The 144179-nt window shown below is 38.3% G+C and overlaps 1 protein-coding gene across 4 annotated transcripts; it reads right to left on the bottom strand.

Annotated features, from left to right (window-relative positions):
• Positions 1-68484: 68484 nt before the first annotated feature.
• ARHGAP29 (Rho GTPase activating protein 29) lies at positions 68485-142349 on the bottom strand. 4 transcript variants are annotated; one of them, XM_037826597.1, is made up of 24 exons: positions 142215-142347; positions 121136-121246; positions 120793-121027; positions 107862-107996; positions 98792-98888; positions 98343-98415; positions 96121-96169; positions 95571-95708; positions 94687-94751; positions 94145-94255; positions 93972-94052; positions 93612-93800; positions 92732-92869; positions 84413-84570; positions 83742-83881; positions 83356-83460; positions 81329-81427; positions 79869-80008; positions 79385-79573; positions 78967-79104; positions 76866-77098; positions 73776-74106; positions 73534-73642; positions 68485-70522 (listed from the first exon to the last, which is right to left on the bottom strand). In XM_037826597.1, the coding sequence occupies exons 3-24, from the start codon at positions 120995-120997 to the stop codon at positions 69636-69638; spliced, it is 3810 nt and encodes a 1269-aa protein (XP_037682525.1). In that variant the 5' UTR covers positions 120998-121027; positions 121136-121246; positions 142215-142347; the 3' UTR covers positions 68485-69635. The 4 variants fall into 4 exon arrangements, with proteins under 4 accessions (XP_037682525.1, XP_037682524.1, XP_037682526.1 ...); XM_037826596.1 differs by lacking the exon at positions 121136-121246 and having other exon boundaries at positions 142215-142349; XM_037826598.1 differs by lacking the exons at positions 121136-121246; positions 142215-142347 and adding an exon at positions 127053-127675.
• Between the last annotated feature and the right edge of the window lie 1830 nt (positions 142350-144179).

The following is a 144179-nucleotide window of genomic DNA, read 5'->3' as shown; positions in this document are numbered from 1 at the left end:
GTTCCAACACAGCCTTCCTGTTTTGTCCACACCACCGTTCTTATCCCTCAACAAAACCCCATACCCATCCCTAATGCCAGAGTTAAAACATTGATCATGTTTGCCAATGAGCTCATTTTATTCAAATCCCTCCTATTTTGGAGGAGAAGGGCAATGGAGGAGGGGTTAAGTGACTTGAGGAAATTATAGTCTACTACAGGAAAGTTGGCACACCATGGAATCCCCTTGCTCATTCTTTCACTCTGTCACTCATTCATTTAACACTTGTTCACTGAGCCCCCATTCTGCAGGGACTATACTAGTTATTGGGGACACAGAGATGAATATGGCAAATTCCCTGCCTTCCAAGGAGTTTACTATCTGGTTGGAAATGGTAGGCTTTTAAATAGCTGTAAGTGCTAGATTAAACATAGTGAAATGAGGGCACAGAAGAGGGAATGTTACTAATAGGCAGGAAAAATAGGTAATATCTATTGAGTGTTTGGTACATGCCGTGCATTGTCGTAAGTGCTATATATATACATATATATGTACATATAAACATATTTTTAACTCTCACAACAACCATATATAGTAGGCGCTTTTATTATCTCCATTTTACAAATGAGGAAACAAAGGCACAGAGTGGTTAATTAACTTGCCTGAGGTTGCTAAGTGTGGGGACTTGGCTGAGATTTGAACCCAGAAGTTGTGCTTCATCATTACCAGTTCACTCTTTGGTGACTGGGTAAAAGGGAAAGGGCATGACAAAGAAAATAGGGTTTATAAATGATTTCACTGAGGAGGAGGTATTTGAGCTGGGCTTTGAAGCATGCATAGGAGCTTATAGGGCTAAGAGGGGGACCAAAGAACTGTACCATTCTCATTGTCTAATAATTCCCTAATGGAGAGGGAGGGGTTGATGTGACTCCCTTCAGAGTAGTGCTCAGATACCAGGCTGAAAGGACCCAGAGGGGTATCCTGCCCTGATTGGCAAAGAACAAAAATTCCATTTTTTGATGAGAATGATCAGTTAGATAGGTGTAAGCCACATGATTAATAAAAATGAAATAAACTTTAGAATTCAGTTTCTCAGTCATACTGGCCCCATCTAAGTGACTGGTGGCTATGGTATTGGACAGTGCAGAGAGAGAACACTGCCATTATGGCAGAAAGTTCTAGTGGACAAAGCAGACACAGAGTCACAGAGCTGGATGGAGACAGACAGCAACAGTGATCAGTAGTTCAAGGTGGGCCTGGAAGGAGTAGCGGGAGCTGGGTCAAGGTGAAGGAGCCTCTGCCCAGCCCAGGAGGCTCTGGCTCCCTTTTAATCTGGGGTTTGCCAACCTGCTGATCAGAGCCAGCAACTCTAAACAAAGGCACAGCCCTGCCCCTGGTTGTTCCCACATGAAAGGCCTCAGCCCCGAAGCCAGCAGCACAGCCACTGGGGATCCAAATGTCATGTCAGTGAGGACCTGGAAAGAAATTTCCCCTAAGTTCCTGCCCTTATCTCCATCATCTTTTTATTATCAGCTGAAAGTCATCACAGGCATTTCCAGGACTTGAGTTTTACAAGCTGAAGAGAAAGGGGAAAATGAGCAATTGGTGGGGGCGAGAAGGGCCGCAGAGCAGCAGCGGGCAGCCCAGGCCGGCTCCGAGGGCCTGACACGTGGCCTCAGGGCTGACCCCCCACTTCCCCTCCTCTAATTTCCGGGGCAACCTCAGGGTCCGAGAAGCCAGAAAAGCGGGTATGGGCTTCTCCATTAATATGCAGGGAACCAGTTTGAAAACCCTTTTCAACTGAACCAGTCCCTACCGGGGCGGAGTTGGGGCCCCCTCCTCCAGGCTCAGAAAGCACCCTGTGCAGACCTTTATCTCAGGCCTGACACGGGCTCTGAAATTCTTGGTTTATGGCTCAGCCTCCCCTGGAGTCTGAAGGAGGCACGGTCCTGGCTAGGAGAAGTGTCGGGAGGGGTGTCTGGGCTGTCGCCTTACATTCTCACTGCATCATCACACAAGGAACCCACACCACCCGGGGTGGTGGGCTGGGAGCCAGCGAGGCCCCAAACTACAGTGATGGTTCTGACACCTGAGCTCAGTCAGAGTCCCCAGGAGAGCTCCTTAAAGCCCAGATTGCCGGGCCCCATCCCCAGCATTTCTCACTCAGTCTGGGTTCGGCCTGATAATTGGCACTTCAAACAGGTTCCCAGCCAATGCTGATGCTGTCCCTGGACTTTGAGAACCACTGAACTGGATTAGGAGTGAGGAGACCTGGATTAGGAGTGAGGAGACCTGGATTCCACTTCTGGCTCCTACAGTTTCTAGTTCTACAGCTGTGGGCAAATCATTCAATCACTAAGTACCTCAGTTTCCCCATCTCTCTGACCAGTCAGTCTCAGAATTACTCCGAGGAACAAAGAGCTAACAGAGGTGAACCTTATTTGTTAGTGGTAAAAATGCTCTGGATAAATAGAGGAGATTATTAAAATGGATGAGAAGGATTTGGGGGCGGGGTCAGAATTGTGCACAGGAGATGGAAGGAGTGTGCCTGGTACCAAGTCGACTATGGTCCAGGGAATCAGAGGTCAGCTCTGTGCACTGCCACTGCCAGGTTCGATACCCTAGGAAGGTCACCGCAGCTTGCTTGGGGGCTGTGCTCTGCCACTTGCTCTGCCGGGAACTCTCCTCTTGCAGTTATTTGCATGGCTGCCTTCTCTTCAAGCAGGCCTGTTCAAATACCACTTCCTCAGGAAGGCCTTCCCTGACCTTCCCATTTAAAACAGACTCCCCCTACTCCTCCAGTCCCTCTCTAGCTCGTCACACTGATTGATTTTCCTTATAGCACTTAGCCCAACCTGGAAATACATTCTGTACTCGTTTGTTTACGTGATTATTGCCCATTGCCCCCATCCCTACTGGAATGTGAGGTGCCTGAGTCAGAGGCTTTGTCTGTTTTGTTCACACTGTATTCTAGTACCTAGAACAGTCCTTAAATATCTGATTAATAGGGGGATAAACCTTGGTATCCTCGACTATAAAAAGAGAAAGTCGAGCCATGTGGTCTTTGAGGTCCCTTCCAATTATAAACACCTGAGATGTTCTAAGACCTGCCAGGATTTGCGCTACTTCAGAATCCTCGACATGGATGCTCAGCATCTCAAGTGGCCGCGGGTGTTTTTCTGAATGTGAGGCAGGACTCGTGGATTCTGAATGCACAAGCCAGAAGGGAAGAAGCCTGGGTCCCCCTCGCCTTTCTCAGCCTCAGTGCTCACACCCAGCACTGTGGGGACCACTGCCCACTCACACACACCCACCTGCTCCGGACGGACTTGGGCGTTGACCAGAAGGTGGACAACTGAGTCGGACAGGCCAATGTTTTTCACGAGAAACAGTGTCAGTGTTTCTTCATCCTTTAGGACATCTCGAATTCGTATTCCTCTTCCTGTATATGAACGAGAGGAAGGACAGGGTATGAAAGGGGAAAAAGGTCAAAAACAAAACAAACCAGCTAAAATTGATTGGAAACATTTCTAACTTGACTATCAGAAGAAGACGCTCTTCTGGGGTTCCCGGGATTTGGGGAGGCAGGTCTCCAGGGAGGAGGCAGTCACCACCACAGTTCCAGCATTTCCCACTGAAGCTGCTAGGCAAAATTTAGTGAGAAGACACAGAAGGTGAAAAAAACCCTGGAGGGGGCACGTGCTTGTGGGGTCTAGGATAATGCCTCTCAGTGGGGTGGGGGGAGACAGAAGGGGGCAATTTTGCCCTCGCCACCCCCCCCCCCCAGGGGACATGTGCAATGTCCAGAGACGCTTTTGGTTGTCACAACAGGAAGGCACTACTGGCATCTAGTGGGTAGGGATGCGGCTAAGCACCCTATGATGCACAGGACAGACCCCACAACAAAGAATTACCCTGCCCACACGACTCCCAGGGGAATGAATCTCCCTGGCAACATGGGACACAATTCCCAGGAATGAGCCTGGCCCTGGCACTAAGGGATTGAAAATGGCTGCTTGACTAAAAGGAGAAAAAGAAAGGTAACAAGCTGAGGTCACAGTGGCTGGGGGATCCCAAATAGAGTCAAGAGGCTGTCCTGGAGGTTTCTCTTATGCAAGCTCCAGCTAGACATCCCAAATGGCCACAGTATGCCATGCCCTTACCAAAAGTAGTCCCCAAATACCTAGGCCCCTATTTGAGATTCTATAAAAGATTCTCTCACTAAGTTTTCTCTCTCAGAAACATAAATCTACCAGAGCATTCCTATGCCAGACAAGTCATAAAACCCAGAGGCAACAGCCTCTTTAAGAACAACAATCAGATGCAGCCCCCTTCCCCATACTGTTGACATCCGCTTTCAATGTCAACAAGTTAGGGTGCTCACTGCCTAGACATCCCTAAAGATCAATGAGAGGAAGAGGTAGCAACAGACAAGATAGGATTTAACAAAGGATTACAAATACTGAAACTTTATACAAACATTTATATATATATATTTTTAGATGCTAGGGTATTAGAAAAGCTAGAAGGAAATAACTGAAAAGGTAGAACAGTAACCTATGACAGTCTTTGAAATTTGCTATATAGCTATTCATTGGATTGTGCTTTGCAAGTTAGCACCTTCCTGTACATATTTTATATTTCACAATAAGGAAAGAACTGAAACTGTGGAACTGTAACCAATAAAATTTTTTGAAATCACCTATATAACTGCTTGCTGAGCTGTACTTTGAAAGTTAACACCTTTCTGTATATATGTTATATTTTACAATAATGGAAAAACTGAAATTGTGGAAGTGTGACCCATAACATTCTTTGGAATTTGTTCTCTAACTTGTTAAATTGTACTTTGAAAGTTATCACTGTTATGTACATATGTTAAAAGGTCACAATAAAAAAAAAGCATTTAAATAAAAAAGAAAAATTACCCTGCCCAAAATGTCAATCATGCTGAGTCTGGGAAACACTGGTCTAGAATAGGAAGAGACGTGTGCTCTGTCCACACTGAGGTTGCCACGAGGTAGAGGACTCTCCTTGGCATTTGTCATCTCAGCTCAGGCTCTAAGCTGAGGGCACTGCCATGGACTAAGAGAGATGGGGCTGTTTGGGGCAAGAAAAATTTCAAGTGGGAAATAGCATTTGGCCTATTGCCTGGACTTGTAACATCTTGCCCTGTTTGGCCTCTGGGAGTCCATGAGGTCACCACCTCTCCAGTTCCACTGAGAACCTGCTGGATGTGGGAATTTCTTTATAAGGATGTATAAAGGTCTCCTAATAGTTAAGGTGACCTTGGGGCAAATGACTGGACCTGTGCCCTCACTTTCCATGTCCACCATAAGGGTTTGTTAAGGGGGTGATATGGGATAAGGAATGTAAAGTGCTTAGCTCCCAGGTCTGAAAATAGCGAGCTCTTAATATATCTAAAAAATCATTTCATCATTTGTAACAAAGTTACCATACGAATGCAAAATATTAATAATAGGGAAAACTGTGTGTGTATGTGTGGGGGGGGCAGTATATGGGAACTCTATTTTCTGCATGATTTTTCTGTAAACCTACAATGGCTCTATTAAAAGAAAAAAAAAAATAGTGAGCTCTCAATAAGTACTTGTTCCAATTGCATTCATATTATTCTTGCCCCTGTCAGGGAATTCACACCGGCACCCACCTCCTCTGCCTGTTTCTAAGGCCAAATCTGAACTTTGAACTGGCCACTGCTACAGGTATAGAGGTGCTTGGCCAGAGAAGGTTGTGGCTCCAGATCTTTAAGAAGCCATGTCAGCATTATAGGAAAGCATTTGGGTTGCATGAAAATGTTTTCTCTACATCCCAATTTCTCCTGGAGTCTGGTGGACTGCATAGCTCTTAGCTCTTCTTTAACTTACTTATCATTCAATGCTCCACAGTGCCCAGCCTCTCCCTCCCCAGATTCTCCCCTCAGCCAGGCAGCCAAGAGGCCCAGCCCCTGCCTGCTTCACAACCATCCCTCCCATTTTCAGTTTGTGTCCAGATTGATTTTGTTACTAATTTCCTCTTGAAAGGGGCTCGATCAACACCCCCCACCCCGGGGACTGCCCACGCGGGAAGTTCCATTGCAAGAGGCCTCTAGCTGTGAATGGTGTCCCCAAGAGTTGGGCAACCTGGTGGCCCAGGGTCCCCACCCTTTGTCTCAGAAAAGCTCAAGGGCTTTGGGGACCTTGAACACAGGACTGGGCCCCAAGAGAGGAGGAGGGCTGTTTCTGAAGCTTTCTGAGACAGACTGCTCTGTTGCATTCTTGCCTTGCCGCCTTTTCAATAACATAAGTCCTGTCTTCTTCCAAACTCAGCTCTTCCTTCCTTCCCTCCTTCCCCTGGGGCATCGGATTTCTCTTCTCCCAATCACTTCTTTAAATTCAGCCTTTCTGTCTCACCTCCAGCAACAAGGACCCAACACACACACACACACACACACAGCCACTTGAGAGTAGTGGGCTACGCAGCCTGCTTTTATTATACTCCTCATCCCACCTAACAGCTCTAGGCACGCAGCTCTAAGTCCCTTGAGGTCGCCTCTCTCTGCCACCCAGCCTGAATACGTGTCTGTTGAATGACAGGAGGCGCCCAATAAATACCTGCTCCCTTGACCTGAGAGTCAGGACCTCATTTGACTGTTGATGTCTTAGCTATTCTTTAACTTACTCACCTGACCTTACATACAAATATCTGGCTGGGAAGAAGGAACAAAAGGGAAACTGGGAGCACTTTAGCCCAGGCATTGCACAATGTACCACCAGGTGACTGGGCCGCTGTGGCCCCCGGGAGAAGGGGCAGGAGCTCCTGGCTCAGCTCACACTTGAGCAGGGGGCAGGGGCCACCCTGTAGGGAGACTGCGGGGCCCAGAGGGTAAGAGGAGGCCGAAACCAGACAGAAGCTTCTGCTGGACTCCTGAGGGAGAAATGTGAACTGGGGGCCTAAGGAAAGAAAAATAAATTTAGTTTAAAATGTGGTTCTTCTTGTTCTCTTCCCTGGGAAGCCAGGGCTATTGAGAGTCAGGGAGTTGAGGGGAGCTGAGGGCTGGAGTGGGCGGGAAGCCAGGGAGAAGTGGAAGGCTCAGGGGAAAAAGGTGTTGCAAGATGATTGAGAGACCACAGAGTGTGCCTGGGGGTGAGAGGGGAGGGGGCTTCATGGCTGGTCTTTTACCATTAATCCTCCCCGGCTGAGAATGCAGCACTGCAGGTTTGCCCTGAAAGGTAAATGCCCGGTTTTGCCACTGGCTTACTTTCCCAGCTGACTGGGGGGCTGACAGGCAAAAGCACACACCAGCCTCACCGCCCACCTTGCTTTCAAAGACTTCGAGCTTAGCACTGAATGTTCACAGTGAGCCCTGTCCACGGGCGACTCTTGGACAGACTCTGAAGCAGTTGCCTTTGGGGTGCCAACAGTGGATTTCAGTCCTGGGTCTCGAAATTCCTTCAGACACCATGTCCCTTACTTGGGGATGGTCCCGTGTCCCCCCTCTCACAGCCACTAAGATCAGGGGTTCTTCAAAGTCTCTGTTCCCAGCCCGAAAATTCCTTTGGGGAGGCTCGGCTGCCCTTCCCTGACCACTTCTTCCAGATCTCCACAGCTGCTCTCCTTGGAGGAGTTTCCCCCACAGCCGAAAGGCTTGCAGAAGGAACCACAGGAATGCCAGTTCAAAATTTGTCCTGTTTTTGGATTACGAAGTAGTGATTTCAGCTCTCAGGTACTTGAGGGAGAGAGTACAGAGACACAGTGGTTTGAAATCGCAGACTCAGTTGGACCATAAGGCACTTAAATGAAATGTCAGCCTCATTATAGATCCCACTGGATAAAGGAAGATACAGTCACTCCCGGAATTGGGCAGTCCATGCTCTCAGCTGTTTGTTTAACTTTGGAGAAAACACTGTCTGGTTGGGGCTTTCCCCTTTTTCTTATCATTAAAATGCAAATTATGCTCATACCTTATAAGGCTCTTCAAACTTGAGCTAACTAAAATAAACTCTTCTAAAAACAGAGCAGGAAAGAATGTAGTGTTTATAATCTGATTTTAGAGAATGACTACATAAAGTCTGTGCTTTCCTCTTCTTCAAATAATTATATGTAAAACTCTTAGGAGTTTCTCTTTGGAGTCGTTTCCCTCCTGACTCCCCAGCACTCTTGAAGCCCCCCTCCTTCCCTTTACCCTCACACCCCATATTGGGTGGCCAGGGCCTGTTCCCTCATTTCTCTCCACTTCTGCCCTGTGAGCCCTCTGAGTGCAGGCACCAGGGCATCCCCAGAGACCTGTGCACACAGCAGGCGCTCACCAAGGGTCTGCTGGATGGGCTGATTTACACCCTTCTCTCCCTTGAGGCAGAACTTGGCAGAGACATCTTCCTCTACCTCTCTTTTTGGAATCCTGAGCAGAGGCTGTTCTAACCTTCCATCGTCCCCTTGGTGGACACCTCCCTCATCCCTGTCATCCTCTAGGTCATCTCCAGAGTCGAGTGCTCCCCACCCCCCATCTTAGGAACATGCATCCCCCCCAGCTGCAGTCCCATTCCACTGAGAACAAGCTTTCCCACACTAGTAGCCTTTTCTCAGGAGAGAACTTTCCATCCATAAGGCTTCAGTTGTCCCTGGTTTCCTGGGGGCCTTACTTCCTCACAGCTGATAATTTACATCCCCCAGCCCACCCCGACCCCACCCCCCAATGGCCTGGGCCTCTGCCATGCCCTGTGCAGTGTCCCACAGCAGGTGATGTAACAACCCCACAACATTCACTGATCCTTTAAAAAAGAGATGCTGGTGGTGTTACTGTTGTTGGGTTTTGTTTCTTTTTTTTCCCCTGGGGAGGAGAGACCCATGAGAGGGAGAGCCTCTATCCCTCCTCATCACTCCTGACCCCAAGTGGCTCCCCTACTCTCGTGGCCCAGCTCCCGTCGTCTTCCTGTGCAACTACAGTGTCCGTGTGGTAACCCACTCGACAACTTGGACTCACATTACTTTGCCTCCCCATCTCCCAAAATTGTCACCTCCGCCCCACTTTAACCACCATGGCCACACCTGGGGGCTCGTTCTCACCCAGTACTGCCTGCCTGTGAAATCCCAAATTCAGATATTTCACTTTCTGACCACAGTCATCGATCCTTCCATCTTGCTCATTTTTTCAGTCTCTTAAACAGGCTTTTTGAACCCATGGAGATTTCTATTCCCTTGTCTTCCATTTTTTCCTGGCCTTCCTTTATCAGGACTTACAGCTTCTCTTCCATCCTTATGCAGCCTGGACCAATGACAAGGGGTCTAATCGTCACCCTCAACCCTCTTGCCTCCTCGACCTTCTATGGCACCTCCTTACCAGACCCTCTGCATCAACCCACTCTCCACCTTCTCTGCCTCAGTGCCTGAGATGCTGAGTATTGCTGGAAGAAATAATACAATTGTACATATTTCTATCATGATAGACTATGGCCTCTGGACAGCCCTGGGTCCTTAATGTTTTTCAGCATTGTTTCTACACGTTCCTTGCTAGCTCTCCTTCCAAGACTCTGTTGCACACCTTTACTTTACTCTGCAAACGGTTCTCCCCTGCTTCTAGCACTTAATCTAGCTTCATACTTCTCAGAGTGTGATCTCTCTTGGCATTCTTCTTTCTAATTCCAAACTTACTTGGGATGGGAACTTTTCTACCCTCTGTCCCAACTTCCTACCTTCTAGACTGACCTGGAAGAACAAGAGTCTTTACCAAGGTGATCCTCATGCCACCTCTAGAGCCCATCCCTTCCTGACTCCTCTGGTATTCTTCCCCACCAAATATTCCACCTCTTTCATGTACTTTCTGTCTTTCTAATGGTTGAGGCAAGTGAAAGACAAGAACACCAAAGCCATTTACCTGCAATTCTCTCAGGGTGAGTCCGGAGGGTGTCCATGAGTTGGGACAAGGCGCGGAGCTCTGTCCAAACACGGCCAAGGTGTTGGCTCTCTGGAGCATCCACGAGGAGCTCTTGAAAATCTCGATACACCCTTGCCAAGCTGTAAGAAGAAGGGCAAAGAGATTCATCAGTGAAGAAATAGCTATTGTTTTCATGATAATAACACCAAGTGCTATCTTTTTATGATATGATGTGGTTGACCCAGCTACTACATTAAGTAGATAATGTGGTAAGAGATGCTTTTTACTTCCTTGTACATATAAGACAGCAGACAGGGGAGAGTGATTGATTTGTTCAGTCTTCCAGTTTTGGCAGGGCCAGGCCCCTCTCAACCCCATGCTCTATGGATCTCCTGTCCAGAGAGATGTGATACAGGGAATATTGGTGGCAGACATTATTGGAGGTTCTTCCCAGCCTTCATCCATTTCCCCAAGACTGGCCTTTCCTCCCATTCATAGGGGTAGGCTAGGACAGCCATGCTTAATCCACAAGATCCATCCCACACCTTTCTAGCACTGCTGATCGGACAGAGTAAAGCTGGGTCAACCAGATCTATTGTCTCAGGAATATGAATGGGATTCAGAGATGGTTTTATTTCCTTGATTGAGGTGCTGTGCACTCAGCCACCAGTGCCAGCCTGGAGCACTGAGAAGCAGGGAAGACAGGTCCATGGAGACACATGGATGGAGAAGATGCACAGAGAGGGACAGAGGCTGGAACTTGCAGACCTACACAGGAGACAGCTGAGGGAGCAGCTCCTGAAGGCTCTCCAGTTCTTATTCCTGCCCCGCCTGAAGTCAACCATGCTGCCCTTGGCTTTGTGAGAAGGCCTAGTATCCAAATCATACATTTTCCTCAGGGGCTTAAGCTTGCTTGAATGGTGTCAGTGTCTTGCAAGCAAAAACCTTGAATAAGCCAATAATTCAACCAAAACGTGTGTGTGAAATGTGAAACCCAGATTTTCTGGTTGAAATGTTGAGTACAGTTGGAGTCTGGAGTCCCCCTTCCCTCTCTCCCCACCCCGCAATCATCCTCAACAGCATCTACAAACACTGCCAGTGCCCACACCACCGAAGTTCCTTGTAGCTTCCTCTGAGTTGTCTCCACAGCTCCCCTGACCTACCACATGACATAGGATCTCTCTGGATAGGTCAATGTTTCTTTCAGGGACCCCAAGGAGTCTCAGGTTGTAGCTATGTGAGTCCTGCTAAAATGCCACCTCCCTGACTTTCCTGGGAAAATAGGCTTCACCTCTTCTATGTTCCTATAATTGCAGGATCCATACACCTTTTCTGCAAAGGGCCAGATAGTGATTATTATAGGCCATTGAGTCTCTGTCACAACTACTCAACTCTGCCATTGTAGGACAAAAGCAGTCATGGTTTGCTCCCAGTGGTGAAGGCCACCTCCAAGCATTAGACTGACATACTGACTATTCTATATTTCTATTCGAAATGCAGGTTTGCTCTGAAACAGTTACACCCAGAGATCCTCCAAGGAAGAATCAGAGTAACTAAATATCTCAGTAAGCCACCTGATCTGGAGTTTATACAAGTAGGTTAAAGCCCCCTCCCCAGTGAGCCCTTGTTTGTGATCCTCGGGTGTGGGCTTCACCAGCTGTGGCTCAGAGTCAGCAAGGTGGGTGGAGAATGGCCCTATTTGCATCCCTGGCATGTTTTCACACCGCCTATCCCCAAACTCCCACCCTGAAGGGGAATTCCAAAGAAGAATCTCTTCCTATGGGAATCTGACTTGAAATTCAACTCCTGATTAAAGGTTATTAACCTAGAATCCACAAGTACCCTGAAATCATATGTAATATGCAATGCTTTTGTCAATTCGTCCATTTTTCTTGGGAGAGGGGCCAGAGTCTTCATCAGCTTCTCTGAATGTTTTTCAGCCACAAAGATGAAGAACCAACACTCTTGAGCCATATCCTACGACTTCACCACTCGAGGGAGTTGATGAAATTACAACAGAGGATTTGAAATTTGTCTTTTTCTCTCAGGAAGCAAACTTCACCATTTAAACCTAGTTTCATTCACCCTAGCAACATTTTCTGACATTTTTCTCAGCCCTTGGTTGTCCCAAAAAGCTTTTAAAGGAGCAGAGATCTGTCAGGGTTGCACTCGGGCAGAGTGTGAGGGGAATACGCCAAGCACTTGGATTTCAGATCTGCCATCAGAGTCCAGGTCACATCTTGGGACTGTAAGGACAAAGAAATTGTGTTTGCATTTAAAGCTTTCTTCACAAGTGCCCTGACAGCTTATACAATGCCCCAGAAAGAAAAATGTACAGATTCTAAGAATTAAGGGGCTCAGCAAGCCACAAAACCCCTCTCTCCTACAAAAACACTCTTTCCATGGATGCATGCTGTGTGTACGTGTGTGAGTGAGCACATGTCCATGCATGCATTATGCTCTGGCACATGGCAGAGAGTGAAAGGGTGTAGAAATTCTTCCTTCATCTGGTAGGAATCTCAACACTTACATCGAGTTGTTATAGTTTGACACAATTCCAGGAGATTCTCCTGGGGTGGGGCTCTGGAAGCAAGGATTGTTCACATTGCAGAAAATCCCCTGGAGCCACGGCAACATTCCTGCTGAAGGCATTGCCTTATTGGGAAAATGGCCTTTGAAAGAGAAAATGAAGACAAGCGGTTAGTCGAGACCAAGCTGGATGCAGGCCTAGGAACAGAGGCCTCTTCAGGAAGGAGCCTGGATCCCTCTGGAGCTTTCCTTCATTCATCAACATTTAAGAAGCAGGCATATTTGATATGTGCCAGGCCCTGTGTTAGGGGCTGGAGGCAAGGTCTCTTCTCTCAAGTTCCCAGCCTAGCAGGGAGATAGACAAATGTTCTAATAGAGGAGTGGACAGAAGGACAGAGGAAGAGTGAAGGGGAAACACATCATTTTATGTTGGGGTGGGAATGGAGGGATGTTAGCTCAAGAAGCCTCCACAAGGTTGCTGGAGCTTGAGGGTACAGGAGTTCACTAGGAGGAAAATAGGCTCCTCCATTCCTTCAACAACTGTATATTGAGCACCTAACCCCAAGCTGTTGAGGTTGTGGGTTACAGTTTCCTTGGGGGTGAAGCAAAGAAGCAAGAGTCTGGTGGAGAGGAGGCTGATTTGGAACTTGGGGCTTGGAACTCATCAACAAGAGGGTAAGGAGCAAGGAGAGAGGAAAGAACAGGTATGCATAGTTCCTGAGGCCTCCACATCCAGCTACCTAAAGGGAGAAGACGTCCTCCTGGCCGGAAACTAGATTAAGGATTTCCCAGAGATGCATGATATAAAAGAGGCACTCAAAAGATTCATCTCAGGTCCCAGGACATCTCTGATGTCTGAGAAATGTTTTATTAACTGTGATTGTAGAGCATGCCCTCTCTTTTACTCTAGCATCATATATAATAAATGCCCTAAGTTGGTCTCCAAAATATTTTGGACAACTTATCTATAATCTGTTCTCTTTAAAACTAGTAAGAGTTTAGGGACAGGAAAAACAACAATAACAACAACAAAACAAACAATTTCAAAATCCTTCAGTAACCACATGTAAGTATTTGTATATAATGCATAGGATTAAAATATTAGCGTTTCTATATCGTGGCTGAATCACTGTTTCATGCATTATAGGCATGAAATGATTATAAGCTGAACAAATTCCAGCCCCAAGACCTTTCTAAACAAAAGGAATGGTGTCTCTTGGTGACTGCCAAGGCTATCCCCATTATGCTTACATTCGTGTTGGCTGTAAAGTGGGTTGGCATTCCTTAACCAGATCAAGATCAGAAATAAAGATAAAGGCCACACAAGTTCCACAACAAAGCGAATCTGTGAAAACAAAGCAAAAAGAGAGAAAGACCAGTGATGCTGTTACAGGAAACATAACCAGAGCAGACATACTTCATCCGGGTACCTGCCTATGCAATGGGACTTTTGTTGTGGTGTATTTACTTAAAGCTCTTCCTTATGTTATCCTCCTTCCCCCACTACTTTTACTCTAAAATATTAGCTTAGCCAGACTTTGGTCCATTTGGGTTCTACTCTACTCCTACTTTTGAAAACTGCCTTATTGCAGTACTTTATTAAGGATCATCAAGATTATCTACATCAATGCTTTTCAGATGTTACAATGCACTCAGATCACCTGGGGACCTTGTAAAAATGCAGATTCTGGTTTCCTAGAGGTCAGGGGTGGGTCCCTCAGTCCTACATTCCTAACTGTCTCCCCAGTAACACTGGTGCTGCTGGCAGCAAAAATCTGGCTGAAACCTCTCATTCTGTGGATGACGAAGGGAGTCCAGGCAGGGTAAATGAGCTGAGCAGTGTCACACTGGCAGTGACAATGTGGGGACCAGAATCCCAGCTCCTGGCTCCAGGGCCAGTGCTCTTTCTGCACTGGCACATAGTGGACCCTCCATACTTGGTCATTGAATGAATGAACGAGTGAATGAACGAATGACTCTTTGAAGTACTGTAATCCAAAGCAAAGTCAATTGAAATCTGGGTTACCAACATTTCTTCATGCAACAATTTCTTGTTACTTAAAGAACGAAGCAGGACATGCTGCCACAGGTTTTTACAACACTGGAAGAGGCTGCTGCTAGCAACATATGGTTGAAAGTTGGTATTCAAATTTAGGTTCAGTTTAGAGTTTAAGGACGCTTGATTCCAAGAGAAGAAGAACCAGTTGGTTGTTGCAGCCCACACTTTCTGGCATTGCATACAAGGGTTGGGGTTAGGGATGTGGGATTATGGGAGAGGGAAAAGGTGGGATGTAAATTGGGGAATGTAATGGTTCCTCTCCCCAACCCTCATTCCAGTGACTTTAGGAAGAAAGCTTAGAGACTTGAGTGTACGTAGATCAGTTAGAGACTCTTTGCTTGGTCTTTAATTTAATCCTTTGCCATTCTTTACAAAGACTATACATCAAGCTCTCAGCAAAAGGATACTGTAGCAGGTGCTCAATGATTGTTCCTTTCCTGCCAGTAAGGACAAATTATCCTGGTTTTTTTTTTTTTTTTTTTTTTTTTTTTTTTTAATGGTCTGCTGGCCACTAGGTTGTTGCTACAAAACAGAAAATAAATTGGTAGGGAAAATATGAAATTCATTGAAGAAAAAGAAAAAAATGGTTAGAGGCAGGTGATAATTATGGAGCAGTGACTCCATATTTTGGGTAAACTCAAAACATATCTAGGGATGATGTGTTAGAGGAAATACACACAAATACGACAAGAAAGTAGATTTTCCTTGACAGCCTCATTTTTCAACACCCCCCCCCCCCATTATCCCATATGTAGTTGAAATACCAATATTGGGCAATTCCCACCCAGTGGGGACTGACCCTAGACAAACTTGAGTCACTGAAATGTTGGCTGTTACCCCCAGAACATGCAAATCAAGGGAGGAGGGGCTGGTCCTCTTCCCTAGTCGACCTACCTCCCCATTAGCATCCTCACCCCTGGGAGGTTCTCCTTAGATTGCCTTGGCACCTGTCCCTACAGCAGCCTGTACTTCCCCTGTCATAGCACCCATTGCACTCGAGGGTCATTACTCCTCGATTTAAGTGACCCTCACTGAGCTATAAGTTTCCTGAGGGCAGGGACCATGTCTGTCATATTCTCTACTGTGATTCCAGTGCCCGGCACAGGGCCTGGCTCTAGTAGGTGCTCAATAAATAGTTATAGAAAGCGTGAGCCTTTGTCTAGGCTGTTCTAGGATTCTCCGCCCAGAAAGCTGGAGGAGACACAGAAGCCCAAGGTACCAACTGTCAGCAGATTTAACAAACTGCACCCCCACCCCCAGGTCCATGTATGCTGGCTTCATTCCTTCCATTCCAGACCCTCCAGGTAAGGTTGGGGAGCAAGTTCTGCAAGATAGCAGTGTGAGAGATAGATGTAAGTGAAGAAACAGGAAGTTGTTCTTGGTGTCTTCACCAAGGAAGTGAAACATCCATTTCCAGATTCTATACATCTTACTCTTTCATAAGACAACTGCTTGCAACATTGGCTTTCTACCAAGTAAGAGGCGGCCGTCCATACAGCATTGGTTATCTGGGAGTAGTCTGGTATGTTAGAAACTGAAGCTGATTTGGGAGTGGGAAGACTTAGGTTAAAAACCACTCTGGGGCTTGCTTAACCTGAGTCTCAGGTTTTTCATCTGTGAAATGGGGCTACTATTCCATCCTATAGTGCAGACCGAGGGTTAAGAGCATGTGGCTCTGGGGCCAAGTGCCTGTGTTTCTATCCAGATCTGCTTCCTATTAACTGTATGACATTGAACAACTCATTCAACCTTCCATGCCTCAGGTTCTCATCTGTAAAATGGGGGTGACACCAGGACCTACCTCCCAGAGCTATTAGGAAGGTGAAATGAGTTAACAGTGTAAGACATACAAAGCAATGTCTGGCACAAGGTAGCACTCAATAACACAGCCATTTATTATTGCCTCATGGGGTCACAGGAACACTGTAGGTGACAGCACTTTGTAAAAGCTGAGGAGCAAGGAGATACAATTTAAATCATCTGCAGCCTTTTAGGCCTGCCCTCCACTTATATTCATGCTTCTTCTGTTTCTTTCTGGATTTGGATCTGCTCAGTTGCCAGTCTGGAAATATGAGGCTTCCCGAGAAACTAACCACGCACTGTCCCTGGCTCTGCGCATGAGTGGGGCTTGGCCTCGTGGAGGGAATCAGCTGGCCTTGCCTACCTGTCCCGTGGATAAAATCCCCAGCTCCCAGCTGGAACATCTCACTCCCATCTCTGAAATGCTGGTCTCACAATCCATGCATCCATCCTTCATTCATTCATTTGTTCTTTTGTTCATTCATTCATTTATTCTTGTATTTGTGAAGTATCTGCTCCATGCAAGACATCGTGCTTTCAAGTCCTCCCAGCAACGGGAGGCAGGGTTAGAACTCTCCTCTCTCCTTTGTTCTTTCCCTGGCCCTGCAACTGATACTGCTTTGCCGGCATCCCTCTTCACCGTAGCTCTGAATTACAGCTGCTGTTTCTGCCTGAAAGCCCTGCCCCTCAAATGATCACCTTCCTTGGCCTAAGTCAGCCAGTCCTCATGTGATAGAATCATGCGGGAACCCAGACCTGTGCCCCAGATCAATTACACCAGAATCTCTGGGTGTGGGTCATCAGGATTGTTTTTAAACAGTTCTCAGGTGATTCCAAGGTGCAGCCCAGGCTGAGAACCACCAGTCTAGGTAATGGTTGGTAATCTTTGAAAACATTTGTTGAGAGGTGGATGTTATTTTTCTAACCCTGGGAGCGTTTGTTTTGGAGGGGCCGCGTTTCACACTTCATTCCCTGCACAAAGACCACAAGCAATTCTTTCCCTGCCCCGCAGGTCAGGTCCTCACCACAACCTCCTCTCCCTTCCCCAGAATCACGCTCAGCACCCTCACCCGAAGGGGCAACCTTGTTCTTGATGCTCAACTGTGCTCGGCCATACCCTAGGGAGAAATTCCACAGCATAATTAAAAACATGTTTTCAGGGTGGCGCTGGCTCCCCCCACCCTTTCCCTTTAAAAATGTCTGTAACTTTAATTAAGTGCAGCCGAAGCTCAGAAGGGGCTGGTGGAAATTTTTTTTCCAAACTGGTATTTCCTTGTTCACCCTCTTTTCTGGCTTCCTTCCCATCCCCCTCTCTTTACCATTCGGTCTACGTGCTGGAGGAGGGGATGCAGGGGGAGGTGAAGTCCGTGCTTTGTCTTAAAACTTGGCCTCTTAGGTTTTCTTTCCTCCCACTCTGTTCACTATTTAAAAGGGGGGTAGGTCAAGGCTTGGAGTGAGCTGCGTGATTCTCCCAGACAGGATTCTTTGACCCAGGCCCTGGCCGCCCAGCCTCCCCACCCCACCAGCTTCCCCTCCTGTCACACTGGGCTGGGGACAATGTGACCCACGAGCCTGGTCTGGGCGCGAGAGATGATGAACCCGTACTCTCGTCGGTCCTCAGGCCTCCCCCTTGGTGTCACGGAAGCTGGAATCAGGGGATGACACCAGGGTCCTAGACTGTGAGCCCTCAGGGACAAAGGACCCACCTGACGACCTCTATAGACCCCGCCTGACACGGCGCCTGACCCACGGCAAATGTGGGGAGATGAGTATTGTGGCGCACACTGGCGAGAGCTCCCATCTCTGGGAATGCACGTTCTAGGGATGAACTCCTTGGGAAGTCTTCTCTCACCCTCCCCACCCCAGTTTCTCCTCTGAGCTCCCACAGCTCATCCGCGCGCCCACCCACGCTTCCTTCTGCTGCACCGTCACACGCTGCTCAGAGCTTGCACCCTGGAGCCTCCTCCTGCCTGGGCCTGGACTCCAGGAGGGCAGGGACTGTGTCCGGTTCACCTTGGGGTAGGGCAACCAACACCCCCGTTTGCCAGGGCTGGGACTGGTTTTATGTTTATGGCTTGGTGTCATTATTAATAGTGCCCCATTTTACTTTCAGAAGGGCCCCGGTTTGGATGAAAAAGTATCTGGTTGCCCTATCTCTGGAGTCTCTATGGCCAGCCTCTTAGATAAGGCTGGATACACGGGGCAATGTGGTGGAGTGGCCGTGTCTGCCTGCTCTGGTCTCACACAGCTTGGGTTTGAATCCCAGGTCCAACCCCACCAGTCACAAACCCTTTCTTAAGCCTTAGTGACCTTATCTGTGCCTGTGGGGATAATAGTGATCTCTTGCTCATGGAATTCTGAGGGTTACAGTGCCAGGCACTTAGTAGTACTTGATAAATGTTTATGGAAGAAAGAAAAAAAAAAAAAGAGGGGGTAAAGCAGATATCTGAAAAGTTCTATCTTATGCCTTTATGGGATTGGGAGGGGAAGAGTGGGAAAAATTGGTATCTGCTTTTAATCTTACTCAGCTCACAGTAGAAGTTGGTGGAATAAAAACTCAGGAGCTGAGATATGAGCTGGGTCATATCTTTGACTTTTCTTTGAGTCAACACGTTCTAGTGGCAGAAGCCCCCAGAAGAACCAGAGCTTATGGAAGGAGTCACGGACCTTTTACAGAGCTGCTGGGGGCTGCCTCCATCGTATCCAGACATCCTAGAAATTCCCAAACGTGCTAGCAGTGGGGAAGCCGTCTAGAGGCACACTGGGAAGAGATCTCAGTTTCCCGGCGGTCGGGATAGCATTAAATGAATGGCAGCCAAGACCGGATCCATGCCTGTGAGATGCCACAAGCCAGGGTCCTCGGCCTGGAAGGCACGGTCTCACTGCAGGGGGCTGTGGCATGTGCTCCCCCAGGACCCTGAACCACTTTCACAATATGGAAAATGGGGCCAGGGTGGAGAGGACAGTCCCCAAACAGGGGAACCCCCTCCAGTGCCAGGGAAAGGGAGCAGAGGCTGGGAGGGAACCCGAGAAAACACCCCATCTTTGAAAAGAGCATTATTCCGTGTGTCGGCAACATGCCTGCCACAGAAATGGAATCATTTCAGGCCAGCAGCTACAGTCCTCAGGTATATTTTTTGAGGGCCACAAAGAACACATTTACTGTAAAATGAAACGAGAATCTTAATTTCCTATGGGAAAGAGAAAGAAAGGGAAAACAGCCACATATTGGATTTTCCTTGGCATGCCATAGACCGTAAGCATCGGGCAGGCAGCATCTGTGATTGTCTTGGTGACCTCTATGTCCCCAGCACCTGGCACAGGGCCTGGAGATAATAAGGATTTGTCAATTGATGGACAAATGAATGAATGCATGAATTTAATAATGAAACTTTTTACTTTTTGAAAATATTGTCATTCTAGAAAGGAAGCTCCTGGAAGGAGAGATTGAGTCTCTCATTCCTGTTAGCATGGAGTTGCTGGGGAACCACAAATAACTTCCACTCTAATTTGAAAATCACACCAGCTTTGACAAAGGAGAGAAGCTGGGGACTATGGTCTTTCCCAGAGAACAGCAGCTCTCACCTGGAATTCCCATGCTACTCCTTTTTTCTGTGCCATTTTAAATAAAGCTATTTATTGTCTCTCATATCCAAACCCAGCAGCCGGCCCATAGGGCACCTCCTGCGAGCTCAGAGGCCACAGCCGCAGCGTCACTGCACCCCCTCTGCAGAGGCCCGAGTTCCAGCTCTGCGAGCCCCTCCTCTATGTTTCCAAGTTTTAATAATTCCAATTCCTTCCCTTGGTTCCCTCAGCCCTGGGATGGTAGCTGCGTCCTGCAATTGCTACCTCCATGGTGTACCCTAGAGTTCCCCTTTACCCTTTCCGTTAACCAGCTTTGTAACTTAGCTAACACTTTTTTATAGTTAGTTCCCTCTGCCGGGACCCTGACTGCTACACTCCACCATAGGTCTTCAGATGTTCCACCAGTTGGCCCCATTTCTCCCCAAACATCCCGCTGACACCCAAGAAAACCCTTTCCCACCGAAATAAACCCCTCCTGAATCGAGGTTTGGAACAAATGCCGTTCTCTTCTCTACAGCATGTCTTCTTCCCCTCCCCTTTCCTGGCGCTGCTGTGGTTCGCTGGGCTCCTGGCTTTCTAATCTCAGCTCTACCCCCACTCAATTCTTTATCTGTTCAGCTCCTTTAGTCACTTGGCATTTGTACGACTCTGCAAAGCTGTTGTAAATGCATTTTTTAAATAGTTATCTATTTATTCCTTACCGCTTTCCAAAAATATTTACGGAAGCCAGTTGGCATTTACATATACATACTTGGGATTCTCTGATGCCCCGTGGCCAAGCCTGCACATCTCGTGGCTCTTTGGCCTTCTGGATGTCCCCGTCCCAGCCCAGCCCCAGGCTACTTGTTGAGAGGACCTCAGTCTGTGATGGCTGATAATGTTATTGCATTCCAAGAATCTAAGACACCATCAGTCGTAAGATACATTCTTTTCTGCACCACTAAGAAAAAATGTGTTCAGTTAAACTGACTCCATTTTGAAATGCAGCCCAATTTCTAAGACATTAAAATGCATTAAAAAAAAAAAGGATGTATCATAGAATCAATGGAACGTGGTATCACTGAGCTGATAAGCTTTTTAGGGCATTCCTGTTTTCCTTTGAGCTGCTTCTTCAGGGCTTAGGGTTCTTCCCAATGCACAGCACGGACATTCAAGGGTGTGTTGGATTGGATGGGCAGGATTACAAAAGCAGAAGGAAGAGGTGGGCAGGCAATGGGTCCTTATTTGGGGGCAGCAGCAGAAGATTAGAATGTGGATGTGAGGGGCTGCGGGGGGAAAGTGTTGATCTTAGTACAGAGAAGCACATCTTCCTGTGAAGGGTACTTGTCGGAGGGGCTCATGGAATCAGATAGTTTAACAATGCTTCAAGCCTGAATGGAAACAAGCCCCCTGGCTCCTCACGCTTTTCCACTCCGCACCCCTCCCCATTCTCACCCACTGGTTTGTTAGCACCACACTTCACTTTCAGACCCCGGGCAGCAGACCCAGAGACAAAAAGAGGGCACCTGTTACCTTTTGCCTTTTCCGCAAGGTCCAGTTCTTCCAGAGCAAAAGCTGTATCTGTCTCACAAAGCCCATGCTGTTCGCCACGCCAACACCAGGAGACCACTGCAGAGCCTCCGTCTATGGCCGAGGCTCAGGGACGGTAAAGGACATAAAAAACCAGGTGGCTGTGTCCTTCTCTTGGGGATTAAAGAGGCCAGTTTCCCCTTCAAAGCATTATCCTTTTTAATTACACATAAGCCCTTTGTCAGGGAAAGGATGTAGTTGTGTTGGCTCCTTTTCAGGAAGAGAAAGAGAAACTGGGTAACACTGAGGAAATTGAGGTGGGGGGCATTTAATGGGAAACCAAGACCCTCAGTTTCCCTCCTCCATCAGAGGAGTTCTGGAGCTCCTGAGGAGGATGGCTTTGGGAATCTCTGACCTTTACATTTGGGCCAAAATCTCTTTGCATAAGCATGGGCTGGACATTTGTCCTTGGCAGTGGCTTGACAAGAGCCAGCATCCAGGGTCTGACTGCCCCTTCAAGCCATTCACCCCACTCTCTAGATCTGCAGTGTTCCCTCCCATCTCTGAGCTTAGGGGATGGTAAAGGAATTTTATCTCTTGAGCTAAAATTGATTGACTAATTGTGGCTTCCTGGAGCCTCGCTGGAAAAGACACTGAAACTGCCCAGGCTCCACAGGGCAGAAAGATTGATTAGTCATGTCTGACACAGGTCCAGGCGTGGGGAGAGACAGCACGTGGCCAGTGTCCCGGGGACACTTCCAAACAGAAGCCTTCTGTACTTCACCACTGGGAACCATCTGCCTCCACCTCCTCAAATCTCAGAAGTTCCTTCTTTTTAAAAGACTCTAGACTCTTGACACATAGGTAGAGGTGGAGCAAGAGCCATGGAGTGGGAATGGCTTCTGACTTCATGGGCCTCGTGGTCTAGCTGTGGAGACCACACATGCCCTTAGATAACTCGAGTGTGTGATGGAAGCCATGACATATACAGGCTGGGTGTGGTGGGGCTGCAGGAAGAGAGCGATGGTTTCTCCAGGAAGTCCGAAGGCTGCATGGGGGTGGTGCCATTGAATCTAGGCCTTGATGAGTTACAAAATAACATCTTACAGTACTTTCACAGTCTACAAACTGCTTTTGTATATGTTATCTCTTTTTCCTCACAACAATATTTGAGGAAGGTATTTGCTCTATTTTGCAGACAAGAAACTGAAGCCTAGTGGGATTAAGTGCTTTGCTCAGGGTCCCACATGACAAAGATGGGCTCTTGGGTAAGTCATTTAAACTCTTTGCAAAGACAGGGAGGCAGGAGTAGTATACACTCCCCAGGAAACCATAAGAAGTGAAGCATGGCAGGAGCGAAGAATATGGATGAGGAATGCTGGAAGAGGAGGTTAAAAACAGAAACAGAGACCATTACTATTGACCCAGTAGGAATTTACTGAGTGACCCAGAGGTGAGGGCACCCTCAAACAGAAGCAAGCTCTGTGAAGTATCATGAAGACTCTGTTTGCAAGCTAACAGAGTTTATCATGCAGGAGGCTAGGAAAGATTTTAATCCAATGGCTTCATGATTAGTAAATTCATTCTGGCAGCAACATGGGGTGGACTGGGAGGAAGCAGAGGACCTAAGCACTGGCGGTAAGAGCCGCAATGGAGAGGAGGAACTGGAGTGAGAGGAAGCAAGGGGATGCAGGAGGACTGGGTGAATGATTGGAAGTGAGCAGTGAAGAAGAGGGAGAAATCAGCTAGAGCATTTGGGGTTTGGGGTGTGGGTGGCTGGGTAGGGAGATGGTGGTGCTCATTACTGAGACGGAGAATGCCAGAGGGGGCAGATGGGGGTGGGGGCAGGAGGGAGTGGGGAGAAACGGGGTTGCATTTGCATATAGTGAGTTTGGAATCCATATCATGGTATCTGAGTGGAGATATTTAGCAAGCAGTTGGATACATGAGTGTGGAGTTAAAGAATGAGGTTCTGGGATGGAGATATTGAATTGGGAATCATCAGCGTAGAGGTGGAAGATTAATCCTTGACAGATTACCCAGGAAGGATAACCTTAGAGCGTGTGGGGGGTTTCTGTGGAGGAGGGGAATTATAGACGGTGAAGGAATGTTTTTCTTTCCGAATTCCCAGAGGGAAGGAAAAAGTTCTAATCATCAGATATCAGCTATGTAAATTGTGTTCAGTCATAGTTTTAAAATGGTACATATTTCATAGAGTTAGAAAAGAAAAAATTATAATTCTATTGATGATGTTACAGTAGCTTTATTCAGTCTAACTGGAGTTCCTATTCCTGAACAAATCTATGATGTTGACACTTTTTTTACTCTTTCAATATTAAAATTCTAGTCAGGTGTGGGGTTTTTTCTCCCTAAGTAACTACAGTTGTTTGGAAATTATGTCAAAATAAAAGCCTGTGTTCTCCGTTATCTTAAATATTTCTGATAATATGTCTAGTTATCCAAGAAGGGTACTGATGAATACTGTACATTCCACCCTGATAATTATCATAATTACCCACAGTTATTGATCAGGGTGAATCTGGAATTGATGTAAATGTAGAGAAAGCAGTAGTTTCAGGCTAGGATACTATACTTAAGAGTTTTGAAATTCAGTGTTGAATTATATCAACCTATTTTTACCTACAGAAGTACAAAAAAGTCAAGGCAAATGGTGGAGTTTTCAAGATCTTGAAATGTATGATTATAAAGGAAGAGGTATTCTATTCTTGTACCAGTTATTCTGATAACAAAAATTTAATGTGTAGGTGAAATGTGTTTGAAATCATTGTAATTTTGGAGCGAATATAAATTTGATAATGAAACTAATCCCAATAAAATGGGCATCAGTTCACTTGAAAAAAGCTGGAAGCAAAGTAGAATGTGCACAAACACACTGTCGAATATATCATATTTCTTTGAAAACAGTGATTACAGGTAAGGCAGCATTATGAATCTATGTCATAAGCATGAAAGCAGTTTGAGGACATAATGTAAGATAAACAACAAAATGTTTTGATTTCTAAATTTGTGAATTTATTCCTACTGAATTCAAACTAAATCATTGGGCAATTAAAACTTGAGATGCCTTGGGTCATTATGAATAAGATAAATATTTCCTCAGTTTATTCAATAATATTTGATAAGATATTAGTGCAATAAATAAGCATCCATTTATGAAAATAACTCATAGAAAAAATAATCAAAGGCTGGGTAGAAGATGCCAGCTGACTGGCTGCCGGCTCATAAATCTCCGTTCCTTTCTGGGCGTGGCCCCAATGCCAAGGGAAGGCTCTAGAGTCGACCTGCCAACACTATAGGTCCCTGGAAATAGCTGATTGGTTCACGTGTGGTCGCTTCACCTTACCTGGGCCAATCAGAGCCTAGCTGCAGAATTTTGGGCCATGGCCCCAGAGTTGATCATTACAGAAGAGAAATTAGAGGCCAAGACGGGTCACTGGGTTTGACTGTGCAGATTGTGCCTGGTGCAAAGGTGTCCAGCCAAAGGGCAAGTGGGGGCTTGCTTTCTGCTTACTGTGCCTTGGGTCCTGGTGCAAGGTTGCATCCCAGAAAAGGGGTGCCTTTTTCTTTTCATCAAGGTGACTTCTGCCTTTTCTGATTTGCACAAAAGTTCCATACAGGCTAGCAGAGGCCCTGAGGCTGCGTCCCCACCACCAGGAGAAATGTGACCTGCAGTAAAAGGGAACTGAAGGGAATGCACAAGGAGAGGGAGAGGCCGGGAAAGAGAGCGTCCCAGCTGCAGCCGAGTCCCGGGTTCCAGCTGACCTCCGGACACAGCTGCTTCCCCTGCTTTTTGTGCAGTTTATCTGTAAGACAGCCCAATCCTTCTAATAAAATCCTCTTTTGCCTAAATCAGTTCAAGTTTGGCCTCTGTCACCTACAACCAAAAGATGCCTGATGAATGTGAGTTATCTTAATCGAGTTGAGGAGATCACCAACTGTATAGGCTAAAATAATTACATATTTTTAGTCTATTGGAATGTATTTTAATAAAATTCCTGGTTAGGTCCATGATTTCAATACTAATATAAGTAGAAAATGCAACAGATTTACAGCATAGCTTGAAGGAGAAGAACTATCATGACGTATTTTTTAAGAAAGTGAAACAACTTCAAATGCTCAATATTGTCATTTCTGTGTATTGGCACATCATGCATTTATTAGAAGAATGTTGACAATTTTTGAAAGCATTCTAAGCAGACTAAGGCATGGCAAATAGGAAGATGTGTGGCAGGTTGGAAACGCATCAGGCATTGTGCATTATTAGCGGGGACCGCAGCCCTGCCAAACTTAATGGAAACATTGAAATGATATCAACAGATTTTTCAAATGCTTTGGTAGCCAGTGAACTAAGTTGGGATATTGATATTTGTTTACAATTTTGAACTGATTTTTTAGTTAAAATTTATTTATCATTTACTAACTACTGCAAGAATTCTTTCCAAAGAGACTCAAAGTGAAACTGTAGACACATTTTTCCTTTTTCAAAAAAAATAGTAGGAGCAACAACACATGGTTATCATCAGAGAGAAATGATGATCATTTCAAAAACATTTGGCACATAGTAGAGGAATTTCTCTGGAAAAATAATCTCTAAAAGTCCTATATTGAAAGACAGCTATTTTAGGAGGAGAAAAAGCTAAACATCATGAGAATTTAGGTAATGCATTTTTTCTTACCTCTTCAAAACAGTATAAAATTAATATCTATTACCATGGGTTACCAACTATATTACTAGTTTTAAATTTACTTTTTTCTGGAAATGATTACACCAAATTAAAAAGTTACTCAACTAATAATTAAATAAAGCAATAGCAATACATCTAAAAATTTTGTAGAGCCTTGATGCAAATGTGATCATGGAACTTTACTTTTACTTGAAATACCTGCAGCTCAATTTCCTTTATTAACCAATCTTGACTGCTCTCTTCCTTGACTGGTCTTAGTGAGCCCTGTATCTTGGAGCTATTGCATATTGCTTCAACTCGGCCCATCACTGCAAGTGTAGTATGCTCATTTTCTACTTTGCCTTGTTAGAGAATTTATGCATTTTAAAAGAAGCCCAGGCTCCACCACTAATTGTTGGGTAAGAAATTAATGATCAAACTGATAAATCGTAAGGATTCATTGGCATCATGGAAACATTGACCCCCATCAGCTGAGTAAAAATTCTATTTTACACTTTAATCTTGCTGACCAGAATCTTGCACTTCAGTTGGCACTAATTTAATCTCACTGAAGAGAGTTTTGCATCTCAGGTTGTCATTGTTGGGTTAACAAGCAGACATTAAATTTTCAGGAATGAAAATACAGCTATTTGAAAAAAATACTTGGACATTTCAATGAACTTCTTTTTTACTTAGAGAGGACACTTATTGTTTTCATGTCTAAACAATCTTTGCCTACCCAACCTCCAAATATTTCAGAGGTGCTGTGCCTTTGTTCTTGGGGAGCATATAGATGGAGAGATCTAAATGGAAATCTAGGGAACGCACAATTTAGAAAGCAGGCACATATGTGTTCATTGAAAGATCTGCTTCTAAGAGCAAAACCCGGAAACTCACCAAATGCCCATTACAAAAGAATGGATAAATGAATTGTGGTGTATTCTCTCAGTGAAATACCACATAGCAATGAGCACGACTGAACTACTCCTGCACAATATGGATGATTCTCAATACACAATGCCGAGAAAAAGAAGCCAGACACAAAGCATTCATAGTCCACATTTACATGGAGTTCAAGCCAGATGGAACTAGCCTCCCATGCTTTAAGTCAGGATGGTGGTTCCCTTGGGGGCTGTGGTGACTGGAAGTGGGGCACGAGGAGTATTTCTGGGGCTGTGGGAAACATTCTGGTTCTTGATCTGGGTTCAGGTTATGTGGTGTGTTCAGTTTGTGAAAATTATTGACCTGTGAACTTATGATTTGTGCACTTTTCTGTATGTATGTTATACTCAATAATAGTTTTTTATAAGCATGTGAAGGAAGAGAGCTCAGTAATGGAACCTGACCAGGATGATCTAGAGATGATGGGGAAAAAGTCAGGAAAGAGGGGTTCTCTGGAAGCCATGGCAAGAGGATGCTTCAAGAAGGAGGAACTGGTCTGTGGTATCAAATGGCTCAAGAAAAGTCAAATAGGATAGAGACTGAAAGCTGTCCACTGACCCCTGAGAGAAGCAGAAACCAACAGCAGAGGGTTGAAGAGTGAGTGAGACCCGGAGATTGTAGTTACTCTTTCAGGTAGTTTGACTGTAAAGGGAAAGAGTGATTAAGACAGTAGCCAGAGGGGACATCGGGTCAAGGAGGACTTCATTTTCCTGAAGACAGGAGAGGTTTGACCAGGTCAATATGTGGGAAAGAGCCAGTTAAAAGAACGATGCTGAAATTACAGGGGATGATTGATGGGGTCTCCAAAGAAGGGGAGGAGATGGATTAGCCTTGGGCAGGGGGAGGGGCACCCTTGCATTCCACTGAGACTGCCGGATTGCAGGCGGGGATGTGCAGGTGTGGCTTAGGCAGCGATGCCTGGAGTTGAGGGAGCTCACACTAATGGCTCCCATTTAAAATGTGGTATAACAGGTCCATATGGGGATTAACTGAGAAAATGTGAAAATGCTTTGTAAATTATAATGGGTAACAAATGTGCAGGTTTATTGCTCATCTTTCCTTTGCCGTCCTTTGGTCCTTTCTTAAGCAAAGCACATGTTTAATCTGCTATCTATAATGGGAGGATAATTTATATACAATGTATAATGCTCTTAGGGGACAACCCTCCCCCACTCACCTATTAATTAGTTGGCAAATTACAGGTACACAGTCCTAAAATCAGTTCAGCTTGACAGTTTGACCCAAGAAACAGCACCAACAAAAATGTTCTCTGTAGATTCTCTTCTCAGTTTACAGTTGTTTCTGCTTCCAGAGTAGTTGGATTCTTGCAGAGATATGCTGATCCTTGGGAAGGCAGGGTCCAAATTTCTGGGACTTCTCCTACACCTGAAGCTGCATGGCACTCCTGCTGGATTCCCTGTTTTCACCTCTATCCTGGGCACCAACACCCCGTGATATCTCTGGAGTTTGTCCAATTTTTTTCTCGTTTTTTTAAACCGCTTGGGCTTCTGCTGGTGCCCATACCTCCATCAAAGGCAAATCAACTGGGGGAATTACACAGATGGGAATTAAGGACCTGGAAACGTATTCACCTGAGCTATCTGGGCCTGGTACCTTTTAGTGAGTCCTGGTGGCCTCCGGTGTACAGTGGGGGGAGCCCACAGTCCCCCGTATGAAGAATTCTGCTCGGGCTGCAAAAAGCTAAATCAAGTCGTTATCAAACCAAAGGCAGGTTGCTGTTCCAAGCATACCTTGTAAACTCACTTCAAAAGTTCTTTTAGAGTTTTGCTGACTTGACATTTAGAAAAACCACAAGTGCCCAGCAGTTTTACATTTTCTGGGCATTAAGTGCAAAATACTAGCCAGATAACAGTTTTAGAGGGAGGCTGGGGAGGGTTTTGTAGCAGACCATCAGTCTGGGCTATTATCACACGAGCCTCAGGGAGTTTGAGCTGCTGGCTGGAGTGTGGAGGAGTCTGATAACAATACAGAAACCTCACGCTGCAGTCTCAGGACATCGTGAGCTGTGAGCTTGGCTGTGACTATGCATCTGAAAGGCTCCAGCCAGAGACAAGTAACGCAACCAAGGGCAAACTTAAAGAACAGAGGGAAAGAGACATTCCAGTGCCAAAAATGATCTTTGAACACCAGAGACCTAGACGAATTCAGAACAAGTTCTTTGTGCTTATTTGTTTAAGATAAATAATAATAATACTTGGAGTACCTGTATGGAAAGTGTGTGCTTCTTTACAATCCTGAGGAAGACCTGGCCCCTACCCTGGGGGATTTGCAATCAAGAGGTGAGAAAGCAAAATCTCTGCAGACCCCAGGCTGGCTTGTGCCTGAATAACTTTGAACAACAGGTGCAGAACTTGCCTCCTGGCTCCACCATGCCATAAACAAAAAATCAGGAGGAACTTGCTTCCAATTTACTAGCTAAATGATGAAACCAAACAATGACCAATAACGTTGTCAGTTTTTAGTTTGACCTTGAGCGTGGGGGAAAACAGGAGGAAAATGGAAAATACTTAGGCAGCATTTTGTGAGGTAGTGGAAGCAGTGTGGGAAAATATTTCAAATCGTTCTTGCCTACTCAGCCTAGCAAAGAAAAGCTTGTGGTTTGTTGTCAGATTCCTTCAACTAATTGTGTCAAAGGGAGAAAAACTTCTCTTGGGTAAGAGAAATATTTCCCCTCAAACAGCTCCATATCGCCTTCCTTCTCAGTGACTCATACCACCCCAGGCCCTCTATCTCCTCCTCTTTCTACTCTATACATTTTGGGGGATGGAGGTGGGAAAGAGGAACATAAGCTTAGCTACAAATTGTGTGCCAGCCCTCATTCCTGCCATATTAGTCAGGGTTCTCCAGAGAAACAGAACTGACAGGAGATAAATATATATAAGAAACTTATATAGAATTGGCTCACATGACTGTGAAGATTGGCAAATCCAAATTCTGTAGGGCAGGCTGCAAGCTGGAAACTCTGATGAAGGAGAAGCTGGCTGGCTAAAGAAAGCATAAATTCTTCTTTCTGGCTGCTGAAATCCTCAGTTCTCCTTTAAGATCTCCCACTAACTGAATGAGGAGATTCCCCTTATTGCTGGGAAATTGTTTTGTTGATTGTAGATGCAATTAGGGGCAGATGCAATCAACTGACTACAAATGCTAACCCACCTAGGAAATACCTTCATGGAAACAATCAGGCCAGTGCTTGTTTGATCAAACAGCGGAGCACCATAATCTAGCCCAGTTGACACATGAAATTAACCATTTACACTTGCCATGGTCTTGTTCTGGCTCAACCCCTGTGAGAATGTTATGTGGTCATTTTAGTGAACACGAACAGTAATAGGTCCAAGCAGACCCCACAGCAATCATCCTAGGAGCCTCATGAATAGTGTGCAAGTGGATTTGGCTCCTATGGGCTAATCAAATTCTGTTTCTCTTTAGTTCTTTAAGAAATTGCATTATTTTAAAAGTGCTACTCCTTGATATAACCTATTTGATAAAGGTTTGAGCATGAGTAATGTGGTAGGGTGGAAGGATCTTCGTCTTTAGAATCAGACAGAACTGGGTTCATGAATGCTGGGTGAACTTCTAAACATTTCTAAGTGTTTAAAATTGGCATGTTGCTATTGAAATGATGGGAGAAAAGGTCTGCATGTAATTAGGGGCTCCTTAAAGAAAACACATGAAGGTGGTTTCATTTCAATAAGTGACGTTTTTTTTTCCCCTGTCAACTGCTGTTTAAGTTGCTAGATTTTATTTGGAGAAGGATTGGGCATGGTCCATAGAAGTCACTTAATATAGAAAGCTAGGTTGCTTTTTGTGACATAAATTCAACATTGGCTTCTCAACAATGCCTAGAGAAGCCCACCTTAAATGAAAGCCCTGTCACCAAAGACAAAGCAAGCCTTACTGTAAAGTAGTTATCACTGGCTTTCAACTGTTAGCATGTAAATTGCAGCAAGAGAATGGAGAAGACTGAGTTGAGGAATTAATCCCCTTGGGGCTGTTACAAACCTTTTCCAGAGCACTTAATGTTTTCCCTCTTAAAGATGTGGGATAAGGACTTTTAAGACATCAACAGTAAATTCTCACTTTTCAAAGTAGAGCCTCAAGCCTGGTGTAGAAGGTGCATATACAGTTTGGATCTTTTATGCAATGCAGGGTAAAAAGAATATTTCTTAGAGAAGGAAAAAAAAAAACACTCTTTGGCTCAAATTGCCTTCCTTATAGGGTGAGTTCAGCCAGTCAGAGTAGAGGGTGGGGCATGTGGTGAGCTCTGAAGAGAATGTCAACAGACCTCTTGAACGTTATTGCACATAGAGATCAATCAGAGATATCCCTGAGAAATGCCTCTGAGTTAAATCTTTGTTTTCAAATAGAGCAAGTTTTTAATACTTCCTAAAACCAGCCACCTGCCTTCTACTTTTACCCTGTCTGCCATATCCACGGAGCACCTATACTTTATTATATTTAAATTGACTCACTTTGTATATTTCGCTGAATCTTAAGAACAGTAATCTGGGAAGTCGGGTTTATTATGTTATATTTTCCCAGAATGCAAAGCTATTACAATATAACTTCTACATACCTCTTAAAATCATCTTGTGTCCCATCAATAGGCATATCATACTTTGGAAAACACTTCTTTAGGTGATTAAATATATCATGAAAGGAGTCTTGTTATAGCAGGGGTTCATAGTTATTTTTCTTTTCCTATACCACTTAGCAAACCTTCTCCCGACCCCTATCTGGTTGAAATATCTCTTAATAAAGCCTCCCTTTTCTTTAGTATCTAAAAATGTGTTCATGTACACCACCTCACCTAATTCTTCTCACAATTACCCTGTGAGGTGGACTGAACAATCATTGTAACCCTGCTCGCAGGGGAAATTAAGGCTCAGAGTTAAATTACTTATCCAATGCCACATAGCTAGCCAGTAATAAAGGAGGAATAAGACCTAAGCTTTCTAACTCATCGTCAGTCAGTTACAATCACACTTTTCCTTCTCACCATACTCATGGTGGACAGGAGCCACGTATGAAGGGTGTGTGTGTGTGTGTGTGTGTTTAAGCTACCCTCACCATCATGTACCAGTTTCACAGACAGGAACTTAAGTCAAGATCAACTTGTCACAGAGACAAAACTTCTGTTTCAATTCAGAGATCGTGTGGCTCTCATTCTCTTCAAGACTTTGCTGGTGGAGGACACATGATTTAGAACTGGGTTTGAAACTCTATTGCTTTGCTTATTAGGTGAGTGATCTTGGGAAAGTTTTGAATTTTAATTTTGGTCAGTTTCATCATCTGAAAAGTGGAAGTAATACTACCTATTGTGAAGGATTGTTGTTGATAGTGGCTGTGATTAAATGAGATACGAAAAGAAGAGGTTATTACTGCACTCAGTCTAAAGGGAATGTTAAAAGATAGCTATTATTACTTTCTTATTTTTGGTGCTTATTTTACTTAATGTCTTCAAATCAATGATGACATGATTGAGTTTTTAGAATGGAGGCCCCTTTCCCCAATATAAATACCTGTGGTAATAGATATGTTCATTCAGACACTATTTCCCCTCTAAACCTATGACAAGTACTTTCTCTTCTCTCTTAGTTCATTTCTGTGACCCAGTAACCATTGTCATCCCTCCAAATACCTTCATAGCAGCAAAGACACTTTACATTTTTATAGGGCTTAAAATGGGCATTAACTCAGGTATACTAACTCACCTGTCTGTCAACTGCCCTGTGATGCAAGTATTATTCTCATTTCACAGATGAGGAAACACTCTCAAAGAGGTTAGATGATCTGCTGAGGTCACATAGTGTGTAAATAGAAAAGATGGGATGGAAACACAGGCTTTCTCACTTATGTCTCTCCTTCCTGATATATAATCTCATAAACTTCTGCAAAAAGTTACCCAAGGCATCAGTGAGTGTGGAAGCATCCCGTTGTGATTGGACACCAAATCAGGAAGCAATTGTTGACTCCTAATCCCAGACTCTTCATTGTTCAGTTGTGGTTTGATCCCTTATATTTGAACAGGGAAATCGGGCAGCTGGAATCGAGAATTTTCTAAAAAGGAAAACTGAGTCATTTGTTTTCCTCTGATTTCCATTCTACTGCTGTGCTGAAAGATGGCAAATAGCTGCTCCCAGACCTTCTGGTCACACATTGGCAGCTTGTCTGGAGTTCCAATTCAGTTCCAGGAGTACTAATTTCCTATCTCCTCACAGTTTCAGAAATTATCACAATAGACTTTAATTACCACAATTAGCATGCAAAGGGAGGAGAAGATTTTAAAATGTTATGCCCCTTCCATCCTGAACATGGGACTCTTGGATTACAGCCCACAGACCAATGCATCGCTCAGCCATCTCTTTCAAAGGTCAAACAACTGCCTTCAAGAGGCTCTGAGGTGGAGACTTAACTCATGGTTCTCAGAAAAGCTAAGGGAAAGGAAAAATGAAGAAGAGAGAGAGGAGGAAAATGACTGGAAATTTAAGGGCAAACAGAAGAAGGCGGCACTGATCTCAGGTACTCCTCTGCCCAAAGTAGGGAAATCCCAGTAGTACTAGAGCAGTTGGAAATTCTCTATTTGTTTTTTTGCCTCTTTTTCTTTCCTCCCACATAAAGCTTCACAGCCTTAAACACTATTTTAATTGGGCACCTTTGCAACATTAATGTGTATATCAAGTGCTCTGCACTACGGAGAACTGTTACCATGTCAGATCACTTAGCAGTAGTGATCTCTCTTTATTAGGTGATGAATTATGTTTGAAATTGTTTTAGTGGAGTCTGTTTTCCATTTCCATTCAGATTAAAGGGTAGGATTTGTTGAAAGCATGTTTTCAAAAACTTTAGCAAGACACTTTAATGCATTTGCATTTGAAAGCTTTAGCTCCAAGATGAATTCAACCAGGAATACATGTATTCAAGTGGCATATAAAGTTCTTCAGTGATTACATGCCCCTGTTAAAGAAAACAGGTTTCAAGAAAGAATTTGAAATCTACAACAAAGCTCCTAGAGTAGTAAATGAATTCAGCAAAGTGGTGGGGTACAAGATCAACACCCCCAAATCAGTAAGTTTCTATACACAAGCAAAGAACAATTGGAAGAAGAAATCAAGAAAAAAAATTCCATTTACAATTTCAACTAAAAGAATCAAATATCTAGGAATAAATCTAACCAAGGATGTATAGGACTTGTGTGCAGAAAAATACCAAACACTGCAAAAAACAAATCAAAGAAGACCTAAATAAATGGAAGAACATTCCATGTGCATGGATTGGAAGACTAAGTAGTGTTAAGATGTCAACCCTACCTAAAGTGATTTATAGATTCAACACAATCCCAATCAAAATTCCAACAAACTTCCTTGCAGAAATGGAGAAGGCACTCATCAGATTTATATGGAAGGTTAAGGGTCCCTAAATAGACAAAGCCATCTTGAAAAAGAAGTACAAAGTTGGAATACTCACACTTCCTGATCATAAAAGTTATTAAAAAGCCACAGTGATCGAAACAGCATGGCACTGGCATAAAGACAAACATATAAACCAATGGAATCAAATTGAGAGCTCAAAAATCAACCCTCACATTTATGGCTGTGTTAGTCAGGACTCTCTAGGGAAACAAAACTGACAGGAAATATCTATAACTATTAAGAGATTTTTTTAAAATAAAAATTGTCTCATATAACTTTGTGGATGAACAAGTCCAAGTTCCATTTAGCAGGCTGCAAGCTGGGAACTCCAACGGTTTTCAATGAATTTCCCTGGAGAAGCTGGCTGGCTGAAATAGAGAAGGAAATTCTTTCTTCTGACTGCTGAAATCATCTCTATTCCTCTTAAAACCTTCAACTAATTGGATGAGATGTCTATCATTGCTGATCTCATTGCTGGTCATATGGCTCAAATGGCACAGCAGCTTGCACAGCAGACTGGACTTGTCTCTGAGCCTCCTCTTGTTCCAGTCCCCACTCAAAAAGAGAAGCTTTTGTGGTCACTTGGTAAATGGGCTGGAGTAGCACACCCAAATGAGGAATATGTTGTCTCCAAAAATCCAAAGAGACCTACTAGGCATTGTGCCTCTTTTTTGGCCATAGGAGGGGCCAGTTGCAACAGCTTATCCTTCACCTTAGAAGGGATATCTCACCATGCCCCACACAACTGGACACCCAGAAATTTTACTGAGGTGGAAGTCCCAGTATTTTTGTTGGATTTGTCTCCCATCCTCTGACACACAAATGCCTTACCAATAAGCCTGGAGTAGTTGTTACTTCTTGATCACTGGGTCCAATCAACATGATACCATCAATATAATGGACCAGTGTGATGTCTTGTGGGAGGGAGAGATTATCAAGGTCCCTGCAGACTAGATTATGACATAGACCTGGAGAGTTGCTATATCCCTGAGGTAGAACAGTGAAGGTGCATTTCTGGCCTTGTCAACTGAAAACAAACAGTTTCTGGTAATCTTTACTAACAGCAATTGAGAAAAAAAGTATTTGCCAGGACAAAAGCTGCATACCAGATACCACATCTGGAACAGCAGATGCAATTGTAGTCACCACCTGATTAAGTTTATGATAATCCATTGTCATCCTCCAAGATCCGTCTGTTTTCTGCACAGGACAAATAGGAGAGTTGAATGTGGATGTAGTGGGAATCACTATCCCTAAATCCTTCAAGTCCCTGATGTTGCCAATCCCTCCATAATTCTGGATTGCTTTTGATTTACTATTTTGCTAGGTAGGGACAGTTCTAATAGCTTCCACTTGGTCTTTCCTACCATAATGGCTCTCACTCCACAATCAAGAAACCATTGTGAGGATTCTGCCAGTTGCTAACTATGTGTCTATTCCAATTATGCATTCTGGAACTGGGGAAATAACCAGAGAATGGTCTGGGGATCCATTAGATCCATGGTGAGATGGAACTGAGCTAAAACTCCATTGATCTCCTGACCTTCAGAAACCCTTACTTTGACTCATTGACCACAGTGACATTTTGGATCTCCTGGAATTAATGTCATTTCCAAGACAGTGTCTAATAATCCCCCTCAAATCTGTTCATTTCCTTTATCCCAGTACACAGTTACCTTGGTAAAGGGCTATAGGTCTCTTTGGGGAAGGCTGGGAGGATTAACAGTATAAGTTGTTGGCAGTGTAACAGGATCATAACCCAAGGGTCCTGGCCTTCCCTTCAATCAAGAGGCTCTGGGTCTGTAAACTGTCTTAAGTCTGGGAATTGATTAAGGGGCTATGACTCTGTTTTTGTAATTCAGGTTAAACTTTTGTTCACTTGACCTAGAACCCTTCTGCTTAATACAGATCAAGTAAGAATATAGTAGATTGCCCATCTATTTTACTTCTAGGTACCCCTTGATCTATTAGCCAATGCCATAAGTCTCTGCTAAGTCAAACTATTTTGATTGCTGCTTTGAGTCTGTTGTCCATTATGGTAGCCACATCCACCTTGTCTTTGGTGATTAAATGCTGTCACTTTTCTGCCAATCAGGGATCTGATCATCCTCATTGTGTTTAAGAATCCAAGTTCAGTGACAGCATTTCCCACAGTAACATCTGTTCTACAGAGAAGAGCAACCACAGAACTCTTCAGAGAAGATGGAGTTAGTCTTACAAATTTATTCCTCACAGTCCTGCTAAAAGGTTTGTTCTCTGGACATTCCTGGGGTGGGTAAGCAGGTCTTATCTGTTAAATCCACTCTAACATTCCAATTGCTCTAAGCTTTTGGAGCCCTTCATCTATGTTATACCAGGGCAGTTATGGCATTTCAACCTCAGGTATTATAGACCACCTTTTGGTCCATGTTTCAGCCAACTACCTGAGAAACTCTCAGAGTCCTTTCTAACCCTTCAAGCTACAACACTGAATCCAGAATATCTGCTTAGTGGACCCATATCAAATAAATTCAGTCTGATCCAACTTTATATTCCTTCTACCATTATTGAACACCCTTAATATCTATCCCCACACATATTCCCCTGATTTCTGCCTATACAAAATTGGAAAACTCATGCAGTTCTTTTGTAGTATAGTGTACCTCCTCACGGGTCACACTTTGTACCTTACCTTTTGGTGCCTGTTGGGACTTCAGTGTAGTTAGAAGTCTGGAAGAAAAGAGTGGTGGGGAGGGTTGGCCATGAGAAGAATTAGAAGTATCTTGCAAACCAATTAACTCAGGGCATTCCACTGCAGTTTCATTTGGTGAAACAGGATTAATCTCTTCACACAGAGGTGTGAGGATTGTTTCCTCAGGGAAGGTGGTTATAGGTTTATCAGGCACAGCAGGATTAATCTCTTCAGGTGGAGGTTTGATGGTATATTCCTCAGGGCAGACTGGAAGTCCGGCGGCTGTTTCCTTAGGGCAGATTGTTAAAGGTTTATCTGGCAAAGACTCAGCAGAATCTAGGGTTTCAGTGTCCCCACTGCCATCATTATCAACCCATATGCCCCCATTCCAATTTTCAGGATCCCATTCCTTTCCATTTATGCCCTCACTTTAACAGCAGAGACCCTGCAAAGTTGTGAATTTAGTTTACATTGTAATTCAGCTGCTTGCACAATGGGGCTCTGGGTCTAGTTTTCAGAAGTCTCAAGTCTGTGGCTACAAGAAATTAGATTTTCTTTCAGGGCACACATAGAAACTTTCACATGCCACATGTGGTGCTTAAGTTGCAAATCTGAAGCCTTGAGCTCATCCCTTTCTTTTGTAACTGTATCCAGCGTATTTAGGAAAAACCAGCCATTAAACCTTTTTACCCCACAAAACTCTGTTAAGGTGTGAAAAACACTCTCATCAGCACCTTGCCTCTTATAAGCATTTGAGTAGCCATATCTAGAGGTGATATTTTGCATATCTCTATTGCCAACTCATGCCATGGACTTTCAGAGACCTCTTGATTATTGGAAATAGAGTTGTTTTTTTTAGTGTCTTTGAATCTAACCATTATTAGAGAACCAAGTCCAAAAACTCCAGAATCAATTTAGAAATCTCATCCTTAAGATTCTGTTTCTCAAAAACCACTCCCAGAACCAAAGTTGTATTAGTCAGGGTTCTTTAGAGGAACAGAACCAACAGGAGATATCTGTAAATATTATAAGATTTTTATAAAAATTTCTCATGTGACTGTGGGGATGGGCAAGTACAAATATCTGTGGGGCAGTCTGCAAGCTGGGAACTCCAATGAAAGTTTTTCATGAGTTCCTCAGGAGAAGCTGGCTGGCTGAAGTAGAGATGGAAATCATCACTTCTCCTTTTAAAACCTTCAACTAATTGAATGAGACTTCTCTCATTACTGAAGGCAATCTCCTCAGTTGATTGTAGATGAAACAATCAAAACCACAAATCAAAACCACAATGAGATACCTTTTCACACCCATTAAAATGGCTACTAAAAGAAAAAAAAAACCAGAAAATTACAAGTATTGGAGAGGATGTGGAGAAAAAGGAACATTCATTCGTTGTTGGTGGCAATGTAAAATGATGCAGACACTGTGGAAGACAGTTTGGCAGTTCCTTAGTGTGGTAGTTTGGAACTGTATGTACCCCAGAAAGTCATATTGTCAAAGATAATCCATTCCTGTTGATGTAAACCTATTGTAAGTAGGACCTTTTGATGGAGCTACTCCAGTTAAAGTGTGGCTCAGGATGGGTCTTAGTTCTCTTTCTGCAGTCCTTTATAAATGGGATGACTATATATAGAGAGAAAGTCATGGAAACCAGAAGCTGCGAGTAAACTGGGACAAGAAGAGAGAGGCCAGCAGACACTGCTATGTGCCTTGCCATGGGGCAGAGGAGCCAAGGATTGCCAGCAGCCAGTCTTCAGGAAGAAAGCATCTCCTTGATGATGTCTTGATTTGGACACTGATGTTCATACTGGCATTATTCACAATTGTAAAATGTGGAAGCAACCCAAGTATCCATCAACCAATGAATGGATAAACAAAATGTGGTTTATGCATATAATGAAATATTAAGCCATATAAAGGAATGAAGTTCTGAAACATGTGACAACATGAATGAACCTTGAAGAGATCATGTTGAGTGAAATAAGCCAGACACAAAAGGGTAACTATTGTATGATCTAACAGATATGAAATAATTAGAATAAGCAAACTCATAGAGTCAGAATCTAGAATATAGGTTACCAGAGGGGATGGGGTGGGGATATGGAATAGGAATTTAAGGCTCAAAATGTAGTTTCTATTTGGGATGATGGAAAAGTTTTAGTAGTGGATGGGGGTGATGGTAGCACAACATTGTGAACATAATTGACAGCACTGAAATATATATATCTGAATTGGTTAAAAGGGGATATGTTAGATTGCTACTAGAATAAATATTTTTAAAAACTTCCATGGAACTGCACTATACAGTGAACCCTAAATTAAACCATGGACTATCATTAATAGTAAAATGATAAAAATGTGCTTTCACCAATTGTAACAATTGTTTCACACCAATGCAAGGTGTTAATAATAGGGTGGCATATGGGAATCTTGTATTCTATGCATGATTGTTCTATAAATCCACAATTTCTCTAGTAAAAAAAAAGGAAATTATTGAATACATGCCCAGCCCAGGACAGCTCTCCCATGATGGCCTAGGTTGCTAAACCCTGATAAGTTTCCTTCAGCTACTGGAAGTGAAAAAATAAAACATAACCCAGAACTATCTTTCTGTAGGGGCCATATTTCCTGCATCAAAATCAGTTTGCAATAGTTGTTTAAAATGCAGATTCCAAGGCTCCATGCCAAGCTACTCAATCAGAATCTCTGAGGGTGAGGCTCAGGACTCTATATGTTTCACAAGCTTCCCAGGAGATTCTGATGCACCTAACATTTGAGAACCACCTCAGAAGAGATCAGAAAGACAGGGGCCAGTCTTGCCCTGGAGTGCCAGGGTTTGCCTTCAGATGCATTTTTGCCAGTCCAGATAATTGCCTCAGTTGTGGGATTGCTACAAAGCAATCACTGCTGTAGGAAGTACCAAGAGTGGAATCGGTTTCTACTAAGAAAATTTAACACTGACTTCCATTACATCACCAAACGCAACACACAAAAACCAAACCCGCAAAGTGTTGGGAATTTTCATTTATTGAATCACATAACTTAGCTTTGGAATCTTTTATGTGAAGATCTTTTTTGAATGTATGATTATGTATTTTTAATTCAAGGAAAAGGACTTCATACATATAATATTTTAAGACATCAAAAACAAATTCTTTCTGCAATCTTACATTGTTAGCAACTAGAACTTCCTTCAAAAAAATTTTTTTAATTATAAGAGATTGGGATAAAGAGATTGGGCCTGTTTAGGTTAAATCAATAATTCTTTGGGTTCAAATGACAAAACTTGAGGAAGGGCAACTGTGGCATTATCAGTATTTTATTAACTTAGAATCAATGGACTTACTGGATGTAATGACTGCCAATGGCTGCTCAAGAGAAGGAATATATCTCATACAGCTAGATCATAATGTACAAATTATGTAAATAGTTACTGAGGATTTCCTAGCTGCCAGGCAATTATGCTGGGTGCTATGGATTGACTAAGGTGCTACGTTAGAAGAGTGGCTCTCAACTCTTAGCTGTGCGATAGAATTTCCTATAAAGCTTTTTTAAAAATACTGAAGTATAGGCCCCACCCCACACCCACTTAATCAGAACATTTTCCTAATTCTGATGTAAATATTTAAAGCTGTATAAAAATTATATAAAGAAACTATATGGAATGTATACAATTTCTTTTAAAACTATACAACTTTAAGTTTTTATTTTAGGGTAGGGTTCCAAATAGCTAAGTCCTACATAAGAATAGGTATGAGCATAAAATACATCAATGTTTAATTCCTGGCAGTTGTACCTCAAGGGAAAAGAAACCAAAGATTTGCAGTCTTGATAGTGAGAGGTTTTCTAAAAGGCATTCTGTGGAATGCATTTCTCTTGGCATTTGCTCCATGGACTCAATTCAATCCTAAGCAGATTTCTTTAATCCTGGGCACTAACTGGGTCAGCATCATCTAATTTTGAGTATTATTATAGGAGACACACGCACGATGCTTATTGTAAGAACTCTAACAACCCTTCCCCGGAAAGTTGCTTTTCCCTTGATAATGCTCAGATGACCCAATTTACACATGTTGAAATATCTCAGGTAGGACACCCACTATGGCAGGGGAAGGGGAGAATCAAGTATGGCTAGTGGTCCTCAGATGACAAATGTGCCAAAAACTCCACTGACTTTCTTGTTTAAAATAGGCTTCCCGGGAAAAATGCTTAATTAGCTAACCGTATTCTTTATACTGATCCAGAAAGATTCTGTTGAATAATTTGAGGACATGGTTTTGATGAGAATTTTCAGAGTTGGGAGGATAAACATATTTTTAAATCAGAAAATCTAAGCAAAACAATCAATTGTGGTTATCCCTTGTCCGGCGCTTCTCCGCCCCGCCTCGAGTCCTCGGTCGGCCGGCGATGGGGACCAGAGAGATAAGGGGAGAGAGGGTGCGGACAACGTCTTACCCGGAGCACTTGTGATCACTCAGGACTCGCGGTGGTAAAGCAGATAAACTTTTAATGGGACTAGGCAATCATCATCTTTACAGGTTCCACCCGGGGCGAGACACCTCGGGGGAGAACAACCTCGATGCGGCCGTCAGGTACGGCTCCTTGTGGGCTGTCTCCCCGAGCTTTGCCCGGGAACTTTCTTATAAACCTTGCGTGTATCCAATGGGCTAACGCCACGCACACAAGCATGATTGGTGAATACAGCGGGTGGTTACATACATCAGAAGCCGGAAGCAGGATGTGGGCGCCATCTTGGCACCACTCGATGGGCGGGGGGAACTCAAGGGCAGGCTGCAGCTTGTCTACTAGGCCAAATCCGGAAGGTGGCTGCTCACAATCCCTCACCAGAGACTATTATTAACAGGTTGGTTAGTGATAATATTTCGATATAGCTGTGAAGTGCTACTCATTATCCCTAGGTTCTTCTCACATACCCCATCATCTTACTGAATTCTCTTATTGCTTGTAGGTTTTCAGTGATTCTCTTGGAATTTGTAGCTTTAGAAGTATACTTCATCTGCAAATAGTGACAATTTTATCTCCTCCTTTCCAAATTTTTATACTTCTTCATTCTCTTGTTTAATCATTTTGACCAATATTTCTAGTAGACTATTAAATAGTAGTGGCGATTGTAGAAATTCTTGTCACTTTTTTTACTATTGGGATGCCTCTGCTGCTTTTGCCCAATAAGTGCAATACAGACTTCTCAGGTTGCCACTCTCTCTACCCCCTCTCCAACACACACACACATAAAATTACAGTAATAGATTTTATGGGAACATCCATACATTCTTGGAATGAACTTCAGAATTTACAAGTGTAAGTGGCATGAGGCTGGCTGGGCCGAGGGAAGCTATAGTACCGTTTCTAAAGTAAATAATCCCAAGGAAGGGAGGATCTTATTCAATTTGCTTTTGACATCTCTAGACCGAGAATTCATCACAGGAAACATCCAGCTCTGTATCCATAAATATTCATTGCCTGACTGTGCACTATCATAACCATTTCCAAATGCCCTGCAGTCTTTGTAATTGAGTCCTTGAGTCATAAAGGAAGCTTCCCTGGAGGTGTCCTCCACCCCTCAGACACCGCCAGCACAGTACACTATCCATGAAGACTTCTGGTTGTCGTTCAGCTTGTAAGAGCTCAATACTATTGCCCTTTTCCATCAGCTTCCAATCTAGTGTTTCCCACAATAGAAATAGCAGCATCTTCTCAGGTGATTTCTTTTTAAATGGCCTTCAGAAACTGGGACGTTTCTACAAGGCTGAGGACTATAAGGAATATGAGATGCCAGAGACCCTGAGGACAGAGAGGATTTTCCAAGCCCCTTCAGAGTGTGCACGTTGGAGGGTGTTGGGGAATGGGAAAGAGAGTTCAGGCAAGAAGGAAGGAATGAAAGCAAGAAATAACACTCCCATTGAAGGGAAATGCAGATCCCAATTTACCAGGTAATTCCACATTCTCATATTCTCTGGCTTGCTTGTCTTAACCTTTGTCTTAGTTTTTCAGGGCTGCTGTGCCAAATACCACAGACTGGTTGGCTTAAATAACAGGAATTTATTTTCTCACAATTTTGGAGGCTAGAAATTCAAAATCAAGTATCAGCAGGCCATGCTCTCTCTGTGTGTTCTGGTGATGGCTTGCACACAGTGCATGGGGCTCCTTGGAGGAGCATCTCTGCCTTTGTACATGGAGATTGCTCTCCTTTTCTAGTTTCTCCTTCTGGCTGCTTCTTCCATGTCCAATTTCCTTTGCTTACAAGGATTTCAACCATGTTAGATTTAGGCCAGCCCATATTCAGGTTGGCCATACCTTAGCTAAGAACCTCTTCAAAAATCCTATTTAAAAATGGAATCATAGGATCAGGGGTTGGGACCTGAATATGTCTTTGTGGAGGACTTGATTCCAACAGTTTGTTAAAAGACACATGAGGGTATTTTAAAGTGCACCAGCATTAACTGTTGTTATTTAAAAGTAAGATGAAGATTAAGAGCCTTGATTTTGTAATCTGATGACCCTATGTGGGAATCCTAGCTATATCAATTACTGGTTGTGTGACCTTGGCAAGCTTCCTTGGTTGTAAAACTGGGATGATATGTCAACCTATTTCTTAAACACCGTGTGGCTGAAATGAATATGTGTACAGTACCTAGCACATAAAGAGGACTCAATAAATGTTAGCTACCAGGATGGACTTTTTAGGTTTCTGTAATATGATTCTTTTACATTTTGCCCAGTGAGAACTAAAAACAAGTCTTCAGGGAAGACAGGGTGGGATATTCATTTCTCTCTTATTCTTAGTGCCATTTAGAACTTTTATACAACTTCCCATAAAATATATTTCATGCCTCAGCCAAGGAAAATATGATGCAGAATGTTGAAAATCAACTGTATGTCTAACAGAATTGAATAAAGTCTAAGAGACAATAATTTCAGAGAAGCCTGAGTCCCCAAAAAAAGTCAGAAAATTTACACACACACACATTAATGTGGACATTTAGGTTACTTTGGTCCTTCTTATATTCTATTTTATATACATTACCAAAGTCCAGAAGAGGGAATTTCTGTGTCTAAAACAGATACTTATTGGAATAGCAAGAAAAATATTTTACAGTTTTATATGGTGTTCTTTTTACAGTGCAAAAAGTTAAACTCATCTTTGAATTCTACAGTTCAAATAAGTCATATTATTTGGAATATGGCTTGAGGCTTTAAAACGATAAGTTCACCTTTCTCCCAATATTTCTGCTATGTTGTATGTTCTCTGAATTTTTAAACCTGCAATCCAGATCTGAACTTTTCTCACTATTACATAAAATAGTTGTCAGTATTGAATTTGATTGGAAATTAAAAATTTACATATATCAAAGCCCAAGTGAAAGACAAAGTATCAAATCGTTTTAAAATCCAAATAATGAGAGTTAACTAAGCCACACGATTCAGAAACAGGTTTAAGTGCCTCTCCTTCATGCAGTCCAGATAACTGTCCGCTGGTAAAAACTGGTAAACATAAAAATCATGGTCTGAAAATTTGAAAACACAGTTGCTAGCCCTTGGCCATTACAGAAAATATGAGAAAATGAAGCAGCCAATTGTCAGTTAATAACATATTACAGAGGACAACTGTAAAAAAAAAAACCAAAACTGTCAGCTTGTGTTATAACCATATATGATTTATACTGGATAGTTTTTTTAACCACTGCATTCAGAAACACTATGTCTATAAATAAGCACTCAATTCCACTCTAGAAATTGAAATGGCTTCCTGCTGATTGCTCTACCAGTTTGAAACTTTCTTTACTGGAAATAAAACAAAAAAGACCATTTAATGGGGGTAAAAATTGATGGAACTCTAAAAATTTTAAGTTGGCATATTTTATTTATATATTTCAAAATGACAGATGGAATGATGTATTTGTTGTAACAGAGGGGGCTTATAAAAGGTCATTGAATTTTTTGGATGCAACATTCTGGTTGCTCTGAAAATAAGTTTAAGAATTTGAAGCTGAGCAAGATCTGAATACTTACCGAAGCTTTCTTTTGGAGAATATTTCGGTCCAAGGCCTGAAGCCTGATGTTTTCTGAAAATAGAAATGAATGTCCAATTACATTTTTTACTGACTAAACTTAAAGCGCATTTAATTAACAATCAGCATTCACCGAGTTCATAGATGAGTTCAAAGCCTTATAAATCAATAGCTCATAAAGTCTCTTGAGTGAGTTATTCTTGTCTGAGAGATAAATGCAAAGTTCTTTAGAACAGTAACTGAATTAGTACTATCTCAATTATGACCAATATTTCTTGTAGTGGGCACTACTTCATGGCATTGTAAAAGAACCACAGGCTTAGAAGTCAGACAGGTCAAGGCTCACATCCTGACTGAACCAAATTACTTAACCTCCCTCAGACAGTTTCACCCTGACAGAATGGTGATGATATTCCAGCTTCAATGGAAGAGCACTTGCAAAACTTGTCTGCATTTACATTTTCCACATTTCTGCCATTTCACTCAGGAGGGCTTCTAAGAAATAGTTATCTACAGGTAGACTCACAGTTCCAGTCTTTTCCTTGGTCTCTGGGTGGTTTAGCTCCTTATGCGATTCCAGAATGTGTGTGAGGGCTTTCGTAGACATTTTCCATTTTAGTGGGGGAATGACCTTTCAAGGTCGTCTTCTTCAACCAGTTCTGTAATGTCACCTGGAAAAAAAATTAAAAAAAAAGCAAGGATTGTCACTTTATAATTTATATATCAAAACCACACTTGTTTGGTCCTTGGTAACAAGAATGTCTGACTGAGTTGACAGAATCATAGAACAATAGAGAAATGAAATAATTTTTTTAATGAGCTATTCTCAGTCCAAAAGACACATGCAAATTAATGAATACTCGTCTGTAGTTTAGTAGACCAAATTGTTACCTATGCAATAGTCGTACATATCCCTAAAGTTATATGGAAGGTACACTTTGAATAAAATTTTATATACATACACATTTAAATAAATGCAATAACCATAAAACATACTGGTAATAATAAACAGGTACTTCAGTGAAATTCCTTTTATGGAAACTTGGACAAGTATTTCCTTAAGACAAATTCATAAATTAAAATTTCCAAGTCAAAAGATGATCTTCTTTTCAACAAGCAGACATCAGAAAATTAACCTCAGAAAATTTATACCATTTATGCACCAACCAAATGTGGCTGTGCCCTGAATCCCAAGGACTTTGCCAGCTCAACTAATCTGCCTTTCAGTTACATTCAATCACAGTGAGAGCATATCATATTAACTGCTTTAGATGCTTTTCCTATCCGATCAACTAATACATGGAGCATAACACCCATTCTGCTGAATTAACTGGTAATAGTTTTACTTTTAAGTTAAAACTCTCAACCTCGAACACACATCATTCTTCCCATTTACTGTGTACTCCAGATTTACTTCCTTCTCTTTCCTTCCTATCTAGTCTGGAACGATGACCAAACTTTTTCTCAAACTAGAACCCTCAGCTCCTTCAAATCTTGTCATTTTCTGCTGCATCTCCCTTAAAAAATATTCCTATTCTGGGAAAATTCCAACCTCTCCTCACTCTTCTCTCTGCTGCTGTGAAAATGTCAAATAACCCTGTGCCTTGGCACCATTAGTCTTTAAACTTCAGCTGGCCTGGAGAACAGCATTGCAAACCTACTCCCTTGTTGTCAGGTCCTTTTCCCACATATTTTTGGCAGTGGTTTGCTGACTGGATACCCATCAGAATTACTTTTCAGTCATCATCTCATTTCACTTTCTTCAATACCTGATACTTCTGACCTCTCTTCCCTGGGCTTCCAGGGCAACTCTCTCTTATTGTGCTTTCCCAGGGTCCTTTCCCTCATTGAACAATAGACCACTCTAAAGGACCTGACTCATTGCAGTTGGTCTGTAAGCACCAGGTATATCCTTTAAATTCTGAAGGAAAAACTTACAGCACAAACTCTGAAGCCCAGTTGCATGGGTTTGAATCTCAGTTCTGCCACTTTTGCACTGGGCAAGGCAATCTCACTGTCCCTAAGCATCCTCATTTGTAAAAAAGAATCATACTTATGTTATTGCATGGTGTATATGATCGAATCATACAATGTGCTTAGAAGCCTATATGATATATATTGGTACGCTTGATGGTGTCCCACAGATCTCTCAGGCTCTGTTCACTCTTCTTCTTTCTTCTTTCTGCTTCTCAGACTGAATAATTTCAACTGCTTTATCTTCAAATCCACTGACTCTTTCTTCTGCCAGCTCCAATCAGTTGTTGAACCCCTCCAGGGAATTTTAAATGTTACTGTAAGCTTCAGCCCTGTTTAGTTCCATTTTATTATTTCTATCTCTTTACTGATATTCTCTTTATGTTCATCTATTGTTTTCCTGATTTCTTTTAGTTCTTTGTTCTTGTTTTCCTTTAGCTCTTTGATCTTTGAGTACATTTAAGATGATTTTTTAAAAGTCTTCGTGGGGTATGTCCCAAGCTTTGGTTTTCCTCATTGATGGTTTCTAATTATTTATTCTGCTCCTTTGCATGAGCCATTGTTTCCTTTTTAATTTGCTGTTTTATAATTTTTTGTTGCAACCTGAACATTTTAATAATTTAATGTGTTAGCCCTGAAATGTAGACACTGAGGCATGTGTTCTTTAAGATTGGGTCCAGCTGGTGTTATGACAGAGATTTCCTTGAATGCCAGGAGTTGACAACAACAACAACCAAAAAAAAAAAAAAGAAGAAGAAGAAGAAGAAAAAAAAGAAAAAGAAAAAACCCAGCTTTCTCAGTCTTTGCAGATTGGTCTGTGTGAGTGCTTTTTCCTTCAGAGCTTAGTGTCCCAATAATAAATTTAGAGATTAGCCCAAGGCAATCCAATAGTTTGTAAGTTCTTTTGGATTTTTAATGTACATACTTATAACATCAGCAAGCAACGACTATTTCATTTCTTCCTTTCCAATCTTTATGCGTGTCATTTATTTTTCTTGCCTGATTTCATGGCTATGATCTCTAGTACATACAATGTTGAATAGAAGCTGTGATTTTTAAGCATCCTGTTTCAATCCCCATCACGGGGCAGAACTTTTCAATTAAATATGTCTGCTGTAAACTGTATCTCTGTCAGTTTAAGGACATTCTTGCCTAATCACAGTTTGCTAATAGTTTTTAATATGACTGTCAGATGTTGCATTTTTAATCCCTTTTAAATTTCCATCTATAAGATTATCTTTTACTTTTCTGCCTTTAAAAAATTATAATGGAAAATTATATTGATTTTTCAAATGTTAAACCATTTTGCACATATGGAATTACCCTCACTTGCTAGTTTATTTATATATTTATTATCTATTGCTAGTTTCTCAGCAATAAGATTTTGCAATAGGATTTTGGGTTATTTTGCAACTATGTTCATGAGATAGGTTGATATATAATTTTACTTTCTTGTGATGTCCTTGTCAGGTTTTGTCAATGTTAGGGTGGACTTTAAATAGAGTTTATATATTTACTGGGAGAATTTGTACAAAATTCGGGTAATTTCTTTACTTAAATGTTTGAAATAATTCACTGGTAAGGTTTGACTTTTTTGTGGAAAGATTTTTAATAATTGATTCAATTTTCATTACTAGATGGAGACTTCTCAGATTTTCTATTTACTTAGTTTTAAATTCTGGAATTATTCAAATTGTCAAATTGATATTAAGTTGTTCATAATATACTTGTATCTTTTCAATGTTTGTAGAATCTCTAGTAATATTTTTTTATTCCTGATGTGAATTTTTTCTTTTTTTTTAATCAGTATCTTACAAGGGGTTTAATTTAATCTTTTGAAAGAACCAGCTTTTAGCTTTACTGTTTCCTCTTTAACTTTTTCTATTTCACTGATTTCTATTCTTTCTTTTTTTTCTTTCTTTCTACATTATTTAGGTTTGATTTGCTCTTCTTCTGGCTTCTTGAAATGAAGCTTAATTGATTTTAACCTAAGTTCCTAATACCTATAGGAATGGCTGTAAATGTCTAAGTATTGTGTTAGCTGCAGCCCACAATTTTTGATGTGTTGCATCTTATTTATCATTCGGTTTACAGCATTTTCTAAAATATGTTATTTCTTCTTTGATCCAAAGATTATTTTGAAATGTTCTGTTTAATTTTCAGGCAGTTTTGGGATTTTCTACTTATCTTTTGTTACTGATTTTTAGCATAATTTCACAGTGAACAGAGAACATTATTTTTAACTATTTCAATCTGCTGAAATGTTTTGAGGCTTCTTATTGTCAGTTTTGGCAACTTTTAAATATAGGCTTAAATGAAATATGAAATTTATAGTTGTTGACAGTGTTCTCTATTGTCAGTTAAGTCAAGTTTTTTAGCTGTGTTCTTCATATCTATATTTTTACTACTTTTTTGTCTTTTTTTTCCAGAGGTATGTTAAAGTAACCCTTATGATTGTGGATTTGTTCATTTTTTCTTTTAGTGGTCGATTTTTGCCTTATGTACTTTGAAGTGGTGTTAGAATTATAAAATTTTCCTGGTGGATTGGCTCATTTATCAGTATGAAATATTACTCTTTGTCTCCAGTAATGCTTTTTGACTTAAAATTTACTTTGTCTGACATTTGAATAGATATCCAGGTTTTTCATTAGTAGTTACATGATATTTATATTTTTTCATCTTTGCAGTTCCTGTGCACCTTCATTTATTTTAAGGTGTCTTTTATAAACAGCATGTAGATGTTTTGCTTTCTTCCCTAGTTTGACAACATTTATCTATTATTTGAAGTATTTTTAGTCCCTTTTCACTTAATGTAATTATATCTACCATCCTGGTATTTGTTTTCTATTTGACTCACTTACCTTTTTCATTCATATTTTTTCTTCCATCTTCCTTCTTTTTGATTACTCAAATATTTTTAATTATTTCATTTTACCTCTTTTAACTTATCACTTTCCATTTTTTGAGGTTACCCTTGATATTACAACACACATCTTGATTAAGATTAATACAAATTATTATTTTTACCACTTCTGGTAATGCTAGAACTTTAGAAGAGCTCTTTCCATGATTGTTGTCATGTATTTTAATTTTACATAAATTTTGTATTCCAGAAGACATAAGTAACATTGTTTTGTAACAGTCGATATTCATTTAAATTTACATCTCTTAGAAGTCATCATTCCTTCTTGAATTTTTGTATGTCCATCTGGGTTTATTTTCCTATTGCCTAAAGACTTCTCTTGAAAATTCTGATTAATGCAGCCCTGCTGGTGATGACTTCTCTTTTTCATTCATCTGAAAACATTTTTATTTCACCTTGATTTTTGAAGAATATTTTCATACTGTATAGAATTTTGAGTTGACATTATTTTTTTCCAGTACTTTAAAGATGTCATTTTACTCTCTTCTAGTTTATGAGGCTTAAATGCTTCCTTGCTGACATTAATAACAGTGACATAATGAAACTACTGAAATTGCTTAATGCAGTGATTTTATGATTCCAGCACCCAGGAAAGTCTCCTTCACTTGAAAATCAAGGTCATATAGGATCTTAGGATCAGAGCTTAAAGGATTTTACATTACAGGTCATCTAAGCAATTTCCTACCTAATGATCATCCTAGGAGGTGGTTATTTATTTAGTTTTTGCCTTGAACACTTTCCAAGTTTGGGGGAAGTCACGAAATCACAAGATAAAGCATTTCATTTAAAATTAGTTCTAATCATAAATGGTTTCCTTATATGGTATTGAGATTAAATCCATTTCTCTTTAACTCCCAGTCATGGAATCTTGTTCTGCCCAAAGGCGCAAGCAAGACATTTGACTTTAAGCCCTTGATTTCACTTAGGATATTTAAAGAGAGTTATTATGCCTCCCAGATTCCAGGTTAAGCATCCCTTTCTCTATCCTAGCCAACTCCATGCTCAAATTTTACCAACCCCACATTCACAGTGGGTCACTAATCCCTGTCAATTACATTCCTGAACAAAAATAAACTGAAATTTAGGTCATCATCCTCACAGATGGGGGCTTTATTTTGTGCTTCACCATTTCTCACCTGAATTACCGATCCTTTTCCAGATTATAAGAAGGAACTAAGAGACCCCAATGAAACCCTATTCCCTCTATGCGTAAGACCTGAAAAAGCTCTTCGTTACACGTTTGTTTACCAAACCGTTCTTCTGGGAAAAGGGGTAGAGGGGTGAACTTGTTAATCTATCATCTGCTCTGCTGTTCTCTCATTACTAGTAAAGTTTAACCTACAAAACTCACTGTAACCCAGAGAAGTTCTAGCAGCTTTCCTTGCAGAGGTTTTCAAAATGAATAAACTTTGTCTGCAGAGACTAAAAATGGCCTTGGGGTTGGATGTGATAACCCTAAGCTTGGTACCCTAGCAACCAGAAAGAAAAATATGCAGCCTGGAAGCAAAAGATGTGTGGCAGCCTCTGGCTTAAAGAGTGAAGATGAGGGAATTTAGAAGTGAGAGAATTTATAATAAAGAAACCCGAGTTTGAGTCCCATCACCTTTTCCTTACTAACACCTTACTAACTGTTTGTTAGTAAGTTAGTAAACCTCTTTGAATCCTCCTCTGGTGTCTGAAAAGGGAGTTAAGAATACCTGCCTTGGCAAAGAGTATATGGAATGGTAACCACAAAGTATTTAATAGTAGATGTGTAGAAAGAAAACAAAGAGTGAAAAGGAAGAAAAGGTAAAGAGTTAAGTAAAGATTTAAGTTTTTAGTGCAGCATTGTTCACAATGGCAAAAGCAAAACAAAACAAAACAAAAAACCACCCAAAAAACTGGAAGCAACCTAAATGCCCATCAACAGTGGGATGAATGGTAAATAGTATAGTCTGCTAATGGAATACTTTTTAGTAGTTAAAAAAGTTATACAGATAAATTTCAGCTATAAATATCTACAAGGATTAATTTAAATAACCTTTTGAATGTAAGAAGCAAGTCACAAAAGAATCAAACAATGATTTCACTTGTAAAAGGTTAAAAAAAAAATAGGCAAAATTGATCAATCCAATGGATAGCAAATTAAAAAAAAAAAAGCCAGGGAATTGTTGAAATTTAGTAGAGTGGTTGCCTCTGGGCAGGAAGAGACAGGCATGTGATCAGCGAGAGTGTACTGGAGGCTCCTTAGTATTCTATTAAAGCGACTGGGGGGAAATGAGGGTTCATTTTACAATTATTCTCTAAATGATACATACAGACTTTTCATACTGCTGCATTTATGATTCAGTTTAAAAACAAACATCTAAAATTCTAATTAAATGTGAATTATTAAATATTTCTCTATGTGCACTTATAGATGGAGACCCCATGTAGCCCTTGATTCACTGCTGTATTCCAAACTGAATCACAACACATTCTACTGAGTTGTTTAGCAACTGACTGTGACTTAAACTAGATGAACTTTTTATTATTTTGAAGATGAAATAGTTGGATTCAGAAAACAGTTTTGATTTTACTGGAAGTAGATTTCAAAAAGCAAATTTCTGATGTAAAATGAAATGAGATGCAGAAAATTAAATTGGCAGACATCAACTATTATATGACAGGTGCACCAGTTTTTATGTATTATATCCCCCAGAAAAAGCCATATTCTTTAAAGCAATCTTGTGGGGGCAGATGTATTAGTGTTGATTTGGTTTTCATCTTATGATTGAGTATTTCCATGGAGATGTGACTCAATCAAGTGTGGGCAAAATGTTTGATAAATTATTTCCATGGAGCTATGAATGGGTGGGTCTTAATTTAATCACTGGATTCCTATAAAAGAGCTCACCAATAAAGGAGCTCAGAGCAGCTGGGAGACATTTTGGAGACAGCAGATGAAAGTAGACTTTTGCTAGCCCAGAATTTGCTCCAGAAAAGCTAAGAGAGATGAAACCCAGAGTTTGCCCTGGGATATGCTAAGACAAAACCCCCAGGGGTTAGAGATAAGCATCCTGGGAGAAAGAACCAAGAATGCACAGGAGCTAAGAGAGGATCTGGAGCAAAACCCAAGGATCAGCAGACACCAGCCATGTGCCTTCCCAGCTAACAGGTTTTCTGGACGCCATAGGCCATCCTTCAGTGAAGGTATCCTATTGTTGACGCCTTAGCCTGGACACTTGTATGGCCTTAGGACTGTAACTTTGTAACTAAATAAACCCCCTTTATAAAAGCCAATCCATTTCTGGTATTTTGTATAATGGCAGCATTAGCAAACCAGAACAGGAGGCTCTTGCCTACAATTGAAAATAGGATCTCACCACACTTAACGATTATGTCCTCATTTTTAAATTTCAGGGCCACATTAACTTATCAATCAGCACTCCCTTGAGAGTGGAATGATCACTGGTTTATCCAAACTGCTAGATTCTTCTTTAATTGTTTTACCACCATAAGGAAGGCAGGACCATATCCAGAAATCTGAGACATGTTTTCATGTGATGTATACTACTGTTTGTTAGTTGTGTACTTACAAGCCAAACATGAACCCCAATAAAACTTGCAACCCACAAACATGGACAATTAGTCCCCTTCTATTTCCTGTTTTCTGAAAAGTAGGCTAATTTTAGAGTAATTAAATTGCTTGGTTGCAAAGACATTAAAAAAAAGAACAAAGCAAAGAACATAATATGGTTTAGTAATTACAAGAAGTATAATATTTTAGAAATATTTGCACATATTACAGCTGAGACAAAAAGTAGAAAAATTATAATTTAAAATTTTCTATAAATTGCATAAACATTTCCATCTAGAGTAAACATTTCTAATAAATACGTCCATTCATTTTCTAATTTTTCCTGATAAATCCAATAAATATTCTATAATTACTCTTTCAAAAGATTGTGAATTTGCCCCTTCCCTCTCCACGAGTTAGGATTGAGGACTCAGCCAGATGGTTGGGGTGTACTATTGAAATGGCATGGTTGAGGTTGGCATCATTAGAAATTGGGTCAAGATTCAGCTGGCACAACTGGGGTCAATGTGGTCAAGGCCAGGGATTTGACTGGCATGTTTGGGATCCATGTGGTCAGGCCCTTGAGGCTCTGGCTGAGGATTTATTTACATTATTGGGGCTGGGCTGACCAAGAGAGCAGCTGGTATTGTCAGGAGGTTGGTTACATATAGGGAAACTGAGCAAATAACATATTTAGGATTATGGGAGCCAGGTTCTCACTGTGAGAGCTACAAATATGGAAATGGAAAGGCTAGATTAAACTCCAAAGTACTGATTCAGGATTAAATGTATCAGTGTGAACTCAAGGTTTATATATATGTATAACTGTGTGTCTGTTTGTATATACACATTCATGTATTTCTTAGCTCTGTCCACCAATAGTGCTTGAAACCAATGACTTCCTAGTAGAAATGAGCACTTGTCAGATCTTGGTTTCCATTTATAATCTCCATTCAAAGGAACTAGGGATCCTTGGAAAAATGGCTAATTCTAGAGCTAGGGCAAGAAAAAGTACAAGATGAACGTGGAACAACTTGATGTGCTATGATAAGGAAGATCACAAAAAGTGACGACAGCATGTCTAAAGGACACAAGAACAAGCTTGAAGAGACTTTCAAATCTGGGAAAATTTCAGCATAAAAATAGATGAGTAATACATTGTAGCCTACTAGATAATACAAGAATTCATGAATCCATACTGATATAAATGAATGAGTGAAGGAACAAATGAACAAATGGAGAATGGCAAGCTCTTCCTTACAGTAGAATGCCAACCAAGTAAAGGAAATGATGGACTTACTGTCTGGTAATTATCATAGTAATAACTGATCAGACAATATGATGACAAATAGGATATTTACATAGTCTCAAAAGAATCTCCCCACAAAGTACTTTTTAGTGGTTAACATTACAATGGAGAAACTTGGCAGATACTATTCTAACCAAGTGATTAAAGTTAACATCACCAGTAATGTGACAAATTGACAACGTGTGCTTCTGGATACGATACATTAAGAATAATACAGTATCATTTCTGTGGTATTTCTAACAAAATTTATATCCTGACTCTAATTAGGAGGAAACAATTAGAGAAACCCAAATCCATTCCACAAAGTGAATGATCTTTACTCCTCAAAGGCGTCAAGATCATCAACAAAAGGAAAGAATGAATTATTCTAGACTGAAGGTGACAAAAAGAGATAACCAAATGCAAAATGGGATCCTGGAAGATATAGGAACATTATTGGAACAATCAGCTAAGCTTTTATGGGGTCTGTGGATTAGATGGCAGAGAATTACATTGACTACAACTTATCATAGAAATACGGAATGAAATACGGAATGGTTGCCACTTGAAAGAGCTTTCTGAGTTGTACAGATACTGGAAGTAACACAATGAGAGCTGGGAATAGTGAAGCCATAATAACACTTTGCAATTAAATAATCCAAAGATGGAAAGTATCATTCTACTTGCTTGTGAGTTCTTCAAGCAACAAGTCCCTCAGAGGAATCATATATTCATCTCTGTATCAAAAGAAATACATTGCCTAAGGTGCACTAAAAGTAATTTTAAATATTCTTAAATTCTAAGTTCTCAGCATGTGAAACAAGGCTATTCAAGGGAAGTTATGAGCAACCCTTCACAAAGACTTCTCTAAAATTTGAGCAATAATATGCTTTCCAGAAAGCTTTCTGGTGGTCATCAGCTCTTAAAGGGTTCATCACTACTGCCCCTTCCCTTTGCTCACGTATCTTCCCATAAACTGTATTCTAATTTCTGTATGTGTGAGCTTGCATAGTCTCTAATATTTACTGTTTAGTACCATGGAGCTTAAATCAAGCATTCTAAATTTGTAACAATCTCATTTGTTTTGGGATCAACTTAATTTCCGTAGTATACACAAACAATGTTCCTATAACTGCCTTAATCCCTCCACTTTTATGTAATTCTTGTCACAAATTACATGTTTGTACATTACACCCACTGATTTATCATTACATTTTATGTATTTGTCTTTTAGATCCTGGAGTAAAAAGTGGAGTTCCAAACCAAAAAACACAATAGCACTGACATTTATATTTACCCATGTCATCACCCTCACTGGAGCTCATTTCCACATGTGACTTCGATCTGTGGTCTATTATGCTTTCCTTGCAACCTGCAGAACTCTCTTTAGCATCTTTTGTAGGGTCAGTCTGGTGGTGATGAACTCCCTCAGCATTTGTTTATCTGGGGATGTCTTAATCTCACCATCATTTTTGAAAAACATTTTTGTCAGATACAGAATTCTACATAGATCAGTTTTTGCTTTCAGCGCTTTATGTCATCCTACTGCCTTCTAGTCTCCATGAGAATCAGCACTTAACCTCATCTGAGGCTTCTTTGTACATGATTTGTTGCTTCTTTCTTCCAGCTTTCAGAATTCTTTATCTTTGTATTGCATAGCCTGATTATAATATGGGGTGGTATGGGTGTATTTGGGTTTATCTTGTTTGGAGTTTGTTGAGCATCTTGGATGTCTATAGTCATATCTTTCACCTAATTTGGGGAGTGTTCAGCCATTATTTCTTTGAATATTCTCTTACCTTTCTCGTTTTCTTCTGAGACTCCCACATTGTGTATGCTGGTATGCTTGACGGTGTCCCACAGATTCCTCAGGTTCTGTTCAGTTTCCTTCATTCTGTTCCTCACAGGGATGATTTTAATTGTCATCTTAAAGTCCTCTGCTTTCTTATTCTGCCAGCTTTAATCTGCTCTTTAACTCTTCCAGGGAATTTTTGATTTCTGTTACCATGGTCTTCAGTTCTGCTTGGTTCCTTTCCATGATTTCCAGCTCACTATTGATATTCTCCTTGTATTCATCTATCATTTTCCTGATTTCATTTAGTTCTTTGTCCATGCTTTCCTTTACTTCTTTGGCATATTTAAATCCATTTTTAAAAATATCTTTGTCTGGTATGTCTCAGAAGCGGTGGTATAATGTTTTTCTTTGCCTGTGCCATCACGCCCTATTTCTTTGTGTCTTTCCCACTTTTTTTTTTTTTTAAAAAAAAACCTGGACTTATTGATATTTTAGTGTGCTATTGCTGGAATTTAGACTCGGAGGCATCTGTTCCTTAAGCTTGTATCCAGTGAGTGTTATGATAGATATTTCCTTGAATGCCAGGAACTAACAAAACAAAAAAGAAGGAAAAGAAAAAATACCTCTCTCAGTCTTTGCAGACTGACCTGTGTGTGTTCTCTCCTTTAGGGCTTATCCTTACAATGAATTTGGAGAATAACTCCAGGCCAACATGTAGGGGCCTCCCTGAATCTTTCTGCACATGGGTCTTAGGTATGTGTGTGTGGCCCTAGGAATTCCCCCATTTACACAAATTTGAATGTCTCCTCTTCCCTAGAAAACAGTTTCCTCAGGGTTCCGGGTACTCTACTGTATGTTCTAGGCCAGCAATCTCTTGTCGCATCATGTGTGACTTGACTGCTTTCCTATAGCATTTTGCAGGAGTGCTCTGTGAGCTTCTCCCACGTTCCCCCATGCATGGTTAGGTTCTGGAATGGCACATTGGGCCAGAGAAAAAAGCTCCAGGTGTGCCTGAGGGTTATTCTGCTCCTTCTGGGACTTGGACCAGGGATCCACACTGGAGCATGGGTCAGCTCCATGCCAAGCCAAGGAGGAGTGGGAGAGGGCCCAGTCAGGCTGCCATGAAGTCCTAGTACTATTAAGTAGCCTTTTTTTTGATTCAGCACTCTCCGTATTATTGCATTCCTTTAACTGTTTTCTGGATCTTTGAGAAAGGTGTTTCTTCCAGTTTTGATAGTTGTTCAAAGCTTCTATAGGGGGATGGAGCCCTGAACCATCTCACTCTGCCATCTTGATCTTGGGCAGCCTGCCCTGCATCTTCATATCACAAAATGTTTTGGTTTTCTCTATCATTCCATATGCAATGCTGTGTCTTACAGTGAAAATAAATAAAAAATTAAAAAAAAAAAACTATATGAGGATGGTACTGAAAAAGTCACCATAATCTCAAATTTTACTGATTTTGATTTGTATAGGAAGGTATAAAAATAAAGCTAATGAAGCCATAGTTCTAACCTAGAAAATAATATGTCAAAAATGGAATTTTGAATTTGGTATTTTCTCAGATTTTCAGTTTGATAATGCCACATGATCCATATGGAAACAGGTATAACCGATTCATTAAGCTGGTTCATAAAGAATTCTAGCCAATAAAAAAAAATATATAACTTCTCTATAAACTGTCCCCATACATTGTATTCTGCAGTGATTTTCATGAGTTTGGGCATTTGTTCAAGTTTGAGGAAATTTAATTTCAAGGTTTACTGTATACAGATAGATATTGTTCTCCAAATTTTCAGATATGTTAATTCTCTCTCCCCAAACAGATGCTCAACTCCTTGAGAGCAGGTATCTATATTTCTGTTCTGGTTTCCTAGAGCTGCCATTATGCAAAATACCAGAAATCCATTGGCTTTTATAAAGGTGATTAATTCGTTTACAAATTTACAGTTCTAAGGCCATGAAAGTGTCCATACTAAGGCGTCAACAAGAAGATATCTTCACTGAAAAATGGCCGATGGCATCCGGAACACCTCCATCACCTGCAAAGGAATGTGGCTTGCTTCTGCTGGTTCTTTGTTCCTGGGTTGTGTTTCAAAATGGTTTTCTCCAAAATGATTTTGGGCTTTTGTATTCACTCCTCTCTCTCAGCAACTGTGTGTCCTTGCTTCTTTCTCCCAGTGTTTCTCTCGAAGCATCTGCAGGTCTTTTCTTAGCTTCTCTGGGGCAAACTCTGGGCTTCAGCCCTTAGCTTAGCATCTCCAAACATCCTTCTGTCTACATCTCCAAGAGTCTCCAAGTGTCTGTGTCGCGTCTTGAGCTCTATTAAGTAGTCCAGTGAACTAATCAAGATCCACCCTGAGTGGGTGCTGTCCAACCTCCATAAATAATTCAATCAGATTTCTCACCCACAGTTGAGTGGGTCACATCTCCAAGGAAACTCAATCAAAAAGGTTACACCCTAATCAAGACTAATGTCTGCCCACAAGATTGCATAAAAGAACATAGCTTTTCTGGGGGATATATAATATATACAAACCAGAACAATATATTTTATATAAGTAGTAAGTATTAAAAAAAATTATCAACAAAATTTGGAAACTAGTTATTTTTATTACATCAAATAAAAGCAAATCATAATTGTTGGAACAAATGACATCACTTTTTAAGAGGAATAGAAAAAAGGTGCAGAGTGATGAGATTAAATCACATGAAGAAAAACAATCAATTTGGGGGTGTTTAGTCTGGGTAAAATATCTAGAGAAAGAAAAAAAATAATTATCCTTAAATACTTAAAGTGTGATCTGGGAGAAGATGGATTATATCAATCGAGTATGACCTGAAAGATACACAAGAAAATAAATATTTTTAGCTTGATAGAAACATTATATCAATGGTTAGAATTGTTCCAACCCAGGTTGAATAATTATTATTCAGCAAGATAAAATATTTAAGACTACAGGTTCTGAAGTCGTTTGACCATGTTCTATCCATGTTTACAAGTTGCATACTGGCTGACCCTATAAACTTATTTATAATAACTTCTCTAAAACTAGTGGTTCTCAAAGATTAATGTGCAAATGACTAAATTACCTTGGGAATCTGATTCTGTAGGTCTGGATTGTAACCCAGGATTCTGCATTTCTTACAGGTTCTCAAAGTAATGTGAATATGACTGGTTGAAGAACCCTTTCAGAAGGCAGGCTTAATTCAATCAGATTTCTCACCCACAGTTGAGTGGGTCACATCTCTATGGAAACATTCAATCAAAAGATTACACCCTAATCAAGAGTAATAAGTCTGCCCCCACAAGATTGTATTAAAGAACATGGCTTTTCTGGGGGATGTAATATATACAAACTAGCACAACTTCTTCTATAAAAATAGTAAGTATTTTAAAAAAAGATTTATCCACAAAATTTGGAAACTACTTATTTACATTATACCAAATAAAAGGAAATCATAATTGCTGGGTCAAATGATATCACTTTTTAAGAGGGAGATAGAAAAACAATATTGCAGGCTGGTGAGAAGACTTAAAGTTATGTCACACGAATAAAAGTAATCAGATTAAGGGGTGTTTAGTCTGGAAAAAAGGTCTAGAGAAGAAAAAAATATCTTTGAATACTTAATGAATTGTGTGGGAGAAGAGGGATATTATCAATACAGTATCACCTGAAAGATACACAAGAAAATAAATATTTGTAGCTTGATAAAAACATCATATTAATGGTTAGAGTTGTTCAAACCCAGGTTGAATAATTTTTCAGCAAGATAAAATATTTAAGAGTACAGATTCTGAAGTTGTTTGACCATGTTCTATCCATGTTTATAAGTTGTGTACTGGCTGACCCCATCAACATATTTATAACTTCTCTAACCCTAGTGGTTCTGAAAGGTTAATGTCCAAATGAATTAATTAACTTGGGAATCTGATTCTGTAGGTCTGGTTTGTAACCCAGGATTTTCCATTTCTTACAGGTTCTCAAAGTAATGCAAATATGACTGGTTCAAGGAACGCATTTTCAGAAGAAAGGCATTCTAAACTTCAGTTTCCTCATCAGTACAATGGAGGTAAAAACAATTATACTTTCTTGATAGGATTTTGTGGGGATTAAATGAGTTAAATTTGTGAAGAGCTTAATGCACTGGCAGACACACATACTGAATTCTGGCTACTATCAGCTGTTGTTTGAGGTGAAAGTGATTTATGTCAAAGGTAAACAGTTCACCTAATTGACTTATAATGTAATTTTGAATCCTGACATTTTATAATTCTTTTAAATCATTGTATTAAAATTGATTCAAGACATTAATCACATATTAATCAAAATTTGATAAATGAATAAGATTAAACACTCAAAAATACTCTAAGAAGGGGCTATGATTCAGATGGAATAAGCTTACCCCATCCAATCTCCTAGTGAATTAAACTAAAAGGCCTGGAGAGGATGCAGGGATCTGTTGTTTGAGGACTCTGAGAAGTAAATGGTAGCAGGTGAATGTGGAAGGAAACGAGAATTCAAGGTATGATTAATCCAGTGCTATGTTTCCTGGTGCTTTTGTTTCTTGGCTACCATATTTCCCAGGCAGTACCACGGTCGATACTCAAAGAAAGCCCAATTCCCAGAACTTCAAACTGGGGGTGGGCAGAAAGAGCTCCAAGGAAAGCCTCCTGTGTCTGGCCTGAGGAATGGGAAGGAAGTGGGGACATGTGACTAACAAAAGTGGGGGAACCTGGTGGTTTCTCTTGTTTTTATCTTGTTTGCCTCAAGCAAGCCCAAGTCCCTAAGATGTAATCCTGCAGCAGCAGCAGGTGGCAGTGGCTGCTGAACAGACACCTAAAATCCTTCTCTACGACGACAGGAACTGTGGTGGAAGAGTGAGGGGTTTGAAATCCCTGGTGTTCATCTCCCTTTTTCCTCCCTCTGCTTGGTCTTGGAAACAATCCAATTGTGGGAAGTGTACAGCAGACCATGCAGACTACAGCCTCAGTTTCTCAGCCACAGGACCTGGAAGCAAGTTATAAATTGTGTACTGGCTGACCCCATCAATATATTTATAACTTCTCTAACCCTAGTGGTTCTGGCTCTAGGTTCACTCTCTGGCTAACTGTAATCTAACCTAAGTGTAATCTAACTTAATTGCTGAAATTTTTAGAAAAGAAATTTATATTTTCTATAGATTATAAATAAGACCAAGAGTAACACAGAGTAATATTGAAAATGTCCCAGACATTAGCTAAAAATTACTTGTCACACAAAGAACCAGGAAAATCTCAACAATCTGCAAGAGAAAAGACAATAAAACACGTATCAATACAGAGATGACCACGATGTTGGAATTTAAAGCAGTTATAACAATGTTTTAAGAAGTGCAAAAAACCTTCAAGTAAATGGAAAGACAGAAATATAAATAAAAAAGGATAAAAAGAGATTTTAGAACAGAAATGTAAAACATCGAAAATAAAAAACCTATTGGATGGACTGTATTGAAAAATAGAGATAACAAAATTAAGACTCAGGGAACTTGAAGTTGGATCTTCTAGTTAATGAAGATTAAGTGTTTTCTGTGGACAATAATAATAGTGGCAGAATGAAACTACTGAAATTGCTTAATGCAGTAATTTCAGGATTCCCAGCAACTAGGAAAATCTCCTACACTTTAAAATCAAGGTCATTTAAGATCTTAGAATCAGAGCTTAAAGGACTTTACATTACAGGTCATCGAAGCAATTTCCTACCTATGAAACATCCTAGAAAGTGGTTATTTAGCTTTTTCCTTGAACACTTTCCCTGTATGGGGGAATTCGCCAAATAACAAGATGTCTTCTATTTAAAATTAGTTACAATCATAAATGGTTTCCTTATACAGTATTGAGATGAAATCTACGGCTCTTTGTCATGGAGCCTTGTCTGCCCAAAGGAGCAAGCAAGACATTAGACTTCAATCCCTTGTTTTTACTTAGGATATTTAAAGAGACCTATTATGCCTCCCAGATTCCAGGTTAAGCATCCCTTTCTCTATACTAGCCAACTCCATGCTCAAATTTTACCAACCCCACATTCACAGCGGGTCACTAATCCCTGTCAATTACGTTCCTAAAAATAAACTGAAATTTAGGTCATCATCCTCACAGATGGGGGCTTTATTTTGTGCTTCACCATTTCTCACCTGGATTACTGACCCTTTTCCAGATTATAAGAAGGAACTAAGAGACCCCAATGAAATCCTATTCCCTCTATGCGTAAGACCTGAAAAAGTTCTTCGTTACACGTTTGCTTACCAAACTGTTCTTCTGGGAAAAGGGGTAGTGGGGTGGATTTGTTAATCTATCATCTGCTCTGTTCTCTCATTATTAGTAAAGTTTAACCTACAAAACTCACTGTAAGTGGTCAAAAACAGATTGTGGTATATTTTATAGACATAACTATAATATGATGGCACTGTGAACAGTTGATTGTACACCATAGATGACTGTATGGTATGTGAATATATCTCAATAAAAGTGAATTTAATTAAAAAAAAAGTAAATCGACAATGGGGGGAGGAGGGGAATGGAATGTTTTGGATTTTTTTAATTTTAATTTTATCTTTTGGAGTAATGAAAATGTTCAAAGATTGACTGTGGTGATGAATGCACAACTATATGATACTGTGAATAACTGATTGTACACTTTGAAGGACTGTATGTTATGTGAAAATATCTCAAAATTGCATTTACAAAAAAAAAACCTCATGTTACCCAGAGAAGTTTTAGCAGCTTTCAATGCAAAGGTTTTCAAAATGAATAAACTTTGTTTGCAGAGGCTAAAAATGGCCTTGGGTTGGATGTGATAACCCTAACCTTCAGTACCACAGTCACCAGAAAGAAAATATACAGCTCGGAAGTATAAGATTTGTAGCAGCCTCTGGCTTAAAAAGTGAAGATGAGAGAATTTATAATAAAGGGACCTGGGTTTAACTCCCATCACCTTTTCCTCCTAGCTTTATAACTGTTAGTAAGTTACTAAACCTCTTTGAAGCCTCCTCTGGTGTCTGAAAAGGGAGTTAAGAATACTGCCTAGACAAAGATTATATGGGATGGTAACCACAAAGTATTTTAAAGCAGATGTGTAAAAAAGGAAAAAAGAGTGAAACAGAAAGAAAACGTAAAGATTTAAGTTTTTCATGTAGCATTGTTCACTATGGCATTAAAAAAACAAAACAAAACAAAACAAAAACTGGCAGCAACCTAAATGCCCATCAACAGTGGGATGAATGGTAAATAGCATAGTCCGCTAATGGAATACTTTTTAGTAGTTAAAAAAGATATAAACTTCAACTATAAATATCTACACGGATTAATTTTAAAAACCTGTTGAATATAAGAAGCAAGTCACAAAAGAATCAATGATTTCACTTGTAAAAGGTTAAAAAAAAAAAGGCAAAATTGATCAGTACAAGAGGTAGCAAATTAAAAAAAAACGCGGGGGAGTTATTAACGTAGAATTCAGTAGAGTAGTTACCCCTGCGCAGGAAGAGACAGGCACGTGAATAGCGAGAGAGTACTGGAAGCTCCTTAGTATTCTATTAAAGCAATTGGGGGAAATGAGGGTTCATTTTATAATTATTCATTAAATGATACATATAGAGTTTTCACACTGCTGCATTTATGACTCAGTTTAAAAACAAACATCTACAACTCTAATTAAAAGTGAATTATTAAATATTTCTCTATCTGCACTTATAGATGGAGGCTCCATGTAGCCCTTGAGTCACTCGTCTCTCAAACTAAATCACAACACGTTGTACTGATTTGTTTCGCAACTGACTGTGACCTAAACTAGGTGAACCCTTTACAACTTTGAAGATGAAAATAGTTGGAATCAGAAAACAGTTTTGATTTTATGGGAAGTAGATTTCAAAAAGCAAATTTCTGATGTAAAATGAAATGAGATGCAGAAAATTAACTTGGCAGACATCAACTATTAAATGCCAGGCCTTGTGCCTACAATTCTAAATACAATCTCACCACACTTCACAATCCTGTCCTGATTTTTAAATTTCAGGGCCACATTCACTTATCAATCAGCACTCCCTTGTGAGTGGAAGGATCACTGGTTTATCCACACTGCTAGATTCTTCTTTAATTGTTTTACCACCATAAGGAAGGCTTACAATACATTTTACATGAGACATACATGCAAAATATCTCATGAGATATACATCACATGAGAACGGCTTTCATGTGATGTGTAACTACTATTTGTTAGTTCTTAAAAGCCAAAAACATACCCACAAAAAACTTGCAACCCACAAACATGGCCAATTATTCTCTTTTACTGTATTTTCTGAAAAGTAGGCTAATTTTAGAGTAAATAGTTTGGTTGCAAAAACATTAAAAAAAAGAGCAGAGCATAGAACATAAAATGGTTTAGTTATTATACGAAGTATTAATATTTTAAAAGTATTTTGCAAGTATTACAGCTGAGACAAAAAGTAAAATTATATTTTAAAATTTTCCATAAATTGCATATTTTCATCTATGATTGAACACTTCGAATAAATACGTTCATTTATTTTCAAATTTTTCCTTGTAAATTCAATAAATATTCTCTATTTACTTCTATCAAAAAATTGTCAGTTTGCCCTTTCCCTCCTCTGCAGCAGGGATGGAGGACTCAGCCAGATGGTTGGGGTGTGCTATTGAAATGGCATGGTCGAGGTTGGCATCATTGGAAATTGGGGAAAGATTCAGCTGGCACAACTGGGGTCAATATAATCGAAGCCAGGGATTTGATTGGCATGTTTGGGATCCACGTGGTCAGACCCTTGAGGCTCTGGCTGAGGATTTATTTACATTAATGGGGCTGGGCATTGTCAGGAGGTTGGTTACACAAAGGGAGAGTGAGCAAATAATGTATTTAAAGAATATGGGAGCCAGCTTCTCACTGTGAGAGCTAAAAATATGGAAATGGAAAGGCTAGATTAAGCTACAAATTATTGATTCAGGATTAAATGTATCAATGTGAACTCAAGTTTTATATATATGTTTAATTGGATGCGTATCTGTTTGTATATACACATTCATGTATTTTTTAGCTCTGTCCACCAATAGTGCTTAATACCAATGACTTCCCAGTGGAAATGAGCACTTGTTAGATCCTAGTTTCCATATATCATTCTCCATTCAAAGCAACCAGGGTCCCTTGGAAAAATGGCTAATTCTAAAGCTAGGGCAAGAAAAAGTACAAGATGAACTTGGAACAGCTTGATGTGCTATGATAAGGAGGATCTCAAAAAGTGATGACGGCATGTCAAAAGGGCACAGAAACCAGAGCTTGAAGAGACTTCCAAATCTGGGAAAATTTCAGCATAAAATTAGATGAATGATACATTGTAACCTACTGGACAAAGCAAGAATTCATGAATCCATACTAATATAAATGAATGAAGGAACAAGGAGAATGGAAAGGTCTTCCTCAGAGGAGAATGCCAACAAAATGATGGACTTACCATTTGGCAACTATCATAATAATAACTGATTCAGATAGTATGGTAACAGGATACTTTTAATGACAGGACACTTTTAAGTACTTTTTAATGACGAACTTGACAATGGAGAAACTTGGCAGATACTATTCTAACCAACTGATCAAAGTTAACATCACCAGAAATGGGACAAACTGACGTGTGCTTCTTGATACGAAACACTGAAAATAATACAGCATCATTTCTGTGGTATTTCTGACAAAAATGTGTATCCTAATCTAATTGGGAGGAAACATGAGAAAAACCCAAATGGCAGGCCATTCCACAAAGTAAATGATCTGTACTCCTCAAAGGTGTCACAATCATCAATGAAAGAAAAGACTGAATTGCTCCAGACTGAAGGAGACAAAAAGACATAACCAAATGCAAAATGGGATCCTGGATTGGGCTGCTGGAACAGACAGGAATATTATTGAAGCAATCAGCTAAGTGTGAATGGGGTCTGTGGATTAGATGGCATCATTATATCAATGTTAACCTGATTTTGCTGGACATCAACTTGTTATGTAGCAGTATAATGTAGCAGCATTTTCATGCAGCAGTACTGTTTTGTAGGAGTCTCATTGTTCTAAGGAAATACACATTGAAATATTTCAGGTTAACAGTGCATCAGTCGGTTCTTTCAAATGCTCCCTCACATATTTTGCTAGGGACTACATTCAATATATAAGTAAATGTAAGGTAAATGCACAGCTTTACAATATTTAGGCTTCCAATCAATGTATATTGAAGAAACCCCCACTTAAGATCTCCTTAAACACTTCTTGGATTTGGCCTAAAATTCTCTCCATGAAGATCCTGTACATCTTCTCTTAGATTTATTCTTAGGTATTTCAAATTTTTTATGCTATTTCTGAAGAGAGCCTTCTAAAATCTTTCAGCTAGTTGTTGGTATACAGGAATACAACTGACTTTTGCATACTGATTGTAACAATATTGCTAAACTCTAGATGTTGCTGAATTGTCTTATGTATATAATCAATATCAATACATCAAAATAATTTCCTGCCTCTAAGAAACCAAAAACCCATAGAATTACATTGACTACAGCTTATAGGAAAACAGAATGGTTACCACTTGAAAAAGATTTTTAGAGTTGTACAGATACTGGAAGTAATACAATGAGAGCTGGGAATAGTGAAGCCATAATAACACTTTGCAATTAAATAATCCAAAGATGGAAAGCATCATTCTACTTGCTTGTGAGTTCTTCAAGCAACAAGTCCCTCAGAGGAATCATATATTCTTCATCTCTGTATCAAAAGAAATACGTTGCCTAAGGTGCACTAAAAGTAATTTTAAATATTCTTAAATTTTAAGTTCTCAGCATGTGAAACAAGGCTATTCAAGGGAAGTTATGAGCAACCCTTCACAAAAGACTTCTCTAAAACATGAACAATAATATTCTTTCCAGAAAGTTTTCTGGTGGTCACCAGCTCTTAAAGGGTTCAGCACTATTGCCCTTTTCCTTTGCCCACGTATCTTCCCATATGTCATAAAATAACTTCCAGATGAATGATTTGCATGTTATTGGGTGTGCACTGTGTTGTGCCCTGCTCTAGAAATAACAGCCTCTTCTCAGGAGATACTTACCTAATGCCCCTGGAAAAACAGAAAGCATCTTCCAGAAAGATGCTTAAGGGATGGGGAGACAGGAGCTTGGTAGAGCAACAAGCAAACTTGAACTGGGGAAACCAAGAAGCCAGTTCATTGTGTGAATCCTTTGACTGGGTTGTCTCAACATTCTAAAAGACAGCTAAAGGAGTTTAAAATTGCATTTTCTACTGCTAAATGTTGATATAATTACATATGCATTACGAGCACGAACCTGACACTCCTGCGTTTGGGATCTGACTCTGTCCATTACCCTTGTGGAACTTTGGGCAAATTATTTAAACAGGCCTCAGTTCCCTTATCTGTAACACAGGAATAATGTAATGTAGTGTATGTAGGAACCTAGTACACTTCCTAGCACATAGTGCGGGCTCAGTAAATGTTAGCTCTTATTCCCCTTTTCGGCTTTCACAGGAAATACGCTTACATCTTGTACAATGAGGACTAAAAACACAGATTCACCACAAAAAAGGATGGCTGTTCACTTCTCTCTAGTCCTTAAAGTCACAAAGAAGTGAACATCTTCCCCTAAAATGCATTTCACTTCATAGTCAAAGGATGTTTCGAACCTGAAGCAAATGGCCAAAAAACCCTTAAAGTCTCAGAGCCTAACAGGCAATGATTTCAGAGAAACTTTGAGACACTGAAATAATTTAACAAGTTCACATATATATATTGGTATCAAGTGTAACATGGTCATACAAAAGTATTTACTACAAATAGAATTCCAATACAAAAACAGGTCATTTTATTTTTTTCTTCCCTTTTATATCCTATTTTAGACAAAATGATGAAATGCAGAAAATAACAGGAATTCGCAAGTTCTAATACCTTGGAATCTATCACCTAAACTTTTCCTCAAATTCCAAACAATGAGGCTTATTCAACAGTCCTCTTAAAATCAATCTACATAAATGTTTGTTCAATATATGCTGTCAATGATTCAAAGTCCAGGTAGAAAAAGTACATAAAATGATTTATAAGTGAAAACATTTAATACAAAAGGAATGATTAAAACAAAACCAAGAAAATATCAAAAGGAAATGGATTCAGTTTAAAGCTACTAAAAGGGGCATATTTTGAACCATTATATAAAATACCAAAAAGTTCAAAACTGTAAGAAAGCAAAAGCTAATGGAGAACAAAGCCAAAAGGGTGAAAAACCATCAAACTGTATAAAACCATCTAAAGCCAAGTAAAACATAATTGAACTACACACTTTAGAAACAGAATTAAGTGCATTTTCTTTGTACAATTAAATTGACTACCACATGTAAAAATTGGCAATTAATTAAAATGCTGTTATGTACAGATTTGCAAGCCCTTTAACCATTGTGTAAATATTAAAAATTAAAAGTGAATTGTCAATTGAAAAATAAAACCTTACATACATGAAAGCACAAATGGTGAAAGATTCATTAAAAATTTGTTTGAAAAAACATAATCAAACAAAGATCTCTTAGGCACTTGCACTCAGAAACATTCCTTCTATAAATAAGCACTTAGCTTCACGTCAAAAAAACAAAAATGCTGATTTTCCCCAATTGCACCTATTAGTGGAAAACCTGTATTATTATATATTAGGTATGCATTTAAATGACCCATTTTATGGGGAAAATCAAATTCAAAAAATATGAGTCCACCTATTTTATTCACATTCAAAAATACAGAATTTAAAGATAATTCCAGTGAGGCATAAATGCGGCCATAACAGAACATTCTACTGGTCAAGATAACCAACCTAGGATAACAATGACAAAAAGAAAAATAAACAATTTGGCAATCCTATACAAAATGATCACATCAATAAATTCTTTCATAAAACAAACAAAATACATAAAACAACAAAAAAAAGAATATCCAAATTTTGGCAATCCTATACAAATTGTGGGATTTCATCTTCAAGGTCTTCAAACTGTTGCATTCGTTTTAGCCTTGGTCTCTGACATGTTGGAATCGCATCAGGCAGGTCATGTTCTTTGGAGTTACCTTTAGGCTTACTAATAGGCTGCCCAGGACAAGGAGATGTGTTTTCTGAGTTTGAGACTGATTTTACCACGTCAGCTTGGGGACCAGTAGTTGTGCCAGCAGGCTCTGCTGCAGAGGACTTGGCAGCCTTCTCTTCATTCCCCCTTACATTGCTACCCGTAGTAGTAGGTGGCTTATAAAACGTTGTCCAGTGTTGGGGCTGCAGTGTTCTGGGTGCTCTGACAGGAGCAAGAGTATTTGAATCAGAGGACCGTCTCTCTGATACCCCTCTTGCTGGCCTGACTGGTTCTACGTATGGCTTACTGGGCTGGGTAGCATTGACTGAATGGTCCCCATTGGTCTTGATGTTTGTCACTCCTTTTTCCTGGAGTGCATTTGTTATAATCATGGCAGCATTTATAGTCAAGTTGTTTGATTCATACTGTTTGTCCCAAGTTTTCTGTAGAGTTTGCACATCGTAGCCATCAAGTTTGGAACAAACAATAGCAGGGGTGTCTTTTCTAACTCCTTCGACAGTAGGATACTTGTAAAACTTGGATGAATTTACATTTCCCATATTTCTCCCATTTCTCTCATAAGGAGGGCTTGCAAGAAGTAGTCTATCTACAGGCAGACTTACAGGTCTAATCATTACCTTGGTCCTTCGAGTATGCATTTCATTACTGCTTCCTTCCCTATCAGACTTCAGAGTAGGTGTCTCAGTAATACAAAAATCTTGTATTTTTTGAAATGTGGATTCAACCTCTTTGTCTGGAAGCAAACGTAGTTTGTCATCTAAAAAAGGAAAATTTTTATTTAGAAAACAAATTTTGTGGCTCACATTAAATAAGAGAATCTAAATGAGTCACAAATGGCCCTTCTCTCAAAACAAGAGGGGTCTTCTATATTTCCTTTAACAAGTTATTTACAATCCCTTATGCACAAGAATTAATTATTTATAAGGTATTATTGGCACATTTTGAATTAAAATGTTAGAATTTTACATTTTCTTTAAGTCAATATAACTTTTTTCTTGTGCTAGGCATGAGCAAGTATTTCCTGGGTGAAATGATTATCACAATTTCAATGGCAAATTAGCCTCAGAAAAGTTATACCAGTTTACATGTCAACAAAATGTGGCTGTGCCCTGAATCCCAAGGATTTTGCCAGCTCACTTAATCTGCTTTTCAGTTATGATATGCTCTCTCACAGTGAGAGCATATCACATTAACTGCTTTCGATGCTCTTCTAATCTGATCAGCTAACATATGGAGCATACTATTTATTCTATAAAATTAACTAACAATAGTTTAAGTTAAAATTCAGCTTCAAACACACATCATTCTCCCTGTTTACTGTGTGCTCCAAGATTTACTTCCTTCTCTTTCCTTCCTATCTATTCTGGAACCATGGCCCAAGTTTTTCTTCAAACTAGAACCCTCTGCTCCTTCAAATCTTGTCATTTTCTGCTGCGTCTCCCGTAGAAAAATTCCTATTCCGAGGAAATTCCAAACTCTGCTCACTCTTCTCTCTGCTACCGTGAGAACATCAAATAACCCTGTGTCTTGGCACCATTAGGTTCTAACCATCAGCTGGCCTGGAGAACCACTGCGCAATCTTTTCCCTCATTGCCAGGTCCTTTTCCCACATCTTTTGGGCAGTGGTTTGCTGACAGGATGCCGTGAGAATCAGTTTTCAGTCCTCATCTCATCTGACCTTCTTCATTACCTGATACTGCTGGCCTGCATTCCCTGGGCTTCCAGGGCAACTCTCTCTTATTGTGCTTTCCCAGGGTCCTTTCCCTCATTTAATTCCAGAACATTCTAAGGGACCTGACTCATTGCAGTCAGTCTATAAGCACTGAAGTATATCCTTAAAGTTCGGAAGGAAAAACTTCTTGCATAATGGATAAACATGCAGACCCTGAAGACAGCCAGGTAACTGGGTTCCAATCTTAGCTCTACCACTTTTGCACTGGTCAAGGCAATCTCACTGTCCCTAAGCATCCTTGTCTGTAAAAAGAGAATCATTAATTATATTATGTCATTGTGTGGTCTAACTGATCTGATAAAGTACTGAGGAATATATTTTGTATATAATAAGCAAAGAAAAAGTGACTTTTTATGTATTATTATTACTACTCCTATTTGGGAACCCCACATCAGTAGATAGTGAGAGAATCACAGGTTTAGGAATCAGACAGGATGGGTTCAAATCCTCACTGAACAACTGATTAGGGAAATACCCCTGGGCATATTTAACCTCTCTCAGACGGTTATACTATGGGTTGAATGGGGCTAATATTACCTATTTTATAGTACAGATGGTTTTGAAGATCAAATCAGATAAATGGAATGACCACTAAACACAATGCTTAGCATAGAGTAGGCAGCTACTTCATGAATGTCAGCTCCCTTATTTTTTTAGACTTTGTCAGGCTATGACCATTGGTATCCAATTACATCTCAAATTTAACATATATGGCTGTATTGTGAAAAATTGGAATTTAGCTCTAGTAATAGAAAGAATTACAGTAACAAATGGAAACTTTTCTACCAGCTTGACAGCTATGAATCACTGCAGCTAAAATTATCATACAGAGATAAGCAGTCAAGGAAATAAAAACAAGCAAATATGTGCTTCATGAACTAAAAACAGGCCAGACCCTCTCTCTCTCTAACTGAGCCATCTCAACAGGTGAACTCGCTGCCCTCCCCACTACGTGGGACCCAACTCCCAGGGCAGTAAATCTCCCTGGCAATGCAGAATATGACTCCTGGGGATGAATGTGGACCCGACATCGTGGGACTGAGAGTATCTTCTTGACCAAAAGGGGGATGCAAAATGAGACGAAATAGTTTCAGTGGCTGAGAGATTCCAAATGGAGTCGAGAGGTCACTCTGGTGGACATTCTTATGCACTATGCAGATAACACCTCTTAGGCTTTAATGTATTGGAATAGCTAGAAGTAAATACCTGAAACTACCAAACTCCAACCCAGCAGTCTGGACTCCTGAAGACAATTATATAAGAATGTAGATTACAAGGAGTGACAGTGTGATTGTGAAGACCTTGTGGATCACATCCCCTTTATCTAGTGTATGGATGAGTAGAAAAATGGGGATAAAAACTAAAGGACAAATGAGGTGGGATGGGGGGATGATTTGGGCATTCTTTTTTCACTTTTATTTTTTATTCTTGTTCTGGTTCTTTCTGATGTAAGGAAAATGTTCAGAGATAGATTGTGGTGATGAACGCATAACTATGTTATCATACTGTGGACAGTGGATTGTATACCATGGATGATTGTATGGTGTGTGAATGTATTTCAATAAAACTGAATTTAATAAAAAAAATAAAAAAAAAAAAAAAAAACAGGCCAGAGGAAAAAGCACTTGGAAAAAACCCCATCAATTTAAGGATTCTTGTTTGATTCCTTATGAGGAGTTGGGTCAATATACTGAACTATAGTAACAGAAGTTGCTAATGAATTTTCAGATTGCTCAACCCAGCCTAAATTGATGGCAAACAGCAAAAACAAAACCAAAGAGTATTTTTCAGAAGGAACACCAAAAAGAGCTTTGAACTGTAAGATGTCTTTTATAAGAAAGATCATAGTGAAGAATAGCATTCATTTACATGCAAGTCACACTGAAGGGTAACATTCAAAATGGATTGCAAAGATCCATTTACTAATAAAGCTTCCTTCTTCTTTGACTCCCCTCAGCTCCTTTCATCTTAGGTTTTAATCATGCTTTATTGAACAGTTTTAAGCCAGAAAGCTTTTTTTTTACATGGCCACTCACCAATGAGACAATCATCACATTTTTCTAATGCATTTTGCTTACGCTCTGATTCCTCAAACGATGTAGCTGGTTCAAAAATTTTGCTTTCACTATCTGCAGTATGGATATCCTGTTGATGAAAGAGAATTTTTTAACTTGAAGAAGCAAAAACATACCTCAAAATAAATAGTGCAATGGTTTTTAGCTTATTAATGTTAAGTATCACAAAGTTTCAGCACAATTCCATCAAGGCCAAAACTTACTTCCTTTGAAGAATAAAACACTGATGTCATGGAATGTTCTGAGTCTCTCTCTTCTAGTGATAAAAGAGGCTTTGGAAGACAGCCTCGATCCACCTGAGGTACCACTGCAGCTGTACTACACACAACTGCGTCCTGTGTCTGTGGGGTCCCATCAAAGATCTTCTGGGAGTGAGTAATGAGGAACTCCACCAGTCGCGCTTGATTGGAATATTCCGCAAGCGAAGAGATGCTGACAGGAGCACTTGTTGGCCTTGGCCTAATGAGACTTGGTCCAAAAATCACCCCCAAGTTTCTGGAGTTCATCTTATTTTCTTCGGCATGATCTACTACCCTGCAAAGTAGAACATACGAAGCTCTATATGATTTGCCTATTAGACTTCCTCGATTGTAGGTTCACTAAATAGGATGCACAGGTTGGAAGTAAAATGGCTTGCAGAAATCTGGGAAAAGGATACATTTAATCTCTTTGATTAAAATACTGACCACACACAAAACTGGGTTTCCTTAAATTACCTAGGATAAAATTTAGGTAGGTAGAAAGATCTACTGCAGTTTTACAAGTAAAAAAGAAAAATACCCCTAAAAATTACTCCCTTCTTGGTATACGGTACATCATCTCAGGTCCTAAACTGAAAACCTACACGTTATTGTTAATTTCTCTGGTATTGCCAACAGCTAGCCTTCAAGCCTAGTTGACTCTCTCTCAAAGATCTCTGTGTTCTTTTTTTTTTTTTAATTCATTTTTATTGAGATATACTGCATGCCATGCAATCATACAAAGCATACATTCAATTGTTTACAGTACCATTATATAGCTGTGTGTTCATCACCAAAATTAATTTTTGAACATTTTCATTACCACACACAAAAATAATAAGAATAAAAATTAAACTGAAAAAGAACAATTAAAGTAAAAAAGACCACTGGGTGCCTTTTTTTTTCCATTTTTCTACTCATTCATCCATACACTGGACAAAGGGGAGTGTGGTCCATATGGCTTTTCCAATCACATTGTCACCCCTCATAAACTACATTTTTACACAATCATCTTCAAAATTCATGAGTTCTGGGTTGTAGTTTGATAGTTTCAGGTATTTACTGCTAGCTATTCCAATTCATTAGAACCTAAAAAGGGTTGTCTATATTGTGCGTAAGAATGCCCACCAGAGTGACCTCTTGGCTCCTTTTGGAATCTCTCAGCCACTGAAACTTATTTCATTTCCTTTCACATCCCCCTCTTGGTCAAGAAGATGTTCTCCACCCCACGATGCCAGGTCTAGATTCCTCCCCAGGAGTCATATTCCACATTGCCATGGAGATTCACTCCCATGGGTGTCAGATCGCATGTAGGGGGGAGGGCAGTGATTTTACCTGCCAAGTTGGCTTAGCAAGAGAGAGAGGGCCACATCTGAGCAACAACGAGGCATTTGGGAGGAGGCTCTTAGGCACAATCATAGGCAGGCCTAGCCTCTCCTTTGCAGCAACAGTCTTATCAAGGGCAAGTCCCGTGGTAGAGGGCTCAGCCCACCAAACCATCAGTCCCCTATGTCTGTGAGCACATCAGCAACCATCGAGGTGGGGAAGTCCAACACCCCTGAATTCACCAGCTCCTCAAGGGGGCTCTGCATATTTTTTTCGTTGTTTTTTGTTTGTTTTTAAATTAACTATATCAAAATAAATAAATAAATAAAAATTAAAAATGAATTAAAAATTAAAAAAAAAATACAGTAGAAAAACATTTCTCATTCCCACAGCTCTGGCCTTCCTTCAGGCTTTTATTTCCATGACTGTTTTCAATGATATATGAATTGTAACAAAGGCCTCATTTCTACCCATTCTCCATTTTCTTTAAATACATTTTTTTATTGTGAAATTTAACATATATACATAACAGTGATAATTTTCAAAGTACGATTTAACAAGCAGTTAGAGAGCAAACTCCAAGAATGTGATGGGTTACAGTTCCACAATTTCAGTTATTTCCTTCTAGCTGTTCTAATAGCCCAGCACCTAAAAAAAATATATTTAAATAAAGATTTAGTATTTGTAATCCTTTGTTGAATCCCATCTGCTGCTAGCCCTTCTTCCCATTTAATAACTTTCTCGATCTTCAGGGGTGTCTAGGCCGAGACCGCCCTAACTCATTCATCTTTAAAGGAGTGTCGACATTATGGGGAAGAGGGTGCATCTGGTTGTTGTTCTTAAAGAGGCTCTTGCCTCTAGGTTTTAGGACTTGACTGGCATAGGAACACTCTGGCGTATTTAAGTTTCTGAGAGATTAATTAGTGAGTGAAACTTTTACAGAATCTCAGATAGGGACCTAGGTTTTCTGCATTACTGTTGATTAGGGCTTGGCATACTGTGCCCGTTTGGGATATCTAGCTGGAGCTTGCACAAGAGTAACCTCCAGGAGAGCCTCTCCATTTTGCTGATCTAAAAGGCAAATCTGAGTACAATAGTTTCTTGCTCAAAATTCTTTAATGAGTACAGAAGGAAAATGGTTAATTCATCTGCCAGGTATACAAGACTTTGTTCTTCATGATCAGTCTAGCTCACTTCTTTCTAATGCTTGCTATATTCTAGCCAAACCAAATTATTTAAAGTTCCCAAATGCAAAATTGCTCTCTTCTGTCTGTGTCCATTACCCTCTGCCTGGAAGGCTCTTCTACACATACTTTGTCCATGAGACCACTACTCAGTTCTTCAAGTTTAGTTCAAGGACCACTTCCTCTGAATTGGCCCTCTCCCCTGATCTCCTTCTGTTGTCTTTCTCCCCTAATCTTCCTGTTCCTCTGCATGTTGTGCATAGCTCCATTAGAATAGGATGACTCTGCGCTGTGCATGTCTGTTGGTCTGTCTTCCCAGCCAATGAGCACAACAGATGAAAGAAACCTTATGTTTTTTGGCCTTGTTTCCCCAGCCAGAGACTGGCCCGTAGAAGGCATCTGAGGGAAAATTGTCTGCACGAAGACATATTCAATGTCTCCCTTGCCTTAACATGTATTTGAAATGAAATATTCACTTCACCAACAACAAAAAACACAAATTGATTTTCCATCCACTAATGGACTTCTTATATAAAGTTCTTACCGCTTAAGATGTACTATGAGGTAATGAAGGCTGTTAAAATTTGATGGTGGCAACTGACGTAAAAGGTCCTTGCTTTTTAAAAGAATACGGTTTATTTCTATACATGCAGTAGGCCACTTTTTGTCCTCAAGGCCAGTCTTCTTTATCTCTTGGTCTTCATTTACTTGTTGAATCTCTTTTGCAAGGTCTATAAATTCCTTGTACAGTCGGAATAAAATAAATGGTTCTGGGAGCTAAAGAAATAAAATTACAGTAGGAATATCATACTATCTAATTTATTCCTGTTAACAAACTATTATTGACAGCTGCTGAATGGTTTAGCATACCCATTTAGATTAACAAGATTTAAGGTCAATCCATGTTTACAAATATACCTATGTTTCCTACAGATGTGATCTATAAAGTGAATCTGAAACAGTGCCACAGAGTTTATCGATATTAAAAATGAATTCAATGATAATCAGCAAAAAGCTAGACCTAAAACTGCATGATGGCACTTAAAAACTCTGATATGTATCCTATACCAATTATAGTAATTACAAAGTTAGAGTGATTTTCAACTGTTTTATTGAAATAAACCCAGGATAATGCATATAATAAGTCAAATTATCTAGGAAAGTTTATCTTTTCAATTTTATGAGTTTTGGGGAGACAGAAAGAACAAAATGATGCAGGGCTTTTATGTTTTACTTGGGCCAAATTGAAGATCAGCACTGGACAACATGGCCTATAAGAAAGAAACTATCAATTTCATTTATGTAATCTAAATATATTACCTAAATTGTCACCCATAACTCAAAAGAAAATGTTCCTTTCTCATCCTATTAAACGGCATGCCCACTGACCACTGGCATAACTGGTTTCAATGTTTCCACTGTGCAGCCATGGAAAATACAATATTCCTCTGCTTGGGTGATGTCCTGTATTGTCTGCAGTTAGAGGAAGTGCCCTCTCCATTTTTCTCCATTACTGGTGTTGCATCACTGGTCCTAGAGAGGAGAAGCCCTGAGATTCACTTCCACCTCCACCACTCTGGAATCTGAAGCAAGTCACTTAATCTCGTGAACTTCAGGTTTCTCATGTGGTGAAGAAGAAAAATGAAGGCCACTCCCTACTCCCTAATATTCTCCAAGAATTCAGCATGCCTTCCCACACTAAAGTCTTGGTCCCACAATATTCTTAAGACAGATTGAGAGCTGACAGTATCAATTCCAATTAATTTCCTTTCCCTGAGTGCCTAGAAAAGAAAAGATGACTCAGTGTGAGAGCAATAGGACTTGAGAGATTGATATGTGGAGGATTCATCACTAAGATGCTCTCTGCCATTACAGTTTCCTTTTCACAGGAGGACAGTGTGCCAGCTGAGCTTGGCCCAGAATCTTTTTCTACTTGGCAAACCCTCCATGATGTCACTAAGGTATTCCATTTCACCTCAGAGAAGTGTTTTCTTTGGATCCACCCCTGCAAACTGCAGGTACAGTCGTAAGCACAGAAAGAGAAAATATGGAACAGCTCACTCCCCCGACCTTGTTCCTGCTGGACTTCCATACCCAGCTCACCTCTACTATGGCCTCCCATGATAACTATTTTAAAACCTCAACTAAGGGAAAGCCAGACTATGATCCAGACACTGTGCAACTTACCAAATGGTGTCAATTTTGTCTTTCCTTGCAAAGCTAAGTTTCTGTTTTCTGCTCAGTTTTCCAAAACTTAAGGATACATTGTTTAGGAATAAACAACAGATATATAAACTATTAAGAAAAGAGAGGGAGTGACTAACATAGTTAGGAAAGACCTCTGGAGTGACGTCGCAGCCTGAGAACAAGGAGGAGCAGATAGGGACGACTTTTCTAATACAGTGCAGTAAAATGTACTATTTCTTTAAGCTGGGTGATGAGAAAATGATGGTTGCTTATTATTCTCCTTTTTATAACTGTATACGCATATTTATATACCCTTTGATATGTGTATGAATAATTAGAAGGATATCAATATAGTCTATGCCAATAAAAACATGTGTTAACAAATTTTATCAGCCAAATACAAATCATATTTTTGCTTTTTTCAATAAAATGGTAGATCTCAAGGACAGAAACTTCACCTGTCGAAGGTATAATTTCAAAACGTCACAGATGTCATGTGAACTGAATTCTGAAATGTCTACCAAGTGCATTCCATTTTCAAATGCCTGGCAAAGTTTCTCAGTTTTTATTTTATTTCCAGATACACGATATATGCCCTAGAAAGAAGGGGAGAAAGTTAGTAAAATTCTGCTTTAGTACAAATAGCCAAATGCAGATATAGAAATGCATTTGATATGTCTATTTTAATTTTTATTAGTATTTTAGGGAAAAACACCTAGTTAAGGCCAAATGAGGTATAGTTGCCAAATAAATCCAAATAAATCAGGTTACTTATGAAAAATCAAGAGCATTTTTCTTTAAAGTTCCCTTTCCATTAAAACATATCACACAAGCATCTATGTTTTTAAAGTTTTCATTTTAAGAATTAAAATGTACCTGAAGACACAATGCTCTATTTTCAATCTCTGAGGCACATATTTTGAGTATAAATGGGATGCCATCTGGTTCCTTCTTGGCAACTTGTGTGAATTCTGCTCCAAATAAGTGTATTTTACTTGGCAGTTTCTGATGACCACAAATGATGACTAAATTTTCCAAACATTTTCGGTGACAGACCAACAGACACTGCAAGAAAATGATAGTTTACAACTGGTTAATTCACCTTAAAAGCATTTACAACTGGGCAAACTATAGGCAAAGTGGTAGTGTAAGAAAAATGAGTTTAAAGGTATTATTTGTGGTGTTTTCAATGCATTTGTAAACAGGAAAAGTAAATGTAAAATTATAGAGGATAAACTGTGGCATAACTTATTAAAAATATATTTGCAAAAGATCCTAATCAGTAAAATTAAGAAATTAAGAACAAAAAAGTATAAGGCATGAAGCATAGAGGGGCTACTGCAGTTCCTTAAGGTCCTACCTCTTCACACTCAACACCTTGGAAAACTACAATGCTTTCACAATCCCTACACTTAGTGGGGGATCTCAATTTACGAAACTTGTGGGTAACAGCTGCCTTCGACATCAATGTTTTCTTAAATGTTCCAAGGGAACTGGGACCTGAAAACAGATATATGTCAGTATAGAAGAAATGTAAGGTGATGGAAAAATTACACCATAAAACTGCATTCTGAATAATATTTTGAGTTTCCAATCATTCACATATTACAAGAAGCTATTAATTTTAGTTTGTAACAACAAAAATAAAGCAATGGTAGTACAACATTGTGAATGGAAATAACAGCACTGCAATACATATGTGAATACAGTTAAAGAGGGAAAAGTTTAGGTTACATATACGGTAATAGAATTAAAAAATATCCATGGAATGGCCATACATAACCCTAAGTTAAACCATGACTATACTGCAGAGTACAATTGTAAAAATGTGCTTTTATCAATAGTAACACATGTACCACACCAATGCAAGGTGTTGGTAATAGGGTGGTGTATGAGAAATCTGTATTTTATTCATGCTTGTTCTGTAAACTCACAACTTCTCTAGTTGAAAAAAAAGTACCTAATTTATAGACTTCTTACAAAGCACTCATTTATCAAATGTTTTAACAATGTGTAAAAATTCACCACTAAACTAATAACTTCTAAAACAGCATGGCATAATGTTTTCAGAATCAGTAAATTTACAGTTACTAATATGCCCTTTATAGTTTTGGGAAGGGAGTTACATAGGTGGTGTCACATGCTCAGAAAAAGCTCTATAAATGTTTTTAAAAAATAGCTGTAGAAGGTTATTTTATCAGTATTATTTGCAGTAAAGGGAAAACTATTTTTAATTTATTATAAAATTACAGGTCATACTTGCTCATTACACACCAATATACTACTGGAGGTCACATATTCCATTATTTACAAAATGATGCCAAAATTGGTGTCTGGAAATCTCAAATTTACAAAACTAACTTTATAAATTCAATTCAAGTCATTAAGGTACTTTTATTTCCTTTAACATCCATAACTGTCTTTGTCCTCAAGAAGTATACTTGTTTACATTTCCTGCCTAGTTTCTTACACTGTTTCTTTTGAAGAGGCTCTTCCAGAACTTCTCTTGCATTACAACCTTTTTAACATTAAGTAATTGCATTACGTTTATGAACTATCTAGCCTGCTATTTTAGCACCAGTCCAATATCTTTTAGATCTAGTAGTTGTACTGCTTATTTTTATATTTTTATTTGTAGTACTCTACTAATACGTTGTCAACCTCTACTTGAACATTTTTTTGGAATATACTTAAGTCATTATGACGTTTTTTGTATAAAGTACAGCAAAGTAATGATTCTTCAGATTATACTATTTTCCTAATATCATGTAGTGCTACTGATTCAACTGGTTAGTGGGAACTTGATTCATGTAACAATACCAGCTTCTGAAGGAGACGGTGGTTCTCTTTCATCTAAATCATCGGCAGAAGACATGGTTCCACTAGATGGAGTTCGTGGTAATTTTCGATGAAAGTCTCCTAAAAGGAAATTGTGATACAATTATTTGATTATTTGTTTTACAATTTTAGAAATGGTAATAGCATTTTTGGAATAACAAAGATCATACTATTTTATTAATGTCAGTGTACAAATTTGCTTCCATTCTCAGACTTGGGACACAGGGAAAGTTGATAATTATTCCTGGAAACAAAAGAGTATTTAACCAATTCTGACTTTTCCAAATAGTTTTAAAAATTGAGGGTCACATATCTGAATGACATCTTACTGCCAACTTCTGATGATAAGTATTAGGTTGTAACCTCCACAAAGACAGAGAGTATTTTCTACTTAAGTCTTTTCTCTATTACCTGACAGAGAGGCTCGCACAATGGAAAAGGTGTTAGATTTTGATGAGTTACGTTATAAAGAAATATATACAGTGTAACCTAAAACTTTCTAAAATATATAAAAAATCAAAACACAGCAATACAATAGTAACATCATATTTATGTTACTAGAAAGATAGCAGACTTGGAACTAGGAACAACAGCCCAGTGATCCCTGGTGGGGAGCTGAGACCACAGGGTGCAAGCCTGTCAGCAAATTGCACTGCTGTGTGTAGCAAAGCACTAGAGGAAACAGACCGACTAGGTAATGAGGTTTCTTTGCTCCCTGCTGATATTAACTAACAAGGCTACAGGTAAGTGGAAGAATTCACTTCACTTTAACTCAAAGTCTTCATGGTTAGAAACAGCTTTATAAATGATGTAAACCAGTATCCTCTACCCAAAAGGAATTTTCTTGACAATATATTTAAAAGCTGTACATCTAGTTTTTGCTTTGAATGTGTCATGAATGACTGAGAAATCATGAGGTAACATGTTTCACTTTTGAACTTGTCTAAGTATAAAACAGCTTCCTTATCTTGAGCAGAAATCTGCCTCCCTATAAACCCCAGCTTTTGGTCATCTTTTTTCTCAAAGGAACAGACAAGCATTCTAACTCTAATCCCTTTTCACTTCCATGATTTGTAGAAAGCTGTCATGTTCCCCAGTTTTCTTCTTTTTCAGGTAAAGCACCCCAAGTTTTCACCCATTTACCATGTGACTCTGTTTCTAGATTCTGGCCATTCTCTATCTTGTTCAGCTCCAGCCTCACCTTTCTCAACCCCACATTCACTATAGGTCACTAATCTCTTGTCAGTTACAGTTCTTCAACAGTTCTTGAACAGGTACTTAGTGCTCAATCCCCAACCTCAACACATGTATTTTACATTCTTTTTAAATTATACATTGAATTATTACATGATATACTTCAACGATGACTTCAATGTGATCACAAGAGCGTCTGATAGCACTGGGGAAAAACCTGACTAGCTCTGGCCTCATTATTTTTTGAAGAACCTCATCAGACAAAACAGCAGCACTTATCCTGCTTCTGTGATGATCATGAGACAGTCTTTATTGAAGGACCTTAATGCAAGTTTTAACAAATTAACAAGAATAACTAATGACAAGCATAAGAATTTGCATATAGCAAATTAACTAAAAATAACCCAAGTATCCATTTTAAAAGATGTATGAAAGAAGTCACAAAAGAACATAATGATGTCATTTGTACAATGTTCAAAGGAGGGCAAACCTCAACTATATATATATATGTAGTCAAAACATGAAGAAAAACTAGAAAACGTTAACAAAATTCAGGATGGTGGTTTCTTCTAGTGGGATATAGGACACAATGTGATCAAGGAAGGGTATACAGGGAGCTTCTAAGATACTGAGAATGCTGAATTTTAAGCTGGGTAGTGAGTACTTGCGGGTTTGCTGTATTATTTTTCTTTAAACTGTACATACATATGAATATACTCTTCCATATGTACGAACATTTCAAGAGAAAATAAACTCATTAAAGATATTTTAATCTTTCATTGATTTTTCACTGTTAGACTTATATATTTATGTACCTGGACTTATAGATTCCGAATCCAGAGATCTAGATTCACTGCTCCCTCCGGTACTCTCAGAGTCACTAAACATCCCAAATGTCCAGGACCTTATAAAAGAAGGACCTTTAAAAGAAGAAAAGAGTTAATGTCAAAACTTAGCTACAGATGGATCTCATACAGCAAAATGCTAATATTATATAAAATGAGACACAGTCAATTTTCCTTAACAGTTACCAATTATCTACTATTAGACAAGCAATATGCCTGTTATAGCGTCAATATGGCCTTATAAAGCTACAATTCCAGACCTCATTTTTAAATTCTGAGCTGTAACTAATTTTACAATCACATTTCAATAATTTGCTCTTTCATAAATTAGTGCTTCCTTTAATGTGAAAAGCTACCTGTTATATCCGCACTGTTAGAACATCTGTCCTCCTCAATTTTATTTGAATTGTCAGGAAGGCGCACAACATCTTCTAAATAGTCACAATGTCTGAATCCAGAAGTTTGGGGACTATATTTAACCTGTTTATTTATATTCCTAAGAAAAACCCAAGTAGAAATTAACACTAAGAAAATGACTATCATTCTATTTTGCTCTATTTTCACAAAAATCTGTTAATGAACATAGAGTAAACTATTAAGTACACATCATATTATATTGTTCAACTTCTTACAGGAAATGTGAATAACACCTTTAGTTTTTGTACCTATTACGAGTGAAACATGGATGAGAGTAGCAGAGGTAGTCAGTAATTTAAGTCATGTTTAAAATATTCTATAATCTCCATGAAAAATGTAGGATAAATTCTAAGTATGGTTATGATTTGCCATCTCAAAGGATTTTTAGATCTCCAAGAACAGAAGTCAGTGTCAAAATAGAAAGCATTATTCTTGAATTATATCTATTCCTTAAAAATTCCTACTTAGAAACCATTAAATAATATTCAGAATATTCAAAAAGATTAGAAGCCAATTCTGCCACTGTTAGAAAAGACACTTCTTATACTGGACAGGCACTTAGCAATAAATGTTTTATCTCCTGTAATTTTCTCTATACATTAATCCTTACCCATCAACTTTTTCTTTTTCATTTGTATTTGTACCCTTGACAAATTCAGTGTACTCCTGGCCTGGGTCATACAGTTTGGCACTCTCACAAAGAGCCTGTAAATTGCTTGCGAGGGAGGCAGCCTGCAGGTGCTGCATCTGGAAAAGGTTAACTGTTACCTGTGGTCACGGACAGAGACAAAAGGCGAAGTCACTTGTGATATACAGAATTCTACGGAAACAGACAATTATTTCAAGTAACAGCACCAATAAAAGGCCATACACTAAAGCATATGACACTGAATATCACTGCGTTCCTACTCTGTGGATTTACATGGTGTAAGGTCTAGATGAGGAAAAAACAAGTTTCAATCTCATATCCATGATAAGTCATTTCCAGCAAAACTGGCATTAACCTGAAAAGTTGAAAAGTACAATCATATTTCTCTACTGGTTCACACTTTCAGGAAATAGGTGTACTTTTGAGGATCCAAAACACTCAACTCTGATGGCCTGACCACAACAGTCTAAACTCTTCATAGGTAAAAAATACTGGGGAAAAATTCCAATCAAAGCCCTATTATTTTGACTGTTTCCACTTTATCAATTCTATAAAAATAAAAATGCTTCATTATTTATATTCAATATACCCTGCAGTACTATTTTTATTATTAGTTATTTTATTGAAACTATTAAAAATACAGTATCCTACTAAGTTTCTACAAGTGCTTAAATATTACCACAACTATTACTTGTAATACCAACAATAGCAATAATAGCTGGTATTTATCAAGTGCTTACAACATGGGAGACCCATGGGTACCTCTTAGAATGTGGAAGACATGTTTTAGAAGGGCAGTCAACCAAGGATCCGTAAAGGAAAATATTAAGAATTTTGATTAGAAAGTTAATATTTTCAAATACATGTTTGAAATAAAGAATTTCCATAAGATAAGGGAGAAAGTTTTTTTAAAATGTGACAGACCCATAGGAGAAAGTATTTGTAACACACACATACACTAGATAATTACTCTACTGTAACAGGTGAGCAGTCCCTGCACATTATTCATTTTATTCCAAATATTTGCATGCCTACTTAGACCAGCAATTCTCCTAGAATTTGGGTATCTAGCAGGAAACAAAGAGATGAGGCCTCAGCCCTCAAGGAGTTTATGTTCTCCTGACAGTGGTGGTGGAGAGAGGTAAGAAATCAAGTAAACCAATAAGATAACTTCTGGTACTGAAACTGCTATGAATACAATAAAATAATGAATCTCCAAATGTCCTTCTGTCTGCATTGCCAAGCATCTCCAGGTGTCAGCATCTGTATCAGTTCTTGAGCTCTCTAAAGTAGTCCAGTGAACTAATCAAGTTCCACCCTGAATGGCGGAGTCCATGCCTCCATGGAAATAATTCAGAGTTTTTACCGACAGTTGAGTGGGTCACATCTTCATGGAAACATTCAATCAAAAGGTTATACCCTAATCAAGAGTAATAAGTCTGCCCCCACAAGATTGTATTAAAGAACATGGCTTTTCTGGGGGATGTAATATATACAAACTAGCACAACTTCCTCTATAAAAATAGTAAGCATTTTAAAAAAAGATTTATCTACAAAATTTGGAAACTACTTATTTACATTACACCAAATAAAAGGAAATCATAATCACTGGGTCAAATGATATCACTTTTTAAGAGGGATATAGAAAAACAATATTGCAGGCTGGTGAGAGAACTTAAAATACGTCCCATGAAGAAAAGTAACCAGATTAAGGGGTGTATAGTCTTGAAAAAAGATCTAGAGGAGAAAAAATAATTATCTCTAAATACTTAATGTATTGTGTGGGAGAAGAGGGATTTTATCAATACAGTATCACCTGAAAGATGCACAAGAAAATAAATATTTGTAGCTTGATAAAAACATATTAACGGTTAGAGTTGTTCAAACCCAGGTTGAATAATTATTCAGCAAGATAAAATATTTAAGAGTACAAATTCTGAAGTTGTTTGACCATATTCTATCCATGTTTATAAGCTGTGTATTGGCTGACCCCTATCAACATATTTATAACTTCTCTAACCCTAGTGGTTCTGAAAGATTAATGTGCAAATGAATTAATTAACTTGGGAATCTGATTCTGTAGGTCTGGATTGTAACCCAGGATTTCTCATTTCTTACAGGTTCTCAAAGTAATGCGAATATGACTGGTTCAAGGAAAACATTTTCAGAAGAAAGGCTTTCTAAACTTCAGTTTCCTCATCAGTACAATGGAGGTAAAAACAATTATACTTTCTTGAAAGATTTTGTGGGGATAAATGAGTTAAAGTAGGCAAGAGCTTAATGCACTGGCAGACACACATACTGAATTCTGGCTACTATCAGCTATTGTTGGAGGTGAAAGGGATTTATGTCAAAGGTAAACAGTTCACCTAATGGACTTATATTGTAATTTTTTATCCTGACATTTTATAATTCTTTTAAATCATCGTATTAAAATTGATTCAAGACATTAATCACATATTAATCAAAATTTGATAAACGAATGAGATAAAACTTTAAACACTCAAAAATACTCTAAGAAGGGGCTATGATTCAGATGGAATAAGCTTACCCCATCCAATCTCCTAGTGAATTAAACTAAAAGGCCTGGAGAGGATGCAGGGATTGGTTGTCTGAGGACTCTGAGAAGTAAATGGTAGCAGGTGAATGTGGAAGGAAATGAGAAGTCAAGGTATGATTGATCCAGTGCTATGCTTCCTGGTGCTTTTGTTTTTTGGCTACCATATTTCCCAGGCAGTACCACGGTCGATACTCAAAGAAAGCCCAGTTCCCAGAACTTCAAACTGAGGGTGGGCAGAAAGAGCCCCAAGGAGAGCCTCCTGTGTCTGGCCTGAGGAATGGGAAGGAAGTGGGGACATGTGACTGACAAAAGTGGGGGAATCTGGTGGTTTCTCTTGTTTTTATCTTCTGCCCTAAGCCTCAAGCAAGCCCCAGTCCCTAAGATGTAATCCTGCGGCAGCAGCAGGTGGCAGCGGCTGCTGAACAGACACCTAAAATTCTGAGGGAGGAGAATCCTTCTCTATGACTAGAGGAACTGTGGTGGAAGAGTGAGGGGTTTGAAATCCCTGGTGCTCATTTCTCTTCATCCTCCCTCTGCTTGGCCCTGGAGACAATCCAAATGTGGGATTGGAGTAGAGCAGGGAGACTACAGCCTCAGTTTCCCAGCCATAGGACCTGGAAGAAAGTCACACCTAAGAGCCAGAGAATGAGCCTAACTATAATCTAACCTAATTGCTGAAATTTTTAAAAAGAAATTAATATCTTCTATAGGTTACAAATAAGACCCAGAGTAACCCAGAGTAATATTGAAAATGTCCCAGACGTTATCTAAAAATTACTTGTCACACAAAGAACCAGGAAAATCTCAGCAGTCTGCAAGAGAAACAATAAACACACATCAATAGAGAAGACCCAGATGTTGGGATTTTCAAAGACTTTAAAAGCAGTTATTATAATGATGTTTTAAGAAGTAAGGGCAAACAATCTTCAAGTAAATGGAAAGACAGAGAAATAGAAATAAAAAAGAAAAAAGGAGATTTTAGAACTGAAATGTAAAACATCCAAAATAAAAACCTATTATATAGACTGTATTGAAAAATGGAGATAACCAAATTAAAACTCGGGTTACTTTAAGACGGATCAATGGAACAATACAAACAACTGGAAGAAAAGATTGAAAAAAAAATGAGATAATACCCTAGTTCTAATACGTGAGTTACCAGAGTCCCAGAAGAATAGAAGAAAAGAGTGTGCTACTGAAAGAAAGAATGGCTAAAATTCCAAATTTTTCCAGTCATAAAACTTCCAGATTTAAGAAGTTCAGTGAACCCAAAACAGGATAAACTCAACAAAATCCACACCCAGATACATCATAACCAAACTGATGAAAACTTAAGACAAAATCTTAAAAGTGGCGAAATAGAAGCACATTCCAACAGGGGAACAACAATTCAAATGACTATAGATTTCTCATTTGAAACTGTGGACACCAGCAGATAGTGCACCAACATTTTTCAAGTGTTGAAAGAGAAATACTGAATTCTGTATTCAGAATTTTATATCCAGTGAAGACTATCCTTCAGGAATAAAGGCAAAATGAAGACATTCTCAGACAACTAAGACAATCCATTGCCAACGGATCTGCTAAAAAAAAAAATGATCAAAGACATTCTTAAGACAAAAGGGAGATGATACAAGTGGGAAGGATGAAACGTCAGAAATTAAGGAAGAGTAAAAGAAATGTCTGGGTAAATATATTAGACTACTTTTCTCCTGTTAAATTCTTTAAAGTATGTATGACTTTTGAAAGCAAAAACTATGAAATTGTCTAGTGGGGGTTTCAGTGTACATAGATGTAATAAATGTATCAACTACAACTCAAAGCAGGGAGGAATAAAGAGACCTATATGGTGAGTGATAAAGTTTTGACATTCCACTTGAAGTGGTAAAATATTATTCTAAATAGACTGCTTAAAGTTGGTTATATATATTGCAATCTCTAGTGCAACTTAAAAACTCAATAGATAAATTAAAATGTAATTCTAGATAAATATTAATTTATCCAACAGAAAGCAGCAAAGGGGACACAGAAAAAGAAAAACAAAGGGTACAAACTTTGTAATAATAAAAATATAAAATTGTAGACCTAAATCTGAACATATATTTACATTAAATAAAATGGTGTAAACATTTGAATTCAGATTTTAAAAATAGATTTTTAAAGAAAAAAAATGAAAAAGGATACATCATGCTAAAATAATATAAAGAAAATAGACTAGCTATATATCAATATTAAATAGGCCAAAAAGTAAAAGAAAAATTAGCAGGATAAATAGAGACATTTCATAAGGATATGAACGATTCACCAAGAAGATATAACAATCAGTGAGCAGGCAACTAGCAACAGTTTCAAAAAAAATAAAGCAAAAACTAACAGAACTAAAAACATACACTTCAACACTCCTTTCTCAATAATTGATAGAAGTAAAAGATAAATCAAAAAAGATATAAAAGAAATGAACAACACTCTCAATCAACAAGAACTAATTGAACTAAAAAAACACAACAGCCAACAACAGAATACACATTCTTTTCAAGCGTACATGAAACACTCACCAAGACAGACAATATCCTGGGTCATCCCACAAAGCACAACAAATTTTAAAGAAGTGAAATGATACCAAGTATTTCTCTCCCCATAATAGAATTAAACTAGAAATCAGTATCAGAAAGATATCCAGAAAATCCTCAAATATGTAGAAATCAAACAACATACTTCTATATTATCCACAAGTCAAAAATTAAGCCTCAAAGAAAATTAAAAAGTATCTTGAACTGTACAAAAATTAAATTATATAATTTCAAAATTTGTGAGATGCAGATAGCCAGTGCTTTGAGGGAAATTTCAAGCATTAAAATACTTATAATAGAAAAGCAGGAAAGTCTCAATGAACAATCTAAGGTTCCACCTTAAGAAACTAAAAAGAAGAAAATAAACCCAAAGTAAGCGAAATAACAAAATCCAGAAATACAGTTGAAAAAAGAAAAATAGAGAAAATCAATGAAACCAAACCAAAGCTGTTTCTCTGAAATGATCAATAAAACTTATAAACCTCTAGTCCAACTGATGACAGAGGGAGAGACAAAGAAAGAGAGAGACAGAGAGGAGATACAAATTACCAATATTAGGAATAAAAGAGAGGGTATCACTACAGACCTCAAGACATTACAAGTATTTAAAGACAATACCATGAACAACTGTATGCACATAAATTTGACAATTTAGATGATACGGAACAATTCCTTGAAAGCCAAATTTACCCAACAAGAAATAATTAACTTGAATAGGCCTGTATCAAAGAAACTGAATATGTAGTGAAAAATCTTCCAAAAGAGAAAACCCCAAGCTCAGATGCTTTCATTGGCAAATACTACCAATAACCTTCAAAGGAGAAATAACACCAATTCTACTAAATCACTTCCGGAAAAGAGAAGGGAAGACTTCCCAAATCATTTCATGAGGTCAGAATTACCCCGATACCAAACACTAGACAAAAATGGTAAAAGAAAAGAAAACGATAAACCAATCTCCTTCATGAACAGAGAAGAAAAAGAAAAAAGTCCTTAACAAATTGAATTCAGCAATATATAAAAGGAATAATACATCATGACCAAGAGCGACTTATCCCAGTAACAGCAAGGCTGATCGACACTCAAATATCAGTTTGTTAATCCACCATATTAACAAACCAAAGAAGAAAAACCACATGCATAATCATAACAAATAATGCAGAAATCATTTGATAAAACCCAACATCCACTCATGATAAAACTCTCAGCAAACCAGCAAAAGGGGAAATTCCTTAACCTGATAAAGGGCAGCTTCAAAATACCTACAGCTATCATCATACTTAATGGCGAAAGACTGAATGCTTTCCCCCTAAGATAGAGAATAAGGCAAGGATGTCCTCTGTTCACTACTACTATTCAACAATACTGGAAGTCTGAGCAAGTGCAATAAGGTAAGAAAAAATAAAAGGGATAATGATCAGAAAGAAAGAAATAAAACACTCCCTATTTGCAAATGACATGATTTTCTATGAAAAAACAAACAAGGAAGCTACATAAAAGCTTCTAGAACTAAAAAGTGAGTTTTTCAAAGTTGCAGGAAACAAGGATCAGCATATACAAATCAGTTCCATTTCTAAATACTAGTAATGAAAATTTGGAATCTGAAATTAAATATATATGTATTGATACATGCACACATACACATAAATTATATTTATGTGAGTCTGTGTATCATTTACAATAGCGCCCAAAATAAATACATGCATACATGCATAAATACTTAGGTATAAATCTAACACAACATGTGCAAGACTTTTATGTTGGAAACTACAAAATGATGATTAAAAAAACCCAAAAATCTCAAAAAATGGCAAGACATACCATGTTCATTAATTGGACAACTCAGTATAGTTAATTCCAATCAAAATGCCAGCAGGATATTTTTTTGGTAGATATGAACAGGTTGAGTCTAACATTTTAAGGGAAGCCAAAGGATCTAGATAACTCAAAACAATTCTGAAAAAGAATCAAGTTGGAAGACTCACACTACTGATTTTAAGACTTACTATTAAAGCAACAGCAATAAACACAGTGAGATTTGGGCAAAAGGAGAGACAGATATATCAATGGAACAAAACAGAGAATCTAGAAATAGACCCAATACAAATACGGTCAACTGATTTTTGACAAAGATTCAAAATCAATTCAACAGAGATAGTACAGTATTCCTGGTGTTGGAACAATTGGACATCCATACACACTACATAAACTTCGACCTATAGCTCACACTTTATGCAAAATTTAACTCAAAATGAATTACATATCTAAATGTAGAACTAAAAAACGTTTAGTAGAAACCATAGGAGAAAATCTTTGTGACTTTGGGTTAGGAAATGTATTCTTTGACATGATAACAAAAGCATAAACTATGAAAGAGGAGATAAACTGTACTTCATCAAAATTAAAAACTTTTGCCCTCTGAAAGACAATGCTAAGAGTGTAAAAAGACAAGCTTCAGACTAAGAAAAATATTCATGCTCAACAATAAGAAAACAAATAATCCAGTTAAAAATAGTCAAAAGATCTGAACAGACACTTCACCAAAGATATACAGATGGTAAATAAACCTGTGAAAAGGTGCTCAACATCATTAGCCATTCTGGAAATGCAAATTAAAGCCACAGTTAGATATCATTGCATACTGTATTAGAACAGCTTAAATTAAAAAACAACTGACAATAACAAGAGCTATCAAGGATGCAGAACAAATGGAACTCTCACACATTGCTGGTTAGAATGAAAAATGGGAAACCATTCTGGGAAACAACTTGACAGTTTCTCGTTCATACAGTTTAACAAACATTTACCACACCACCCAGTAATACCACTAGGGATTTACCCTAGAAATATGAAAATTTATGTTCACACAAAAACTGGCAAATGAATATTTATAGCAGTTCTACTCATCATCACCTTAAACTGGAAACCATGAAAATGTGGGGAAAAGAGAGAAACAGATCAAAACATAACCCAAACCATGTAATACTATTCAAAATTTTTCTGAAAGCCAATTTTCAAACTCAACATGTCCCATTAATCTCTGAAACTAAATACTGCAATAAACATGGCTCATCAGGCATCTTTCTTCTCTACTGCAAATAGACTTTTTTTTTCTCCTCTTGCCTTCAAAAACTCAAGGAAATTACTTACAGCCTTAAGGGTAAGATCACATTGGAAAACAAGTTTTCGGAGTTTTGTCAAAATTTCTCGTTTGGTATTTTCTAGATCATTTCGTCTTTCTTCAACATTTGTCACACAAACTTTGTAGAGTTCATTTGCTTCTTCTACCTTCAGGAGTACCAGAGAAAGTATGTAAAATAGCAATGATCACTAGAATTTATATTTTAAAACAATCCTCATTGTAATAAAGTTAAATTTAAATAAAGGAAAAGCCTTATTTAAAATTCTGAAATAGTCTATAGTTTTAAAAGGAATATTTCTATAGATAACAATCTGTCTTGGTCAGAGTCATTTAAGTATTCATAACTTGACCTTAATGGATAAAGTTCATTTGTATCCATTACTTGACCTTAATGAATAAACAAGATTGATTTATAATTGTATATTGTCCATATAATCTTCTACAGAATTTATTTGGTTATCAAATTATATTTCCATAGATAATACAAAGCTTCAGCCTATCTTTTTATCAGGTGCTGGAATTAGCAGCACCTAATTATCTAAAAGGTGAACTTCCCAAACTACGAAATCAAAAATATTAAAATACTGCCTACTCTATGATACTTCTTTCACAACAAAAACAAAAATTCAAAAGATAAGCAAAAGTGTCTCGACATAGTGGTTCTCAGAATGCAGATCCCCACCACCAGCAGCAGCATCACCAGGGAATTTGTTAGAAATGCAAGTAGTTGGGCGGCCACCCTACTTAGTCAGAAATTCTAAGATTGGAGTCCAGTAATTTAACAAGCCTTTAAGTGATCCTGATGCAGGCTAAAGTTTGAGAACCAAAGCACCAATAGATTATTGCTAAGTCAATAATAAACTTGCAAATAACAGAAAACATCATTACTTTTTGAAGAGCCTCCTCTTCCAGCCTTCGCTTTTTTTCTAGTTGCTTGTTAAGATTTTTTACTAATCCTCCACTTGAGCAAAGATGCTCCTCCTCTGCACGAAACATGGAAGATTTTGCTTTTTCATACTCATCTTGACGTTGCATGCATAACAGTTTTGCCTTTTTAAGAGCAGTCTCTGTTTCAAGCTACACAGGGAAAAAAATGGCAAGGAGACCCTCATGTACAAGTTTCTTTAGCATATTCAGCAAGATGGTTAGGACAACATTTTAGAAAAACTATAAAGTAGATGCTTATATAATTACAGATGATTTTAGATTGTTCACAATTGGTACATGAATCCCCATTATAATACTAACCATTTTATTTTGTTGCAGTTTCCAGAGCTCTTTCATTTCTTTCCTTTGTTTTTCCATTTCATTTTTTCTTCCAAGTAAAGGCTGTAAGGACATTTTTTTTTTTAAAAAAAGCTATTTTCTAAAGGTACACTGTTACAAAAAATATTTATTTCTACATACAATTTACTTTTTACCTGCACAAATTTGTTGGCTTGTAGAGCAGCAATTGTTTGCTGTAAAACATGACTGCTCTCTATATCATTAAGAAGAGCATTGGTAAATAGAGTCTGCAGCGGCATAAACTCCTGGAAATTAAAATTGAAAAGTGACTTTTACAATAGAAATGATGTTATAGTTCCAGGCTCACACTAGTCGTCTTCAAAAAGAGGAACTCTCTTTTAAAGTGTAGACTATTTTTATCAGAAAAATGACTAGTCAAACATGACCATATGAGAAAAATACCAAAGAAAATTTATTAAAATAATTATAAAACGAGTTAACAAAATTAGAAACATTAAGATAATTAACATTAGTATAGAATTGTGAACCTTCCATTCTATCTTCCTAATGCAACTTTCATCTAAATTTAAAAGGATTTCATTTTGTCAATACGAGGATTAGCATTTAAGTTCTTTCCTATATCAACTACGTAATTTTCTGATTTTGCAGGGCACTATTGGAAGCTCATCTGAATAGTCTCTTGCTATAGAACACTAGACGTTCACAGAACACTTACCTGTAGTCCAATGTTAGCTCTAGTTGCCTCTGCCAACTTTACAATATTTCTAGTGGACTCCAATTCTGAAAAGGTCAAAGAAGGTATCAGAAGGTAAAATTAACTTATTTTTCCCCTTGATAAAGTTATTTGTAATTCCTCAGTTTAATCACAGACACTAGTCTGCATCATGATATAATGTAGAGATTCTTAATTTGAGATGACTTCAGAATCAACTGGAAAATTTTTTCAAAACACTCTTGGGAATGGCGTCTATACATGTGTACTTCCCTCTCTAAGGCTACTCATGTGATTCTGACAAGCATTCCCTATTGAAAGCAAATAATGTAGTAGAAAGAGCACAGGCTCTTTCTACTGTATACACATATAACATATGACCTTTGGCAAATCACCTAACTTAGCCATCTCAGCTGTAAAATGGGGATAATAATTCTTGTCCTGGCTACTTCCCAAGGATTTTGCAAGGATCAAATAACAGATGTGAAAGCATTTTGTCAACTGTAAAGCACTGGGGAAATATCGGCTTTAAGATGTTCTTTCTGTGCTTCCATTGCTAACACATCTATTGCTCCTTTTATCTCCTTTTATGGTATTTGACTTCATTTATTTTTACCCACTAGAAAATAACCTCCTTAAAGGCAGAACTTGAAAACAGTTCTGTTTGTCTTTGCATCTCCAGATCCAGTGGCTGGCCCAAAGAAAATGTTCAATAAGAACATTTAACACAAGAAGAATCATTCCTATTTCAAGTAGAGAAAATGGACAATAATTTTATTCTTACAATGAAATAGTCACTGATTTAAAATCAAATTACTCATAGTCTATAGAAAACAATTTAGGTCTTACACTCCAGAGTTAATTAGATGCCCCAAAGGGCAACTCACCCAGGTTAAGCTTCTTCTCAACCCATGAAACTATGTTCTTGGTATATTTTGACCATGTTTTGGTATATGATAAAGCCAGTTCTACAGAGCCAGTGTTCTTTAACAGCACACTGTCCAGTTCTATAGGAGAAAAATTTCCTAAAAATAAAGATATCAAGGGAAGTGTTAAATATGATCACATAATTCTAAACAAAGCAGCATTCAGATTCTAAGATACACTAGTAAAAAAAAAATACAAATGGCAAATTTATAATTAAAGAGTCACTGTTTAACCTTAAAATGGTTCCAAATTATCTTTTATGTCAATATGTATTTCTATTATTAATCTAGTTACAAGCCTTATATTATTCTTGATCAGTTTACATCATTAAATTATCTCTCTACCCTACGAGGTTTTTTCCTTAGTTTTATATGTAAAACTATATCATTTTATGTTTAAAATATCTGAATGCATTAGGTCACTATGCAGGAAGAGATTAAGAATTCCAAAACAATTTATCAAAAGTAATGCAAAAAATTTCACAAAATTTATAAGGACCTTGGGCATTACCTTTTTCATTGGATGAGTCCACCGATTCCATAGAAACGTTTTCAAAAGACTTACAACATGGAAGAAAATAAATTTAAAATTAGAGCAGAAGATAACAGATCTTTGCTTTAGAAATTTCTCCCAAATTTCAGTCTGACATAATTCCTGATAAAGAATTTCAAGTACTTAAAATTCAGAAGGCCCAAGAAGTCTGTTTAAATGCCAGGACATTTATAAGAATTATACAGCTTTTTACAGTAACAGTTCTCAAGGTTCAATAATGAAAAACCTTAATTGTGTTGCTATCAGCATTAGTTAACATTAATGAAACCATTCAAAACCTTAAATTTGCAGTTCCCAAAAATATTAGTCAGGAAATGAAAGAAGCAATCTAAATAGACTGCTATTTAAATAGAAGACATAGATTCTTCTATTCAAAACATCTCTTACCATTTTAGTATATGACATTTCTCTGAAAGTCTATTGGACAGCTTAGCCAGAACTTTCTGCAATGATAGAAATGTTCTATAGGTGCACCATTCAATGTGTAGCTATAGCTACATATCAGCTACTGAGCATTTGAAAAGCGGCCAGTGAGAATGAGAAGTTAATTTTTAATTTTATTTAATTTTAACTCAAAGAGTCACATGTAGCTAAGGGCTACCTTCTTATTGGGCAATGAAGGAAAACACCATCTACCAAGACTGTGAGATCTTAAATTTATCCATTTAGTTGAACAATGTTGTTTATGTAAGGATTTGATGCAAAAAAAGGATCAAAGAGATCTGAGTTTGAAGTCCAGCTCTTTCATTTACAAGCTGTATGGGCTACTTATTTAAGCTCATTTAAATCTGGCTTCCTCTTCTGCAAAATAGGGATTAAGAATACTACCTTCATTAGGTAGTTATAAGGAGTAAGATGAAGTAAGTTTCATACAGAGCATGGTATATAGTGAGCACTATTAAATAAATGGCAGCTATTATTTTTTAAAGGATATTTTTAAAAACTCTTCAACAAATGAAGTTATTTTATTTTATTATTAGCATTCTATCAGGATAGGCTTCTTAATTACAATCCCTTAGGGTAAATTAAAAACTGCAAAAAGGGAAAGCAAGGTACCAAAGAAAAAAAGAAGGAAAAAATATTTTCTTATTAGGAGTATTTGTGCATAATAGATGCACAGGAAGAACTGATACAGGAAATATGGTTCATTTCTAAAATTAAAATTGCCTTGCCACACCAACGAAATATTTTATTATGGTTTCTGAAGTAGTAGTAACAGTTTGAAAAGATAAAACTGAGGAAGAATCTTGATTAATACCGAAATATTTAAACATCTTAAAACTCTTGATCATTCTGCTATGGTTTAGGACACTATCCCCCTTAACTCAAGAGATGGCTTCAGAAATAGTCACATTTTCCCCCAAAATACTGTAATAAATTCTTTAAGTAGTAATTCATATTTTGTATCATTTTAAGAAAGATCTGAAGTTTTTATAGCATTATGATATAATATGTATGCCTGGCACATTTCCAAATACTTCTTGAAATCCTTCTTGGATTTGACCGCTCTTAACAGGATCAAAATTTAGCAGTTTGTTTAAATTCCTGGCATTCAGTGGAAAAAATACAGCTACCACAATATTAATACTACTTTGAATCTTAAAGGGATATTCCATATACATTCCTCCTGTCCTATTTTTTCCACAGCAATTCTTCCTCCAAATGGGAATCAGAAACCCAGTCCTGTGACATGCTTATAGGAATACCCTAGGGAGAATTAAGACTTACAGGGCTATTAACAAATGTTTCATATTAACAAACACAACCTGTAGAATGTGTGAAAAGATTAACACTCTCTTTACTTCTTACATTGTTTTTCTAAGTTTCCACCAATGTTTAAGATCTGCAGCAATCTCAGGGGGGAAAAAGGTTAAGAATTACTTACTAAAATCATGGACTGTGACACAGATTGATTATATAAGACATTATAAAATGATCAGATATGTTCTTTTAAAATGATGGTCCCATGTATAGAACACAATTAAATCTGGCATAAATTATTGCTCTAGAAATTGACCATAAATTATATTAAAAATGAATTGAACTGTAATTCTTGCTATAATATGATAATTATTAAACTCAAAACTATCAAAGAGTAATGCTAAGATTAAGATTAGGAAAAATTTGAAAAATTAAGTTAGAAATATAAAAGTCTCTGCTTTTATACCAACTTAGCCTACCTTTCTTTCCTGAGACACAGGCAGTCGCAACAGTGAATCACTGCCTACATCTCCCATAAGAAAGTTTGTAAGGCTATCCAGGGAGGTTAAAAAAGAAAGAAAGAAAGAAATAGAAATGAAAAGACAAGTCATTACATTGCTGTGTCACAGATTTACATTTAACATGCCACCTAGAATAATTTTTTTAAGAACCTTAGAAAGTAAAAAATTATGTAAGAATCTATTCACATAAACCATAGTCAATTTCAAATGAATGTTGCTTTCTGTACAGCTATAAAGACACCTCCAAATACAGTAATAAAGCAATACAGAATGTAGTTTTCCCAAAGTTGTGATAATGTTTTATATTATTTAATATTTTGTTTCCCATGATTTTTACTGAATTATGTAAAATATTCTCACTGAGACACCTATACCCAGATTACTTTAAATGACAGTCCCCTACTTACATATTCCCGAATGTAAAAGCCAATGTTTCAATGGAAGAAAACACTTCTTGGAAAAGATCGTTTTTGTTTTCTTCATTAACTTCTGTGAAGTTCACAGCTATAGGGAAAGTTTGGGTACAATAAATGAGGGGGAATATACTTTTAAACTAGATTTATGCAAAGTCATTACTGCAAGAAAGATCAGAAGATTCAGAGATTTTAAAGCTTGATACACAAAATGGATATGACTTTCAAGTTCTTCATTAAGAAAATCTTACAGAAGCTGGCTGAAAAGTGGCTGGCATTCCAAATTGCATTGCTTAATTAATTTGAACATCTAAAAAGTAATCAATGTGAAATCAGTCCTAAGAGTCACAGAGCACATGGTACACAGATCTCTCTCATTAAGAGTGTTTTGTGCTTTCTTCTCTTGCTTACTGCTTTCTGATTTTTTTCCTAAAACAGCTAAACACATTGTCAGCTCACTGAAGCTCAACATGAAGCCCGTTGTTTTACTATGAATTACCAATAATTGAAGTGATACATATTTTGACATAGCATAAAATCCATAACAAAGCAAATCACATAAAACATACCAGATGCTTTAGTAAAATTAAATTCCTATTTATTTACAGCCTGGTTTTTTGGGGTTTGGTTTTGTTTTTCTTTTTTGCAGGTTCTTAGGATTCAAGGTTCATGTTAATTGATATAGATGCCTTTTGTTCACAATAGGGATACTCTAACATTTTACATTTTGTTAAAGCAAATGGTGAAACAAAACTGAAACAGGTTTATCATAACTTCTTCTGTATTCACCCTTGTTAATAGCCCTAACAGAATTTACGGAGACAAAATCTGGAGGTGGAATTGGCACCTTTCTTTGAAGGACTTCATGTTGCTCTGGTTAGGCATAAGGAGCCACTGGCTCCCTGTATCCCACCCATCCTAGAATTCTTGAATGCAAAGGGAAAGTAGAGAAATGAAGTAGAGAAGAACCATCCTTTGCTCTAAAATAGAGGATTGTTTTAAATCTTGGCCACACATTAGAATTACCTAGGGAGTTTTATAAACAAAGCAAGTCTTGGCCCTACCACCAACAATTCAGATTTCATATATCTATAATGAAAGACAGATACTTTTTCAAAAGCTCTCCCAGGTAGATTCTAATATGCAATTAGGCTGGAAAGCAAGGATTCAAGCCTGTGAATCCCATGAAATTACACCTAAATTTTACATGTATAAGCTTTTATAGAAATCTACAAGGTGGTGGTGGGAGGGGTAGGTCCATTCCTTTCACCAGATTCTCATAAGTATCTCTGATACAAATAAAAAGACAAACTTAAGAACCACTGCAAATACTATTTTAAAATTTCTTGGACTTCTCTGGCGAAGAGAAACAAGTTTACACTCTTTCTGAAACACTTAAAAAAATCTCATACCAAACAAGCTTTCAAGACATTGGGCACCATACAACCAAGAACAATGATCTCTGATAGACAAGAAACAAATGATTACTGTCTAATAAATATCACACAAAGTAGATTTCTGAGCAAAGGCTATTCTAAGAATACAGAAGATAATTTCATAATAATGAAGGGGTTAATTTATCAAGAGGACATAGCAATCCCATATGTTCATTCACCTAATGGAGCTCCAAAATGTTATGAGGCAAAAATTGACAGGATGCAACAAGAAATAGCCATGTTCATAGTTACAGTTGGAGAGTTCAATAACCCTTTCTCAAGAACTAACAGACAGGAAATCAGTAAGGATATGGAGCCTTGAACAACACCATCAATCACCTTGATCGGATTGACATTTATAGACCACTCCAACAAACAATAGCAAAAATACATGTTTTTTTCAAGTGCACACTGGTAACTATTCAGTGTGCACTAAATAGTTACCAAGGTAGAATATATTATGAGTCATAAAACAAGTCTCAATGAATTTAAAGGATGCAAATCAGGCAAAATATATCCTGTAACCACATAGAATTAAACTAGAAATCAATAACAGAAAGGTCTTTGGAATATCATAATATTTAGAAACCAACACACTTCTGAATAACCTATAGGTCAAAGAAGAAATCAAAAGGGAAATAAGAAAATATTTGAATTGAATGAAAATGAAAACATATCAAAATTTGTGAAGAATGGGGTTTGGGGAGGCACAGAAGTGAGGGATTACAAGGGAGCATGCATTATCTTGATTGTTCTAATGGTTTCACAGGAGTATACCTAAGTCAAAATTTATCAAATTGTACATTTTAAATGTGTAGTTTTCTGTATGTTAATTTTATCTTAATAAAGTTGTTTTAAAAATCTCATTGGAAAGTAAACTTTAAATAAATAGTAATTTATAATGTAATACCAAGCAAAAATGTAAAGCCTACTCATTATTTCCTAACTTTAACCTAACGAGACTTAAAATGCTATAATTATTCTTTCTTTCCCATAAATATACTTTTTCATGGCACTAAATGAGAATGGGAAATTAAAAAAATATAATTTTAATAATTGTGAGTAGTGAAAAGATAATTATTCGAACCATCTCTCTTCCATATTTTCCTATTTGAAAGCGGTTACAGCCATCCAATGAAAATTCCTATTACTGTTTTTGCCTCCACCTCAAAACAGCCCTATATTTCTAACATCCTTTCTCTATTTTGTTCCTGTTCAGTGTTTCAAAGAAAAGTCTTTGGCATTCTTCCAATAATAAGTCCTCCACCCACCCGTCTCCTGCATTCTTCAAAACGCTGTAACACCAGTTTCCTTCTTTCATAGTTTCACTATCTCCCACTCAAATGGCATCTTTTCTTATGTCCCTAATGCTCAAATCTTTCCTATGCAAAACAGAAACTTTCATTTTACCATATTTCTTCTTCAGCCTATCATTCAATCTAATTTATCATTTCTTCACTCCCATATTTCTATAAATAGGTCTTGGCTATAGCCTGTATTGCCTTACCTCCCAAATTAATCCTGAATTCATCAAGATTTCGCTTTTCACCCAGCTTAATGTAATGGTTAGCAAGGGCTGGTAAACTCTTTCTGTAAAGGGTCAGATGGTAAATATTTTAGGCTATTAAGACCATACAGTCCCTGTTGCAATGGCTCAACTCTGCTGTAGTAGTACGAAAACAGCCAAAAACTTACATAAACAAATGAGTGGCTGTATTCCAATAAAACTTTATTTTTACAAAAACAGGCAGCAGGCCAGATTCATAGCACCAGCCACAGTCTGTCGACCACTGTTCAAGAAGAGGGGGTTCGAAGCCAGTCTGCTGAGGTTAAATTCTCCCTCTGTCTCGTATTAGGTTAAACAACTTAATCCCTCTGTGCCTCTATTTTCTCATTTATAAAATGGGGATAATAATAATATTTAAAAACATCGTTGTGAACATTAAAAGAATTTACAACAGAGCCTGGTACATAGGAATTATTCCAATAAATGTTAGCTGTTTATTTTCACTTCACAACAACATTAGTGAAACATCTGTCAACAATAACCTCCTATCGGTCAAAATCGGAACATTTTTTCTTCTAAGTCTTCATTCTACTTGATCTTTCTGCAACTTTCAACAACCCTGCTACTTAATATAAATGTGATCTCTGACAAACCTCTTTCTATGTCCCAGCATTCTTATCTTCAAAATGGAGAATATAACAAAAGTATTGATATCAAAAATTGTTGTGAGAATTTCCTTCCACCCTGAAGTACTCTGCTCTCATAGAAGCAATATGTTACAGTGCTTGGAAAGGGGTTAGGGCTTGAGAATAATCCAGACCTGAGTTTAGAGTTCAAATCTGGTCTATGCCACTTTCTGTGTTACTCTGGATACATTACCTAACTTCAATTTTCATTATATAAAATGGCATGTTATTGAGAGGTATGACTGAGGAAACAAGTGCAAAGCACCTAGAGTACAGTGCTTGGAATTTAGCAAACATGCATTCCTTTCTTCAGTTCCATATCTATCTGTAGACAATTGTGTCCTCAGTTTTTTTCCCAACTTAGCCTGTAGTTCTCATCTTGGTTCTCTTCTATAAATATTATCCTGACAGAACCTCTTACACTTCCGTATCTTTAAGGGAATGAATCCCTAAATTACCTGTGTGGTTTTAACCCTCTTCAAGCTCCAAACCCACATTTTCAATGGCCTGACTCATATATTCCTTCCCCTACTAACCAGTCTTTATCCACTAGCATCACAACTTTCATATGTGCTAAATTTAACTCTTTTCTTGTCTTCTACTCTGCCCCTCCAAACCTACTCTTTTCCACACATTCCTTAGTTCAACTTCACTTTCAAAATACCTTTAATATATTTTTCTTTCTTTCCATTGCTATTGCCATTGACTTGGTTCAAAAGCCCACATTTTAACTCTAGTCTAGACTATTTAACAACCTATGTATTGGTCTCTCTCGACTCCAATCTCTCCCCTCTATAAGCCATTCTTCACAAGCTCATCAAAATTTTGTTAAAGGTTTAAATAATTGTTCCCCTTGGGTTCCCTGCTAAGTCACAGCACTGTAAAAGAGACATTTAGTATCTCTGTAAGAAATCACATGAATAGCTTCCACACATTCAACTATTAGAACAGCTTTCAAACATTTTTAACCTTCAGTAGGAAATACATATTATATCATGACCAAGTATACTATATACACATAACAGTTATCAATTATATAACACTTATAAAATTTCTGAAACATACTTACATCTTATACAAAGAGTATTGTACTCCGATTTTTCTATATTTTAAAAATGCTGGTAACAACCTACTAACTTGATATAACAACCCACCGAGTCAGGGTCCAAAATTTGAAAGCTACTTAATTAAAAGATATAATGGAAGAAAAGCTACTATTTGCATGTGGGGCAGGGGAGAATAACATACTCAGGAGAAAAAAAAAAGCTGTTAAGATCTATACAATAAAACCTGTTGTAAGAGTAACATATCTAGGGGAAAAACAAAAAGGCTATAAGATCTATACAATAAAAACCTGTTGTATAATCAAAGTTGTTCCTGAGGAACACATAAAAGACAACATAAACAAATGAAATGCAATGCATACTATGTTCTTGGATAGAAATACTAACTATATAAATTCTTAATTTACTCCATAAATTTGACTCAAATCACTCTCAAAATACCAACAGATATTTTTTGGAACTAACAAGCCAATTTAAAAATACTGAAAGAAACACAACATTTTGAACAAAGAGAGTAATAAGAGGAGCTACCCTTACCAGATACTAAAACATACTATAAAACTGCAGTAAAAACTGTGTATTGGCACACGACTAAACAAATCAATGGAACAGAATAAGATCCAGAAATAGACACAAATCTTTATGTGAGAATTTAGTATATGACAAAGGTAGTATTTCAAATCAGTGGGTAAAAGATGAATTATTCAACCAACCAGCTAGGTACCTAGATACTTTAGAATATATCGAAGACTTAAATTTAATAAATAATACCAAAAACATCAGAAGGGAAAAACTAGAGAACTCCAAGGTGCAGGGAATCAGCCTCTTGGTCTTGCTGATAGAAGGGCAGAACCTCTACAGAAGGCAATTTGGCAATATCACAAACATAAACATGCACCCCACCCTCTGATCCAGCAATTGCCCATCTAGGAATTTACATGGATATTTACTGAAGCGTTGTTTGTAATAAAAAAGATTGCAAACAATCCAAATGCCTACTATTACTGAACGGTTTAAATAAATTATTGTACGTAAATATAATGGATTACAATGCAGTTTTGAAAAAAGAAAACAGCAAAAGAATAAGGGAATCATTTTTGTACGGATAGGAAATAAGCAAGGAACAGAATGTTACCATGTGTAAAAAGGCAGGTAAAAAAGAAAACATACACATATTTGCTTGTATTATGTGTAATATATCTCTGAAAAGATACATAAGAAACCAATAATGGTTGTTGCTTATCTAGGGAAAGGACGGGAAACATAGGAGAGAGACTACTGTTTCATACTATTTCACACCATTTGCATTTTGAACCCTGTATAAGTATTGCCTATTGAAAAAATAAAGTTTTCAAAACAAGGAAAAGTTGAAGTTTCTAAAATTGTGGATGCATAATTAAGGTTTATTTTTTCTTTCCTGTTTGCCAATTTTTAAATATAGGGCAAAAAAACAGATCATGAAAAGCCTAAATAAATGTATCTTTTCCTTTATATTACATTTTAGACTGACCAAAATAATTGAAAATAATTAAAACACAAATACAGAAGTACATAATAAATTATTCAATGCTAAAGATGTCTTTATCTGCTTCAAAAATAGGCTGTATCTCTCTTACCATATTGCAAATATTTTGTCAGACTGAACTTCCTGCTTGGAAACAAGAGGACACACAGGAAATACAAATCACTATTAGAATGAATGGGAAAATCTAAGGACTTTTCTTCTAAAGTTATTAAAAGGTAAATTCCACTTTTAAAATAAAAATAAGGGGAGTTAAAGATGCCAACTTCTCACTTATCATACATAGAAAGTAGATGAATTCCATGCAAACCAGTAGTAGCACAAACAAGATTATACATCCCTGATTCTGAAGTTATTTTGTATGTTATTTATTTTTTGAACAGTTTGGTATATTTACAAAATGCATTGACAGTTAAGACTTCTTAAGTAAGTCAATTCCTCGGGACACCTTTTAACTCAATAAGTACATTGAGACTGAAAGTCTAAATGTCACATTCCTGACTGCTTTCTGATCCTACCATACAATAGTTTTTCTTTAAGTTTTCCTCTTTAAAATAAGGATAATAAAAATTTACCCTTACAGGTTTTTTTTTTGCAAAGATTAAAGTATAAAGCATATACAAAGTACCCAGACTGACACAGAATAGACATTCAAAAATGGTTTCTACTCCCCTCTTGCCTTTCCTGCATCTGAGAACCAAATTACCATTAACTGCAAGAATTAAATGCTCTGATCTGACCTCAATTTTTCAGGTCACTTAATACTCTTCATTTGGTATATAAATTATATTTTTAGATGGCCTCAGCATGGGGAGGGGGGGAGTTTTATTTAAGAACATAAAAACTTATCCCAGAGAAAACTGACAACGTTTTCTCTGAAAACAGAACAGTTTACCAATAGCAAACAAATCTTCCCCTTTTAAATTTCATCCAAGCAGAAAAGTAAAAATAATAACAATAATCCCAAGGCAGTCATAGTGGGAAATAATATTCAAAAGACTGCTTTACCTCAAAGACAAAAAGATCTTCAAGGCAGCTGAGAGCCCACTCTCTTCATGTCTGTTTCTGGAATGTGGACACCAACTACACACAGGCACACTCCTTCCCCAGGACATCCTGACTGCGCACAATAGCTACTGACAACAATTGAACATGGTCGCTATTGCCAAGCATGGAAATTTTACTATCTATAGACTCAAATTTCCCTATCTAAGTAAAGTTAAATGGCACTTGTAAACAATCTATTTAAAAACAAATTTGGTTACTAAGCATATTTTAATAAGTCACAACAGACACTATCAATGCTTCCCATTTAAAGCCATTCATATTTTTTTTCAGGGCTTGAAATACAGAAAAAAGAGAACCACACAAACACAATAAATCTAGGTCAAAAGCAGGGGAAAGGAGGAGATTCTTATGTATGGTCTATGTTCTATTGACAAGGATTTTATTTTTCTCTTCCTGCCTCATCCCTTGACATTTGCCCGTTGTCCTGTCCAGATACAAATGTGTTGACCAATCTCATCATATTCACATCCAGAGTCCTTGGACAAGCTGTCTATATCGCAGTCCCCACTGCTACCTCTGGCCCAGTTAATGCCTATTAAACCTTCAAGACTTAAGTCAGGTAAATCTCTCTCCAAAGAAGTCCTTCTTTATTCATTCACCCTATGATGGGCTCCTTCCTTTGTGCTCCCATGGTGTGCCTCTATCACAGAGCTGATCACGGGTTGCTGTTACTTTATCTAGCCCTGACTCCACTATGCCACTGCTACCCAATGGGTCACTTTTTAGCCTTAAATTACTTGAATTTATATTACCTTATCAGTGGTATTTGACACTGATGACCACTTCTAAAAATCCTGTGTTTAAAAATTTCCATGACCTCTCTCTCCAGATCATCTTGTGTGTTTCTGGCTCCTCTATCTTCTCCTCTCTGTCCCCTAGGGATCTCATACTCCTGTGCACTCTGAGTTGGTGTCTTCCTCGTGCACCTTATTCAACAACTCCCAAATCCACATCTTCAACTCCAGACTTCTCCATAACCCCTAACATTTGATCTGCCGTGATATTTTGTCAAATCAACATCCATTCCCTCTTAAGTAATTACCATATTCCACCATATAACACCCCAGATTCTGTCTTAGATCAGACCTTCAACCCTCATCTAGCCCATTATTCCTAACAATCTGCTAATTGATTTCCTTGCCTCCAGTCTCATCTCTTCTCGAACACTTCCTTCACCCTCAATCCTTCTTAAATAATAAGGCCCAAAATAATAACTCTAACACTTTTGATTGGCAAGTCATTTAAATCATCAGAGGATCATGTCCTAATTCTAGATTATAAGTTTTAGCACATATTTTATATATATATAACTATATGTATGTATTTATACACTTATTTTTACAATTTTTATTTCATTTTTCATATTTTAAAATAGGGTCCCAATTAAACCTTAGTTTCTCCATACGGTTTGTAGGGTAGTCACTACAAATGACCATTTTCCAGCAGCAAATATCCATGGATAACAAAGACTTCCTGAACACTAGTAACTTGCCCCAAGAGTATGCACTCTTTCAAAAAATTCAAAAATTTTAAATGTCAGTTGTTTGGTTTAAGTAAGTATTTTTTAGAGTGTTTCCTGAAAAGTAAAGTTTTAATTTTAGAAAGGAATAAAGTCTTAGGTGTAACTTAGTGGGAAAATTTAAATATCAAAGTATACATAATTCCTTATTGATATATACCAACTCCATGAGAAGAGATGGCAATACAGTCATTATGGACCAAAATGTATCACTTAGATCCTTTTTACCCACACCAAGCCTCTTTTAATATATCTTCCTTACCTTTCACTTTTGCAATAAGCGTTTCTGCAGCATTTTGAAGGTCAACAGAATTAAGGTTCTGATGTTTACTCATTACAAACTTTAAGACTCGGAGAAGTTCATCCAGACGTATATGAATGACTTCTTTAAAACAGTCTTAAAAAGAAAAAAAAAAAATTTGTTTCCAAAGCAAAGTATCAGGAATCCAAACCAAGAAAGACCATTCTGAAACACATTCAAGCAGAAGTACTAGCTCCACAACTTCGGCCTATTAGAAGTTCATTTCTATGTTCATTATTGCAATTATATAAATTTATATAGCCTCCTGAAAATTTTTAATCTTTTTAATTAGTTAAAGATTTCAAAAGTTTTCACAGTTATGATCAATTTAGAGTATCTTTTCACTTAATTAAGTATCCAGTTTTCTTAATCTGAATATGCTCTCCAGATTTCCCTTAAGGCAACTTTAAAAGGTTTCCCTGTGCTACAGTTTTCACTGTTACATAATTTTTAACATAGTTAATGGAGTTAAAGCCCTCTAAAGTCTGATATACTGACCAATATTAAAAAACACATTTAGGTTTTCAAATTAGAATTGATTCTTTACAGTAAGTAATTATCAGATATTGGAAACCAATAACACACAGGCCATAAATGCAACAACTTCCATTTGACCTGCACATTTTAAAATTTACATATGATAATACACAGACATCTTTATACAGTTCAATGAATTTTTGCAATTAAAAAAAATTAAATTAGTTGCCAATCATGAAAAATTGGGGGTTCTTTATGAAAAGTCCAGATTTCTGCCCATTCTTGAAAAGCAAGATCTAGTTATACCAGGCCCTCATTCCTCCTTGGCCATAAGCAGCCAGAACCAAGTAGTGTCTGCTCTCTTCAGCATGCACTCTTTTCCAGTACCCACTTGTCTAACCCCAGCCTACTCTACTCATTTACTCCATCCCAGGTTCCTGTAGGCAGAGTTTTACAATCCTTGTAAATAAGGCAACAGTATAATTTATCACCCAAACCAAGACCCTTTTGCAAGTGAAAAGGGGATGCCAAGACAACAGACATATTCCAGGACTACCAAGGCAAGCCAGAAATTATAGTCACCCTACTTTTAAAACCCCTGAATTAATCCTCCTAAGTTTGAAAAAATACCTAAATAAGTACCTTGGTGTAATTTTCCAGCACTATTGTTTAATAACAGTGAATATGTATTGAGTGCTTACTATGTGGAAGCACTGTTAAATGAACCTAAAAGATATTATCTCATTTAATTTTTACATCAACTATATTAAGTAGATAATATCATCTCCATTGTGCAGGCAAGAAAACTGAGGCACATCTAAGTTCACTGAGTTAAACTGTGAGGCCAGAATTTGAACTCAGGGAGTATAATTCCAGAATCCATGCTCTTAAGGTTACACTGCCTCCCTATTGAAATAGTTTTTAAAAATTTAAGAAGACATTTCTTAAATATAGCAGCACTTTATATTACACAAGTTATTAGATTTTTCAGAAATGTTAAAAGATAATCACTAGAAAAACTGTCTATAGATTAAAAATATAAAAATAAAATATTCTACCTTCAAACATTTGATTCATTAACAGCATTATCAAGACAGAAATGTGTAGGGTGATAGCAGAAAGGAAGGTGGGGGCAGGGTGGGGACCTGGGTAAATCAGGTCAAAGAAAAGTATTACAGGTAGAAGCAACAGAAGAGTAATTCATGTAGTATGGGAAGCAGACAGAACACAGTGCCTTCCAGTAGAAAAAAAAAAAAACTGACTCATTCATCCAACAAATATTACTGACAGCTTAAAGAAATACAGAGGAACAGGTGCCAACCCAAGTAACTCTGGAAATGAGTGAAGTCTATGGGACTAAAGGCAAAAGGAAATGTACTATAGTTGACAAGGTTGTTTTCCATGGGGGTGTGGGTTAACAATCCTGATACTGCTAATCATGTATAGTGGAACTGAACAATTAAGTAAATGGATAGCAGATGGTAGGAACCAGGTTTCTCACTGAGTTTACAGATAAGCAAGCAGAGGACCCCCGTGTGGTAACAGACACTTCAGTAGAATTCATGTTTACTTTACGATAGATACAGATGGCTACACACAGATATATTTATAGATATATGTGTATACACAGGTTAGTATACCCACACGTATTTATTTGCTCTGTCAGCTGAGAGGATCTAAAAGAAGTGACACCCCCATATCAACAAGCACACCTAATGCCCACATCTTGGTTTCTAATACCATTCTCCAATAAAAGGAACCAGGGCTACTTGCAGAAATGGCTCATGCTAGGACTGGGGTAGGAAATATACAAGATGAGAGCATCTCATAGTGCCAGAAAGTAAGGGAGTGCTCAAACAAAACAAAACACAATGATGGCACTATGTCAAAGGGACAAAGGAGTCAACTGAAAATGCTACCAATAGCCAAAATTGGAACAATTTGAACAATAAAATAAATCATGTAGCACTGGATTTATAAACCAAAGTATAAAATAAATATCTATGAGTCCATACAGACATAAATGATTGAATAAATTAATAAATAGGGGAGAAGAGACAAATCTGTGCAAAAAGAATTCCAAATAATGTTATGTAGTTTCTCCATCCCGAAGGAGGGGAAGTTTAATTCCCCACTCCTTAAGTGTGGGTTGCACATAGTGACTTCCTTCCAGAGTATTGTATGTTTGTGTGTGTGTGTGTGTGTGGGAGGGTGTCACTTTATAATGGAAAAACTGGACAAATACTACTACAACCAGATGATCAAGATCAACTTCAATACTGATAAATCCTGTTGATAGCATGCACCTCTAACATAACATGATGATAATGGCATTTTACCTCTATAATCTCCCTCCCCAAAACCCATACCCCCAAGTCTAAAACTTCAGACAAATACCAACAGAAGGACATCCTACAAAGTACCTGACCAGTACTTCTCAAACTATCAAGGCCATCAAAAACAAGAAAGTCGGAGAACCTGATAGAGCCAAGAAAAGCCTAAGGAGACATGACAACTAAATGTAATGTGGTATTGTGGAACAGACAAAGGACAGTAGGGACACTATGGAAAGCTGAATAAAGTATGGACAGTAGTTAATAGTAATGCAGCAAAACTGGCTCATTAATTGTAACAAAAGTACCATACTAACGTGAATGTTCATATTAAGGGATCCTGGAGTATACAGGAACTCTCTATGCTATCCCTTCAATTTTTCTGTAAATCTAAAACTGTTCTAAAAAATAAAGTCTATTAAAAAATGAAATACAAGTGGACCAAAAGATTTTAGGAATTTTACATATTGTTGAAACTTTTCCCCATAAACATATATAACTTTCATAATAAAATAACAGTATTTTTTAATTCATAGGGAAAATGTGAGCATGCAGTTGTAAAAAATTGTCTTAGTTATATAAATGATCCCTACCTATTTTGTCTATTTTATAATTCTGAACATTAGTATGGCAGGTATACTTAGTTGAGGTGATATAAAGGTGGTTAAAAGCATAGCCTCTGGAACCAGATGACCTGAGGGTGAATTCCAATTCCACTGCCCAAGGACTTTGGGTGAGTTACTTAATCTCTTTATGCCTCAGTTTCCTCATCTGTAAAAAGCGGATAATGATAGCTACTTCATAGAGTTGTTGGGATTAAATGAGTCAGAACACATAAAGCACTTATAACTTGGTTTGAGCATAGTGACCCCTCCATAAATACTTGCAGCTATTTTATTAATAGTTTATGTAGCAGCAGAAATAGGTTAATAAAATAACATAGGTTAGGTCTGAAATGGAGCCTAGCAGCTTTGAAATAAAACAAATTCCTGGGGAAACAATATAATTTGAGTAGCTGTAAAAAACAATATAATTACAAAACATTCCCAATTATCTATTTTTTTCCAGTTTTGCACAGCAATGTCTCTTCTTTGTTTGGTCTATATATAACAAAATAAAGCTAGTTTATGCTAATACTTCTGCCTACTCACCAAAGCCAAGGTTGCATGACCAACTAACATTATCACAGGAGTTGTACTGTACTTATTTTTTAACATCTAAACTATGTTAGTCTTAAAAGAGAAAGGAAAGCCAGTCATTTCTATCCCTTATTCTGATGTTCCACAAGAAAATCCACAGATATTAACACAGATACTGCAAGAAATTTTGTGTTTTTTGAAGTCTCAAATCTACATAGCTTGAGTATGTCAACAACAACAATCAATATTCAAAAGCTAATATTGGGCATCAACTAAGAACTACAAACCACTAAGGGCAAAAATGCCTAAATAAACCAAGGTAATAAGTTCTGGTTTTCTCAAAATCAAGGAAATTAAATGTGTAGAAATAAATATATTTCAAAATTATTAAATATTTTTAAATGTTCTCAGTTTTAATTTCTAATACGGTATATAGTGATAGATACAATCCATAAACAAAACTCTTTGGGATCCTAAATAATTTTTAAGTGTGCAAAGGGGTCCTAAGAATCCCTGCTATAGTAGTTTGGTTTTTTTAAATCACTGAAAAACATTCCAATAACTGTCAACATAAATGTTTTACCAGCATGAAATTCTTTTTTTCCTAAAAGTAAGTTCTTATAAACAGATATTGAAGTTTTTCCAAATTAACAAATTGAAAAAAACAATACTTGAGTTATTTAGTAAGAAGTTTTCGCAGTAACTCAAATTGTCCTAAACTAATCCAATTTCCTATGAATGAACAGATTTCTGAAGCCTATAAATCAACAGAAATAAACATGACAACTAAAGAAAATGTTAATTAAAAAAATTCATAAATTTTCATATATATATATTTGGGCAGAAGGATATCTTCTAGGATATCAGTATATCCTGATAATACTTCAGCTATGACTTTATAATTAGCAAGCCCTCAACTATATGTTTCATAAAGGATAAAAAATAAATTCCATTTTTACCAAATGTTCTTTTCCCTTAGAATAGAATAAAGCTACCTTAAGTTCTTTTTATGAAGCAAAAGCCTCTTAAACTGAAAATATAACTTAAAAAATTTAGTAATAGTAGCTATTTAAGCAGCTCCTTCTTCAATGTTAAATATTCTCCCCGCCCCCCCCCCCCAAACATTAGCAGCAATGAGCAAAGCAAACAAGGCAGTAACTGTTCTTCAATACAAGCAGCAGGCAAATGGCTGCATGATCTGCTACTTCCTTGAAGTGAACCTAGGTAAAAATTTTTAGCCTCTCTGATCTCAGATTCATCATCAGTAAAATGCAATTGATAAGAACATCTTATTCTATCTACCTTATAAGGTTGTGGCAAATATCAAATTAACAGAAATAAAACTGCTTTATAAAATAGCTATTATATATATATAGTTAGTGTTACTGTTAAATCTTTAAGCCATTCCACCTAAATATCTTTGAAAACAAATATGCCTCTTACAGAATTACATTCAATAGCAAATATACTTACAGCCAGCTCCTACAATATCTTGGCTTATGAGAAAAAGTCACTAGCACACTTTAATTTGATTTTATACATAAAATCTAAATTATTAGGAAATAAAATGGTAATTAAAGAAAAATTTTATTAATTTCTATATCTGACAAGTTAGAGTATTTAATTTAGTCACTAACTAAATACAAGATAATTTTTAATTTTATAGTGACCATATGCATTGTAAATGTAATGAAATTTCATTTATACTGCAAGGATATTATGTATGTGAATATAATTATAGCCAACCAAAGTGTTAATACTATTTAGAACAGTAAAACTCTTTTATCACCATGTCTGTTTGTTTATCTACTATCCCTGAAAAATGGTCATCTGAATTTCATTGTTTCACCTATTTGTGCCATTTATTTTCCACTTGATTCAGTTTATCAAGTGAAAACAAATTAGTCAGTTTGTTTTTTGGTTCTCATGCATTAACACAATACTGCAGTGTTTATACTGCAAACACTTCACAGAAATGCTTAAGTAAATAAATGAGAAAATCATGGTATTTTCCTTGATTAAAAAAAAATAGGACAATTCAAAAATAAGTCTTGTTAATTAAATTTACCTCTCTCTGAAAAGCAAAGTACTGTACATTTACATAAACTACAATAAATATTGATATTTTTTAAAAGAAACGAGATTCTTGGCTTGCAAAACCAAGAAAGAAATCCCTGGAACTCAAAGAAAACAATCTGGAGGAAAAATTTTTCAGAACTTATCATTAGGAAACTCCCTACACACACACACACACACACACACATACACACACACACACACTCACCTTTTATTCTTTTGCCACAATGACTTCTGAATTTACAGAATAAAAGAAAAAGCCTCAGGAACAGTACCTTTCTTTACCCACCTATCTGGGGGGCTGTAAAAATAGTAATAGGTGACCTTTTAAAACACTTATTCTAAGAACTTTACAAAATAGCCCAGTTCATCTTGACAACAATCCAATGACCCAGGTAAATTATCTCCTTTTAACAGGTATGAAAACTGAGGCACAGAACAGATAAGTAACCTGCCCAGGGTTATACAACTAGGAAGTGGCAGAATGAAGATTCCACTTCAGGAACTCTGGATTCAGAACTTGTGTTCTTCGTTACTAAGATATATTGCCAAGGTTAAAGAAGTTAAGGCTTAATGACTAGTAATCTGCAATCTGTGATTTAACAGTCTTTATAGTCCAATCAAAAATGCCAGATGCTATTATACATTGTGTTACACTATATAAAACAACTCTAGGCAAATGCAGAGGAGAAAAGGAATCCCAACAACTAGTATACATGTAATAAATGAGCCACCAATATTTCATACATCAGTTCTCAAAGATTCATTTCAGACCTTCCAGTCGTAAGCCATAACATATTAATATTCACAATAACTTCTAAGTGATATCCATTAGGAATTACTTCCAGAGGTTTATTTCTAGGATCCATCTCAGGCTAGCAATTGAATGTTTCTAATATCTCACAAATATCTGGCACACTGCAAAGGCTGAAAATTAAGCAATAGTTACCAAAGGTAAAATTAACACTAAATGAAATTTGTCTTCAAGAAATTTACACATTCTCCTGCACGCTACCCTGCAGGGGATGGGTTAATCCCCAAGACAGCAAGACAGTATTTCAATTAAGACTTCTCAAGAAAATTTATGCAGAACTTCCCTCACAACAGAACAGTCTTTAATGACATTAAACTTTTCGTTTTGTTCCTTTTGCTCAAAAAAATTTGCCTTAGAAAGTTAACATATCTTTTCTTTCTATAGTTCTGTCAAATCCAGAAGGATTTAGAATTTGTCAGGAGCTACCACTTTATGAGATCAGAGTTACATGGCTACAAAATAAAAGTGAATTCGAAAGTTTTTTAAAAAATTGTACAATTTGTTTATCTGAAACTGGTGATAAATTTTTATCTTCCTTTCTAGCCTACTTTAAAAACAAAATAGAAAAGCAAGGCACCAATCAAAAAGGTAAACTTTTATTAAAATCCATTTTGCAAAGAGATATATATACTCAAAAAGTTAATAGAAGTATTAGATTAACTACTGATTTTCCTTCAAATATCTTTTACAACAGCAATGGATACTTTCAAATGTTGAGTACCGGAAAAATGAGATATTTTGCACTATTATTCTAGCCTAGTTAAAAGCTTTACACTTTTTAAATTCCCAGATTTTGAGCTTCCTTGAATGGTATTTCAACCAGGAATTGGGGAAGTGTTTTAGTTCCTTGGCTGCTCAAACAAAATAAAATAGGCTGGCTTAACAACAGGAATTTACTGGCTCACAGTTTCAAAGGCCAGAAGACTTGCTTCCTCCTGGGGTCGTTATCTTCTGGCTGGCCAGCATTCTTTGGGGTTCCCTAGCTGTTCAGTCTCATGGCAATGCATGTGATGTCATCTTTCTTTTCCAGGTTCAACTGACTTCTAGCTTCTGGCTGCTCCCCATGGTTTCCTCTTTCTATGCCCAATTTCTGTTGCTTATAAGGACTTCAGCCATGTTGCATTATGGCCACCCTCATTCAGTTTGGGCACACCTAAACTAATAATATCTTCAAAGACCTTATTTTACAAATCGGTTCATACCCACAGTACCAGGAGTTGGGACCTGAACATGCCTTTTGTGGGGGACATGATTCAACCCTGAGAGAAAGTATACCACCAAGACAGACTTTTAAATTACTGTATAAACTACAAGAACATTTATGAATCTATTCTTTGGAATTCAGAACACATTATTCTGCAGGGGGACAACCACATAACATACCTGAATTGGTACTTACACTGCAAGTATATTAATCGACTGTTATAATTAAACACAGAACACACTGGTATAATTGAGTGCTTCAGCATTTTAATGTAAGAGGCAAAATTTACCCCTGTAATTATTCACAATGCACCTTAATGACGCTGGTTAGAGATCTAAAACTTCAAAATCCAGATTCGCTACTTGTATAAGACTACAGGGTAACTTCTTATTGAAAATAAGTCATGTAGGAGAATTACCAAACTCATCTGTTTTATCAAAGAAAGAATAGATGTTTTCACAGTTCTCTCATCTCCCACACTAGGCTCTCCATTTTTATTTGTAAATAAAAAAAAAAAAAAACAGAGACAAACTACATACGTATCTTCACTCCTTTAGGGGGCTAAGAGCTTTCTGGCACTTATTTTCTCTAACAGGTTCCTCAACAACTATTGCAACACAAGCCTCATATTCTCATTTGGAAAGTTTTTAAAAACACCATTCTTTTAAGATAGTTATCATAAAACTGACGTTAAAAAAAAATCCTAGAGACTTCAGGGGCTCTAAATTGCATCATACAGTTTCAAAATAAATATTTAGTTAGCTTCATCAGCTCTCAACTGCCAAACTTCAACTCCGATTAAAATTTGAATCACAGAATCATAAAACTGATAGCCTCTGGGGCAAGCACCTCATTTTTAAAAGATTAAATGACTTAAGCCAGATTCCAAAGCTGGTCAAGGCAGAACTAGGCCTAGAACCTAGATTATGTCATTCTCTTTCCAGAGCTTTCTCTGCCATCCCTTACAACCAATTTAACCAGATTATGTAATTTGGCTAGAAACTGATCTACTGGTTCAATTCAAAGAAAAGCATGAAAGCTAAACACTACAAAGAACTTCAGGAAGAAGATTCCAGATGGTTTCCAGCTAAGAGTTCCTATTTCAATGTAAAACCGCTTTAAATTTGCTTCAGTAGCAGCTTTTCTATGTTTCTTCTAAATGCCATAGGAAGCTGAAATATTTATGACTGAAGAATTCATCTCAATATTCTTGAAACTGATGAATGACAAAGGTCTACACCAGCACTGTGCAATGGAACTTTTTGTGATGATGGAAATGTTCTCTATCTTGTCCAAATGGCACATTAGCCACACTTGGCTAGTAAGTACTTGAAATGTAACTACTGCAACTAAAGGGCTGAAATTTTTATTTTAATTAAATTTAAATGGCCACATACATCTCATGACTACCATACTGAATAGTGCAGGTCTAGATAATTTCCACTGAATGTAGATTTGGCTAACGGAGCAGTGTTTTCATAAAGTACCTGCCATGTGAAGCAGCTCAGTATAGAAGGAACACAACATTGTGCATTCACGACCTCTGGGTTCCAAATCCCCAGGCCACCATTTACTGGCAGTAAGAGATTGACAAAATCACATAGTCTAAGTTATACATATATTTCATCCGTAAAAAGAGAGTAAACCTGCCCTTTGGAGAAGGGGAAAGAGAGTCAATGCTTAATGGATAAAGAGTTTCTGTTTTGGGTGATGAAATGTAGTAATGGAAGGTGGCGATTGTAGCACAACATGGTAATAGTAAATATGTCACTGAATTGTACCCTTAAAAAAGGTTAAAATGGTAAATTTTATGTTATATATATGTCACCACAATTTTTAAAAAGTGCCTGCCCTTATGGATATTATGTGATTAAACATTATTTATATGTGAAACTACTGGTAAAATGTAAAGCTTACTATATATAATTTTATATTTCTACAATTCTAGTTCAGGGAAAGGAAAATGTAGCTATAAACTAATCACAAAGCTATTTAAGTCTAGCCTCAACAATATGAACACCAGAGACAAGTCAAACGACTGCGCATCCCTACCTCATGACAGGTAGATAAAAATATATACAGAAAATGGTATTCTGATTAGACTAAAAGGTGATATAATTGTATATCTATGTTTTATATCCTTAAAGCCTAATTTTTTTAGCATTTTAACACTAATGCACATGTATAAAAAGGTAATAAACAATGTCCAAAACTGGCATCCTCCCTTTGAAAGGGGCAAAAGACAAAGGCCACCAACAAAATACTGATGTAACCTTTGCTCCAAAAGAAAAGCAGTGAAACAGTTTTTTGCTGTCAGGCCACAGTTTACAGGTGTAGTGGTAACTAAAGAAGAGCAGAAGCCAGGACACTTCTCAATATCCAGAAGACAAAAGCATGGTCAAAGTCTATAGAAACATATAAGAATACATCTTAAATAGTTACAGCATTTAAAACTTTTTACCAGTTTTCCTTAAGATTGTATCTCATGTGATCCTTATAATAATTCTATTAAGTAAAAATGGATTAGTCTGATATTCTAAGAAGCTGAAAATCATGATCAAAATTAAACACAAGCATATTAACAGGTAGGATTTTCCCCATCTTAAAATGGGGTTAAGTTATATGTTTATACATACTCCCTTGTTTAAGGAAAACAAACAAAAAAGGTTCTAACAATTCAAATCAACTAAATAGTATATTTCCAGAATTGTATTACAATGATCTAAATGTACTTCCAAAGATAGGGAAAATAAATTCTTGTTAAATCCAGGATGTCTTCCTGGATGGCATACATATACCCTTTTAGCTCTGTGTGAAAAACCACACATTTAAAACAACCCAAAAGTAAATAAAAGAAAATTCTCTGGCATTGTATACTATTGTTCAGTGGAAGTTGGTTATCCAACAAACGGTTTTTCCCTTTGTTATTAATTAACCAGACACAATTGCAAGCTAATTGTAAGAGCTTTTCGATTACCAGCAATACAACCTAGTATTTAAGTTTTGAAGTACTAGCTTTCTTATCAAAAGTATAATGCCCTTACAGACTTTTAAAATTAAATTTCAGTGACTAAATACATTTCTGTACACGTTATTTTATCTCAAAGGAGCTATTCTCATTTACCGCTATATTTTTCCTTCTCATTTAGGATCATTTAAGATCAGCTTTCGACCCACTGCCTTCCTATTCTCTGAATTGTATACTCACAAATCAAAACTCAAATAAAAAATTATGGCGGTAAGAAGTGATCCAACTTGTTTTAAAATACCATCATTTTAAATCTGTGAAACCAAGGATAAAGATGAGAGACAGGATTTTAAATATTTACAATCTCTTAGGGAAAATAAAGAATAAATTTTACTGTATATAAATTAAAATACAATTTTTAAAAATTAGCCCAGTTAAGAACAAATCTTTATTACAAAGCTATACTTTTTTAAATAAATGGCAGATGTGTTACTTTGGCAAGAAATGTATTATCAGTATCATACTTAACATATTTAGGATATCTTTCCACAATAGCAAGATAATTTTATTACCATTTAATCATCCATAATTAGACTTTAAAATCAAGCTAATAAAATGAATGGGAATGTGAACAACTTAGTAATATTTATATACTTTTAAGACATGTGATTCCTGTTTTAAGAAAATTCAAATACAGAATTTGGAGGCTACAATTCAAGTCCAATTACTTTGGGTATTTTTGACCTGAAAATTATAGCTAGGCTAGAAATAAACTCTTGAAAGCAGTATTTAGTACAAACACAAGATGTGTTTTTGGTTTCCATTTTTCAAAACATTTACCAGAAGAAAATAATTAACTTATACACATAGAAATATTTACTGAAATCTTAATAAATCTCAATGAAGTCCCAGGAGATCTCACATAAATAAGAAAACACTGAGAATCTTTATTTTCTACAACTAGACATACTATTTGGAATATGAGAATGAACTACAACTTATCACGAAGGAATAGGAGCTGTACCTTTAACTATCAAGTATCATTAGCATCAAATTTGGATATAAAAGAGGCACTAAAAGTAGGAAGACAGGTACTAAGATCAAGTCAAGGAGTGCAGATGTATATATAGTCCTTTGCTTCAGGAGAATCAAGTCTTTTGCTCCACATCAGTTTCTAACTAGACAGAGAATAAATTTTGTTTTTAGCTCTTAAATCATGAAGAGGTTTCAGAACCTCTTGCAGTTTGATTTTTGAGAGAAAAATGTTTACTTGCAGTCATTTTAGATAAATTTTAACAATATTCAAAACTGAATCTAGGCAAAAGTGTCAACAATGTAAATTATAAACATTTGTCTGGTTTTTAAAGGCCAATCAATGCACTGTGTTCCTGTTAACAAGAAGGTTAAAATTTCAGTGACTGGGGTGAACGCTTAGTTTTTTCTAAATGTGCTCAGCCAGAAAGGCCCAAGTTCATGAAGCTGTGGCAAAAACAGTCTGTGGTTTCATGTTAGTACCTTATAGCTATTATATAATTAGTGCCACTTAATGTATCTTACCCAGGGAAAAAAAATTCCAATGATCTCGAATTTTCCCATGTCAAATGGGCTCAACTGCTAGGAACCAAAGACTGATTTTCATTTTTTGTACCCTTGTTCCCTCAGTCTTACCAAAGTTACTATTACTTATTGTACCGCATCTGATTATATAATAGTTTACACTGTAAACATCAAACATGTGGCAAAAAAATTAAAAAACCATATACTTAACTAAAGCAGAATACTCTGTTCCTACCCCTGTGTACACACATATTTATAGCTAGGCTGGTATTTTAAATTTTACAAACTATCCAGTAAGAATGCTAAGAGAAATAGTTGACAAACCTGAAAGAAGAGCTTCTTTCAAATACAGTAATATTTGAGAGAATTTTCTAATATCATTCACCAACTCCTTGATGTAATCCGGATCAAAAACAGAGTTGGAACTTATGGACTTGAGACCCATTTCAGAAGCAGTAACATCAGCAGAGAGTTGGCCTGATGCCAAAACTCGTTTTTTCTTTGTCTTTTTCTGTTTATGAGCAATCATCCTTCCATATAGGTCAGAAAACCTGAAATCCTTAAAAGGGGAAGAAACAAACAAACAAAAAAAAATGAGAAATACAAATACTACATCAACCATGGGAAACATTATACTAGATTTTCAACCAACAGTCCATAAGCTTACCTTAGTATTTTCCTTAAAGAACAAAAACAAAAGCCACCAACAGGGGTTTCCATTTATTATTCAATGCCAGTAATCATGATAAATCTATGATATGCAAACTTCTATTTCTTCCTGTCACAAGAGAGAAACCTGGGGCTTAGAGGTTAAATAATTTGTCCAAGCTCTCAGGTGATAAATGATAAACCAAGATCTGCCTTGACTCTAAAACATCCATGCCTTTAATCACTTCCTCTTACTCTTAGGGTGTGTGTGTCTGTGTATTTTTGTTTTAAATTTTAATTTTTAAAGTTGTCCTGAAAACACCATTTAGTTGAAGGGCATGTATCTCCCTCCATGACATTACCTTCAAAAATAAATATGGACTTTGTAAAAATACTTTTTTTCAAAATCTGTCCTCATCATTTACTATTTACTATATGACCTGACAAGCTGTTAACCATGTGTTCACCCTGGCATGCTCTTTTATAAAACAGAAATAACATCCTGACACCTACCAAATGAGGTTACTATTAAGGATTCAGTAAGACAATGGTATAGAAGTGTGAAGCACATAAAAGAAGTTCAATAGTTCAATTAAAGGATCTCATATGTGAAAACACCCAATCATGGCACATAGAACTCAAGAATATCTTAGTTTGTTTCCTCTTCATTCTCACATTTTACCTTTTCAGAATTAGGAGTCCTAATTTTGTTTGTATCTCCCAGAATCAAAAATGAAATGACTAGAGGAATTAAATTAGCTCAAGCATTATCATTAAAATGTTTTTCAAATATTTTGTGTTGGAAATCTCATACCTTTTAAAACGGTAGGAATGAGTACGGTCTTTGGTGAAATTTACAGTAAAAATTTCTATTCAAATATTCTTTTCTAGTTACATGTATGATATATTATTGTATCATGTACTCTTTCCTATACCTCATCCAAGTCCATAGATTTTTACCTCTTAATCTACAGTTCTCTGATTGATCCTCCTCTTTCTCCACTGTCACCATGCTAGTGTGAATGACCATCATTTCTTTTCTGAGGTACCTACTGAACTAACTTCTATTGCTCTCCCCACACCCATTCCTGTCCCATTCCAAATGCAGTGAGTGAACAATTTCAAAACACAGATCTCATCATGCCATTTCTCTGCTCAAAACCCTACCATAAGACAAGTGAGACGCTGTCATGCACTAACTATAAGGCTCAACATGAGATGTGGCTCCTTACCTACCTCTGCAGCATCATCTTGGAGTCACAATTCCTGGTTCTCAACACAGATTCTGACTAAGGATCCATGTGATACATTCAAATGTTTTCTATTCTATCCCATGTAACTTTTTAAAAATGCTGGTTGCAGTGCACCCAATTGGTTTCATATCCTTAATGGGTCATGACGCTATAGCTTGAAAAAACATCAATTGCTCAACTCAGGGGTCTTTAAGCAGTTCCCTTCGCCTGGCATACTCCTTCCTCTCAATTTAGTCATTCAAATCTCAGCTCAAAGATCACTTCCTCAAAATCAACCTTCCTACACCATACCCCCACTACCACCATCACCAAAGTAGCACAGAATCTCCTGTCAGATGCTCTACAGCATCCTGTTATATTTCTTCGTTGCACTTAACCTGATTCAAATAGATGATTCATGTCTTCCCATCTAGCCTATAATCTCTAGGAAATCAAGACCATGTCTATTTGCTAACCATGTATTCTCTGCTTATTGCACGGTGCGTGGCATAGGAGGGATAAACTGCTCAAAACTATTTGCTGAATGAATAATGAATGAATGAGCATTTACTTATACAAAGTTTTAAAATCTGTTACTTACACAAATTCTTAAAATCTCTCTCTAAAAATGATACCTTTCAAATAAAACAAGCATATGAAGCTGCCTGATGGCAAGACTGCATGAAATTGAAATCAAAGTTGGATTTCTACTATTGTGCCTCTACTTCTGATTGATACAGTTTCCTAATACTCCCTAACAGCTTTTAGTGTTCCTTTATTCAATATCCTTTTCATTTCAAATTATTTCTGAAAATGTTACTTTTACATTTAAACCAGTTTCAAACCCATCCAACTCTTGAAATGTACAGGTAATTTCTAAAACGAACCTAGGACAACTTTTTTCCACTTTTCTTTTTTAAATGAATTTTTTTAAATTGTAAACTTTAACATATATACCTAACAATGATAACTTTCAAAGTATGATTTAACAAGTAGTTAGAGAACAAATTTCAAAGAATGTCATGGGTCACATGTGGTTCCACAACTTCAGCTATTTTCATTATTGTAAAATATTACATACATACAGAAAGGTGTTAACTTTTGATGCACAGCTCAACAAGCAGTTAAATAGGTAATTTCAAAAACTGTTATGGGTTACAGTTCCACAGTTTCAGTTCTTTCCTTATTATGCAATATACAGCATATATACAAAGGTGGAAGACTTTCAAAGCAAAATTCAACAAGTAGCTATAGAACAAATATCAAAGGATGTTATAGGGTACAGTTCCACCATGTCATTTACCTCCATCTAGCTATTCCAATACCCCAGCATCTAAAAAAAATGTTTTTTTATATAAAGTTTCAGTATTTTTGTTAAATCTTACCTTGTTTGTTGCTACCCCTTCCTCTCATTTAATCTGTTTCTCCATCTTCAGGGGTGTCTAGGAAGTGACCATACTAACTTGTTCATATTGAAAGGGGGTGTTGACAATATGGGGAAGGGGGCTGCATCTGATAGTTGTTCTTAAAGAGGCTGTTGCCTCTGGATTTTAGGACTTATCTGGCAGAGGAACACTCTGGTGGTTTTAAGTTTCTGAGAGATAAAACTTAGTGAGAGAATTTTTTATAGAATCTCGGTAGGGACCTTTTGGTAAGGGCATGGCATACTGTGGCCATCTGGGATGTCTAGCTACAGCTTGCATAAGAGAAACCTCCAGGATAGCCTCTCAACTCTACTTGGGACCTCTCAGCCACTATGACCTCAGCTTGTTACCTTTCTATTTTCCCCCTTTTGGTCAAGTAGCCATTTTCAATCTCTCAGTGCCAGGGCCAGGCTCATTCCTGGGAGTCATGTCCCATGTCGCCAGGGAGATTCATTCCTCTGGGAGTAATGTAGGACAACTTTTTGAGCTCTATTACTATAATACTAAAATCCTCCACACCCCAAACAAAAAACAAGCAAATGACACAAAGCAAAACAAAACAGCTCAAGCACTTTCTTTGGATAGCTCTTTTACAAATAATTAAATGAGAAGACAACCTATCAAACCTTATCATTTTTGAAGCTTACTTAATAAAATCACTCTAATTCTGAAGATTTTTAGTTTAGTACATTAGACAATTGGTCACTGCCTCTGTAACAATGGCTATAAAAATTAAAGTCGAATACCACAAATTCAAATAAAACATTTCACCTATCTTAGCAAAAATAATTTACTTTAAGTAACTATGTGCCAAGTGAATAACCCCAACTTGTGAAAAATCTTTCAAAAATGCTCAAGTATTTTTAGTCAAGACTAAAATAATCTGAAAAAAAGGGGGGGGGGGACTAAAAAGGGTTATACTTTACCTCTCATTAGCACTATAGTGATTAATGTGTTAATTTTGTTATATATATATATATATATACACACACACACACACACACACACATATTTACTACATTTCATATTTCTTGCTGAAAAAGGAAACATTCCAACTGAGAAAAAAAAATGTTTAAAATAGCATAAACTTAATCCAAGCTTTCATAAAACTGAACTACCATAAAGAGAAAGTTGGACAATATATACACTTTCCAGGATCATACACACTACTCTTCCATGTGCTAAAATTAATATTCTCTAGTTGGTGGTAACATAAAATGGAGTTATTAGCAGATTGTGATTGGTAATTTAATGAAGTTAGGTACAACGCATAGAAAACCCTTAGCCCAGGGCCTGGCTTATCATGAAGACTCAGTAACTGCCAGCCATCATTACTAGCAATTCTTTGTTGAGGGCAATTGTTTTTAGCATCAAGAACAAGATGTGGCTTTATTGCTATCTGAAGGTTGGGAGCAAGAAATATAGGACCAGAAACAATTCCAGAAAGTTAACTGACCTCAAGGAAACCTACTAAAAGGCTTCCAAGTGAAGTATGAACTTAGCAAACAGATTGTTGAGCAAACTATTTGTGAAACCCTAATTCTCATACAACTCTTCCACCTTCAACCAATCTTAAAAACATATATTATCCGTTTCTCAAAGAATTCTGTATTAAACAGAAACTTACTGAGCAAAACTACTTTTCAGTATGTTCCAACTTCTAAGTAGCATATGCATTTAAAATGTGAACACTAACTTCACAGTAGGTTGAGACATGGCTTTTACTTCAGTACACTGCTTTTCTCATTCAGATGCCTTACCTCTCCAACACACATACCTCACCATCTCCCAAATTTTCATTTAGGTACTGGGCTGTCCAAATGAAGTATAAAATTGCCCCAAATACCTATATATTTCAGTTCCCATTTTATTTAAACCTAGGAAAGATTGTCAGATATTTCAGAAATCTGGTATGTCAGCACAATTTCTGATTAATAAGAATCTACTTAATGATGCTAAAAAATCAAGAGTTCCTTCTGGAGGTCTTTGATTATATTTTTAAAACACTAGAAAAACAGAATAGGGGACATCAGAAATAGTTTTATCAAGAAAATGCAAAATAAGTGCAATTTCTAAAAGAAGGTATGCAATACATATACACTTCATTCCTGTGCAGTTGAACCTGGCACACTTAAAAATGAAGAAGCTGCACAGCCCCCCAGCCTCCAGAATGTCTAGCATTCCTGGCAGGCAGGGCTCTCCCTTGACAGTCAAAACCACCCACTGCCAAAGAACACATTCCCTATCCCAGGATTTATATACAGAGAGAAGAATGAAGCAACCAAAAAGACCGCAGTTGACGACAGCGATGGACCAGAGAGAGTCAGGGGGACAAAGGAGAGTAAAGGGCGCTCAGCTCACATCTTCAGCAGTAACAGTCCCCCTCCGAAAACGTTATGAGGCCAATTCCTCAAGAAAGAGGAAGAAAACATAAATGTAGAGGTCGAGTCTCCTCAGTCATTAATGCTCCACCTTGAAACGTCTCAGACTGGACTCACTCGTTAAAATGAAAAAATTAAACTGTGAAACCCCAAACACATGGGCAGACTAAAAAGGGTTATAAACTTTACCTCTCATTAGCACTATGGTGATTAATGTGTTAATTTTGTTATATACATATATATATATATAAAAACAGATCTGGGAAAAACCATTGAGACCGAGGAGACCTCAAAACGAAACATTCTTTGTCAACCCTGAAGACACACGAGGAGAAGGATGCACTAAAGAAACCCTAACACACCTCCAGACTGAGAACCCTATTGGGGTGAGAACTGCAATCAGGACAGGTGGGAGAGGACTGGCATCAGAAGCAAAGACACATACTCTGTAGCGGTCATGGGCACAATTCTAGAGCAGAACTGCCTGAATTTAAATGCCAACTCTGCCAGTTACTAGTCGCTGTGCTTGGGCAGGTTTTTAACTTATTTCCCCTGTGAAGAGTGGGGGAAAAGATCATGGACCTGTCGTGAGAATTAAAGGACTTAATATACGTTAAAGCTCTTACAACGGTATCTGATCAGTAGTAAGCGTTAAGTGTTCGCTCTTACTGAGATCAATCGGCTTCTGCTCCCGTCCCTCCTTCCACGACTTCAGCCTCTCCGCGTTCACTCCTCACCTGGGTCGGACCCCTCCCCGAGAACCACAACATTCCTCGGCACCGGCTCTGGCCTTCGGTTTACTGCCCCAGCACAGACCGCAGCCTCCTCTGCTTGGACCACTCGGACCCTGGACCGCAACTCGCGGGTGGCAGCTGAAGGCGACCCCCGCCCCCACTCACCGCGGCGCTCCATCCCGGTACCGGGTGCTGCAGCCCGCCAAAACCAGCTGCCCGCGGAACGCTGACAGCGCCGCCCCCGCAGAGAGCTAGAGCTCGCCGCCCCCAGCCCCAACTCCAAGGCCCGCGAACGCTGGGCCAAGCCGCCGCCGCGCCTGCAGCTACCGCAAAGACCGCGACGGCCGCGCCCCGCCCCCTGGAGCCCAGCCGATTGGACCGCACTCCCGGGGAGCGGCGCTCGGAGCCCACACACAGGAGGCGGCGGCCCTCGGCTCTCAAGCTCTGGTTAGCCCCGCGTGGCGCTGGCTGTCAGCTGTGCCCCAGTCTGCATATTGCCCACCAACATTGCGGCTTACAGCAGGGTAAGTGGAGCGCACCTTAGTAACAAGTCACTAGATGGTTAGATCTGACTAATGGGCGTTTCTCAAATGAGCTGAGGAAACCTCAAACCCAGATCCTCCTTCTAACCACACTGAAACGGAACAACAATGCACCATGGACCCTCACCACGAAAACCGATGATACCTCTGAACTGAAACAAACCAATGAAAGGAAAGGAGTCCCCAGGCCAAAAGGGGACTGGAGTAGCACAAACCTGATTAAATCACAAGTAAGATTTTCAGAAGGAATTTGAGGAAGTTCCTCAACCTCAAACACTCTCTCTTAAATCTATTTTAAAATATATATTTTATGCTATCTTATCCATCATACACCTCAATAAAGAGGACTGTGTACCTGATTAAAGTAGAACTGGCAATATCACTGACTTCAGTCCTGGAACACTCAAAAGGTCCTTATGAGATGGAACAGTATTGTGGTAGAGGGTGTCTTGGACAGAAAGGAACACACATAGGAGAGGAAGAGAAAAACAGGGAAAGAGAGAGGGAAAGAACAAAAAACCAAAGAAGCCCAAGACAGACGCAGAGACAAGGGGAGGTAGAGAAAGAAAATAAGATGAAGAGAGAAAATAGGAACAAAGAGAAGTGATAGAGGAAGGAAAAAAAGCCCACCCAGTAAACAAGAAAGGAAAGAGGAAAACTTCTGCCATGGTAAAATAGTTTTAGGGAAGTGAAGCCAATTAGGTTGTTACCTGGAAAAGATCAAATGACAACCCAATGCTCCTTGATTACCTTGATTCCATAATTATTTATGACTTAATTTTTAAAAAACCCAGTAAGAGAAACATAACTGTACCAAGGTCAAAAGCAACAGAAATACTTTAAGACACCTAAAAACCAAACACTCCCTCCAACCTCAATGGAGGACAATGATGCACCACGGATACTCAACATGGAAGCCACTGATGATTCTGAACTGGAGGGCACCAATGAGGGGAGAGGAAAAGATTCTGAAAACTATGGAGGGTGGGGGCAGAGCAACCCTCAGGGGGTTCAAGAGGGGAAAGTCTGCCTCTCAGATCTGCTCTGGGATATTCTCAAGATCCTCACCAACCAAATCCACGACTTCCCTCTAATACAATTCTTCCTCCACAGGTAGCACCTGTCTCAGGGCTAACTTAACTCCTTTTTCTCTCCAAGTGACACTTTCATTAACTGAAACCCTAGTTGACTAGTATGCCCAGAGTGTGGCAGAGTAGGCCCTCAATGAATATTAGATGTCTAATTCATAAGTAAATTGTGGAAGAGAAATCTGGGAAAGTCTACAATCTAATTCTCCATTTTAATTCATTTAAAAATATCTTAAACATGACCTGTCATCTTCTCCATTCCTTTTTAATAAGAAAGATCATCATATTTCCAATATTTCTTTAAAAATCCTGCCTGGCATTTTTAAAAGGTTTTTTTTTTTGTTGTTGTTGTTCTTTGAATCCAGGGAAGAATGACCATAAAATATTTGCTATTTGGGACCCAGGGGCTAAGTCATTTGGCAGAGGAATAACCAGACCAAAAAAGAGACAATATGTTTTTTATCCAAACCACACACTTGTGCCCAAGCATATTCCCCAATCTATCCTGTAAATCAGATAATTTCTTCCCAATAAAGGTTCCTGACTAAAAGTCTCAGTGGAATCCGTAGTAACTGGCCTCAGACCTGGTGGGAAGTCAGAGCAAGGGACACATTTTAGGAGGAGGGGGGCAGAGAGAGAATGAAGCACACATAAGGAAGTGGGAAAAGAAGGAGGGAAGAAGGAAGAGGCAAAGAAGCAGGGCAAGGGAGATGAGGGAGGTATGAAGAGAAGAGAGAAAAGGGCCATGGTTGTAACAGAAAACCAGGAACAAATACAGAGGAAGAGGAAGGCAAAGAGAGCAAAGGGGACAGAGACCACAGTAAAAAGACTGGAGACGGATGTGCAGAGAGAAGCAAAGGGAGAGAGAAGAGGAGGTAGGAGTTATAGAAGATGGGAGAGAGGCAGGAGGGAGAACAGAAGTAGAAAGACAGAAGCCATTCACTGGCAAGGGGAGAGGGATGTCTCCCCCACTTTTGAATCCATGCAGGAAAGAGTTCAAGAGAAGCAAAACCAATTTGGTGCTTCTGGGCTTATTTGGAAGAGATAAACATGAGAATCCTAAGCTCCTTAGTTACTTGTGACCCACAGTTGACTTCTCACACTGGACTTATACAAACTTACCTCATCAAAATCCAAGCACACAGGTTCAAAGGTCAAATGTATGGAAATAGGACACCTCAAAACCAAAGGTACTTTCTATCCCTACTGGAGGAGAAATACCAGTATGATGCTCACCATGGAAACTGGTGATGATGCAAAACAAAGGGAAAACCAATGGGGAAAGAGGAAACAATTCAGAAGGCCAATGAGGGTGGGGACAGAGCAACCCTCAGGGGACTCCAGGAAGCAAAGTCTGCCCCTCAGATCTGCCCTCTGACCCTCCCCAACAGATCCACCTCTGAACCTCACCTCTAAAAGATTTGACTATTGTATATAGGACCTGACACAGAGAAAGCCCTCAATTAATTTTGGATAGTTAAATTGTAAGTGAAGTTATATGAAGGAAACTTTGAGATGGCTCTTAATCTCAAACCCCTCTTAAATCTTTAAAAAAATAAATTAATTCTGCCATCCTCTCTACCCCCCTCTTCTTTAGTAAGGAGTATGATAGTCTCAAAAATGGTAGTTCACTTTTAAACTAAAAGTTATTTTATTTATCCCCCCAACTTGCATTTTATCTAAAAAAAATAATTTCATATCATACAAATAAATTTCAAATATGAAGAGTACATTACTGTGACAATACCTTTCTGCAAGTTCAAAATTCTTGGTTTATGAGAAAATGTAGTGCTTAAAAGATAAATAGAATCATCAGGGTGCCTACTGAAGAAGTCCAACATCTTAAAAAGTTCTTCAACAAGTTGCAGGGAAACCTGTCTGGAAGCAACATATAATTGAAAAACTACTTGTGTTTTTACCACTTTACATTATTATCAATGGCTTTAGTATTTTTTTCTTCCCAAACTAATATGCATATCCTCTAAACGTTGCTCTTGAGTGAGACGTTCTGTGCAACCTCAACCTGCATATTGCTAAACTCTCCTTCATGCATTCTCTTCAAACTCTCTGTGGTAGCAGACTGAACAGATGATGATCTTCCAGTATTGTTAATTTTTCGAGGTAGTTGTCTTCATATTCCTGAAGTTGATTCTGCCGTACAGATAGCCTTCTTTTTTCACAGGAGAACATGGACCTAAAAACATCCTGGTAATAATTTCCTGCATCACTCAATAATAGTATAAGTCCACTCCTCCACATCTTGCACTGTGGTAGAGAGGGGGACTCCAGCTTCTTGTTCTCCAATGTCCCAGCCCTTGGGCTGGTGGGGATGTTGGGAGGGCACACTGAAGGAATCCAAGGGGGAAAGAGGAAAGAATTCAGAAGGTCAAGGAAGGTGAGGACAGGGCAAACCTCAGGGGACTCCAGGAAGGAAAGCGTGCCCCTCAGATCTGCTCTTTGTTATTAGACCAGATCTACTCACAAACGTCCAGAAAGGAAGAAGGGCCATGTGGACTGGAGGACTGGCGGGCAGGAGAGCAAGCAGGGACTGACTTTTAACACACACATGCACACACACACATACAGACTAAGGGTCCCGGTGTCCAGCTGCGCTGCAGCCCACAGTGCCCTCTGGGGAAGAGGAGGTCGGGCAGCTCCTACTGGCAGAGGCCTGGCGGCTGCTAGCTCCCCAACTGTCTCTGGCCCCCAGGCATGAGGAGTCCTACTTCTTCCTCTACCCCCTCCTGTGAGGAAGAACTGTCATCAAATATGCACTGTCTGGCACAGAAGGACACATACATGTGGCATAGGAAAACCAGGTGAAAACCCCCACACCAATGTCCTAGCATGTGCCTCAAACTGTCTTTTATAAACAAGTTAGCTAGTTTGATACCAATAAATGTTCCTGATTAAAGTGACTCATTATCAATGCTAGGGGAAAAAAGAATTTTTTAAAAATCAAAACTTAAAGTTCCTATCTAGATGCTAGATCAATAACAATCCATGATTTTACGATATTTACTTTAAATAATACTATGTATTAGCAATATGTAACAACTCTGCCCAGAATGGGCCCAGTCCACTTTTATGCCGGTTAAAATCCTGCTCATAATACTGCCCAGACCCAACGCCTTCCTTGTTCTGAAGCCTGCTCATTTTCTACACTGACAGTCAATCTCCCTTTTGCACTTTCACGGGACACTGAATATACTTTAATGGAGGCCTTTGTTGTACCCTTTGTCTTTTGCCACATATATTTAGTGTCCTGGAGTTGCCCTTACTAATAACATTCTCAGCACTGGACACCTACCACAGTACTGGAATAAATGGAGCCCTCCAGGAATATTTTTAAAGATGCAGTGAGGACTGACAAGTAGCACAGGACTGAAAATACTTCCAAGGTGCATTAATGCCATATTTGCTCACCTAGTCCTAAACCCTAGGATCCAAAGCTATGGTTGCAGAAACCACATACCTAGAGCCAAAGCGGTCCCAGCTGCCCAGTCCCCTGAGGGGATGGTGCAGACAATGAAAGTCTGTGCTCCCTGTGGGGAGTCCAGCCCCACAGGGGAGCACAGTGGACAGGGGCTCTTACTCTCAGCCACAGTTGTATTTCACGCCTCTTGGAAAGAGTGAAGTATCTGCCACCCAGGCCTATCTCATTTTCTTCAACTCTACTCTCAAACCCTCTACTGAAATGAGAAAAATACTCGAGTAGGAAGAAGAAAAAAATGGGAATAAAAAGGGGAGGCCCAAAGCCTATACACTATCACTCAAGGTTGCCAAAGCAGTTCCTAACCTATGGGGGAAGGTTTCACACAGAAGGAGTCAGAAAGAACAAAAACCTACTGTGCCGGTTTGAGTGTATTGTGTCCCCCAGATGCCATTATCTTTGTGGTCTTGTGTGGGGCAGACGTTTTTGGTGCTGGTTGGATTTGCTTGGAATGTGCCCCACCCAGCTGTGGGAGATGATTCTGATGAGATGTTCCCATGGAGGTGTGGCCCCGCCCATTCAGGGTGGGCCTTGATCCGTGGAGCTATATAAATGAGCTGACTCAAAGAGAGGAAACGGAGTGCAGCTGGGAGTGATGTTTTGAAGAGGAGCAAGCTTGCTAGAGAGGAACGTCCTGGGAGAAAGCCGTTTTGAGGCCGGAGCTTTGGAGCAGACGCCGGCTGCCTTCCCAGCTAGCAGAGGTTTTCCGGACGCCATTGGCCATCCTCCGGTGAAGGCCATCCTCTGGTGAAGGTACCCGATTGCTGAGGTGTTACCTTCGACATTTTGTGGCCTTAAGACTGTAACTGTCTAGCAAAATAAACCCCCGTTTTATAAAAGCCTATCCATCTCTGGTGTTTTGCATTCTGCAGCATCAGCAAACTAGGACACCTACATATATTGACCCCAAGTAAAGGAGGTGGACATCAGTTTTGGTTTTGCTCCAAAAGGTCAAGTCTTTGAGGAGGTGAGACCAGTTCCACCATGGAGGAATTAAGGAGGTAACTATGAGAACAAAAACTCTTCTTCTGTTCTGCTATAGGATTTCTTACACTAAACTTACACATAACACAAAAACCCTTCAAAACCCTAATGTATCTGCTCCAGATACATACACACCCAAGAATACCTCAGATGAAAAACCCCCTTCTGAGCCCCAGAAGATCCCTGTGAGCAGATCAACACAGGATTGAAAACAGACAACAGTAGTCCTCACTTTGGCTGGAGAAGGGGTGGGGGGAGGGGCACAGTAGCTGTCAAGGAGCAAGCAGGCAATGGAGGCCTCTGGAGTCCACCTCTCAGGCACACTTCTCTATAGAAGTATTCCAGCTTCTAAATGAAGACGGCATGATAGAATTAGAAAAGCACCACTTTGCAACCCGTAATGAACCGATGGATCTAGTCACTGAGCATCAGTGGCTGGTAAACATCACGAAAAAGACATTACCAAATGCTGTTTTCTTGAAACTGAAGAACATATCACCACTTATGAAACAGTCTTGTCAAAAAAGTGAAACCTAAAGTTGATCAAGCCTCTAGATCAGAGTTCTTAACCAAGGTGATTTTGCCCTCTCAAGGACATTTGACAATGTCTGGAAACATTTCTTGCTGCAACTGCAGAGGAGTTTCTACTGACATCTAGTGGAGTAGAGGCCAGGGATGGTGGTTAATATTCTACATGCACAGGACAGCCCACCCACTCCACCAGCAAAGAATTACAGGGCCCAAAATGGCCAACAGTGCCAAGACTGAAAAACCCTGTTCTAGATGCGAGTACCACTTGATAAGCAATATAGAGCACAGAGGAACCTGCTAAATTACAGCACAGGATATGCTCCAGCAAAATCTAGACCGTGGGCTATCTTATAGGACAAACTACACAGTTTATTCAACAAATAAATTTCAAGAAAAAAGAAGGAAGGAAAATCTCTGGATAAAAAGTCCTTAAAACAAATATCAAATGCAGGAATAAATGGTACTGGACTTGCCCTTCTACTGTAAACAACTAGAAAACTGAACAAAATATATAAAATAATGTTTTCAAACACTGGACTACCAACAGCTATAGACGGTCATCCCTGATAGATGGGATCACAAACAAATAAGGTTGAGCCCTACCATCTCCCTAATTTTCTGCCTGGAGGCACTTTCTGGACCTTCGTACAGGGTGGGGGAAGTCAGGCAGGGCATTGCACTCTTGCTAGGTTGAGGAGACAGGCACCATAGTTCAGGCAGAGTGGGGCAGCTGAAATTTGTGGGACAGAATACCAGAGAGGAAAGAGCTAGGAAGAGGAAGAGCTCCAGAAATTTGCATAGCAATTCCTTAATTCTGTTGTGGAATACTAAGCTGCACAAGTATAGAGCAAAACTCCACAAAGATGGGTGAAGAGCTCCCAGGGAGCCATAGCTGAACAATTTCCAGAGCTCCCAGAGGGAGAAACCTGCTGAACACCCAAGCAGAGTTCCCAGAAAGGCTTTGCCTTATTAGTACATCTAAACTAGCCCTAAAGAAAAGAATATGTTATTTTAGACTTGACCCAATGAAGCTTCAAAACATGCCTCATTTTAGAAATTTCTTTAAAACAAAAATGATATTTAAAAAAAACAAAAGTAATAATGTACTGTGTCATTTATAATATATATAGAAGTAAAATGTATGGCAATAACTCAAAGTAATGGAAGAGGGAACAGTAAGGTTCTTACAATATTTGTGAAGTAGAATAATATTATTTGAAAGTAGACCATGTGAGTTAAAGATGCATATTAAAATCTTTGAAGTTACAGTTAATAAACCAATAGTGGAGATGAATGGAATTTCAAACAATTAATCAATCCAAAAGAAGGAGGCAAGAAGAAAAAAAAAGACAAATGACAGATGGGACAAACAAAAAACAAACAGCAAGATGTTTGTTAACATCATATCAATAATTACATTAAATACAAATACTCTAAGCACCCCAATGAGAAGGCAGAGATTGTCAGACTGGATAAAAAAAGTGAGACCCATCTATATGCTGCCTATAATAAACAGACTTGAAATACAAAGACACAAATAGATCGCAAGTAAAAGGACAAAAAAAGGTACACCATGCAAATGCTAATCATAAAAAAGCTGAAGTGGCTCTATGAAATCAGAAAAGGAATTTTTAACCAAGAAAAAAGAACAACATTTCATAATGACAATTGAATCAATTCATCATAAAAGACATAACAATCCTGAAAGTTTGTGCACCTAAAAATTGAGCTTCAAAATATGTGAGGGAAAAACTGGTAGAACTGAAAGGAAAAATAGACAAATCCCCAATGATAGTTGAGATTTCAACAATCCTCTCTCAGTAACTGATGGGATAAATGATAGAAAATCAGTAAGGATACAGAAGACCTGAACAACACTATCAACCAACTTGACATGATTGACACTTACAGAGAGTTCTACCTAACACAATAGCAGAATACACATTCTTTTCAAATGCACACAGAGTAGTCACCAAGACAGACCATAAGTAGAACCATAAAACAAGTCCCAATAAATTTAAGAGGGATAAAATTATACAAAGTATGCTCTCTGACCAAAACAAAATTAAAATAGAAATCAATAAAAGAAAGATATCTGGAAAATCCCTAAATATTTGGAAATTATAAAACATACTTTAAACAACCCATGGGTCAAAGATGAACCAAAAAGGACATTTGAAAATGTTTTGACCTAAATAAAAATGAAAATACAATGTGTCATGATGTGTAGGTTACACAGTTAAAGCAGTGGTTACAGAGAAATATACAGTTTTGGATGCTTTATTCAAAAAAGAAGGTCAACTAAAATCAATCATCTAACCTTCCACTTTAAGAAGCTAGAAAACAAAGAGTAAATCTAACCCCAAAGTAAGCAAAAGGAAGGAAATAATAACAGAAATAATAAGAGTAATAGAAAACAAGCATATCAGCTGATGGTGCTTGGGGCAGGGGTGGTAGTGTGCATGTGTGTGTGTGTTGGGCAAGTGAGGGAAAGAGTGCAAATGAGTATGAGGGAACTTACTGGAGTAAGTACCCAAATTATATCAGAGAAAAATCAATGGAACCCAAAACTGGTTCTTTGAAAAGATCAGTTAAATTGATAAATATCTGTTCAGACAGTTCAAGAAGAGAAGAAAGAAAACACCAATTACTAATATCATAAAAGAAAGAAGGGACATTAGTACAGACCCTAAATATATTAAAAGAATAATGAGAAAATGTTATGAATAACTTTATGCCAATAAATTCAGCAACTCAGATAAAAATGGGGAAAAAAAGTCCTTGAAAGACACAAATTATCAAACCTGATACAGGAAACATAAAATCTGAATAGCCCTGTATGTATCAAAGAAACTGAATTCATGATCTAAAACTTCCCAAAAAGAAAACTAGAGACCCACATGTCTCCCCTGGTGAAATCTATCAAACCAGATGAAATAATACCATTCCTACACAAAGTCTCAGAAAACAGAAGAGGCAGGAAGACTTCCCAACTCAATTAGATGAGGCCAGAATTACCCTAATACCAAAAACGAGACAAAGACATTACAAGAAAACTACAGAACAAATTCTTTAAGAAATTATTAGCAAATCAAATCCAACAATATACAAGGAGGCTAATACATCATGACCTAGTGATATTTGTCCCAATGATACAGCTTAATTTAACACTCAATGGAGAAATGTGATCATCTCAATAGATACAGAAACAGCATCTGACAAAATTCCATGTCCATTCATAATTAAAACAGTTAGCAATCTAGAAACATTAGGGAATTCCTTCAACCTGATAAAAGACATCTACAAAAAGTCTACAGCTATTATCACAGTTAATGTTGAAAGACAATGTTTTGGTTTTTTTTTCCCCTCAAGATCAGGAACAAGGCAAGGATGTCCAATAACACCACTTCTATTCAATACTGTTACTGGTGGTCTCGGCTGGTATAAGAAGACAAAAGAAAAAAAAAAAGGCATCCAGATTGAAAAGGAAGAAGCAAAACTTTATTAGGAGATAACACATATGTCTACCTAGAGAATCCTAAGAAACCCATAAATAAGCTACTAAAACTAATAAATGAATATATCAAGGTCACACAATATAAGAGCAACATACTATATTCAATTTTACTTCTACATACCAGCAAGCAACAATTCGAAAATGACACAAAAAATCAGTAATATTTATAATAGCATCAAAAATGAGAAATTCTTAGGGATAAATTTAACAAAACATGTACAAGATCATAAAGTGAAAACTACAGAAACCTACTGCAAGAAATTAAAGAACTGGATAAATGGATAGGCATACCATTTTCATGGACTGGAGCACTGCATGTTAAGACATCAATTTCTTCCAAATTGAACTACAGCTTCAAGTAATCTCAAACAAAATCCTTGCAGGTTTTTGTAGAAATGGACAGAGACTAAAATTTATATATAATCTAGAATAGCCAAAACTATTATGTAAAGACCAAGTTGAAAGCTTAAACTGCCTGACTCCAAGGCTTACTATAAAGCTAAAATTGTTAAGACAAGTGTCATATTGAGAGGTATACAGAGAAATATATAGATCAATAGAACAGAATACAGTTCAGAAATAGGTCCACATATATAAGGTTAATTGACTTTCAACAGAGGTGCCAAAGTAATTCAATGGAGGAAAAGGTAGTCTTTTCAATAAATGGTGCTGAAATAACTTGATATCTATATGGGGGAAAAAAATTAACCTTACTCTTAGTCCACAGCATACCCCAAAATTAACTCATGTATCATAGACCTAAACATACAAACTAAAATTATCAATTTTCTAGATTCAGGAATAAGAAGGGTCACCTGCCTGTTTTTGTTTGTTTGTTTGTTTGTTTTTTGGAACACAGCCATGCCCAATCACTAATGCGCTGTCTACATCTGCTTTTGAGCTATAATAGCAGAGCTGAGTCTAGTTGAGATAATTTGGCCTGCAAACCTAAAATATTTACTACCTGCTCCATTAAGAAAATTTCTCAGGATCTTTGTTGTAAAAGAGGAGATTTTCTAAAAGAAAATCTAGGGAACATTTTCTCAGAACACACACAAAAAAAACATTGGAAAGCTGGACTTCAAAAGAAGATCTACAACTGAGCAGTAAGCAGATGAAATAGTGCTCAACATCATTAGGATCAGAGAAATGCAAATTTAAACTACAATGAGATACCACTAGATAACCACTAGAATTTTTAATTTAGCTTGTCAGAAATACTAAACATTGGTGAGGATATACAGCAAATGTAATTCTCATACATTGCTGCTACACAAGGTCCAGAACCACTTTGGAAAACAGCCTGGCAATTTCTTACACAAACATACATTAAGCATACAACCTAGCAATTCTACTCTTTTATGCACCCAAAAGAAATGAAAACATACATTCACCCAAAAACTTGTACACAAATGTTCATGGAAACTTTTTCATGATAGTCAAAAACTGGAAACAACCCAAATGTCCAATAACAGATAAAAGGTTAAAAAAAAATTGTGGTATATCCTTACAATGGAATACTATTTAACAATTAACTATTTAACATTGCTTCATGATATAGCAAAAATCATGGATAAATTTCAAAAACATCATCCTAAATGAATTAAGCCAGAAACAAAAGAATATATACTATGTGATCCCATTTATATGAAATTCTAGAAAAGAAGAACGCAATCTTTAGTGACAAAAAGCATATCAACTGATGGTGCTTGGGACAGGGGTGGTAGTGTGTACGTGTGTGTGTGTTGGGCAAGTGAGGGAAGGATTGCAAATGAATATGAGGGAACTTACTGGAGTAATGGAAAAATTTTGAATCTTAATTGTGGTGGTGATTACATGAGTGTATACATTTGTGAAAACTCATTCAAGTATATGCTTGGAAACAATGCATTTTATTATATTTAAATTATACCTCAATAAATGTGTGTATGTGTGTATATCATATCAGTTTCACTGTGTGGCCCTTATCTGGATCCTGCCTCAAACAAACTATAAAAAACTGTATGACCTGTAAGTAAATTTGATTGAACACTGACTGGATATTTGATGATGGTAAATAGCATTATATTCAAAAAGCAATCCTTTCTTTTTGGAAATACACCCTGATATATTTATGGAGGAAATTATATGATTTTCCAGGATTCGTTTCAAAATAACATGGGTGATGACAGAATGAGTGGGGGTGTAGATAAGACAACATTGGTCACGAGTTGATAACTTTTTAAATTTGGGTAGGGTAAATGGGGTTTCTTACACTATCCTGCCAACTTTTCCATAATAAAAAGTTGTTTGTTTGTTTAAAGAAAAATCTACACTCCCCATCTACTAAAGGTGATATCAAGATTCTTCCCACCAGACCCATCATTTTCTTGCCCTCTGCTCCCCCATTTCTTCCTAGCATAGCATACAAGTCATGTGTTTCAGTGCTGATCAAATCCTACATTCCCTAAATGTCATTTTCAGAAAACAGAATCATTTGAAAGCCAAATGACTGTACACAAATCCAACACATTATGCACAAATCTTACATCACACTGGTGCTCAACAGTTATTAGATAAATAAATTATAAGCAAAATTATGGGAGGTTATATTTGAAGAGTCTCTCAAGCTCATCTCAACCTCTTTCCCTAATACTTTTCAAAATATGTTAGCTATCTTCCATCTTTTCCATCCCCTTCCTTAGAAAGGAGAACTATGGTATCCAAAAACTTTTTCAAAACGAACACTGGAACACTAAAGGGAAAAACAATATTCTTTTCTAGGGGGGCAGTATCATCAAATGCCTGCTCTCTGAAACAAGCGGCTCATTTTTCAGAGTAATAATAAAGCCAAAGAAGAAAGGGCAAACCCTCCTCAAATAAATCCTCATCATATCTAGCACCACCACACTAGAGATGAGTTGGGGAATTTAAAATAAAAAACAATAACAGCCTTCAAAGCTTCAAAGCAAAAACACAGAAGCTGGAGCAGTAACATACTGGTATGTATTAGACATAACCAATAATTCTGTTTAGCAGGGCCTTCCTTCTTCTGTGATTATTAAAACCATTCTTTTCCTTTCAAACTCACACACACACCACTTCTTCCAAGAAGTCTTTCCATTCTCTCCATTGAAAAAATATCATCCCTCTGCTTTCCCATAAGATAGTCAACAATACTTCTTTTGGGGAATTCAAATTGTTATGCCTGTTTTGTCTATTTCTACTCAGTAGATTCAAAGGTCTACAGGACACTTTAGCACATACTGGGATCACACTAAATTTCCTGGTGAATGCTGAATGAATCACCACTGGGCACAGAAATGAAAACCTTTCCCAGGTGCCTTCCCAGCATGAACTTTCCAACATAGTACTAACCCCCAGGACCAGCAACAGTGGCTGCAGAAGCCCACATTCCTAGGTTGAGGGCTTTACAGCAGACTTCTATGTGAGGTGGTGACCTTTTGTATGAGATGGTGAAGTGAAGGTGCTGACAATTAAGTTGGATCTTCTATTTTAGGCAGGTGACGGGAGACAGGAATGACCAACCACCATAGATTAGCTGGACTGTGCCAATTTGGCGACCATCTGGGTCTATTGTATTTTCTTCAAATTTACTCAAACTCTCTCAGAACCATGAGACCAGAACCAAAGTCTTTTAGAGCTATGCCACCATATGTACGATAAAGCTAATGAAGCTTAAACTTCAGGATTCTTCATTCGCACAGTTCCTACAATCAGGATGCATTTCTAAGTATGCATTTCTGGCAAACTGCCTAAAGAAATTTCAAAAGAAAGGGACCTAAATTTCCAAGACTCCCATAAATTTGTTATGATTTAATTACTCATTCTAAATATTCACTTTAATATCTAATTCTGAATTATTTTTCTTAGAAAAGAAACCACCCCTTGCCCCCCAAAAAAGAAAGAAAGAAAAAAAAAAACTGAATAAGGAAATGAAGCTAATTCCCAAAGAAGAAGAAGAGGAAAGGAAAGAAAAAGGTAAATACGGAACAGAAGGTTCCTTGGCTATATTGGAGTCTTGGAAATTTCACAACACATTGCCAACATCCCCCAAAGATCTACCTTTAGAAGACAGAGGATAGAGGATGTCAAGGATCCAAGAAACCCAATTTGGAAGGTTGGTAAAGGAACCCCACCCCTGGTCTCTAACGAGGGGTGGTAGGAAAAAAAGATAGACTCTGGACTTTTCAGAAGGGCTCAAAGACAAGGACAGTCCTTAGCTACTCTGTTCTGGCTAAAGCAAGGCTCTCCCGGCAAGCACTGGCTTTCCTTAACAGGGTCCTGGGACATCCAGGAAAACAACTCACAGGGACATGCTCTCCTTGCAGTAGCTGCAGATTTTACCTGTCAGTTCCTATTTTTCAAGGCACACAATGTGCCTTAAGGTCCCGGCTGGGAAGAGGTGGATGGGGCCGAAGGAGAAGGGACAGCAATAAGGAGAAGACAGGGGGATGAACAGAGAGCGAAGTGAGACGCACCGTAGAGGGGCACTGGAAGAGAAAGGGAAAGAGAGCGGGTTCTGGGGGACCTTTAGATCCCCACCACCACCGCCACCTCCTCCCAAATAAAAAACAGTCTGGACTTAGGTAAGGCGAAGTCAGGTAAGAAAAGGTAAATATGGAACACGAGATGTCCGTTCTTTTATCTTAGCCTTTGCACTTGTTAGACTGAAATTTCAGAAAACGCCACCAAACTTCCAAAAAGATCCCAAGAGAGGAAGACGAAGCGAAGCCCAGCAAAGGAAATCAATAGGGGAGATCCCTAGAATTCCACACGGGGGCGGGGTAGGTCGGAGGCCACAAATGCGAGAGGGGCTGCGGGACGCCCTGGGAGAACCTGGAAGAAGAGTAAAGTGTGACCCGCCAGCCTCTCGGCGGCCCGGGTGGCGTCGCCCCCACTCTGGGTGCGCACCCGGTGCCGGGGGTGTCCGTAGCGTAGGCAAAGCGCCCGCTTCTCGGCTCCAGTCTCTCCGTCACCCGGGTCGGACCCCTCCCCAAAGACCAGAACTCTCCTCAGCCTCCGGCCCTGGTCATCCGGCTCCGGCCCCAACGCAGTCAGTAGCTTCCTCCGCTCCGGGCCACCGCGCGGAGGGCCCGCACCCACGACCGCAACTCGCGGACGTCCGCTGAGGGCGACCCCCGCCCGAGCCCAGCCCCGCCCCACACTCACCGCGGCGCTCCATCCCGGTCCCGGGCGCTGCCGCACACCGAACGCTTACGGTCGCCGCCACCACGGAGGGCTGAAGCTCGTCGACCCCATCCCCCACGACCTGCGGACGCCCGGCCAAGCCGCCGCCACCCTGTAGTTACCGCCAAGACCGCGCCGGCCCCGGCCCGCCCCGCCTCCCGGGCCTCGCCCCGCCCGCCCGCGCGCGCCCCGCCCCCTGGAATCCAGCCCATTGGACCGCGCTCCCGGGGGGCGGTGCTCCAAGCCCACCCACTGGAGGCGGTGGCTGTCGGCTCTCCAGCTGGGTTTAGCCCGGCGCTGCGATGGCTGTCAGCTGCACCCCAGCTTGCACGTCATCCCCAACATTGCAAGAGGTGTTGGCTGCCTGTGCGGCTTGCAGCAGGGCAGGTAGAGCGCACCGTAGTAACAAGTCACCTTTTGCACCCTCCAGCAGGCATCAGGTCCTCCAACACTGTTGTTTAAGCGAACACTCCTCTGGTATGAATTCCTTCCAGCCAGGAATCTGGTCTTCAACTTGTTTTATTGGCCTTCTTCCCCCCTCCGTTTCTCCCTGTTGAAACAAAAATACATTTTGTGCCTACCTTTAAAACTGCCCTCACTCTTTTTTGTCTTCGACTGTCATTTTCAGAAAAGTAAACTACTTAAAACATCAACTATTATGTACATACCTGGCACATAGGAGGTGCTCAGTACATACTTGAACGCATGTCCCCCTAACCTTCCATTCATGCTACTTGCTTCTTACCATTAAATGCTCCTTAAGTGATGTGACCTCATCAACAGGGTGAGGGAAAAAAAATTAAAACATTTATCTAGATGTTGGATCAGTAATATATCATACATTAAAAAAAGTACAACATGACTTTTGAATAGTTAGAATACATATTAGTAATACCTAACAGATCTACCAAGAATAGCCTTCTTGTAGTCTATGCTGACACGGCAGGCACTCCATGAATATTAGCAGGATAAATGTGTCAGACCACTTTGAAAAGTTTCTCAATCTCCTCCTCCCCTTAAATCTTTTTCAAAATAAATAAATATATGTCTTATTCTCTACTGTTCTTCGTTAGTAGGGAAGAAAGTGATATTTGAAAACAATTCTCAGAGAAAGATAGAAGTTTATTTTTACAATAAAATAAATACAATTGTTAACTAAGAAAGGATGAACATCAAAAATCTGCTGTCTGGGACAGGTGGCCCATGTGTTAAGCAAAGAAGCAAAGGAAGAAAGGGCAACACCTCCACTAAATCCTATAACAGTGTCCTAACACATCCCTTAACCATCTGTATGAGCCAACGTCTGTTTTTGTGTGGCTCATGATCACTGCTTTGGGGAGATGAAGGGGAATCTCAGACAAACAAAAACTCAGAGGCGTAGCCAGATGTTGGATTAATAATAAAACATATGACAGATAGTCTAGTATTGCTATTTTATAATTATAGTATACATTAATTGTACATAACCAATCTGCCTATTGAAATGTTTTTCATTCCTTCCATGATGGAGAATACCACCTCTGCTCTGAAGCATTCCTGTTCTCTCCACTGAAAATCAATCATCCCATTTGACATTATATGGTACATAGGATACTATCCTTGGGGCACTTATGGTTCTCATGCCATCTTTATTTGGTAGTGTTTATTTAATCAGATTGCAAAGTTCTACATTATCTAGGTCTGTGCCTAGTACAGAATGGGTCCCTAGTAAATATTTTCTAGAGGAATGTTGAGGGAATAACTAGTAGGTCCAGGAATAAAAATCCTTCCAGGGTGCTTTTTTTTGCGTAAATTCTACTCAACTTGGTCGTAACTGCTGGAACCAAATGCAGTGGCTTCAAAACTGCTGGATTAGAGCAGAGTCTGTCCCAGCTGTTCTGTGCCCTGAAGAAAAGGGGCTGGTAATGAAGGTATATATACTCCCTGTAGCAGTGGAGATAGAAGCCC

Source organism: Choloepus didactylus, chromosome 2, assembly GCF_015220235.1.
Source record: "Choloepus didactylus isolate mChoDid1 chromosome 2, mChoDid1.pri, whole genome shotgun sequence".
Taxonomy (NCBI): Eukaryota; Metazoa; Chordata; class Mammalia; order Pilosa; family Megalonychidae; genus Choloepus; species Choloepus didactylus.
This window is presented reverse-complemented; position numbering and strand designations above follow the sequence as displayed.

What these genes read in the sequence shown, in the direction of transcription:
- ARHGAP29 (XM_037826596.1), bottom strand. Translation starts at nt 120,997, where the DNA reads ATGATTGCTCATAAACAGAAAAAGACAAAGAAAAAACGAGTTTTGGCA. An exon ending in GAGCTAACATTGGACTACAG is followed by an intron (nt 94,256 to 94,686) that starts GTAAGTGTTCTG and finishes TTTAATTTCCAG; the next exon opens with GAGTTTATGCCGCTGCAGAC. An exon ending in AACTGCAACAAAATAAAATG is followed by an intron (nt 93,801 to 93,971) that starts GTTAGTATTATA and finishes TTCCCTGTGTAG; the next exon opens with CTTGAAACAGAGACTGCTCT.